This window comes from Carassius carassius, chromosome 20, assembly GCF_963082965.1.
Source record: "Carassius carassius chromosome 20, fCarCar2.1, whole genome shotgun sequence".
Classification (NCBI taxonomy): Eukaryota; Metazoa; Chordata; class Actinopteri; order Cypriniformes; family Cyprinidae; genus Carassius; species Carassius carassius.
The window spans coordinates 26,303,238-26,447,416 of record NC_081774.1 but is presented as its reverse complement, the minus strand read 5'-3'; the positions used below and the strand labels follow the sequence as shown (position 1 = coordinate 26,447,416).

The 144,179-nt window shown below is 38.6% G+C and overlaps 3 protein-coding genes across 4 annotated transcripts in view; 1 reads left to right on the top strand and 2 right to left on the bottom strand.

Annotated features, from left to right (window-relative positions):
- Nucleotides 1-49,062, bottom strand: part of LOC132096748 (adenylate kinase isoenzyme 5-like) — a 125,404-nt gene extending 76,342 nt beyond the window's left edge. For both annotated transcript variants that reach the window (XM_059502335.1, XM_059502334.1), the window contains exons 1-6: nt 48,712-49,062; nt 47,306-47,492; nt 46,739-46,906; nt 43,886-44,058; nt 36,367-36,480; nt 15,013-15,204 (exon numbers count right to left, since the gene is read on the bottom strand). In XM_059502335.1, coding sequence (XP_059358318.1) covers nt 15,013-15,204; nt 36,367-36,480; nt 43,886-44,058; nt 46,739-46,906; nt 47,306-47,492; nt 48,712-48,771 — 894 coding nt within the window. In that variant the 5' untranslated portion in view covers nt 48,772-49,062. The remainder of the gene's footprint in view (nt 1-15,012; nt 15,205-36,366; nt 36,481-43,885; nt 44,059-46,738; nt 46,907-47,305; nt 47,493-48,711) is intronic.
- Nucleotides 49,063-50,479: 1,417 nt separating this feature from the next.
- LOC132095862 (GPI-anchor transamidase-like) lies at nt 50,480-83,801 on the top strand. Its single transcript, XM_059500956.1, has 11 exons — nt 50,480-50,618; nt 51,997-52,050; nt 53,413-53,504; nt 53,818-53,953; nt 55,599-55,710; nt 55,798-55,894; nt 58,396-58,513; nt 59,593-59,703; nt 63,438-63,610; nt 71,163-71,238; nt 83,418-83,801. Exons 1-11 carry the CDS (start codon nt 50,535-50,537, stop codon nt 83,532-83,534), a joined length of 1,170 nt encoding a protein of 389 aa, XP_059356939.1. The 5' UTR covers nt 50,480-50,534; the 3' UTR covers nt 83,535-83,801.
- A 3,615-nt stretch (nt 83,802-87,416) lies between these two features.
- st6galnac5a (ST6 (alpha-N-acetyl-neuraminyl-2,3-beta-galactosyl-1,3)-N-acetylgalactosaminide alpha-2,6-sialyltransferase 5a) lies at nt 87,417-136,316 on the bottom strand. Its single transcript, XM_059502333.1, has 5 exons — nt 136,102-136,316; nt 135,310-135,501; nt 114,354-114,766; nt 91,232-91,339; nt 87,417-88,256 (listed from the first exon to the last, which is right to left on the bottom strand). The coding sequence occupies exons 1-5, from the start codon at nt 136,114-136,116 to the stop codon at nt 88,010-88,012; spliced, it is 975 nt and encodes a 324-aa protein (XP_059358316.1). The 5' UTR covers nt 136,117-136,316; the 3' UTR covers nt 87,417-88,009.
- Between the last annotated feature and the right edge of the window lie 7,863 nt (nt 136,317-144,179).

Below are 144,179 nucleotides of genomic sequence, written 5' to 3'. Positions count from 1 at the left end.
GGGGTGTCCACGCGACGATGGTGGGCAAAGATGCCCCTGTTATGCGCACAGAGGTTGCGACCCTGCTGGCAAAGGGTGCAATAGAGCCGGTCCCTCCAGCCGAGATGAAGTCCGGCTTTTACAGTCCTTACTTCATAGTACCCAAGAAGACAGGTGGGTTATAGCCAATCCTGGACTTGCGTGCCTGTAACCGAGCTCTGCACAGACTCCCGTTCAAGATGCTAACGCCCAAGCGCATTTTCAAATGCATTCATCGGATGGATTGGTTTGCAACGATCGACCTGAAGGACGCGTATTTTCATGTCTCCATTCTTCCTCGACACAGACCGTTTCTTTGGTTTGCTTTCGAGGGGCAGGCATATCAGTACAAGGTTCTCCCATTCGGGTTGGCCCTGTCTCCCCGCGTCTTTACGAAGGTCGCGGAGGGAGCCCTGGCTCCTCTCCGGGAACAAGGTGTCCGTTTCCTCAACTACCTCGACGACTGGCTTATCCTAGCTCACTCTCGAGAGCGGTTGTGCGAGCACAGGGATCTGGTGCTCAGACACCTCGCCCGACTGTGTCTTCAGGTCAATAGGGAAAAGAGCAAGCTCTCCCCTGTGCTGAGGATCTCTTGTCTCGGTATGGAAATAGACTCGGTCGCCATGTTCGTGCGGCTTACGAACGAGTGTGCGCAGTCACTGCTGAATTGCCTGAGACAATTCGAGGGCAAGAGAGCGGTTCCACTGAAACGGTTTCAGAGGCTCCTGGGGCATATGGCGTCCGCAGCGGCGGTCATACCACTCGGGTTACTCCATATGAGACCGCTTTAGCACTGGCTTCACGACCGAGTCCCGAGATGGGCATGGCAACAGGGCACGCTCCGAGTAACCATCACTCCGGCCTGCAGCCGAAACTTCACCCCGTGGTTGGACCCCTCATTTCTACGGGCTGGCGTGCCCCTAGAACCGGTGTCCAGACATGTTGTTGTGTCAACAGATGCCTCTGCCACGGGCTGGGTTGCCATGTGCAACGGGCATGTTACGTCGGACAGGACCCCGACTTCAGTGGTATGTTAATTGCCTCAAGTTGTTAGCAGTACGGCTTGTTCAGCACCGCTTCAGGGCCCTGCTCAAGGACAAGCATGTTCTGGTCCATACGGACAACACTGCGACCGTAGCGTACATCAACCGTCAGGGTGGTCTACGCTCCCGCCGCATGTCGCAACTCGCTCGCCATCTCCTCTTGTGGAGTAACAAGCATCTGAGGTCGCTTCGTGCCATTCACATTCCGGGCAGGCTCAATCGTGCAGCCGACAAGCTCTCACGGCAGCAGTCTCCCCGGGGAATGGAGACTCCACCCCCAGTCGGTTCAGCTGATTTGGGAACGCTTCGGAGACGCTCAGGTAGACCTGTTTGCCTCTCCAGAAAATTCCCACTGCCAGTTGTTTTACTCCCTGAGCGAGGGCACTCTCGGCATTGAAGGTCTGGCACACAGCTGGCCGCTGGGCTTGCGCAAGTATGCGTTTTCCCCAGTTAGCCTTCTTGCACAGACGTTGTGCAAGATCAGGGAGGACGAGGAGCTCTCACGGCAGCAGTCTCGCCCCGGGGAATGGAGACTCCACCCCCAGTTGGTTCAGCTGATTTGGGAACGCTTCGGAGACGCTCAGGTAGACCTGTTTGCCTCTCCAGAAAAATCCCACTGCCAGTTGTTTTACTCCCTGAGCGAGGGCACTCTCGGCATGGATGCCCTGGGACACAGCTGGCCGCTGGGCTTGCGCAAGTATGCGTTTTCCCCAGTTAGCCTTCTTGTACGTCGTGCAAGATCAGGGAGGACGAGGAGCAGGTCCTCATGGTTGCGCCTTTCTAGCCCGGCCGGACCTGGTTCCCCGAACTTGTACTTTTAGCGACAGCCCCTCCCTGGCCAATTCCTCTGAGGAAGGACCTTCTTTCTCAGAGACAGGGCACCCTCTGGCACCTACATCCCGATCTGTGGAAACTACATGTGTGGGTTCTGGACGGGTCACGGAAGGATTAGGTACCTTGCCACCACAGGTGGTAGCTACCATCACTTCAGCTGGAGCCGTGTCCACCAGACACGCCTATGCTTTGAAGTGGAACCTCTTCGTCACTTGGTGTTCTTCACGGCGTGAGGACCCCTGGAAATGTCTGATTGGGTCAGTGCTTTCCTTTCTTCAGGAGGGGTTGGAACAAAGGCTGTCTCCTTCCACCCTCAAGGTCTATGTGGCTGCCATTTCGGCTCACCATGACCCTGTTGAAGGTAAGTCTCTTGGGAGGCACGATCTGATCATCAGGTTCCTGAGAGGAGCAAGGAGGCTCAATCCGCCTCGCCCTCAGCAAGTCCCCTCTTGTGACCTCGCAGTGGTTCTATCGGCACTGCAGAGGGCTCCCTTCGAACCCTTGCTCTCAGTAGAGCTAAAGGTTTTATCTTTGAAAACTGCGCTCCTGACGGCTTTGGCATCGGTGAAGAGGGTCGGGGACCTGCAGGTGTCTTTCCCTTGGCAAGCCCATTGCCAGCTCTGTCGTTGAAACTTCCACCCTGCGGGCTGGGTACCTCAGAGTTCTTATGTATCACCACCTTGGTGGATACCTGCATTCTGTAAGTCCTCCCACGGGCAGGCAGCCTGCTAGCATACGTCCAGCTGGAATATGCTACCCAGTGTATTCTGTGTGAGCTATAGGCCCTCACTCGTGCTGGCCTTACGACAGGGTGCTATCACTCACACGGGTCGCTGGAAGACAGCCATGTGGCGTTTTGTACGGGACCCTTATTCGTAACGTCGCCATGAGCGACTGAAAGGGAACGTCTTGGTTGCATATGTAATCCTCGTTCCCTGAAGGAGGGAACGGAGATGTTACGTCCCCTTGCCACATTGCTGTTCCGCTGAATGGCCGGGTCACTGGCTCGGCTCCTCAGCGAAGACTTGAATGCGAGTTGCTCGTGTTGCTCCTTATATACCCGCTCTGCGGGGCGGAGCTCACGATGCAAATCCCGCAGACCAAGGTACTTTGTGTACCATTGGCTCGTTTTGTACCACTCGAAGGTGATTGGGCTCTCGGGTGAGTTCCCCACTGTAACGTCTCCGTTCCCTCCTTCAGGGAACGAGGGTTACATACGTAACCAAGACGTTACCATACGTAAACGAGATGTTACTTCGCTTAGACTAAATTGCATTCTTTTAACTGGTCTAAATTTTATCATGTATCATGTTTTAAGGCTTAATTTGTAACCTATAGATATTTAAGACTCCTGTCATGAGGATTCATTTTTTTATGATAATCTGAAATAAGCAAAATCTGGCATGAATATTTTGAACCCCTCAATGAAATAAGACCAGTAAATAAAACTAATCAGCAAAAATGGCTCGATATGACATTACAAAAAATTATTAGGTAACACTTTAGTATAGGGACCGATTCTCACTATTAACTAGTTGCTTAATAGCATGCTAATTATTAACATATTGGCTGTTTATTTGTACTTATAAAGCACATATTCTGCATGACCATATTCTACTTCCTCAATCTTACCCAGTACCTGAATTTAACACCTAACTTACCTAACTACTGTATAACTAAGCAGGAAATAAGGAGTTAATGGTTTGTTAATGGTGAGAATTGGACCTTAAAATAAAGTCTGACCCATTATTAATACCTGGTCACATTAACATTGCAGCAACACCTGTTATAGCAAAAATGTTTCGATAAGAGGTTGTTATTGAAAGATGAGGGATTGCTGAAGGACTCGACAGCAATTCCACAACTTTGTAGTTAAAACTTAGCACTGTTGCTCCAAGAAGGAAGGCATAATATAAGTGCCAAGCAGCAAAAAGTGACCCATTTCATTCTCAGAGTCAGAGAAAGAGTGAGGTGAAAACTGAATGAGGACTGATTTTAGAAAAAAAATATGATATTTTGTCATAGAATGCAAAATTAATGGGGTGGGGAAAAAAATTACAGATTGCTTGTAGTTAACAAATAATATTATTTTTTTTATATGGTACATTTAAAAACAACTTGTATTATATACTTTTTACAATTTCAAATAACTGCTTTCTATTTTCTTATATTTTAAAATGTAATTTATTCATATGATGACAAAGAAATGTTTTACTAATCTGATGGTACACAATACACACGTTTGCATACGCACCCGTGAAGGTAGTGCAGCTGAAAGCCACACTGTCTGAATCTAGCATTATTTACACTCAGCTGAGATGGCCTTGCACACAACATTAGAGCTGTCATTCAACCGTCAGTTAATTAAATCTACTCAACCCATGGCTGTAGACGGGAATTGAATGTGAACAGTGAATGTGGAATTGATGTGAAGAAAAAAATATTTCTCTCATTTCTAGGTCTAATGGGTTTCCCAAGGCCAGTTTGATTTTGAAGAGTAATGTTTGTGTGTCATCTCCAGCGTAAATGCTTCATTTGAAAGCGGATCAATGCAGGCTGCATACTGTGAATGAAAAATGTGCTCTGGTCTGAGTGGGGAGATGTGTGTGAGTGTATATCACACACCTGCATCCCCAAACACCTACTCATACTGGCATATCATCTCATATGAGAGAGAAGAGCTTTCACTTTCTTTTTAAATAAGTATGGATCCTTTGCTGTGGAATGCCAGTCTCTGCTGACACACGAGTGCCTGAAATGTGGGCTAGAAGAGGTTTCTTAGAATGCATTGCCAAAGATATTCAACTTACAGTGTTGTGCCTGAACGCGTTCATTGAACGATAGTTCATGAACTCGTTCATATTTTGGGCGAACGTGAACTGAACGTGCTGTATTACTGCCTGATGAACGTTACTGTGAACTCGTTCATTCTGGTGTCTGTGAACGGCACGCTCTCTCAGGTTAACTTCGTTCAATAGGGTGCCACATTTCTATAGAGCCTTCCAGGCGAAAATCCGGCTAAAACACACCGTAAACGTGTCTTAATATGTAGCGGAAAAACACCCAATCTGGCAACACCAGCCACCAGTGTCGCACCGCCGTCCGCCGCATGCGTGAAGCGTCATCAAAACAAAAAAACAGCAAATGACAGCAGCGTGTAGCAAGAAGGCGTATGATCATTTAAAATAATTTTATGATGTTTATGACAAGGTCGGTGAGAATGGGAGACAAAGCATTAAAGCAACAATGGGGAAATGCTGTCCCCTCAATGCTAATGTAAACCCTGGTTGGATAAGAATTCAAAATTGGATATGAAGATGAAATCTGACGCATAGCTTCATTGTTAAAACTGATAAAATAATTGCTGTCTGTGATTCTATATGGGCTGTGGCAATAATTTTTAAAAATAATAGCTCGCAGCAACGTATGGAAAAAAGAACTATGAACTAGTTCATTTTTGGAACTGTGAACTTTAGTTCAAAATTTTGTAGTTTGAACTATGAACTGAACTAGTTCATTTTAAAATTTGTGAATTGAACTTTGAACTAGTTCATGTAGAAAGTGAACTTTCCCAACACTGTCAACTTATCGCAAGCTCATAAGCTTGGATATTCTTAAGCTATAGCTGGGTGTTTTACTCTTAAAGGAAGAGTTCACCCAAAAATGTACTCACCATAGTGTTGTGTCAAACCTCTTTTATTTTTCTTTCTAAAGGTTTACGCAACCTAATTTTAAACTAAAACCAGAAAACTTGGGGTGGGAGATGCCACTATAATGTGCAATGACAAAACAGACATGAATGTGGCTGTGCACATACAAAAGTTCACTAGTTTTTAAAGTCAAGTTTTAAAGATATTTTAAAACGTTTGCTGCATGGTTAAAAAAAATACCTTTTATAATACTGCATTTTTGAGAGACAAAAAAACAACAACAACAAAACAGGTAGTCTAAGCCTCATAAAGGTCAAGTCGAATTTACGAATTTTATTGTTACTTTCATGAATAGCCTAATGTAAAATACAGGTAAGTAAAGCTAAATGTTTACTAACATTATAAATACAGATAAGCTAAAAGCTATTTTAGTTCCTCTTACTCCATAACATCCTTTACATTTACCAGTATTCAGAAAAATAATGAGGCATGGTAGTAAACATCAACTCAAAACTAATTCACTGCTGCTGAAAGTGAAACAGGTGTTGGGCTCTTATTTGGCACAAATTTACTCAAAAAGGTTTCCATATTCATGACGTATTTGAATGCTAAACTATTATTTATTTTGCTTTGAACTTCACTCCAGTGCACATAAATCACCTTTCACATGTGTAATGTTTGGTGGGTGAACACAATGGATTGTACTTTGGACTATATAAATTGAGTAGTGTAACTTTTTGTATGTTTGGTTGGCTTATTTTATTTTGAAAATGAACTGGCTGCAATGTCAAGTATGCTAGAACTGGTATGTATGCGCACTTGAGGCACCTGCACAATTTGTTCTTTATGACAGCAGAAACATTGATAAGTCTGTGAAACCATTATGAAACTATAAAGGGGATACTTTTATTTGTGTACAGTCACATTAATAACAATTTATTAATAATAATAACAACTTTTAAAAATAAAGAAAACAAACAGATGTAGTTCCTCTTCAGGAACTCGAGCTGCGTCGAAGCGCTTTGGGGAACGCGTTCAGCGTACGCGACTCTGAATATCGTGTGTAATCAGTCCAATGGAAGGGCGTGACGTCACCGACGTGGTGACGTAAGCGACCAGGAAGCTATAAAAGCACGTGCCACGCAGCTGGCGTCAGCTTCGCGTCTTTCAGCAAGCGCTCTGTGTGTGAATGTCATTTGTCCGTCTTGTGAGTCTTATTTACTGTTGTCTGTCCAGTTAAAAGAGCTCCTAGACATGCCAAAAAGCAAGGCGAAAGTTAAGCACTCAGATGGCGATTCCAAATCGCGTTATAGGCTGTGTGTTCCTCCCTGCCCGAGATATATAACGGGTGGGGATACACACAACCTGTGCGTGGTTTGCCTGGGTTCGAAGCACGCTGAGTCGGCTCTCGAGGGGGCCGACTGCCCGCACTGTGAGCGAATGTCGGTGCGGCTGCTTCGTTTCCGGAGGGCCCTCTTCGAGGAGGGGGCCTTCGCCAGCGTTCCCCGCGGTGCTGGTCCCGCTTCTGCCGAGGCAGAACGGCGGCTGCACTCGTGGGGTTCGCAAGTCGATCTGGTAGAGGGAATGGAGACGGGCCAGTCCCTATCTCCTTCCACTTCTGCCAGATCCGGCACCCAATCCCTAGAGTCGGAAGCACGCACAGCGGTTCCTTCCACTCAGGGTGAGGGATCGACGCTCCGCCTCTCTTCCTCTGAGGAGGTCGATGTGGAGTCGCTCGATAGGGATTCGCCACCCCACTCGCTACAGTATGAGGAGCTCTTAGAGGTGGTTACTCGCGCGGTGGCCAAATTAAGTATCGATTGGCCCGCCGAAAAGTCTACCGAACCGCAGAGAAGCAAGCTGGATGAACGCTTCCTGCGCGCGAGTCAGCCACCTCCCAGCCGGGGCCTTCCATTCTTTCCCGACCTGCATGATGAGATCGCCAGGTCGTGGAAACGTCCATTCTCGGCCCGCCTCTACATCCCCTCGTCTGATTACTACGGAAATGTAGTGGGGATGGGAGAGCACGGTTATAGAGCGATGCCCCGGGTGGAACAGACGCTTGCGAGCTATCTGTCCCCTGGCGCGGCATCGTCTCTGAAGGCCCCGGCATTGCCCTCAAAGCCACTAAGAACAACTTCGGCTTTGGTGGGCAAAGGGTATGCGGCTGCAGGTCAGGCTGGTGCGTGTCTGCACACCATGGCGGTGTTACAGGCGTACCAGGCTGACCTGCTCAAGGAGCTAGACGAGGGAGAGGAGATCAAGTCCCATGATATTTCTGAATTAAGAAGGACCGCTGATCTCTCCCTCCGCGCCACCAAGGAGACCGCCCGAGCGATTTGGCGGTCCATGGCAGCTATGGTGGCCGCGGAGAGGCACTTATGGTTGACCCTGTCTGATATGAAAGAACGGGACAGGGTCTGCCTCATGGACGCCCCGATCCAGCCGACTGGCCTGTTCGGCGACGCAGTTAATTCTGTCGTCGACAGGTTCCAGGAGGCCCGCAAACAGGCGGCGGCGTTCCATAAGTTCCTCCCTCGTCGCTCCCTCGGGGCATCTGGGAAGGAGATGCCCCAGCCGCACCCTAGCTCCTCACACCGCGAGGCCCAGAAACAGAGCGTCGCCTCTCGTGCTCCTCCGCGTCGGGAACGAGAGTCTCAGCGACGCTCTAGGCCGAGGTCTTCTAAGCCCAAATTAGATTTAAGGGCGGTTATCGAAGCTAGGAAGTCCTCGGCCAAGAAACCCTGACGCCAATGGCCCGGGGTTTCAGAGGGCAGCCTCCGCTGGGGTAGAACGGTACACACCGCAGTCCACGGTGCCCGTTCCACCTCAGTGCCCTCTAGGGGTCGTTCTGCCAACCCTGCCAATGCTCCAGGGCGCAGCGGCCCCGGGCGAGCATCGTTCTCAGTATCCTCCGCCCGTGCGCGTAGCGGGGCTGGGACGCTCGCCGCCCCTGCGGGGGTCTCTTACACCAGAGGTCAGTCTCGAGAGACTGATTCCCTTAGTAGATTATTTAGCAGCGTGGAAACTACTGCCAAATGTATCTCGTTGGGTCCTGCATATAGTAGAAAAAGGCTACCGCATTCAGTTCGGCTCCGTGCCGCCTATATTCAACGGGGTCGTTCACATGATAGTGGGCCCCGGGCAGGGTCTGGTTATGGAACAGGAAGTGAAAACCCTATTAGAGAAGGGGGCCATCGAGGTGGTCCCTCCTCAGGACAGGGAGTCCGGATTTTACAGCCGATATTTCATAGTTCCAAAGAAGGATGGGGGGCTGCGTCCGATTATAGACTTGAGGGTCTTAAATCGCTCAGTTATGAGACTGAAGTTCAGAATGCTCACAATCAAGCATGTTGTAGCTCAGATCAGGTCCGAGGACTGGTTTGTCACGATAGATCTCAAAGACGCATATTTTCATATCTCCATCCTTCCTCAACACAGGAAGTTTCTGAGGTTCGCTTTCGGGGGCGAAGCCTACCAATATCGAGTACTTCCATTTGGCCTCGCACTCTCACCCCGCACGTTCACAAAGTGTGTAGATGCGGCTCTGGCCCCCCTGCGCACGTGATTTTAGCTCAGTCAGAGCAGATTGCGGTTTGACATCGAGATGTCGTTCTCGCACATATGGGGGAGCTGGGTTTGAGACTGAACGCCAAGAAGAGTGTACTTTCTCCGGCTCAGAGAACCACCTATCTAGGCGTAGTATGGGATTCGACCGCAATGCAGGCACGATTGTCCCCTGCTCGTATCGAGTCGATCCTCATCTCAGTCAAGAGAGTCAGAGAAGGCCAGTCACTCACTGTCAAACAATTTCAGAGATTGTTGGGTCTGATGGCAGCTGCGTCCAATGTGATACCTCTTGGCCTGCTGTACATGAGACCCCTACAGTGGTGGCTCAAGACCAAGGGATTTTCCCCGAGGGGCAATCCGCTTCGCACTATCAAGGTCACGCGGCGCTGCCTCCGTGCCTTAGACATGTGGAAGAAACCTTGGTTCTTGAATCAGGGCCCGGTGCTGGGAGCTCCTTGTCGCCGTGTGACACTAGCGACGGACGCGTCCCTCACCGGCTGGGGTGCGGTCATGAGTGGCCACCCTGCCCGTGGTCTGTGGAGCGATCGCCATCTAACGTGGCATATCAATTGTCTAGAAATGCTAGCAGTTTATCGTGCACTGAAGCACTTCCTCCCAGACCTGAGAGGTCACCATGTGTTGGTGTGCACCGACAACACATCAGTGGTCTCTTACATCAACCACCAGGGCGGTCTGCGTTCGCGCCCTTTATACAAGCTGGCGCACCAGATCCTGGTGTGGTCCCAGAACAAACTCCTCTCATTAAGAGCAGTATATATTCCTGGGAAGTTAAATATGGGAGCAGACATACTGTCGAGGCAGGGGCCGAGGCCCGGGGAATGGAGACTTCACCCACGGGTGGTAGATCAGATATGGAGAGTGTTTGGCAGGGCTCAAGTAGACCTTTTTGCGACTCAGGAGACGTCACAATGTCCCCTCTGGTTCTCTCTAGTTCATCCAGCTCCTCTGGGACTGGACGCTATGGTACAGACCTGGCCGAGGCTTTGTCTGTACGCTTTTCCCCCTATCGCTCTGCTTCCGGGAGTTCTGGCGAGAGTACACCGGGACGGGGTCCGTCTGTTATTAGTAGCCCCGTTCTGGCCGGGCCGAGTATGGTTCTCAGATCTAGTCTCGCTCCTCGACGGCTCTCCGTGAGAGATACCGATCAGGACAGACCTACTCTCACAGGCGCAGGGCACGATAATTCACCCTCGCCCGGAGTTGTGGAAGCTGTGGGTGTGGCCCCTGAGGGGGCACAACTGGTAGCAGCTGGTCTCTCAACTGAGGTTGTGGAGACCCTACTCCAATCCAGAGCTCCCTCTACGAGGAAACTGTACGCCCTGAAGTGGAAGCTTTTCACTTCATGGTGCAGAGACCGCCAGCTAGACCCAGCAAACTGCCCAGTTGGTACAGTTCTGGAGTTTCTACAGGCTAGGCTCTCTGCAGGGTTGACCCACTCTACTCTGAAGGTCTACGTGGCGGCCATTGCGGCCTACCACACCCTTCTCGACGGTCAGTCTCTGGGAAGACACCCCCTAGTTACACGTTTCCTCCGCGGTGCACTGAGGCTGAGACCTCCAGTACGGTCCCGTATTCCCCCGTGGGACTTGGTTGTGGTGTTAGAGGCTATGTGCAAACCCCCGTTTGAATCTATTCAAGATATCTCAGACAGACATCTCACACTTAAAACCTCTTTTCTGTTGGCTATTACCTCTCTGCGGAGAGTAGGAGATCTTCAGGCCCTCTCGATGGCCCCTTCTTATCTTGAGTTTGCACCAGGCATGACTAAAGCGTTCATATACCCTCGAGCGGGATATGTTCCCAAGGTTCCCTCTGTTACACCACGACCTGTAGTGCTGCAGGCCTTCTGTCCTCCTCCCTTTCGGGAGCCCGACCAGGCGAAGCTAAACTGTATGTGTCCGGTTCGAGCACTGGACACATACGTCCACAGAGCTGCCCTGTGGAGAAAAACTGACCAATTGCTTGTGTGCTACGGTCCCCCAAAGAGGGGTTCTCCTGCTTCTAAGCAGACTATTAGTCGTTGGATAGTCGAGGCTATCAACGTCACCTATGAGTCCTCTGGTCGTCCCCCGCTGTCGGGAGCCAAGGCTCACTCTACTCGGGGTATGGCGGCCTCTAAGGCCTTCTTAGCAGGTGTATCCATGCTGGACATCTGCAACGCTGCGGGGTGGGCCACGCCCTCTACATTTGTTAGGTTCTATGGCCTAGATATGCCAGTCACTCCAGGCGCTTCTGTCCTCCTGTCCTGAGCTGTGCTCTTCGGATACACACCAGGCAGGGGTTTGGTAGTCTGGCGGCGTTAGGACTCGTTCCCCAAAGCGCTTCGACGCAGCTCGAGTTCCTGAAGAGGAACGTCTCTAGGTTACGTATGTAACCCTAGTTCCTCGAGGGAACGAGACGCTGCGTCTCGGAGCCATACCCCCGGCACCCCTGCCGGCGCTTGCTGGTACTCGAAGCTGACGCCAGCTGCGTGGCACGTGCTTTTATAGCTTCCTGGTCGCTTACGTCACCACGTCGGTGACGTCACGCCCTTCCATTGGACTGATTACACACGATATTCAGAGTTGCGTACGCTGAACGCGTTCCCCAAAGCGCTTCGACGCAGCGTCTCGTTCCCTCGAGGAACTAGGGTTACATACGTAACCTAGAGACGATTTCTGCTGTATTGATTTCCTTTCCGTGAACTTGCACGTTAGAAAAATGGACAGTAACTCGCCATACAGAACTTGCAGTTTTTCTTTTGTTTTATGTACAGGGATATTTATTGTGTGATTATTCAGTTTTTCTCCGTTTATATAATTGCTTACATTTATGTTATTTTATTTCAGCTTTATTTCAATTAACAGAATTTTTTAAATAGTTTTAATTTACTTTAATAACCCTACCTAAATGGCAAAACATCCATAGAAAGGCAGTAGGCCTTTTTAGTTATTTTCTTTCAGCTTTATTTCAATTAACAGAAATTTTTAAATAGTTTTAATTTACTTTAATAACCCTACCTAAATGGCAAAACATCCATAGAAAGGCAGTAGGCCTACACTTTTAATTTTCAAGCTGTTTCAAGCCAAAAATATTTAACACTGATCAAATATCAAAGAATTAATTTAATGCCGGTCTGAGACACAATTATTTTCACCAAGGGACTTCCCTTCCCTTCCCTTCCCTTCCCTTCCCTTCCCTTCCCTTGGGGAAGTCGTGGCCTAATGGTTAGAGAGTTGGACTTGCAATCGAAAGGTTGTGAGTTTGAGTCTTGGGCTGGCAGGAATTGTAGGTGGGGGGAGTGCATGTACAGTTCTCTCTCCACCTTCAATACCACGACTTAGGTGCCCTTGAGCAAGGCACCGAACCCCCAACTGCTCCCTGGGCGCTGCAGCATAAATGGCTGCCCACTGCTCTGGGTGTGTGTTCACAGTGTGTGTGTGTGCACTTTGGATGGGTTAAATGCAGAGCATGAATTCTGAGTATGGGTCACCATACTTGGCTGAATGTCACTTTCACTTTTTTTCATATGCATTCAGAGTATCTATTAATGGTTTAAATAATTATAGTTTGTTAGTAAACTGAGAGGGCACAAATTCTTTCTGGAGGGGAAGGTTAAAATTAACATAGCAAGAACTTTCTCCTGCAGCCATTTTAAGGCAGAAAAGAATATAGTATGAAGTGCCATTCTTGGTATTTCCCAAATGAACCTTTGGATCAGAAACTTTGATTTGACATTTATTGCTTTCTTCTTTCTAAATTCCCTTGCTCTTTGTATTTTTAGAGATGTCTCCTTAATCTAACATGTTTCCTGTCAATTCCAGATTTAACTTCTAATTAAAAAACATTATCAGTTTTTAATAACATATCCTCATTGCCTTTGTTTAGTATCTGAAAAGAGTCCACCAGCTTGTTAAACAAGTGGTTCCACTGGGATCCGGACTCATGCTAGATCTAACTGCTTTTAATATCCGGCCTGTCCCAAATCACCCTATGTGTCTGTTTTAATTACTCAGAGTGATAAAGAGCATATCTTAATGAGACTGAAAGGATGTGCACCTGGTCAGAACACAGTTCAGCACTCGGTATATATGCTTCTAGGATTTCAAGAAATGAATCTTGAAATGAGCGGGGGTGTATTATACAGCCACTTACCTTTTAATCACAGATGTGTGAAAACTATATTAGTTTAATATGCAAGATAAATTAATTTGATCCACACAATGCATGCCATTACATACACATATAAGGTAACCATTTATGAGAGATAACGTATGGCTCTATTTACTGCTACTGCTTTATTCATCCTTTCACTGAAAAAATTAACTAAATGGTATGCCAGAATTTACAAATGTTTAAAACAAGGTTTAGTTGTTCAGATCTGATCTGATCCTAACCTATCTGTCATAATCCGTCATCAATTACTCAACCCTCATGTCATTCAAAAACCATAAAACTTATCGATGTTTATATGACAATTAAATCTTAAATGAAATCTGTTATCATATAAAATGACTGTCTCTCTTCAGAAGACATGGACTGAAATGCTCAATTCATATGGAATTTTTTTTACAACGTTTTATAGGAAGTTTTTGAAGAGTGACAGTTTTGCAGTTTCAATAGAAGGACAAAAATCTCAGGTTTCATTAAAAAAGTATCTTATTTTGTGTTTCGATGATGAGCTATGTCTTATGGGTTTGGAACAATACAGAATAACAAATTTATTCAACAATTCTTCTCTTTATCCTGTCACCTGCAATGCACCGCCATTGTGGACAGAGTATCACAACCATAGTGTGTATAAAAACATGGACATAGTGTCCGTGACATCACTCGTAGGTTTCTGAAGTGTGTTTTTGAACTTCAAAGTTGGCGTAGCCAGCTGTCGCCATCTTGGCAGTGCGTAACCGTGTGTCACTCATAACTGAAAATGAGCAAAGAGGCCGGAGATGGTTGCTGAAACCACACCCACCAGCTTGACTGTAGCGAAATCAGTGGCAATCCATCTGTCACTCAAGTAGCCACCACCTTAATTATACGTAACGTTAAGGTTTAATATAATTTAAATGGATGAGTTATAAAAAAAATTCACCCCCCTCACAGTTGTCACGAAGGGCAAAATTTGCTATATAGACCAAAACCACTTTTGGTACCAGGCTGTAACCAAATTTTCTTTCTGCTGTAAAGTTGGGCATTTTAACATGGGGAGTCTATGGGACTGACTCCATTTTGGAGCCAGCCTCTAATGGCCAGTCGATGAATTGCAATTTTAGTCACTTCCGTGTTGGTTATAAGAGATAGACCGGAAGGTTGCTGCTTGATCAGGACACATGTGCTTGCTTCCGCTTCATGTTAATGAATGGTTCTGTTGCTTACGTTGAACACAACACACTCTCAGATTTAATAAAATCCTGCAGATGAAAGAAGGTCTTACGGTTTGGAACGACATGAGGGTGAGTAATTAACAACAGAATTTTCATTTTTGGGTGAACTATCCCTTTAAGTCTTTCAGTGTTGACATTTTTATTCATGGTGAAATTTTTTTCATTCTCGTTTGAGCTATTACATTTTTTTTATTGACAAATTTATATTTTAAATATATAAAATATATAAAAAATTTATTAGGTTGTCCCCTCCTGTATTTGTATTTTGTTCATTTTAATTCTAAATACTTCATAAAATCCACTAGATTATCTTCCATAAGAGATTGTGTTGCAAATTGCATTAAATATAAACATTAGTTCAGTATTGTACATGGTCACTTAGAAATAAATAATTCTAGCAATTGCTTAATTAAAGAGTCTTCCAATTAAATTCCATAAATCTGATTTTCCATTAGAAATTTCAATTTGAAGTCACACTGACTTATGAGCAATATACTCAAAAATGTTCCTTACTGTGACGATGAGGCCCTTTTCTTGGAAGTATTTGACCAGGGGGATGGTATTCTGTTTGAAATTAGTCAAACGTCGATCGATAGCTTTAGGGTTATCATCTGGGCGACCCTGCTGCTCCGCACGCTTCTCCAGACGCTCCTTCAGACGCTGGTTAGAGCAGGCCAGAAACACCACCAGGTCTGGAGTACAGATCTACAGAGAGAAAAGGAGGCGAGTGTCTCTTAATGTCTTAATTCAAGTTCATATTGATGGGTATAGTCACCTTCTGGCAGTCCAGATCAAAGCGCCTTGTGGCTCAGTGATCTGTGAAGATGTACTGTAGCTATTAAGAACCACTTTAAGGTCATATATCTAAATCAGCTTCAGGTAAGATCACCAATCTAAGATGAGTTCTGGCCCCTCATATTATAATAAAATAAACTGGATGTGAACCGCAGGCAATGCACAAGCATGCATAAGGTGTCTTAGTTGTAAGGTTCACATGTGAAACCACAGGAAATACACAGCATTTTATAATATTGAAAGAAATGTCACAGGTTTATTTCATCTATTATTTTAGTTTGCAGGCTAAATTATGTGCAACAATATTGTGCAGTTGCAAAGAAATGTTACAGATGAGGTAGTGCTAAACGTAAAACAACGGGAGAGAAGAGGATTTGGAACAAATAAGGAGTTTACTGATGAGGAAGGAGATAAGGTTACATTTACAATACATTCAACAATGATCAACAACGATATCAACACATCAATAACGCTAAACCATCACGGACAAGGAGGAACTGAACAGAACGGGTATTTATACACAGAAGGTAATGAGGGAACTGGAAACAGGTGGGGATCAATCACTTAACTAAAACACGAAAAGGTGACCAAATAAGGAAACAAAGTTCAGAAACGTGACAGTTCGCCCCCTCCCGGAACGGTGCGTCCTTGCACCGCAAGAGGAATACCAGCGGAGGGAGGGTGGGGGTTCTGGAGGCGGGCGAGGAGTAGGCCAGGAGCAGGTGACGAGGGAGCATGGAGGTAGGGACCAGGGCGGAGTGGATGGAGGAGCCAGGGAGGAGCCCGGAGCAGGAGGAGCCAGATGGTCCACCAGAAACCAGCCAGGACGGAGATCCACGGTGGAGTCAACGGCGGGAGGAGCCACGGTGGAGAAGCGGCTGACGACACCAGGGGGCCGACAGGAGGAGACTGCACCGGTGGGTGAGGAGCCCAAGATGGAGCAGCACAGCCGCAGAGCCAGGGTGACGTCGAGGATCCGGAGGGCCTAGGTGGAGCAGAAGGCTCTGGCGACCAAGGCGGAGGCGGGGTCCTGGAAGACCGCTGTGGAGCCGGAGTGACGGAGGATGACGGTGGAACCAGAGGGAAGGAGGAGCCTGACAGAGCCGGAGGGATGGAGTGACGAGGTGGAACCAGAGGAGTGGAGTCCCAGGGCGGAGTGGATGGTAATAGAATAGAAATTACCTCCATAGACCAGTCCATGAGATCCACAAGTTGCTCCATATTTCCCCGAGACCGAATACAGCTCACCCTCAGTCGCGGAAGTGTGGGCAGGGCGTTCCTCCACGCCCTCGATCTCCACGAGGACTCCCACGATGCACGGTGTTGCCGGCTCACACACCTGGTCAGTCGCGCTCTCGAGGTCCTGCTTTGGCTCGGGCTCTGCGGCTGCGGTGGGCTCTGGCTCCGTGTGTCTTGATGGTGGCTGGCTGGTCTCTGGGTCGGGAGTGGGGCTGGTGATATCCTCTTCGGCGGTGCTGATGGTCCACGAAGATCCATTTTTCTCCAGCACCCACTCCACAAAAGCGGCGAAATCCTCTCGGGGACCGTTCGCTGGTAGGCGTGCCTTACACCGCTTGCTCAGGCCGGTTAGAAAGTTAGAGAGCAAGCGGTCAGGGAAGTGAGTAAGGCACGCCAGATCTAGAAAGTCCCTGGTGTGGTCCTGTTGCTCCAGGCATAGGAGACGGACTGCTGGGATGGCCATTCCAGGAGAGGAGGAAAAAAAAACCAAAAAATAAATGAAAGAAAAAAACGCCGCTAAATTAACTCAACTGTTAGGTCCGTGATTCTGTTACAGATTATGCTAGTGCTAAACAAAAAACAACGGGAGAAGAGGATTTGGAACAAATAAGGAGTTTACTGATGAGGAAGGAGATAAGGTTACATTTACAATACATTCAACAATGATCAACAACGATATCAACACATCAATAACGCTAAACAATCACGGACGAGGAGGAACTGAACAGAACGGGTATTTATACACACAGAAGGTAATGAGGGAACTGGAAACATGTGGGGATCAATCACTTAACTAAAACACGAAAAGGAAGGTGACCAAATAAGGAAACAAAGTTCAGAAACGTGACAAGAAATCTGCTAGAGGAAATAAATAATAGTGTTTTATATATATAAAGCTTGGTGGAAAGAGTGCAATTTCATTCACAGCCTCCTTATCAAGTCTAACATGTCAAATGTCTTAATTATATCTGTTTGAATTGCATGTCAGCTGTGTTTTTAATTCTTTGCTTATTGTGTAACACTGAATGTGGACTTTATCTTTTTTTCTATTTGCCAGACTGGCAGCAGGCCTACACTGACATATGTGCAATAAGTGTTAACAAAATGATGAACTCAAAGGACAGATATTTGATCCTGAAATTACTGTCATCCTCTTAACCATTTGCCTGCTGGAAAGCCTTTTGGGAATGTGCACTTAATTAGTCACTGGAGAGGAAAAAAATACTACAAGTGTCAGTTCATAAAAGCCTGAAAGCCTGTCACAAAACAGAAAAGCAGGCTGATTATCTCAAGAGAAGGCGAAATGTCAATGAAAGCTAAAACACTGAAATATTTGTATTTATTTTTTGCCATTTAAACTAAACTCTGTTCCTGCTATTCAATCCAAACTTTTTTAAAATCTGTAAAAAGGGATCTGGATTTACCGGAGGTCATGTCATTTGTAAAAGACAATCGATACAATAACTAAGTGTAAATAAGTGTAATAATACACTTAATAATAAATAAGTGTTCCTGTAGCTCAGTTGGTAGAGCATTGCGTTATCAAGCGCAAGGTTGGGGGTTCGATTCCCCGGGAACACATGATAGGTAAAAATTGATAGCTTGAATGCACTGTAAGTCCCTTTGGATAAAAGTGTCTGCTAAATGCATAAATTTAATTTTAATTTAATTTATAACTAAGAGGGAAAACTGTCCAATAGTGATTGAAATCAATAATAACAATGAAAACATGCCACTCAATCTAATATGGTAAATATTAAGCAACTGAGATTTATATACCATCTGAAAGTAGAATAAATAAGCATAAATTCCACTGATGTAGATTATTAGGATAGGACCAAATTTGGCCGAGATACAACTATTTGAAAATCTGAAATCTGAGTGTGCAAAAAAATCAAAAATACTGAAAAAATCCCCTTTGAAGTTTCCCAAATGAATTCTTAGCAAGGCACATTAATAATCAAAAATGTAAATTTGTATATATTTAAGGGAGGAAATTTACAAAATATCTTCATGGAACATGATCTTTACTTGATCCATAACCGGCTACTGTGCTGGCCAACTGTCTTTGTTGAAGGTCTGCGAGCTGCAGGCTAGGATTTTTTTTTCTGGCAAGCCTTCACTCAAAAACCCTCTCAGTGACTGTGCTGGCACCTCCGGAAAAGGCAGAGGAAGAGAGAATAAGGATGCACACAGGGGAATCTGGGTCCCTATCAATGATTTTTGGCTGTTGCAACAAATATATACCCCAATGACTTAATACTGTTTTTGTGGTCCAGGGTCACATATGACTGCTTTGTATTCTGTTTTGTGATTTGGCAAATTTTCCAAAACATTTACAGTATTCCTTAAGTTATTTTCCTGGACACGGAATGTTTTGCTTCTTTTCCCAAATTTTCGCTCACATTTTTTCTCAGTATATTATTAACATTTTTTTTGGAATATCTTCTTTTGTATGATATTGACAGTTCCAATAAATTTTCAGTTGGCAGATGAAAACACTTGTAGACCTACATTGAGGTTGGTAAGGCTGCTGACTTAAGACTTCCTATAGTAGGTAAAAAACAATGGGCCTCATTTACGAAACGAACGTACAACAGAAAATATGGCATATGGTCATTTCAACGCAAAACTTGGAATTTATCAATATGAAATCTCACGTCTGGTCTCAGTACACAAGTTTTTGAGTTACCTGAACTTTGCCCACAGCATAGTAAATCTGGTGGAGAATTTATGGAATTTTGTTTATTTAGGTTATTCATTTAGGTTATTTATCTGACCGTCAACCGAAGCTCATTAGTCGATCAATAACCAGTAAGATTAGAATGTCTTTCGAATGTTTTTTTATTGTATTTTTTTTATAAACAGGGCTTTAGCTTTATATGCATGAATAGCAGCGTAAACAATGAGGATTCAATCACTGCAGAGCTTCTGTTGACAGAGAAAAACTGAAATTAAGTCTATAAAAGGAATAAAATAAATAGGACCACACAAAATATATAATAGGCTTTAAAATAATTTACAATGTGCAACAAGTATAGGCTACGCTCATTTTTGTGACACTATTAATGCATTTAATTTTATTTTCTTTATATCTTTACGTGATTTAATCCATCTGATCGCATAGGCACCTCATGCACACAAAAACAACATTAGTTCTAGTATTGCCTAACATTTCAGCACAGCATGTGAATGATTTTACACTGATATTACAACATGAGTAAAGTAAAGCCTTGTTTAGGCTATATAATGGATAATTGTTAAGCAACCAAATGTTACAAATATTTGGATTCTTGTGGTACGAGACCCGTTTCAGTTTTGCTTGACATTTTGCTTGACGGGGTGTTTTTAGGGTCGTGATACTGAAATGACGATTGTTTTCTGCCACCGCATTTATCCTCGTGCGATCATGCATATGATGAAATTTGGCGGCATACCAATGTTTCATGTATCAAAGGTGAACTTTGTCGTAAGTTGAATTGTGTGCACGGATCTGCACTCGTTTCTATGTTAGATTGATAAATGAGGACCATTATGTGTAAAGAGCAGTATGTTAGAATTCACAGTATTCATAAAACAGAAAAGTACCTGGATGCACTACCTCCGTTGTGATTCTTAAGTGTGCATCCAACAGATACTTTACAATCCCATGAGGCCACAGGAGAGGAGTGACAACTGATGCTGATCATGCAATTTAAGTATATTTAATTATTTTGAAGTTTTTGCTACACAACCATATATAATAATGTTACATTGAGATTTACCTTTTTCAGCTCTATAACACCGATATTTTGAACAGTGCACTCTCAGAAAAAAGGTACCCTTTTTAAAGGGTACTAATATATACCATTTGGTACAAATACATATACTTGAGCTATTTATATGTACATTTAAGATACTAAAATGCACCTTTTATGGGTAAATACAAAACAAAGGTGTACCTTTAGAAAAGACAGATTCTGTACCTTTTTTCTTAGTGTATGATAGAGTAAATCAAATTTCACAATAAATAAGCATGGTATGTTGAACAGTAATTTTTTCAAGAAAAAATAAAAATGAGTACTTTTACTAGAGAAATATGTTATTAGGATATCTGTACTTCAATACTCAAGTACTGTATTTAATCGGGTACTATGTCCTTTTGGGTTGGGGAGACAGTGTCTCTCGGCTTTGCTCACAGTGGAGGTATTTGGTAATACTGTGACGGTCGCTGTTACAGCAGCGGTCTGATCGCCTCTCGTTCTGTGCTCATCTCATAATTGGGTTTTAAATCCCTTCATTGCTGCTGCTCATCTCTATTCTGTGAGAGTCAAAGCTAATTCAGTTACTGAGTTTAGTTGCCTGGTCACCGAACAGTCACACTACACACGGTCTAGGGTCTGTTCAAACCTTTCTCCACACCACAAACACACAGACAATAGAAAAGACTCATTGTTATTCATATCATCTCCTGCATTGGTAAATGTGCTGTCATCTTCTCTGATCTGGCTTCATTGTATTTACTATTTTCATTCAATCTAAGCTGATCTCATACCCTCGATGTTTGTCCAATAAGTATTCCTCAAAGATTTTTAGCATATTTTTAGCATAGATTAGAATCGTTTTTCAGTGGAGAGGTTCATGCAAATTACAAGATTTTACTTGATGTGAAGTTATTTTGTGATGTATGTTTGGCAGGGGTAGACCAACCAACCAACCAACCATATGCAAACATTTAGATCAGGGGTGCCCAACCCTGCTCCTGGCGATCGACTGTCCTGCAAAGTTTAGCTCCAATCCTAATCAAACACACCTGAAGCAACTAATTAAGGACCTCGGGCTCACTTAAAAATTAAAGGCAGGTGTGTTTGATTAGGGTTGAAGCCAAATTTGCAGGAAAGTCGATCGCCAAGAGCAGGGTTGGCCACCCCTGATTCAGATTTTCTCAATTTACTGTATAATATTTTAAGTAAGCTAATCTATGAATTTTAAATGTATCAAATATGCATAAAAAATGTATGAAATATGTATATTACACTATGCTATGTTCTTCCTCTGCTTGTGCCCTTGTTTTCTTTATACCTGGACTAATTTTGTAGTATGTTCAGTTCCTGTTTCTATGGTTCTTGTTTGTTGCAATTTTTTGAGTAAACGTTTGGTTTATTCTCATTTGTGTTTAGTTGATCTCCTCATTTCCTTGTGTATAACTTTTGCTTATTCTTAAGAAACTCCTTGTATTTAGGTCTTCCTTAACTGCACTTTTTGTTTCCAGAAAAAAAGGTATGGTCTAATTGCATTACTTGGAGGTACTTAAGCATGTGTCGCTCATGTGAGGGAAAGCCTTGGAGAGAATTTGGCTTAGAAACAGCACATTATTGTTCTATTACTGTAATTCGTATAATGCAATTATTATTTATTTATTTTCTTAATTAGCCTGGAAGTCAAGGAAAATGACACTGACATTTGGCAAAACTATAGAAAAGTTACATAACTTGATATGCAATCATATTCAATACTGTAATGTTTGAAGTAGACTCTCGCTTTATATAAAAAGTAACTTAGAGATTGTTATGTAAGTACATATTTAGCCTATTTAATAAAACATGAGTGCTGACAAGCATCAGTGAGAAAAACTGAAAGGCTATGCTGAACACCGGCTGCTGTGCTGGCCAACTGTCATTGTTGAAGGTCTGCGAGCTGCAGGCTAGGATTTTTTTTCTGGCAAGCCTACACTCAAAAATCCTCTCAGTGACTGTGCTGGCACCTCCGGAAAAGGCAGAGGTAGAGAGAATAAGGATGCACACAGGGGAATCAGTGCCTGAATCTGGGTCCCTATTAAACTGTGACAGCCAGCAGACAGAAAGTAAACAAATTAATGCAACAATAACACTAGACATCACTGAACATTTACTTTAGTTATATAAAGGAACTTAATCTAAAATGGCCAAGTAGAAAAAAATTATTTTCCATTAAGGAATGACATTTGCCCATTTAAATTGATGTCCAGGAGTGTTTTTATTTTAATATTATTAAATGCATTATTGAGTTTAATCAATAAACGCAATTAGAATATAAATACACTACAGCATGCATATCAGTCAAATGAAATACAAAATCCATCTTCGCACCTCATAAGTGACACAGAAGCTGCATCTGCATCAGTTTTCAGATTTTCAAATAGTTGTATCTCGGCCAAATTTTGTCCCATGACTAAAGCGCTACCTTTAGTCATGACAGAAATACGGCTGACCTTTATTGCATATGCATTTGTATGCATTTGTTTCAGATGCAAAATGTATGGGAGAAGAGCATTTAAATGAATCACGCAACATGATTTACTAAGGTTTGCTGGAGTCAATATTATTTCTGGCAGGTATTTCTGCCATTATTTACCACCCCAAAAAAGCATGTCTTAGCTAATTTTGTACTTGACATGACTGTGATTGTTGCTGTCAGAATGAGGCATTGAACTGCACTCTCAAAGTAATTTGCCTTGTTTAGGATAGCTGGCCCTATATACATTTACTTACTGAAGATAATTTAATAGTAGTCTAATTAAATAAACTGTCACTTTAGAGTATATTAGAGTAATAATGTCAAATTAAACTTTCTACTTTAAAGTGCACTCATTTTGATGTGTTCACTAACATACTAACACATGTAAAGTACTTTACATATAAATGTAAAGTACTTTATATGTAAAGTAGTATATTATATTTATAATAAATATATATATATATCTTTGTGTGTGTGTGTTTGCCTCTGATGTTAATGTTTTAAGTGCAACTAAATTGCAACTTCATTATAAATGTGTAATTACAAATATATTTAAATATGACATACAAGTTTGAAAATAAATTAAAGTATATTAGGAAGTATATTTTACACTTTAACCATATTTCAAAGACAAAGATAAATAATTATGAACTTATATATATATATATATAAATACTTAAGTCCTTCTCAGTTGGCCAAAAAGCACTCTTATCTTAAAACAACTGCATTGAATATTTAGTATTTAATATACATACAATATTATACTATTATATAATCATTATGAAATAACATGCAATTAAGTTTCTGAAAACATTGCATTCTGTTTACATTAAAGTATTTTCTTTTAAATTGTATTATTTCCACAGTAAGTACAATTTTAAAAGTATATGCTAAAGGTTACTTCTTTTTCATGAGGGTAGTTGGTGAATAAAAATCAGTTTAGATGCTATAAAACTGACACTGCACAAAAATACCTGCATACTATTACATGCCATACCTGCAAAAGAAAGCCAAGCAAATAATTTGACATCATGAGTTAATTTCTGAGATAAGCAGACAGTGCTGCAAATCTATTTTCTGGCAGCAACAAGTGCGTTCCTCACAGTTCTCTGCCTACGTTAAAGCACCTCTTAGATAACTGGTGTGAAATGAGGAAGGCTGGAAAAAAGTGTGAGGGATGGAAAGAGACGGAGAGAGAGACGGAAGCATATCTGATTCTTGGTACTCATTAAATTTTACTGCTCATGTAGATAGTCTGAACTTGGTGATCACATCATCTGCAGCCTGGAAACAGCACTATGTGACATTTCCGTTGGTGACTTCTGCCATTTTCAAATCCAGACTAGCAATTTTGTGTTTATGTAAAACTTAAAGGTTAATTTGAGACCGACGATAAGTGCAGGACAACGGACAGCTGAGCTTTGAGTAAGCTGTAATATCTAACATAATACCTCGTAAACCCGCTGTCTTAGAAAATAGAAAAAATGTGGGAACAAACTAATTAGCCATGATGAAATGTAAAAGAAACTGCTGTCATTTAGAAAAGAATGTGCACTGACACCTGCAATCAAGAACTGTCACATGATTTCCTCTTAGCGAGGCTGACATTAGCTCCATTTTGAAAGGTTTACAGACATTAATATACACCTGTCATTGCAGAAGTCCCATCTGAGTCAAGTGGTTCCTGTCAAAAACACAGGGAACAGAGTGTTTTAAGTATAGGTTCTAGATCTGATGTGTGTGTTAACGCAGACAAGTCACTCATGCAGACATGAATCAACAGGGTGTGAATGAAATATCGCTTCACAACCCAGTCCCCCATCTCAGGTTGCCAAAACAGTCTCAGTGTCAGAGTTAGATATGTCTGTGATAATTTCCCAATAAAACAACAATCACTTGTGAAAAAGAAGTGTGCTTCTTGAATTTACATTTGCGGTTTACTTCAAAAACTGAAAGTATATATATATATATATATATGTATATATATATATATATATATATATATATATATATATATATATATATATATATATATACTGTACAGTACAGACCAAAAGTTTGGACACACCTTCTCTTTCAAAGAGTTTTCTTTATTTTCATGACTATGAAATTTGTAGATTCACACTGAAGGCATCAAAACTATGAATTAACACATGTGGAATTATACATGGAATTATATACATAACTGTGAAACAACTGAAAATATGTCATATTCTAGGTTCTTCAAAGTAGCCACCTTTTGCTTTGATTACTGCTTTGCACACTCTTGGCATTCTCTTGATGAGCTTCAAGAGGTAGTCACCTGAAATGGTCTTCCAACAGTCTTGAAGGAGTTCCCCGAGAGATGCTTAGCACTTGTTGGCCCTTTTGCCTTCTGTCTGCAGTCCAGCTCACCCCTAAACCATCTCGATTGGGTTCAGGTCCGGTGACTGTGGAGGCCAGGTCATCTGGCGCAGCACCCCATCACTCACCCCTTGATGCCTTCAGTGTGACTCTACAATTTTCATAGTCATGAAAATAAAGAAAACTCTTTGAATGAGAAGGTGTGTCCAAACTTTTGGTCTGTACTGTATATGTACATATATATATATATATATATATATATATATATATACTTTCAGTTTGCAACTGAACTTGCAGAAAATATAGTTAATATTCATAAAATAAAATATCACTTAAGGGTACTTAAAGAGAGCACACTTTAAAGCCAGTTTGCAACTTAATAATGTAAAATTAAAAAGTTTGACTTTAAAGTACAATATAAATCATAAACATTTTGTGCTTTAAATTAGACATACCGTATACTGAAGTGTTGACTAACTAAATCACAAAACTTGTAACTGTAGTGTTATTTGATATAGCATTTAAAGTTGACATATTCTGTCACGGTTGGTAAACTGTGATCTCTGGGTTTTGCACTTTGTGGGTCAAGTCTGTGTGTTACGCGTCAGCACTGATTACTCATCCCTATATATTGGCTTGTCTAGCGTCTTGTGTTCGTGAGAGCGTTGTTTCATGTTTGTAACCTATGCCTTGCTTTCTTGTGTGTTTCTGCGTTGGATGTCTGTGTCTCCCCGGAACCCCGTCCACTATACGCAACCCAACACGAAGCAACACCACTTACCTTCGGCTCGCTTCCCCGCAGTTCCTGTGTCACCCTCTCCTGCTGCTAACTCACCTCCGCCTTCCGGATTCGTCATTCCTCACCACCATCTTGGACTGTGCATTCCTCCCAGCGTTATTTGTGTCTCAGTTTTGTATTGTCTCATTGTCTTCATTAAATCTCATTAATCTTGCACTTGCTTCCTGCCACTCCTTCACCCAGTCGTTACATATTCTAATTAATATTTTAATTTACCAATCCACTGTCTACTTCAACCATATCTCAAAGACAAAACAAGTAATTATAAAATTGTATATAAAGATAGCAGTTAATAGCAGTCTCTTGGGAGCTTGGTTGCTCTTTTATCAAGCAGCTTTCCAAATACAGGAAACTAATTTCTGTAGCAATTTAGTCTCCTAAATCAAGTACCTGCAGGGAATAGGTGCTTTGTAATTCTGGGCTATTTTAAACAGCATACTGAATCAGTTCGGATAAAAGACGGTTGCATGACGTCTCAGATGAGTTGAGCTTTAAAGTCAGTCATTCCATAATTCACAAGAGTATTTTAGAACCTTCCCAGAATTTCTTTAAGCATCTGTCAGCTTTTTACAAATATATATTTTTTACACCTTTTTTCTAATTTTACAAGGAACACCAAGCATACCAATTTATCCAGCAGTCCAGCAGTTGTTCTTTTTTCATAGTGAGTTTAAACACTAAATAAGACTCCACTTGCACAATTACCCACTTGACCATGAGAATCTAGTACATTAGCTATTTCAGTTCTGACTTGTTATATTGCATCTTCAGTGCTGCTTTGCGTCAGAACACACTGCAGTCTAGAGCGCTTTGACAAGCCCTGAACACCATCAGAGAAAAGCGAACTTGTTCACTTATGCTTCAAAGTTATTCATGCTGTAGGCTTGTCATGACAGAATTGGCAAAAGTTTTGGAAGCTAATAAACCTGGGCAGAATTGCTGACAGTGATGATATTCTCCAGTTCATCTCATCTTCAGGAGATGTAGTCATTTATACATATGTGACCCTGGACCACAAATCCAGTCATAAGTTTTTAATTGAGATTTATAAATCACATGAAAGCTGAATAAATAAGCTATCTATTGATGTATGCTTTGTTAGGATAGGACAATATCTGGCTGAGATACAACTATTTTTGAAAATCAGGAATCTGAGGGTGCAATATATATATATATATATATATATACATATATATATATATATATATATATATATATATATATATATATATATATATATATATTGAGAAAATCGCCTTTAAAGTTGTTATTAGCAATGCATATTACTAGTCAAAAATTAAATTTTGATATATTTACGGTAGGAAATTTACAAAATATCTTCATGGTCTTTGCTTAATATCCTAATGATTTCTGGCATAAAAAAATAGATAATTCTGATCCATGCAATATATTGTTGGCTATTCTGCCTTGCAAAGGCAAAAGACTGTATCTTAGATTTTGGTTGAAAATAAGTTATTTAAATTTCTGGGACATTCTTTATCATGTGCATATGTATCTTGAGTCAATTCCATTGTTATTCCGTGAAAATAATGGGTCGTCTCAACTGTAACTTCAAATAGCCCCAGAGAAACCAAATGAGGAAACTGTATAAAACCAGTTAGTGCTCGTCATTTTGTTTGCAATGCTCAAATTAAGTTACCGCATTCTGTGTTTGTTTAACTGCTGGTCAAGATGAAGTTACAGTGCTTTCTTGGAGTTATACGGTGTTCTGCCTTTTTTTTCCTGTCCTTTAATGTCTGCTGCATTTAAATTACAGCGTAAATAAACAAATTAGATACATCACAATCAACCAACAGCTCTATATAATAAAAGCAATGTAAAGACTAGATACCTTAGAAGCACTACGTAATCCTGAATCGTAACCTTTAAAGATTTTTTTTTCTTTTTTTAATGCAGGTTATTCACCAGGATGTCACATTTCTATTTGGACGTGTGTGGACTCAGATGCCATAGCAATGTAGCTTGATCAATCATAAAATCAGTAGTCTACTAACAGTTTGCAGTTGAATCCATGTCCTACCTTTTCTTGTAACCTGATAAAATCAATCCATGGTGATGAACGTCGTAGGAGATGTTTAATACACAAGCATTCTGAGCATTATTCCGGCTTGCTGGCGTTCTTTTAGGTTAGGCTATTTCATTCAAGTCAATATAAAAACAATTATGCTATGTCTAGCATTCTTTTACGTTACTGAGCATAGCAAATAAATTGGTCGCAAAATGGTATCCACTCACATGTTTAACTTTTAGTCTGCTTGTTAAGGTTACAACATTTCCAACAAATAGTCACATTACTATAAGCTATAACCTATTTGAGATAGCCCATGATCACTAGATTTTATACAAATGTTACTGTAACGATTTTGTTAATGGTGATCAGCAACCAAATATTGATAATGTGCAAGTTACTGCCTTTTCCCTTAGTGTGACCTCACTTTTTGCAGACAATGCAAAGGCAGAGTACAGTAACTTAATAAGTTTGAGCTTTTATGTAGATCATTTTCATTTCTAAAACATCTAAATGCCTAATTTTAAGTGTCTTACATATTATTAATTTGGCTGGACGAATAAAAAAACTTTAAAGTAATTGTTCTGTTCCCTTTTAGTCGGTCACGTTCGACGTTACGAATGGGATCTCGCCCGAGAGCCCAATCACCTTCGAGTGGTACAAAACGAGCCAATGGTACACAAAGTACCTTGGTCTGCGGAATTTGCATCGCGAGCTCCGCCCCGCAGAGCGGGTATATAAGGAGCAACGCGAGCAACTCGCATTCAAGCTTTCGCTTCAGAGCCGAGCACATCGCTTGCTGCTTTCACCGGAGTGCTGCAAGAGTCACTGGTGTTGGTGTGACGGAGCGATACAGCGGTTCGTCTGGGTTTCCTGCGACAGCTCCCGCGTTCCCCTGAGCGCTTCAACACCGCTAAAAGAGCAATTTCTCTCACAAAAGAGATACGGGCCGATTTGCGTCTTTTTAAAGATGTCATTTCGCCCGTGTGTTTCTGGGTGCGGTCGATATATCGCTCCTCGTGACGGTCACGATCGCTGTGTCATGTGTTGGGGCTTCCAGCACGCTGAGACTGCGTTCGTGGATGGCTCATGTTCTCATTGCGGGGACATGACCATCTCGGCGTTGAGATCGAGACTCGATTAACTTAAAAGGTATAGAGCCCCCTCTGCCACGCCCCGTTCTAGCTCTTCTTCTCGTAAGAGGGCTACTTCGGCTGGTGGCCAGGGTGATCTGAGGGTTACTGTGTGGGCTTCCCCGACGAGCGAACCTCCTCGGGCCACACCCCCCTCACATACGCCGCAGCCGGTCTAGTTTCCGGATGAGTTTGCTGGACCCTCTCAGGCTCCTGACATCTCATTCGGGGCTCGCGAAGAGGACCGTATTTCGATCGCCGCATCACAAGGCGGGCTTGAGTCCTCGGGAGATGAGGATTCGGCTGCGTTGCCTCCCTCGGGAGTGCCAGCGTTGTCCGAGTCCGATCCCGAACTGACGGCCGTGCTTTCCCGGGCAGCGGAGAGCATCGGGCTTGAGTGGAACCCTCCACCCTGTCCTGAGCGCTCGAGGCTGGATGATTGGTTACTGGGGGCTGCTCATGTGGATCGCCAGCACCCCCTCTGGTTCCTTTCTTCCCGGAAGTGCACCAGGAGGTAACCAGTTCATGGAAGGCACCTTTAACTGCCCGAAACCGTTCTGGTACTTCCTCCGCCTTCACTGACCTCGATGGCGGGGCGGCCAAGGGGTATGCTGGGGTTCTGTTGCGATGCAACTGTGTCCACAGAGCGCATCTGCTTGGCGTGGTGGTCCCAAGCTGCCCTCCAAGGCCTGTAAGTTCTCATCCACGCTTGTGGCCAAGGCTTACAGAGCTGCGGGCCAGGCCGCTTCTGCCCTGCATGCCATGGCCTCACTTCAGGTCTATCAGGCCAAGCTGCTCCGGCAGCTGCACGAGGGCAGTGCTGACCCAGGGGTTTTGCAGGAGGCGCGCACTGCTACCGACCTCGCTCTCCGGGCGACGAAGGTCACTGCGCGCTCCTTGGGTCAGGTGATGTCCACTTTGGTGGTCCAGGAGCGCCACCTATGGCTGAACCTGGCAGACATGAGGGAGCCTGACCGGGCTCAGCTCCTCAACTCCCCGGGCTCCCAGGATGGCCTCTTCGGCGACGCGGCAGAGAGTTCTCTGCCGCCCAGAAGCAGTCCGAGGTCATCAAGCATATCCTGCCCCGGCGGCCCTCTGCTGCCTCCACCCTGCCACCGGCGCAGCCGCCTCAGCCTGCTCGTCGCCGCCGAAGGTCGCGGAGGGTGCCCTGGCTCCTCTCAGGGAACAAGGTGTCCGTATCCTCAACTACCTCGACGACTGGCTGATCCTAGCTCACTCTCGAGAGCGGTTGTGCGAGCACAGGGATCTGGTGCTCAGACACCTCGTCCAACTGGGTCTTCAGGTCAACTGGGAAAAGAGCAAGCTCTCCCCTGTGCAGAGGATCTCTTTTCTCGGTATGGAAATAGACTCGGTCGCCATGTTCGCACGGCTTACGAACGAGCGCGCGCAGTCACTGCTGAATTGCCTGAGACAATTCGAGGGCAAGAGAGCGGTTCCACTGAAATTGTTTCAGAGGCTCCTGGGGCATATGGCATCCGCAGCGGTTGTCATACCGCTCGTGTTACTCCATATGAGAACCCGCTTCAGCACTGGCTTCACGACCGAGTCCCGAGATGGGCATGGCAACAGGGCACGCTCCGAGTGACCATCACTCCGGCCTGCCGCTGAAACTTCACCCCGTGGTTGGACCGCTCGTTTTCTACGGGCCGGCGTACCCCTAGAACCAGTGTCCAGACATGTTGTTGTATCAACAGATGCCTCTGCCACGGGCTGGGGTGCCATGTGCAACGGGCATGCTGCGTCAGGCTCCTGGACAGGACCCCGACTTCAGTGGCATGTCAATTGCCTCGAGTTGCTAGCAGTACGTCTTGCTCTGCACCGCTTCAGGGCCCTGCTGAAGGACAAGCACGTTCTGGTCCGTACGGACAACACTGCGACCGTAGCGTACATCAACCGTCAGGGTGGTCTACGCTCCCGCCGCATGTCGCAACTCGCTCGCCATCTCCTCCTGTGGAGTCACAAGCATCTGAGGTCGTTTCGTGCCATTCACATTCCGGGCAGGCTCAATCGTGCAGCCGACGAGCTCTCACGGCAGCAGTCTCGCCCCGGGGAATGGAGACTCCACCCCCAGTCGGTTCAGCTGATTTGGGAACACTTCGGAGACGCTCAGGTAGACCTGTTTGCCTCTCCAGAAAATTCCCACTGACAGTTGTTTTACTCCCTGACCGAGGGCACGGACGCCCTGGCACACAGCTGGCCGCTGGGCCTGCGCAAGTATGCACTTCCCCCAGTGAGCCTTCTTGCATAAACGTTGTGCAAGATCAGGGAGGACGAGGAGCAGGTCCTCATGGTTGCGCCTTTTTGGCCCGGCCGGACCTGGTTCCCCGAACTTGTACTCCTCGCGACAGCCCCTCCCTGGCCAATTCCTCTGAGGAAGGACCTTCTTTCTCAGAGATGGGGCACCCTCTGGCACCCATGTCCCGGGCTGTAGAACCTACATGTGTGGGTTCTGGACGGGTCACGGAAGGTTTAGGTACCTTGCCACCACAGGTGGTAGCTACCACCACTTCAGCTAGAGCCATGTCCACCAGACATGCCTATGCTTTGAAGTGGAACCTCTTCGTCACTTGGTGTTCTTCACGGCGTGAGGACCCCTGGAAATGTCCGATTGGGTCAGTGCTTTCCTTTCTTCAGGAGGGGTTGGAACGAAGGCTGTCTCCTTCCACCCTCAAGGTCTATGTGGCCGCCATTTCGGCTCACCATGACCCTGTTGAAGGTAAGTCTCTTGGGAGGCACGATCTGATCATCAGGTTCCTGAAAGGAGCAAGGAGGCTCAATTTGCCTCGCCCTCAGCAAGTCCCCTCTTGGGACCTCGCAGTGGTTCTATCAGCACTGCAGAGAGCTCCCTTCGAACCCTTGCTCTCAGTAGAGCTAAAATTTCTATCTTTGAAAACTGCGCTCCTGACGGCTTTGGCTTCGGTGAAGAGGGTCGGGGACCTGCAGGCATTTTCAGTTGACGAAGCGTGCCTGGAATTCGGCTAACTCTCACGTTATCTTGAGACCCCGGCCTGGGTACGTGCCCAAAGTTCCCACCACTCCTTTTAGGGATCAGGTGGTGAACTTGCAAGCGCTGCCCCTGGAGGAGGCAGACCCAGCCCTGGCGCTGCTCTGCCCAGTACGTGCGCTCCGCACCTACGTGGACAGAACTCGGTGCCTTAGGACCTCAGACCAGCTCTTTGTCTGTTACGGAGGCCAGCAGAAGGGAAAGGCTGTTTCCAAGCAGAGGTTATCCAACTGGATAGTGGATGCTATTGTCCTGGGTTATCAGGCTCAAGACCTGCCATGCCCCGTAGGGGTGAGAGCTCACTCAACTAGGAGCGTAGCTTCCTCCTGGGCGCTGGCGCATGGCGCCTCGCTAGCAGACATCTGTAGAGCTGCGGGCTGGGCGACACCTAACACATTCGCAAGGTTTTATAATCTCCGTGTAGAGCCCGTGTCCTCCTGGGTACTCGCCCCTTCGGGCCAGTAAGGACCTGCTCGGTGTCAATCCGCTTGCTGCGCCATTCCACTCTGCGGACTGGATGCGTGCGCTATTCCCCTCAGGTGAGTTCCTCAGTCAGAATCCTGGGTTCCTCCAGCATTGTTGATGTCCAACACTTGTGTACATGCCCTTTGGTCAGCCATGTGTGGGACTAGGTGCCTCCATGTGTCGTGATTCCCCTTCTCGGTAATCCCACGTGTGTATGTCCACAGTAAGTCTCTCCGCAGCATGTGTCTTTCCCTTGGCAAGCCCCTTGCCAGCTCTGTCGTTGTAACTTCCACCCTGCGGGCTGGGTACCTCAGAGTTCTTATGTATCACCACCTTGGTAGATACCTGCCTTCTGTAAGTCCTCCCACGGGCAGGCAACCTGCTAGCATATGTCCAGCTGGAATATGCTACCCAGTGTAGTCTGTGTGAGCTATAGGCCCTCACTCGTGCTGGCCTCACGACAGGGTACTATCACTCACACGGGTCGCTGGAAGACAGCCATGTGGCGTTTTGTAAGGGACCCTATTCGTAACGTCGAACGTGACCGACTGAAAGGGAACGTCTTGGTTACGTATGTAACCCTCGTTCCCTGAAGGAGGGAACTGAGATGTTACGTCCCCTTGCCACATCGCTGTTCCGCTGAACGGACGGGGCACTGGCTCGGCTCCTCTGGTAGACTTGAATGCGAGTTGCTCGCGTTGCTCCTTATATACCCGCTCTGCGGGGCGGAGCTCGCGATGCAAATTCCGCAGACCAAGGTACTTTGTGTACCATTGGCTCGTTTTGTACCACTCGAAGGTGATTCGGCTCTCGGGCGAGATCCCATTCGTAACGTCTCCGTTCCCTCCTTCAGGGAACGAGGGTTACATACGTAACCAAGACGTTTCACACTCTTGAGAGTTAAGGTTTTTTGCCTTTGTAGGGCAGTTTTGCTACAAATATACCCACAGTACTGACTGATTTTGTGGTCCAGGGTCACATATAGTACAGTATGTGACCAAACTTTGATTTCTAAGATACATTTTTATTTTTTCAGAAGAAACTGTGAGTGTTTGGCCATGCAAACTCTCGTTGCCAAGGCATTGATATGTATTTGCTAGGCCCATTATACAGTAGGTCACTGGTAGCCAAAAAAAGCATATCAAGGAAAACAATATTAATACCCATGGTTCCTGACGATATATTGAGGTCAAATGTGGTACAAACGGTTGGTATGTGCATGAAACTGAATATATTTACAACATTATTAACTATAATCCATAGCCTCAGGCAAATGATCTGGACTGATGTCCGGTTTGCGAAAGAACCGGTTCAAAACAATGATTCTTTTTAGTGAACTGAACAAACAACTTTTGACTCAATCAAAACTCGTCTTTACACATGCCTGATAGTCACTCCGACTTGAAATGAGCCAATATAATGACATACGGTATATGATGCTGTGCCAACACATTCAGCGGTCCAGTTTCTCCAACAGTCACTGAACTAAGGAAAAAGTTTGGACTCAAACCGAAGACCGACAAGCCAGTGATATGAATGTGTGTGAATTGAGCAATGGAATGAAGGGACGTAATTAACATTTTGATTGTTTCTCATTGTTTATGTAAAAAGGTGCAAATTAATTATGCAAATTAATACTAATTTATTCACTTTACATGCTCAAGACATGTAAAACATCCATGTTTCACACCAATATTGGGTGTATGTTACACCATTGCGCGATTATGTACATAAACTGGTGAACTGAACCAGTTCCCTGAAACAAACTGTACCAAAAAAAACAGTTTGTGTAAAAGAATCAGACTTCCCAATTTGGATTACAAGTAAAAATATTCTAAATAATTATCAGTTTCTTGCACAGACTGATTATTTAATTTCTTAAGAACTAAATATATGGTCAGAAGCCACACGTATTAATTTTGTGTTATGTGATTTAAATATTTTCAAGGATAGCCAGCCTTTGCCTTGCATTTTTTCAATCACTAAGGACCATGGTTACAGCTAAACATTTTTACTTTTTTACTGTTCTACTGAAGAAAATGAGTGTATTGACTGATTGTGGACCTGTAGTTTCTAGGATTTTATGGGTGATTGCTAGGGTGTGATGAGTAGGGTTTAGAGTGTTAAGGATGTGGATGCTGTGGTATTGCTGGAATGTTATGGTTGGTTTCTATGATATTGCCATATTGTTTTAGGTGGTTGAAACATACTTAGCCATTGTTGGGGTAATATGAATGGTTGCAAGGGTATTGCTAGTGTGTTTAGGTAGTTTGTAGGGTATTGTTAGGGTGCTATGGGTGGTTACCAGGATGCTATGGCTGGTTTCTATTATATTGCTAGGGTGTTCAAGGTGGCTATAAGATGTTTCTTTACTAAGACAAGTCAAAACAATGATCCTAGTGCCCCCAGTCCAGTGATATTCTGGCACAGCTACATGATCTGAGGTATCAATCATTCCTAGCACACTTAAGGGGTCTGTTCAGATCCCGTACACCAAATATGAGCATTAACAACCATATGTGTCTGCTCGCTCAGAGTAAGAGATAAGCAGTGCTGGGTAGTAAGTGATTACATGTAATCAGATTCCAAAAATTAGGTGGTTGTAATTAGATTATATTACATTTTAAAATACTCATAATAAAACCAAATACAACCTCAGATACCTTTTTATTGATTAATGATTACATAGTTTTCACACAATAGCAATAAATAATTCAGAATTTCTTCCAGTTTTGTGGACATTCACATAGGGACCAGTCACTAGTCAGGTGGCCATAAATGCATATAAAACTGACAGGCCATTATTGCTGTATAGTAACTGATTACATGTAAAATGGATTATGTAATCTGATTAAAGAATTTGTATTTAGAATATATTACATTTTAAAATACTCAGTAATCAGACTACAGTTACTTTTTACTGATCACATGATTGAATATTATTCATACAATATAAATTGATTCTACCTAATTCTTCATTTTCATCTTTTATTTATTTATTTTTTAATCTGTGCTTTTGTCTTTTTAAACACATCAAACTGCAGAAAATTCACATTATTTCTTATTTACATATAATGCAGGGATTCCAATTTTTTTTGTTAGCTGGACCTTATTCATCTAATATATTTACTTGAAATACTTCCTGGGATTTTAAGGTAAGTTAATAATTAAGTAATACATTTGCATGTTCACAGTCCACTCATGTTGGTACAAGATTATCATGGTACAAGATTATCCTATTTAAATCAATGTGATATGCGAATTAGGTAAATAGTAATCAAAAAAGTATTCTTATTATATTACCTAAAATGTGTAATGTAATGGATTATGTTATAATTTACAACAATTTTACTACAATTTTTGTTATGTAATTTGGAATCAGTATCAATCTAACATTTATAATTAATCTACCCAGTACTGGAGATAAGAGGTTGCTTTCAGTTCATTCTCTATTGGAGCTGAGTGACAGATCTCACACAGGAGATTGTGGCAATGACAGTTAAGGAGAGTGGTGACAGAGTCAAAAATGTGATAAATGTTCAACTACATACAAATGAGAGGATAAGAAACTTGTGACAGCCAGTCAATACAGTGAAGGCAGTGAGGGTTGTCATAAGCATTTCATAGGTTTGTCATAAGCAAATCAAATAATTACATTGCATACTTCTATATTCAATTCAGATCTTAAGTTTATAACTGTTTATATGTTTGTTTGTTTGTTTTTTAATTAGGGGATCCACACGGTTACAGTCTCTAGCAAAGACCACTAATAAAGTGTACTCACCTGATCTTCAAAAGAAAGTGCTTGTCCCACATCTCGAGGGAAGCCATCTATAACTATACCGCTGGCATCTGGAATCTTCATGATCTTCTGCTTGATCTCAGTTATGGTTGTTTCCTAATGGGCATGAATAACATATACAGGTCAAAATATAACATAAAATGTAACATAACATCCAAATGTACATAATTAGTAAGAACAAACTAAGATGAAACTATCAAATGTGAGCTGTCACAGAGGATTCTATCAATGTCAATTTACTGTTTGTTTTTTCCACTGTAAATTGTAAGCTGAATTCTTGTTTTTTACTTCCAAAATCATACTTTTAACAGGTTTTTACTATAGCATTTTTACATTTAAATTTTACATTATGATCGCAATTTTTAAATCAGCACATACAAGTCACCCTCTAATTACTGTACTTCAATAGCAGTTGATTGGTTGTTTCAATAGCAGACATGGTTGCTCTTTAAACAAGCAGCTTTCCAAATACAGGAAACTGTTTTTAAAAGCATATGATTGAGATCTAACGTCAGTACCAGATTATTCTAAAAATAACTCTTACATCATTTGTTGCCCAGTATGGACTGCAATTCGTGTGTGACCAAATGCTCTTTTTACAGTTTTTACCACTATCTGAAGCAATCCAGGCACGGTTCAAAGCAGAGGACATTTTTAGAATGCAAACAGACTGCCAACCACAAACCAAACGTCAATGTCCAAAACACTGTCTTGCATCACATCCAGATCCAACAGCCGGTCTCCCTTATATGCAAAGCTGTATGTGGTTTGATCAAGCTCATGATAAAATGAATGTGAGTTCAAAGAATAATGAACAATAATTCATATGTTTTTGAGGAAAATCGATCCAGCAGCAATTGTGAATCAGTTGGATCTGCCACTGTTTTAAAATGCACATAGTTTGCAATTGAAATCTAGTGAAATGCTTTCAAATAGTCATGACATTCAATATTTTTTTTTCAATCCTTCTGGCTTTTAGAATTTAAAAAATAATGTCATTTTTTACACAAACAAAAGAGGTATCCTTGAAAAATGCCTTTGAGTTATGTGTTAATATAATAAAGGTAAGCAGTGTTTACTGCTATTTTGGATCACACTGACTTTCCATGTATGGGCAAAAAGAGTTGAAGCTCCAAAAAGTTTCATTTACATCACAGGAAAGCAGTTGGACTGAAAAAGTCTCCTTTTCAGCCTGTTGTGCACATGAATCAGCAATCAACATTCGAGTGCATGATGTGAGTCTGTTCGCAATCAAAGGTAAACACACATTATATTTGCTGCTTTGATGCACCATGTACTCAAAGGTCTAAAGTCATCCATAACTGCCACTACAAAATGCCATAATGGCATAGAGTCAGGGTTTCCACTCAAAAGATAAAAGAAAATGTGATTCTTTGAAGTAAAATCTCTTTAAATATATTATATTATAAATTTTCACAAAAATTTGTCTGACAATAAAGTAACTTGATTAAAGGATTGTTTTTAACTTTTAATTAACCTTAATGTTAAGGAAACATTCTCCAAACAAAATGGGAACATTCCATTTACATAAAATAGGTTCTTGATTAAACGACAGCAAATGTTAGGATGTCTTTTCTGGGAACCAAAAATGTTAGCTGGGATATCTATAAGTTAAATTAGCTGCAGTACTAAAGTTATTTTAAAGAGGATAATTCAAAATGTTTTCCATTATTTTATGAGAAGATATAAAACATCTGATATATATTGTGTTTCTCTACTTTAAAAATATTCAGTAAAAGATGATGGTAGCACTTTTACAATAAGTTTCCATTTATTCATATTAGTTAACATTAATTACTAGGGCTGCATGATTATGACACAAATCATAATTGTCGATCATTTCTTTAAAATTGTAATTGTGATTATTAATTACGAATAGCACAGTTAACACTGAATGTTGTTTATACCATTGTTTGATGCTTCTGCATGGCGTATTTTTGATATTTTCTATAGTATTAAGCCTTAAATGTTTACTATTCAGCTGACTGGTTTCTTCTTTAAATTACAAACCCGATTGCAAAAACGTTGGGACCTTGTACAAATTGTGAGTAAAAAAGGAATGGAATAATTTACAAATCTCATAAACTTATATTTTATTCACAATAGAATATAGATAACATACTAAATGTTGAAAGTGAGACATTTTGAAATTTCATGCCAAATATTGGCTCATTTTGGATTTCATGAGAGCTAGATATTCCAAAAAAGTAGGTACATGTAGCGATAAGAGGCCGGAAAAGTTCAATGTACATATAAGGAACAGCTGGAGGACCGATTTGCAACTTATTAGGTCAATTGGCAACATGATTGGGTTAAAAAGAGCCCCTCAGAGTGGCAGTGTCTGTCAGAAGTCAAGATGGGCAGAGGATCACCAATTCCCCCAATGCTGCGGCGAAAAATAGTGAAGCAATATCAGAAAGGAGTTTATCAGAGAAAAATTGCAAAGAGTTTGAAGTTATCATCATCTACAGTGCATAATATCATCCAAAGATTCAGAGAATCTGGAACAATCTCTGTGCGTAAGGGTCAAGGTCGGAAAACCATACTGGATGCCCGTGATCTTCGGGCCCTTAAACGTCACTGCATCACAGGAATGCTACTGTAATGGAAATCACAACATGGGCTCAGGATTACGTCCAGAAAACATTGTCGGTGAACACAATCCACCATGCCAATCGACTGTTGCCGGCTAAAACTCTATAGGTCAAAAAAGAAGACATATCTAAACATGATCCAGAAGTGCAGGCGTTTTCTCTGGGCCAAGGCTCATTTAAAATGGACTGTGGCAAAGCGGAAAACTTTTCTGTGGTCAGACGAATCAAAATCTGAAGTACTTTTTGGAAAACTGGGACGCCATGTCATCTGGACTAAAGAGGACAAGGACAACCCAAGTTGTCATCATCGCTCAGTTCAGAAGCCTGCATCTCTGATGGTATGGGGTTGCATCAGTGCGTGTGGCATGGGCAGCTTACACATCTGGAAAGGCACCATCAATGCTGAAAGGTATATCCAAGTTCTAGAACAACATATGCTCCTATCCAGACATCGCCTCTTTCAGGGAAGACCTTGCATCATTTTCCAACATGACAATGCCAGACCAAATACTGCATCAATTACATCATGGCTTGCAAGAAGAAGGATCCAGGTACTGAAATGGCCAGCCTGCAGTCCAAATCTTTCACCCATAGAAAACATTTGGCGCATCATAAAGAGAAAGATGCAACAAAGAAGACCTAAGACAATTGAGCAACTAGAAGCCTTTATTAGACAAGAATGGGACAACATTCCTATTCCTAAACTTGAGCAACTTGTCTCCTCAGTCCCCAGACGTTTGCAGACTGTTATAAAAAGAAGAGGGGATGCCACACAGTGGTAAACATGGCCCTGTCCCAACTTTTTTGAGATGTGTTGATGCCATGAAATTTAAAATCAACTTATTTTTCTCTTAAAATTATACATTTTCTCAGTTTAAACATTTGAAATGTCATCTATGTTGTATTCTGAATGAAATATTGCAAATTGAAACTTCCACATCATTGCATTCTGTTTTTATTCACAATTTGTACAGTGTTCCAACTTTTTTGGAATCGGGTTTGTATATTAAAAAAAAAAAAATGAAGGTTAATGGTATACTAAAACTAAAATTAAAATAATGGGGAAAGCCTTAAGATAATGTAAAGTAGAAAGAAAAATAATGCATTTTAAATAAGAATAACATAAGTGGACTTTGAACGATTAATTGATTACATAATGGTGGCAACCATGATTGTAATCACAATTAGAAATTCAATTAATTGTGCCGCCCTATTAATTACCCTTACTATTAACAATGAAAAATATTTTATAAAGTGGTGGCCAAACTGTTAGAACACCTGACAGATGCAAAAATATTCTTCTGCATCTCAAGCCAACAACTTTCCCTTTAATTCACAATAGATCTATCTAGTTTATTTTCCAGTCCATGCCATCATTTTCAATATACATGCACATTCCTTCCATTGCAGGTAGTTCCAGCTATAGTTCATTTTATGGGTATTTTAATGGCCAATTCAACAAAAACAACTGAAACCTCTTAAACATGCCCATGCCAAGTGTTCTAACAATTTTGACCACTACTGTATATATATATATATATATAAATGTTAGTTAATGCATTAACTAATTTATCAACAAATGCAATCTTACTTGCAAGGTGTTACGGAAACATGAATAGAAATGACGAAATGGGTAAAAATATAAATGTCTTTTTAACACCTTGAGACCAAAATAGAAAGAAAAATTCAAGAACCAGTGACACAGCACTTGTCAAGAACTCAAAGTCTTATATAAATACCACATGCAATATTACATTTCATGTATGATAGCACAATGTCTGATAGCATCTATCATTACTTCCTGCCTTTTGCTATACTGAGAGTAGACAGGCAAAGTCGCAGGACACTGAACAGGCACACTCTTAAAAATAAAGCTGCATCACGGTGCCATAGAAGAACCTGTCAAAATGGTTCCATGAAGAACCTTTAACATCTGAAGAATCGTTCTGTTTCACAATATATTCTTTGTGGTGAAAGAAGGTTCTTCAGATTGTAAAAAGGTAAAAAAGATGGTTCTTTAAAGAACCTTTGTCTGAACGGTTCTATGTGGAACCAAAAATGGTTATTCTATGGCATCGCTATAAAGAAACTTTTAAGCAACTTTGTTTTTAATAGTGAATGTGTTTGGTCAGATGTTTGGTACAGTTTCTAATGTAGCAATCAATATGTATGATTTGTTCAGGTGTATCTTATGACACAGAGACTAGTGTACATTCTCTTTTACAGTCTGGGCAGAGTCTCGTCTAATCCAGGAAGTCATTAGTGGAAGGTGGCTTTATTTCCCTGACAGTGTCAGGAAGCTCAACTCGACCTGTGTCTCAGTACAGTGAACTAAAGATTAAATGACAAGGGTTGGTCATTTTATCCTCTAGTCAATAATCTTTGCAGATAGACTGCCTCTTCTTAAAATGTACAAAGCATTCATGGAATTCTTCAGGGAATCAACACCCAGTAGGGGCTCTTATCTTCTGTTTCTCTTTCAAAAGCCTTCCTCACTAAAATGCAGTGCCCTCATTTCCAGCACCACACTTCTGTGCTCTGTTTTCAAATGCAAAGTTAATATGCAGGAAAGGGATTGTGGGTACATTGTTATAGGAACGGAATTTAGGAAGTGGTCTTATTGTTAGGTCTGGTAATATACAACCCAAAAAAATAGTACTGTAAGTACTTGAGTTACTTTCACCCAACTGAGATTGTCACTTCAATAACAGACACTTTATTCGTAAAGAAAAGAAGAAATTAACTCAGGAAATATCTAATTTGGAGCCATGTCTAAAGATCTGCAAGCCATTTTAACTCTTCATCTAACCACATCTAAACCAACATGAGTGATAACCTTTACCCCTTAATTTTGATTCAGAATGTATTTAATAGTCCCCCTGAAATATGTTTTATCTGTGATAAATTCAGCATGGCTTAACACTATTATTCAAAACAAAAAATCTAAGAAAAAAGTTCATTGAACTTTTATGAACTCATATTAATTGAAAGGCTACACTGAATATTTGTGATTTATAAATTTATTTGCAGCACTACATGTGTCACGTGTATATTAAATTTTGTTCTGTTTCGGTTTTCTGTTCCCGTTTGCCTTCCTGAGTTTCCTGGTTTGTTCTTATAGTTACTAATAGCCACACACCTGTTTCAGTTCCTTTTTGATTACATTCCCTTTATATTTAATGGTGCGTTCAAATCATGTAGGATAGATCATATTTACGTGTTGAGTGCATATGAACGGCACCACAAAATCATTATTACGAGAAGAAAAAAAAGATTTTTCCAAGTTGGGCTGTGTAAGTGAGAAAATGTGTCGGATGCAATGGATGCAGCTAGACTATAGATATACAGCATCTGTATTGATAGTAAATTTGTTGAAGTTAATAAAATTATTTTTTTGTAATGTAAAATATATATACACATGTTACAAATATTATGTATAATTACCATAGAATATATAATGATTCCGTTTACATCACCTTCATTAATTGAACAAAAACTGGGTACAAAAGCAATAACACAATGATGCACATTCTTTATTAATCATTTTGTAGGTGTAGCAAAAAAAAAAAAAAAAAGTAGAATCTTATGCAGAAAAGTTAAATCGCCATCTCGTTCTGACCAAAATGACTACTACTGTACATACCTTATGCAGATATGTATTTGAAACTAAAATGTATATGTTAAACAATTATTAATCATTGACATGTTCATATCAACAACCTTTAATTTGATAATTGTTCATTTAAGTGGAAATTACCAGTCAGCGCTACTTATGATTATTTCGACTTAAAATAGTGATGCCAATTTATATTGGGCATTTAATTATGCAGAATTATAATATTGAGCACTGCATATGTGTCACAGTATTGCTGCTTTGTAGGAGCATGGATAATTTTACTAACTTTAATAATTAAAAAATGAAAACACACATGGCAAAGTTGACATAAACAATTCCAGACAAAGGAGAACAGAACGGGCTAGAACTCAAATAGGGCAGATAACCAGGGGCAGACAGGTGATGAGGATAACTAATAACAAGGAACAGGTGATTACTAATAATAGGAAAAGGTCAAATAAGGACAAACAGGAACTAAATAGGAACATACACGTGGCAATATGGTTATAGGAATGTCACCTATAGTACATACAGCAATGATCCATCAAATACCACAGAAACTGGTACAATCTGTGATATTTGTATATTTGTATTATATATGTGTTGAATGTTGAAGTAAAAATAAATGTTATGAGCATTTGTTCAGTCTTCACATACTGTTCACATAAACTGGCATTTGTGATTCTAAAAATGGGTCAGTCTTTGATGTGAAAAATAGGATAAATAAGAATATTTCAAAAGTAAGAATCAAACTCGATTCTAAATATGACATTCTAGATTTTTTTATATACATTTTTGGGCTTTTTATTCCTTTATATTTCAGACATGACATTGGAAAGATGACAGGAAAGTATTAGGTAGACACCAACCTGTAAAACAAATTTTATTTGTGTTTGTTTGTGTGTGTGTGTGTGTGTGTGTGTGTGTGTGTGTGTGTGTGTGTGTGTGTGTGTTTGTGTGTGTGTGTGTGTGTGTGTGTGTGTGTGTGTGTGTGTGTGTGTGTGTGCATATGTGCGTGCATGTGTTGTCCTATTTATTGACATATTGAATTACTGGAATGTGTTTTGGACCTTTATGTTCTCTTACATCCTGTTTTCATGCACATACCTGTTCCTTTAGCTCAATTGGTAGAGTATTGCGCTATCAAGCGCAAGGTTGGGGGTTCGATTCCCCAGGAACACATGATAAAAATTGATAGCCTGAATGCACTGTAAGTCGCTTTGGATAAAAGTGTCTGCTAAATGCATAAATGTAAATGTAAATGTAATACCTGTGGTGCCAGTTCCCCATTGGTGATGATCCTGGCAATCAGACTCCATTTCCTGTTGCTGGTGGCGTTATGGATCATCTTCTTCCTAAGTAGCTCACCCACTGAGACATATTCAAAGCCATAACGCTCTGCAATCTTCAGACACTGTGTACCTTTACCGCTGCCTGGGCCACCTGTTTGGGAAGATAGCAGCAAGACTTATGAACCCATACTGACTCACTCGCAGACACCCAAATAACGTAGTTTGGGTGGTCCTGCGACTTATAGTCAGGTGCGACATATTTATCAAAATTAATTTGACATGAACCAAGAGAAATGAACTAAGAGAAATTAACCAAGAGAAAACATTACCGTCTACAGCCGCAAGAGGGTGCTCTATGCTGCTCAGTTCTCCTGTAGCCTACACTGAGCAGCATAGAGCGCCCTCTCGCGGCTGTAGACGGTAATGTTTTCTCTCGGTTCTTGGTTCTAAATAAATGCGACTTATAGTCCAGTGCGACTTATATATGTTTTTTTCCTCATCGTGACATATTTTTGGACTGATGCGACTTATACTCGGGTGCAACTTATAGTCCGAAAAATATGGTATATGCACACACTCCAGAAAGCACCTGCCAAGAGTAAATGTAGCCATAAAGATGCTGTCATGTTCAGACCAATATAACAATTTTATATTGCTTTTGTGTAAAATTCCAGTAAAGTTAATGTTGAGTCTTTTTAGACAGCTCATCTAATTGTGCTCTGTAAAAGAAAATAGTAAAAAAAATAGCCAAAGCAGAATTAAAGGGGTCATGTGATGTTGCTAAAAAGAACATTATTTTGTGATTGCAAATCTTCCCACATCGTGATGTATACCCGGGGGGGGGGTGTTAGAATGAGCTGTTTTAGGAAGGCATGGTTGACTCTTAAATTTTATAAAGAATATCTCTTTGGATTTGAGACTTTAGACTTTGCAACTTCACAGATTTTCTTTATGCTCCTAGAGCTTGTAACACTCTTAAGAGAAAGAAATAATTTAAATTGCATCATATGACCCCTTTAACTGTCTCCGGGTGTTACGTTCCAGAATGAATCAGTGGTTTGAACAAATTGGTTGAGTTAAAAATTCAGTGACTCGCTCATTCAGACAATCAATTGTTTGGTTCCTGAAAAAAGTTTTCATTAATCTGTTGAATGAATAATTCAATGACTCTTTCATCGACAGTTACTTATCGCCACCTATAGGTGAAACAATGTAACCTGCTGAAAGAGTCACTGAAAAATCCTCACCAGTAATACACAGACTAATGGTATGTCTGCTCCAACAGAGACAAGTGGAGTAAACGATACAGTACACCACCTGAGTGTTGTTGGACTTTTAATCAGAAAATTATAGGACTAGAACTAATTGCTTTGTAATAATAAATATTAATAAACATCCCAATATTAAAATATTTTACATACACCAAAACGTATTATGGACTGAATTCCCAACAAGCTACAGACAATGGTTATCAGTATCAGTTTCTGCCACTGAAATGCATATTAGTTGACCACCACAAGAAACATAACTAAAACCCTGAAAATTTCCATAAACAAAATAGAAAGCCATGCAGTGATGGTACAGCTATCTCAAAAAGATAATACTGCAAGTGGGTGGTCACTTGACTGATGGGATATGCACATTATTTGCTTGAGGGTCACATTCTGCAGAGATAACTTTTCCCTCCCAAATTACATCAGCCAACTTAAAGAGACATACATGCTGTTCAGGGAAGTCTGATAAGGCAGGAGGGAAATGTACAGCTATCAGATAGCTCTGTCCTAACTATTAGCATCCCTAATACACAGCGTCCCTGTTTACAGCAGATATCCATCTCAAATGCATCACCAGTGAACACATGTAATTGGATTTTGATGAGAGGGTGGACTCTGATTTCGTGATCACATCGTTTATTACATCAGTATGTTACTGCATACTGATCAAGAAAGGCAATGATGCTGCTCTTAAAAATAGCTTTTTAATTGTAAACTACAAACACAATCATTCGAACCAAATACTTTTTAAATACTTGAATTCTGTATGTCCCTGTATGTGCCTACTTAACAAGGCATATTAATGTTTATTAATATTAAAATTATTTCTAATAGAAATAAGGCTTTAATTATTTTAATGTTATGGCCAATATCAACGATCTGTCTCATATAGTTTAAATTAATATACTGTATGTAAAAAAAAATAAAACAAATAATACAAAAAATTAGGCATAATAATAACAATTAAACATTTAAATAAATAAAGTTGGATTTTCATTTTGATAAAAAAGAAAAAAAAAGCTTGTTCTGAATAATAATAACAGACTAGTGACTTTCTGTCATCTATTATTCTATTATACACACTAATAAAAAATTTTGATTCTGTAAGATTTCTGTTTTTTTTTTTTTTTTTAAAGGTTGAATTTCTTGATCAAAAATACTGTAAATAGTAATATTGTAAAATATTATTACAATTTAAAGTAATAGAACTCATCATAATATGCCTATTTGGTATGTCTTATTATTATCATTATCAAAAGTATAAATTTTAATGGAAACTGTGATACATTTTTTTCTCAGGATTATTTGATGAATAGAAACTTCAGAAGAAAAGCATTTATTTAGAATAAAATATTTTGTAAGATTACAAATGTCTTTTCTATCACTTTTGATCAATTTAACGCATTCTTAACGAATAAAAGTCATAATTTCTTAAAGTAAAAAAAAATTGTGTGGTAGTATATTTTCATACAAATTCAAGCATAAAACAGATTCAAGGCTGGTGTTTCTCTCCATTAGTCTGGCAAGTGTGATGATGTACCCAGTTTTTGGCCTTACCTATAATGAGGATGACTTTGGGTCTGGCTCTAGATGGGTCAAACACTTCATATTCCTCTATGAGCTCAGCTGTCTCAGACAAGTCTGAGTCACTCTCTATGGAAAACTGGTTGATGGGTGGGAGGCGTTCATATCTCCGATAGGGGAAATTGGGACTGTCCGGGAGAACTGCATGGAAGAATGCAAATAGTTATTCATGAGAGTTTCTGATCTCCTCAACAATAAATAGCAAAAGGTTTACGGGAAATCCCATTAAGGTACAGTATATCACTGGAAAAATAGGTTTTGTTTAGAGAACAAACCCACTATGTTTTACTGTACAGGTACTTTGCATTCATTTGCCTTTTTGTATTGCCTCGAGGTGGGTAGAACAATGTTGCCCAGCCCAAAGAAAGGACAACCCCTACCAATGGTTGCCATGCTCTAACAACACCCAAATAATGAATAATGAGCCTGCTGTGCGATACACAACAACACAACAGTCTGTGGCCAGTTCTAGTTTGCATGAATTTCAGCATCGCCTACAATTTGGAGTTGAGTTGGCTGATGACAACACCTCCTACTCACCATTGCGGAAAAAAGATCGGCGTGACTGCCCACCATTGAGAGGTGGTAACGACTTCTTCTCCTGTCCGACGAACGTGTCCCACCGAACTTTGTCAGTCCCGCCGAGCTCCCTCACCTTCTTAAGGCAGGTCTCTAGATAGTCTATGGGGTCATCAGGACGGTAGTACATCAGACCAGTCAGCAGACTCTAGGAAACCAGTGAAAGATCAGAGAGGTGTACTGTGTTTATCTGTTCACTGTAGGGTAACATGCATTGTAGGTAATCTTTGTTATTTGTAAATGTTATTATTATATGATCATATACATGAAATATATCCTACACACACACACACACACATATATATATTGCAGTGTGATACCATTTAAAATGATTTTAAGGTATTAACAGCATTTTGTTCATTCTTTTATAATTATAATGCATGGTAATTTTATGACTCTCTTTAGCAACTACATGGAACATTCGAATTTATAAAAATTAATTTGTTACACCGCAGGGCAGTTTAAAACGAACTAGTGAAGGCAAAATATCATTAAAATGGTAAAAAACAAACAATGAAAAACGACAGCTTCTAAAATATACACATTCTTACATATTTCATATAAGGACCCTAATCTAAATCATCACCATCATCTTCATCATATGCCTAGGATATTCCAACCCAAACTCCCCAAACAGTAAAAGATTTTTGCCATGGGTTTCATTAGTGTCCCCCTGGGACAGCACTAACAGTTTAAAGAGAGGTATTGACTCTAGAATTATATTGTTCACAATACAATAGTAAAATAATAATAATAGGTCACTGTAAACAGTTTAAAGAGAGGTATTGACTCTAGAATTATATTGTTCACAATACAATAGTAAAATAATAATAATAGGTCACTGTAAAACTGACGTGAGAACAATCCTTAAATACATGTTATTTCTTATTACACTTGACTCTGATAAGCATGGGCTTCTCACAACACGCCTACCATAATAAACAGCGATGGACAATCAACGACGTTGACTCGTATTTCAGACACGATCGACATTTTCAGCTTTGTGCGTAAAAACGCACACACACACTAGCAACTATAAGCACATAAATAAACCTCGATAATTTCCTTATAATTTAATCCAATGCAACATTAAACAACTCACTTTGCATTTAGGCTACACAGTACCCACAGTACAGTACCCTACATGCACGCACATTTAAACGAATCATCACCTTTTTATTGTGAATAGTCAACTTTAATCTTTTTTTCAAAACCGTATATCGAACCAACATTGCTTTTGTATGCTGATTCACAGTTTTCGGACATACATATGCACAAAACATAGTCTAACATGTTGTCCTTCTTAACAGCTGATGTTGGAAACGTCCTCTTTACAGAAACAAAAGTTCAGACACGTAAATGCTCACCTCAAATAGTTGAGGTATCTCTCTTCTGGAGAGATATTCCTTCGCATCGTTGGTGTTCATATCTGTTTCGGGAAAACTATCGATTCTGTTGCGTTGAGTGTAGGATGTATTCTGTTGCAGGTTCACGAATCCTTGATGTTGCGATCTTAACGCTTTCTCCAAGTGCCTAATAAAATAGGTGGATACAGACAGCTACAATCTCAGTAAACCGTTGCGCCTGTTACATGCTGCTTCCAAGCTCTCCTCCAGTGTTGCTCTTAGTCTTAGTATGTCTCTTCAATGTTTGAAACCGCCAACACAGTGCGAAACACCTGCACGCTGCCCGCGCGCTGATCGAGTGACTCAAGTTGGCCAACTGATGCGCGCGTCTCTGGAGTTCAGAGGAAACTAGCAGTCTCTGAAAATCACTTTAGCATTAAGCCGTTAAGATAAACATGCATATAATTTTAATTCATATTAGATATTGAATATACCTCTGTGCGCACATCTTAACATTTCAAAAAGTTTTTATTTTTATTTTTAATTTTTATTATTTATTTCTGTTTGAATATATAATTTTAATAGGCCTATACGTTTCATTGAATAACCCATTTATATTTTGATAATTAACATTTTACAGCACGTACTGTATAGTAAAATATACAATAATGAATTGCTAATATATTGTATAATATAGCTTAATAAATGCATTTTATAATGATCTAAAATGATACAATATTTGATGTTATGTAGTTACTTTGTTGTGACAGATGTGTTGTGAACTGGCCAGATCATGGTGTCCAAATTTCCCAGAAATGGAACAATAAAGTGTATCTATTCTATTCTATTCAAATCTATTCTATTCTATTCTATTCTATTCTATTATTAGTTTATTATATTCTGTTCTATTCTATTCTTATTATATGTATTAATATATTATAGGCTATATTATATCAAACTGAAATGAAATATAATGAAACAAATTAAATATATTATAAAAACTGTTAAATATGATAAAATCTGTTTATATAACAATCTGAATGAATAACTTAATCTAAATAAATAAATAACATGACACAATATGTATCAATGTAGAGAGAGAGAGAGAGAGAGAGAGAGAGAGAGAGAGAGAATTCAATGAATCTCATTTTGGTGTTTCTAACTCCCACATTAGCCTAATACTAGCCTGTGTAGTAACCTCTGACATAATTTTCGCAGTAAGGCCACACATGCACCAAATGTTCCATGCTGGATTTTTGACATTTTTAGCCTCCATCTGTTCTTTAATCTCACTTAATCCACTGTTGGTGTTCCAGTGCTGGCTGATAAACAGGTCCTAGGAATATCGGTTGTTGTGTAAATCAGACAACGTTTGTAAGGTGGGAATGCCTTTGATTCTCAAACATCCATCATGTGAGGAGAGAAGAGCTGCTGCTGTCTGAAGTGACTGAAAAAAAAGTCTTAGGTACAACTCTCAGATTAATCTTGTGCATAGTTCTTGTTGGAGTATTCGTGAAATTGAGCTGTCTTTTTTTGTGAGTAGGGGAAAATAGTATAAATACAGAACAATTTAGAATTTAAATAAGCATTATAAACGTCATTTCTGCTTGATGATGGTCCCTATTAAAATTTTGTAATTCTGTTTACAGTTTATGGAACCACGGTTAATGCTTAAATTTATGGGATCTGAGACAAAAACAAACAAACAAAAAAAAAAAACATTTGAGCAAAGCAGAGGTATGACTTTTATTTCGAAAATTTGGGACTTTTAATCATACCGGAAGTAAAACGCTTTCTGGTTGTAGTTGCAAATCTAGACTGTCACCAGCTGGTGATGAACCAAAATGGATTATTACAATTTACTGACAAAATGTGCATTTATTCATTCGCTAGTTTCCATGCAATATGCATACAGTCATTATGTTGAGGTAAGTTGCTTTATTCATAGCGTTTGCAAAGCGTTTCTGTGATTCATTGAATGGACAGCGAAGCTTTCAGCAGTAATACACTCAGCTCAGTATAAAGGTTTCATTTTAAATTCATATTTGTTATATATAAGCACCACACACACACACACACACACACACACACACACACACACACACACATTTTTTCACATGTTTTCTGTTCCGATGATAACAAAGCACAAACATGTAATCTTACTGGTACATTTGTGTAACCTTTTAAATAAATGAGCAAGTGTATAGTATGTTATTATTGTTATTATTATGCACTCTGTTCAAGACAAAATGCCCTTTCATCATCTTCTGTCATCTTTCACTACTCTCTTACATCATATTTCATATGTTTCAACATCCACATCCACACAAGTACATCAGTTTCACAATATAGGCATAAATGTTAGCAAAATGGCAATATATTTAAAATGTAAATGTCAAACAATATAAAATAAGTAAAATATTGAGTTTTTCAGAGAATGGCATCATTTCAAATCTAACACCTATTTTATTAAATGTGCTTTCCGTGTAAAAAAAAAAAAAAAAATAGATGAGTATAACAAAATACAAGAAGCTTAACTGTATGTGCATTTGTAGTGTATTCAAATTATAAAAGTATATATTTTAAAACTATTTGCAGATTATATAATTATAAAGGTAAAAGTACATGTTAGGTAGGGCCTACGTGATAATAATTATAAATTTTGTGTGTTATTATTTGATGCTACATTATGAATATATTTTAAATGTTCTTAGTTGCAACTATATATGTGAGAGAGACTCATGTAATCTGGATTACACATTCAGATTCCAAAAATGAAGTACTTGTAATTAGATTAATTTACATTTTAAAATACTCATAATCAGACTACAGTTACTTTTTATGGCTAACATGATTACATATTTACACAATAGTAATAATTTATTCAAAATGTATTGGTTCACGCTAAATCCTATTTGTCAGCTTTTACATTTTCCTTTCTGAAATAGCCTACCGCTTATATATACTCAGAAAGATTTTATTATATTTGGTATTTGTATGTTTTATTTTATGAATATCTGGATTCTTTGTCTAACTAACTTCACCAGTTCAAAACCTGTGCATGATGTTTAAAGTTACATTACGTTTCAAAGAAATCATTTCATGCCTCTTGTGATTTTTCTCTATAAAGTGCATAGAGCCAGCATTCATTCAACGCATGTGGAGGCAACTTTTGCTTTTATACAGTGGCTAAAATGGGCAAAGGTTATGTATAGCCTCTGTTTACATTTCTTTTACCCTTGGATTTGCCTGAAAATGAGAATTTTCTCATCAAATGTATAATGCATTATTTATTTATTTTTTTAGAACAAAGCTGGACAGTTTTTTAGCAGTGGTCATACCAACAACTGGGCAGTCTTGGTAAGTTTTAATAAATTAGGTTTGTGGACAAATAGTCTAATATTCGATCTGGAATCATTATTCGAAAAATAAAAACTAGGTTTCATTGATAAATATCGGCCGATAATTGATGCGCATCTCGTCAGTCAAGCCGGTTCTCTAATCAGTGGTAAATTCCATCAGGTGCACGATTTCACATAGAGCAGCTGTTACTACATAGAGACTTTGTTAACTGACAAGCTGCGCAAATCCACTTTCATTATCACCATTGATTTTACGCAGCTTGTCAGTTAACAACAGCTCTGTGTCTGTGAACCGGCTTTACTGACGAGATGCGCATTAATTATCAGCCGATATTTATTGTGCAACCCTAATAAAAACGTTTGAATTTTACTGTGTGTTTCTCAATATGGTAAACTTGATTTATCCTGTGACAAATCCATTAATATTCAAGTACCTCATCCAAATTTTTTGTGATTTAAGATAAGTAACAATCATTTTAATGATTTTTTTTTATCATTTACAATTTCTGCTTGCTAAAATATTTTAGATCTTGGCATAACTAGTAAAAAGTATATTCATAAAATGTATCAAATTTCCCATGGAGTTACGTGAATTTATTAATTTACATGATGACTATTCTGGGTTTAGAAATCATATATATATATATATATATATATATATATATATATATATATATATATATATATATATATTTTTTTTTTTAAACAGTGGTACAGTCTTCAAAGGAAAAAAGGGTTGGATCAAAATGAGAAATAGCTTGTTTTTTAAACCGTTTTAATGCCGTACCTTGTTTTATTTAAAATTATCATATTTTTCTAATTTAAAATAAATTGAAGTCCTCCTTAGAGGTTTTCTGAGGCCCCCTAGTGGGCCCTGACCCTCTTTATAACTCTTATTATAGTAGTGTTATTGTTAACTAAAACTAAATAAAGAATAGTTTTTGATAATTAAAATCAGGCTGAATAAAATGTACATATTAGATGAAAAACAAAACTTAAAATGTTCAAGTAGTAAAATTACTAAGACTGAAAGTAAAATAAAAATACATTGAATCTAAATGGGAGAAACAACAAGACACCACAGACTGTTGGTTAATGCGGTTTATCCATTGTTTTAGGCTGCTGTTGTAGTTTCTGTAAACATATTGGTTAAAGCTGACAGGTATTTAATGTAATTGAGGGTACATAAAGATATATTAAAATAGCAATATAATATAATGGCAATAATAGAAGAGAAAAAAGCAAATTTAGAGGTATAAGATGAATTTATAATGTATTTAGAATAACAAATTGCCAACATTCTTTCTTAATTGCTGCTTTTTCATGATTTTGGGAGTCTTATTATCATGTTTATGTCTAGGTCTGCACGTCTAGATTCTGGTTTAATTATCGGCATGTGGCAAACACACTGTCAGTATACAGAAGCGTAAAGAGGCTGGGCATTCCAGACAGGTAAACTTTCTCATTTACTTCAATTATGCTCTATGGCATTTTCTCTAGACACAAACAGTGGCTTGTTGAACCACAGTATAATTGGACCAATCTATTGTATATCAATTATTTTCCCTCCTGGCATCCTCATTACATAGTGACACATTATTTAAATAGTCTTTACCCACTGTTTTTCCATTACTTTATTTGTGTTCTCCAGAGATAGCTGCGTGTGTGCTCTCTTGTCACAACGAGGCACTGATATTTGAGTCTCTAGCCGAAGTAAAAGTCTTCCTGTCTGCTCTGATTAGATGTGTTTGCTCTGCTTTCCCAGTCACATTGTGCTGGTGCTAGCCGATGATATGGCCTGTAACTATAGAAACCCCAAACCAGCCACTGTGTTCAGTCATAAGAACATGGAGCTTAACGTGTATGGAGATGATGTGGAGGTGGATTATCGTGGATATGAGGTGAAGCTGCTCTTGGTTTTAAACAAATATGTTGGATGTCCAGTAAGGCTTGTCATCAGTTCTGCTAGTTGTTTCATAACAATATTGTTTTAAACTCAATTATAATATTTCTAACCAAAGTCATAGAAGATTCGACTGTTGCTTGTCTCTGAGTAGCATACAGCAGTGATGTTTCCTGAATGAACTGGTTAAGTGAACGATTCAATTACTTTACTGACTTTTAAGGACAGTCCGAGCGCCAACCTCCCGCTCTCTCTCGTGAGGCCAATAAGGAAGTGACTAAAACTGCAATTCATCGACTGGCCGCTTGAGGCTGGCTGCAAAAGATAGTCAGTCCCCATGTTAAAATGCCCAACTTTACAGCAGGAAAAAACATGTTTACAGCCTGGTTCAAAAAATGATTTTGGTCTAAATAGCTAATTTTGCCCTTCATGACAACTGTGAGGGGGGTGAATTTTTTTATACTCATCCGTTTAAATTATATTAAGACTTAAAGTTCTGCATAATTAAGGGCGTAGCCACTTGAGTGACAGGTGGATTGCCGCTGCTGACACTGCCGTCGCGCTAGGTGGGTGTGGCTTCAGCAACTAGCTCCCGCCTTTTTGCCCATTTTTGATTGTCCGGCAGAGTCGCGCTGTGACGCGCTGCCAAGATGGCGACGGCCCGCTCTACACACTTTAGGCTTCAAAAACACACTTCAGGAGACTACGGGTGACGTCACGGACACTACGTCCATGTTTTTATACAGTCTATGGGACAGTCACTATGGGCCTTATCATACAACAGGCGCAATGCGATGCGAGTGTTTTTTGCTAGTTTCAGCCCAATGTAGTTATCATTTACAAGTTCAGTGCCACATTGTTTAAAAAGCAAATGTGTGATCATGGATGTGCTGGTCTTGAAAAGAGGTGTGTTCAGGCGCATTTTTGGTGCATTGATATTTTGAAGCAACTGAAATAGACTGCGCCATTGACCAACTAAAACCTGGTCTAAAGTCAATGGCACATTTTTTATTTTTTGTTATTTTAAGAGCATGTTAGTAATATCTGCCCATACGCAGGTCAACAACGGTCATACACTCTGCTTATTACACACACAGGGACGTGCTGCAGCACACAAACATGCTAAATATGAAAAATTAAAGGATTACAATGTAAAATAATTTTATTGTGTAGACTACATAAATATAAAAATGCCTAAATATCATAATGGATAGTCACTGGATGAATCAGAATTATTTGCTTGCGCACGAGTAGCTCCGTTTCTTCTCTGGAGACACGTTCAGTCTTTGCACTTGCAAATTCCGCCATGTAAATAGCGAATCCGCCATTAAAGGGAATGGGAGATGAGGCTCTGGTTGGTTTATTGCATGTTATGCCCAAAACACAGCCATTACTCATTAAGAGAATAGGCACAACCCTTTTAGACCATGCGCCGGGTGCTTTGTCTGTTTTTTCCATTGTTAAACTAGCAAAAGTGGATTTGGACACGACCTAAGTGCAACTGCGCTTTAGACCATGTACTTAGATCGTTAAAATAGGGCCCTTTGAGTTTTAAGTACCCAAACCTAGACTCTGTCTTTGCACTTTTCACTTGCTTTTTGTGTCAGGTTTTCTTTTAAAAGCATGTCTTTTTAGTTTTGCAGGTCACAGTGGAGAATTTCCTGCGAGTCCTGACAGAGCGTCTCCCCCCCAGCACTCCTCGATCCAAACGGCTGCTTTCCGATGACCGCAGCAACATTCTCATCTACCTGACAGGTCAGACCAGTCACAGCCTCATTACTGGCTTTTTCATTCAAAGTTTTTTTTTCTTTTTTCTGAACCTGTGGGTGTCCACTTTCACAGGTCACGGTGGAAATGGCTTCCTGAAGTTCCAGGACTCTGAGGAGATCAGCAACATGGAGCTGGCTGATGCCTTTGAGCAGATGTGGCAAAAGAGGAGGTAATTATAGAAAGAGCTGCAGTGAACACGTAATAACTCGTAACATTTTTGACATTATTTAATCAATAATATATATACTCAATTATATTAGTTAATAATATTTTACACACACAATCTGTCTTGTTGGGAAAGATGTGTTCTGTTAAATGAATGGTTAAATGTCTGAATCCCACTCTGTATCCATGGATATCACTTTTATGTGCTTGACCGAGCCACTTAACCTTGGGTTGTTCCAGGGAGACTTCCGACATAACGAGTATTCTGTTAGATGATTTGCATAAAAAAGTGAATAAAATCTAGCCCCATTTGTCATACTAGTAGGACAGTTGAACAAATTTAAAACCGACAAGCAAGCACTACTCACATTTTATTTTTTCTTTATACAATTGTTAGTTCTGGTACTCAAATTAATGTGCCAAGCAGTATTCTAAGAGTGCTGATACAACAGTCCAAGAGCACTGAGACTTTTCATTATCACTTCACTTGTTTGCGCTTGTGCAGACCAACATAGTGACATGCTCTCAGTCGTACGATATCATTACGAAGGACTTACTTATTTGGGGGCCCTAAGCAAATTTAAGGTACGGGGCCCTAACATAATAAAAATGTGCTCTTGCACACCTAACCCTTATTTTGCTCTCTTTCTCTCTCTCTCTCTCTCTCTCTCTCTCTCTCTCATAGTTTATTGTTTATTTACCCCTTCGCAACTTAAGTAAAAAATTATAAGGCTACCTTGTTTTTTTCAGATCACAAATAAAGACATATATATATATATATATATATATATATATATATATATATATATATATATATATATATATATATATATATATATAAGAAATGCTTGCACTTGTCCATTTAATGAATTAAAGCTTCTTCAATCTTTTTACTAAAAGCAATCAAATGTCATAAAATTATCCCATGCAACTCGTCCAGTATTCCAAGTGTTCTTAAGGCATATGGTAGGGTTTGCTGAGAAACAGTTTGAAAATGTAATCTATTATTAAGTGAAAAAGCACCCAAGTGAATCATTTTGAACCAACAAGACAAATAAAATCTTGACATGAAATACAATACTTTCTTCTCTAAGGTTAATATATCTGTTCTGAGAATGTCAGACAGGATTATGCAGCCTAGAAAGTGCGCAAAGAGCACTCCCTCTGTAATAACTAAAAGCTGTCCTTCACTTCATTTCATCTCGATCTCACTACGTTCTGTTAATCAGTGTAGCTGTCTGCACTGGACAATGAATCTTATGTTTACATTGTATTAACTGTACACGTTGTTATAATGAGAGGATTCCTGAACTGGCAGAGCTCAGCACTTGACAAAAATCTGAGTGAACATTTGAAACTCTTGAGAACACAAATACACGTTTGCCAAATATGTTTTGCCAATATCAGATGGGGCCCTAAGTGTCCACAGCTTATAGGTTAGGTTAGGCCCGCCCCAGACAATAGTAACAAATTTATGAGACTTTATTAGTCAGTGAATCATTGATTTAACTGATTTGCCCACAAACGTGGGACATTAACTTGTCTTTTTCTATAAAACTATGCATGTTCAATCCAATCTTTATGAGTAAGTCATTGAAACATTCACTCAACTCATTAGTAGCGGCTTGGTTTCATTTGAAACTATTTTCATTGGTGGAGGAAAAATAAAGAAAGTACTCAACAACATTGCATCTAAAAATGTAATCAAAACTTGAAAAAAGTTTCTTAATGAAGATATTCATGGAATTCTTATTCAACCGCTGAATAAAACTAACGCCACACTTCCAAATGTATTCATACAGCTTTAAAATTCGGCTTTTGAGAGCGAATCGCAGAAATTGACCAAAACAAATTCCAAAACACACATAAAATATAACAAATTTAACATAAAACATGCAGTCTAGCCTTTATTGTGTGGCTCTTGGCCATAGCATTGATGTACATAGCTGAAGCCATGCTACAGCTGCCTAACATATTAATTGTGTGTTATAAATGCTCTAATAGGCTGTTTAGGTTTCAGTGCAGTGTAAATATTGTGGGAGGCTAGTTTGGGAGAGCTTCCTCTCTTCCTCTAGAGCACTAAAGCACTGGATGTTTTGCGCCTGTCAATGTGGTAATTGCAGGCTTGATCCAATAAATTACTTTTGTGCTTCATTGCTCCCCTATTACATGTCATGTTCATGCGATTCCAAGCCTTCTCATTCTCTTTTTCTCGCTCGTTAGAGATGGCTAGAAGTGGTTTCTAATTTTTATTATATATTTTATTTTGTGAATGGCGCATTAATGGATGCCAGGTTCTTGGTTACCGTGGCAACGGCTTGCAGAGAGTGCTGTGTTGGTTGTATTGTGAGCATTGCTCAGACGGCATTGAGCCCTGTACTGCAGGTCAGATCTAGCTCTTATTACTTCATGACCAGCTTCAGTTAGATTGCAACATTATCCAAGCAAAGTGATTTGAATCAGACAAGAATCAACCGGCTCTATAACGGCTTCCTTTCTTTGCAGGTACAACGAGTTGTTGTTCATCATAGACACCTGCCAGGGGGCCTCCATGTATGAGAGGTTTTACTCGCCCAACCTCATGGCCTTGGCCAGCAGCCAAGTGGGAGAGGACTCGCTCTCAGTGAGTCAAACCTTCTGATCTTGATCTTCTGCATATCTGACAGTTAACATTAGTTGTAGCTGTTTGGATATTATTGCAATTCTGCAGAACCTTTGAAAGATGATTGGAGCTTAAATGAAAAAACTATTCAAAGCAGTTTAGTATATGGCTTACGGATCATTACCTAAGATATTTCAGATTTTTTAAAGAAATTAATACTTTTGTGAAGCAAAGATGGATTTAATTAATAAAAGGTGACAGTGAAGACATTTATTATTGTACCAAAATATTCTTATTAGAAATAAATGCTGTTCTTCAGAACTTTTTGTTCATCAAAGGTTTCTGAAAAAATATCTGTTCCCACAGAGATATTAAGCAGCCCAACCGTTTTCAACATTGACAATAATAATGTTTCTTGATCACCAAATCAGCATATTAGAATGATTTCTGATAGATCATGTGACACTGAAGACTGGAAGATATTACATTTTAAAGTAAAGTTGAATGGTTATTTCAAATTGTAGTAATAGCTCCTCATATCACAGTTCCCACTGTATTTTTAATCAGATTAATGCAGTTTTTCAAAAACATAAAATAAAGTTAACTGACGGAATAGTATCTAAAATGTTTCATCAGATCAGCTATGTGAGCATTGTTAATCTTGTTAATGACATTATTGATGGAAAATGATTCTGAAGGGTTTGTTACTGATTTTGTTTACTATAATAAAGATAAGGCAGAAAAATATGTACAGTATCATGGCAATACTTTTAATTAAAACATTTTTTTTTCAAGGATATATTTATGTAGACATTTTTTAAATGCTTAAAATTTGGTAAAAAGTAAAAAAAAAAATTACAAGATAAAATTTATAAATATATATATTTTTTTAATAGTGTTATTGCAAAAAATTGATTGCAAATTATATATTGTTTAATTTAGTCACATTGGACTTGGTGTGAACAGGCTATAATACACTAAACTAGACGAGAAGGTCTGTAAACCATGATTCCCTAGAAAGCCCTGAACATTTATTGTTATTACAGATTTTAAATGATGAATATTTGAATTGGTTTACCTGTATTATTTTGTCCCTACAGCATCAGCCAGACTTGGCAATAGGGGTCCATTTGATGGACAAGTACACCTTCTACTTACTGGAGTTCCTGGAGGAAGTCCACCCCGCTAGCCAGGCCAACATGAACGATTTGGTAAGTGTGTGTATGTTTGTTTGGTGGTTGTTTATAATTCTAGCCAAATGATATGGAGAATGCAAGGTCCTGCAGGCGCATTTTCCTTATCCACCAGTACCAACTGAACTTAAAAAGGGTCTGTCACAAAGACATCCTGTCGCCTCAGATGAAAAGAACGGCCTTAGTGGACCACAGGTCTCTTAGCACGTCACTTTAAACAGAGTGGCTAATACAGCTGTAGGTCAGACAGCTTTGAAACAGTCAGGAGGGAGACCTTTTCTCTGAAGGCCTGGGTGAGCCTGAGTTTCTCTTTCATTCATCTGAGTGGTTGGAGTCCCACCAACTCCCACAATCCATTTTGATGCCCTCCACATCCTCTCTGCTTGGCACAGTGCTTCCTAGATCAAACAGGTCCAACAACAGCCTCTTTTCTGGCACTTTTTTGTTCCCCTTGCTCTTCTCTTACTCTCTCTCCATTCTACAGGATTAGCAACGATGTTATTGATTTCCCGTGGGAGAAAGAGAGACGTTTGAATGTTGATAGAGACGGGCCACTTGAACTCTCATGAATGATCTCTCGCATGAATGATCTCTCTTTCACTGTCATCAGAAAGATTGTGGAATGTCTTTCTGGCTTTCACTGTGCACTGGGAGTTGTGCTAAAAAATAATGTCCTTTTCGTTTATTTCTGAATTGCATCATGTACGCTCTTAAAACTTGCATCTGAACAGGATGTTCAGTAAATGTTGTTTAGAAGTCATCTCAAGGTTGGTTTGTCATCATTTCAGCCATAAATATATTACTGTTCAAAAGTTTGGGGTTAGTAAGACTTTTTTTTTTGGCTTTTTGATTTAATTCAATAAAAAAAAGTGACAGTAAAGACTTTTATATTGTTGTAAAAGTGTCTCTTTCAAATAGATATTCTTTTGAATTCCCTCTATCCTGAAAAAATGTCAGCAAAACTGTTTTCAACATAATAATAATAATGTTTTTAATGTACAAACCCAATTCCAAAAAAGTTGGGACAAGGAATGGAATAATTAACAAATCTCCTAAACGTATATTTAATTCACAATAGAATATAGATAACATATCAAATGTTGAAAGTAAGACATTTTGAAATTTCATGCCAAATATTGGCTCATTTTGGATTTCATGAGAGCTACACATTTCCAAAAAGTTGGGACGGGTAGCAATAAGAGGCCGGAAAGGTTCAATGTACATATAAGGAAGAGCTGGAGGACTGATTTGCAACTTATTAGGTCAATTGGCAACATGATTGGGTTAAAAAGAGCCCCTCAGAGTGGCAGTGTCTGTCAGAAGTCAAGATGGGCTGAGGATCACCAATTCCCCCAATGCTGCGGCGAAAAATAGTGAAGCAATATCAGAAAGGAGTTTCTCAGAGAAAAATTGCAAAGAGTTTGAAATTATCATCATCTACAGTGCATAATATCATCCAAAGATTCAGAGAATCTGGAACAATCTCTGTGCGTAAGGGTCAAGGCTGGAAAACCATACTGGATGCCCGTGATCTTCGTTCCCTTAGACGGCACTGCATCACATACAGGAATGTTACTGTAATGGAAATCACAACATGGGCTCAGGAATACTTCCAGAAAACATTGTCGGTGAACACAATCCACCGTGCCATTCACCGTTGCCGGCTAAAACTCTATAGGTCAAAAAAGAAGTCATATCTAAACATGATCCAGAAGCGCCGGCGTTTTCTCTGGGCCAAGGCTCATTTAAAATGGTGGAAAACTTTTCTGCATGTTTAATCCAGGTCAGACGAATCAAAATTTGAAGTTCTTTTTGGAAAACTGGGACACCATGTCATCCGGACTAAAGAGGACAAGGACAACCCAAGTTGTTATCAGCGCTCAGTTCAGAAGCCTGCATCTCTGATGGTATGGGGTTGCATCAGTGCATGTGGCATGGGCAGCTTACACATCTGGAAAGGCACCATCAATGCTGAAAGAGACATCCAAGTTCTAGAACAGTTTATGCTCCCATCCAGACGTCGTCTCTTTCAGGGAAGAACTTGCATTTTCCAACATGACAATGCCAGACCACATACTGCATCAATTACATCATGGCTGTGTAGAAGAAGGATCCGGGTACTGAAATGGCCAGCCTGCAGTCCAGATCTTTCACCCATAGAAAACATTTGGCGCATCTTAAAGAGGAAGATGCGAAAGAAGACCTAAGACAGTAGAGCAACTAGAAGCCTGTTTTAGACAAGAATGGGACAACATTCCTATTCCTAAACTTGAGCAACTTGTCTCCTCCGTCCCCAGACGTTTGCAGACTGTTATAAAAAGAAGAGGGGATGCCACACAGTGGTGAACATGGCCTTGTCCCAACTTTTTTTTTAGATGTGTTGATGCCATGAAATTTTAAATCAACTTATTTTTTCCCTTAAAATGATACATTTTCTCAGTTTAAACATTTGATATGTCATCTATGTTGTATTCTGAATACATAATGCAAATGATGGACTGTGATGTTTTTATTTATAGCTGCTTTTTCTTTTCATTAACATCCAAATAGTCAAGAATTTATAAAATTACTTGGTCTTTTTTTTTGTCTTTTGATTTAGCAGTTGCAGCTTATGAATTTAATAAGCTTATTTATTGCATTAGTTCTCAAATGATTTAACATGCATTTAACAAACATTTTCAAAGGACCTCTTGATGTTCTCGGTGAATTGTATTAAATTCTTCTGATTAGGTAGGCTTGAATCGTTTTAAAATAGTTTTATATTGGCATGTTTACAGAGATGCGGACTAAACAATGCAGTCGTTATTGTAAGATGATATGCCTCTAAACATGTTCCTGTTAAATCAACCATCTTAGTCCACATTACTGGTCTTACCGTGCATTATTCATATGCGGAAGCTATTCCAGTGAGGAAAAAAAAAGAGTCTCTGTACCCAGCAGGTCAAAATTTCCATTCTTTCCACAATCAACTGTAAACTCGCATTCAAGTCTGGCTCCATTCTGATACAGAAAGTCCACCTTTCACAATCCAATCATTTCCCAGTGAATAAAATCAGACATGATTGAATTTCTTTGAATATTCAGTTTCAGAATGTTCAGTGAAATATGCCATATTACGGAAAAGAAAAAATTAATTGTCAATGGTGAATGCAATTTAATGTTGACACACACTGCATTCCAGCTGGACAGGATTTGGTCTTAAAATATTTCATCCTGAGGTCATAGTGAAAAGGATGATTTAGAGCTTAGGGTGGATTAAGAGTAAAAAGTGTTTAGATAATGGCTTAAACCTTACAGAATGTGGACACATTGAGAAACAAATGTTTAATCCTTCAGAATGGAATGTATACAGGGTAACATTTTAATTACATTTGTTCCATATATTTAAAATGAAAATGATTTTGAAACCCTCCATGAGGTTTTAACAGCTTTTACCGGTTGCTTTTTTCATGTCCATGTTTCATCTGCAAGCTGATTTTCATTAATCTTTATAATCTGTTTTTGTAAGAATTCACAAGATCACATATTAGTGACATTTTCCTGTAAACCATGGCTGAATGTATAGGAACAGAGGTTATTTAAATGGTAACTTTTGTTATTTATAATTTTTTTTATTCATTTCTGACAGCTGACAGTTCAATTAAACTGCAAATCCATTTGGGAGTGAATGCGCTCTTAGAACTTGGCAACCCATAATTAATCTCTTTCGGAGTCTCAGTCCTATTTGACTGACAGTTGCGTATTTGTTTCAGTTTAAGGTGTGCCCACAGAGTCAGTGTGTGTCCACTCCGGGTCACCGTACTGACCTGTTCCAGAGGAATCCCGGGAGCGTCCTCATCACTGACTTTTTTGGAAGTGTCCACAAAGTGGAGAACACCAAGGACACTATCAATCTGACATCTTCTGTAAAGCCGACGATACAGAGGTGAGAACACAGTCATTATACTCTAAATGATATTGAGCATTACAGTTTCCTGGAAAAATGCAGTGTCTTCTGTAGTGAATTGAGTTAATTAGCCCATTCAGTGTTGACTTTGTTGGATAAAAAGCAGGATTGTATATAATTGAATGCAGTTGGCTTATACTGCCTGTATAATCATTGAAAGCTTAAATACTAATAGACATTAATTTGTGGTATAATGTGCGGGGCCGAGAATCGTGATAAATTCTGTTCATTGGGACCATGCATTTAAGTGACAAGATTTTACAACTATTTTTCTTTTTTTTCAGTTTTTTTTATGTTAACTGTGGTGGAAAATGATTTGACTCCTAAAGCCATAGTCCACCCCAAAAAAAAAATAGTATTGTTTACTCACCCTCACGATGACTTTTTTTTCTTCTGTGGAGCATTTGTCCATACAGTGAAAACCAATGGAAACAAAACTGTGTAGTTAAATTTTGGGGTGGAATGTCCCTTTAATATGGAAGCTTGTTTCTGGATGGTTGAATGGATAGATAGATAGATAGATAGATAGATAGATAGATAGATAGATAGATAGATAGATAGATAGATAGATAGATAGATAGATAGATAGATAGATAGATAGATAGCAATTATATAACCATATAATAATAATAAGAATAAAATTCTGCCAGATAATTGTCGATTTTCTTCAGTCTGGCATAATTAATGTTTTTTAAATGAACGTTTAGCGGTTATAGCAGCAGCCTTAATTAACCCAGTTTGAATGTTCCAGAGCAAACAGTCTAATTTAATCAAGCATTAGAAGCATTGTGGCTGTTCACTATTAAAAGCCTTATTAGTGATATTGACTCCTCTAATGACCCGTTAATGATTTTGCATACTGCTTCACCATGGTTACTGTGATCCTTGCCAAATCGGGTCACATGAGTTTCCAGTAAGATAAATATGTCTACTGTTGTTGATAAATACCATTTTACTTTTAATGATAATAAGACTATAAATGGTGAAGTCCTGCTGCAATCCATTTTACTAGCTAAAGATGTTTCTTCTAGAAGAGCAATTTCTTTTAAAAAGAGATAAGTTTCAAATCTGTCAGACTGTTTTTTTCAAAACAATCGCATTGTTCTCCCAGTCTAAACATGTTTAGTATACAGTTCTCTCTATGTGAACTCTATGTGAAGTAGAATTATTATTATAAAACACCCTTCAGAATTTCACTGTAAATAATGTAGCTATGAAAGGGTCCATCTGATTCAGGTCCAAACAAAGTGCTCAAATAAAACGAGGAAAATGTACAAGAGGGGGGCGGAAAAAAAGAAGGAAAGTTTTGTCCCAGATGAGGTCTGTGCTACTGCAGTTGACCTTTTCTGTGGTGGGCTGAAAGGAATATGAAATCCCAATAGAAGCTGGAGTTTGTGAGCTCATACAGGGGCTTCTGACCACAGCTACAGTACAGTAACAATTACCTGTGATGTAAATCTGATTCTCTTTACAATACTGAATATGCCGATTCACAATACACATGTGATTGTTCCTTTCTTTATCCAAAAGATATTTCTGAATATTAAGTTGATTGTTTGTTGTTGTTTTGTTTTTGAATTGTTTATAGTTTTCATCTTACATTAGGATTCTTTTTATTTTCAAATTTTTTGTATACATTTGATGGATTTCATTCACATCCAAACCTATACGGATTGTCTTTTCCCAGTTTTTTTTTTTTTTTATATATAAATAAGCACATATATATATATATATAAAGCACAGCATTAGTACTGTTTTACTTTAATATTTACTCTGGAAAATGATACATGGATTCTCAGTTAAATTGAGGTAAATATATATTTTAAATAAAGTGTTGGTGCATAATTTTGTCTTAAAGATATGAGGTTGTAGTTTTGATCATAGTTTCAGGATGTTATTTATTTATTTTATTTTTTTAAATAACACTCTTAAATTAAATAACAATTCCCAGGACCCATTTCCCATTGCTTAGGTCACTGTTTTACACAGCTCTACTAATGAACCTTCAGCTTAGCTCAGGTTTAATTTCACATTCAAAATGCAATAATACTACCAAAACCCTTCATACATATCTCAAATCAACTCATTGTTCTATAACAATAGCAAAGGTTATCAACCAAGGTTGTTTCTTTTGTTTCTGCTGTTACAGTTCACTACTGTATATGTTACATGGTCTATATACAACATTTTTCCTAGTTTACCCTTTGGTATGAATGGCAATGAAATTGAAAAGGCTAACACCATGCAGGAGTTCATGCAATTGTTTTGGTAGTGTTTCATTCTTTATTTTGGAAAGAGATTTCAGTTTCAGTTTTGTATTCCCTTATGTTTTGAACATAAGTTTAACAGTGTTATAAAGTGTATGTCAACATGCAAATTTTGATGGTGGTTGTCCAGGAAATAATTCAGTTTGATGGAGTCATTGAATGCATTTTGTGCCAAAGCGATGATAGCTGATCCACAGTTTAGCCTTTGAAGAAAGCTGTTGTGCTCACTGTGAGAAGAGTTTTGAAAAAGTGACCCAAGTACTGATAAATGTGTGCTAGAGATTGTAAAAAAACAAAAAAGCATAGCATTTGCATGCATTGTTGTGAAACAAGTCGGCCACGAGATGGCAGTAGTATTTCTTGGTTTGCTAATCTGAAAAGGAAAAAATATATTTCAGGTTTTCTGTGCTGTCAAACTAATCTGTAATGCAGTCAGTGTGTGGATAAGACTAGATAAACATGTATTAGATTCCTCAGCATCATAGTGAAGTGAATAAACTTTATCTACTGTAGCTGTATTGGAATAGCAGCAGCACATGATTCAAATCAAATTACATTTAGACCTAAATCTGAATCCTAATTCAAGTTTTTCCAAATTATTGCATTATTATTTAATTACTTACAATTGTCAGGGTTACAAGTCAGATTATGTAAACAGCATTATGCCTTTTTTCTAATCTTCATAGCATTTAATTCAATTCATTTGATTGTTACAAAGCAATTTCACAGTATAACAAACAGCAAATTATGAAAGAGCAGCTCTATAGGAGACAATAGTGTCAGCTCATTTTTAATTTTTCTAATTTTGATTTAATAACAGGGTCAGTGTTGCCGAGTTCATTTCAACTATAGTTCAGAAGACTATAGTGTCATTATTCAGCTCAAGTCAGGTCTGTTAAACCCCAGCATTAACTTATAGTAAAAAGTAGCAAGTGTAGTCTTCCAAAAATGTTTGTTCCTTTAAAGAAAGGTCACACTGGATTGTAAATGATGACAGAATATGCCTTTTTGGGTGAATAACCCCTTCAGGCTTCAGCATAGCAGAACATTGTTTTTCAGTGTGCTTAAAAGCTACACAACTTTTATTTTCCCTCTCCATGAGACATCTCTCGGAGCATGAGAGTAAAGGCATTACGACACTAAATCTTTCTGCAGCTATCCTGTTTTCCACCTCCTTTTCTCTGCAGTCTCTGCTGCTGTATCAGAGGGCTTCCATTAGGTAAATTAAGTTTTACAGAGGAGGATGGTTTAATAGACTCCCCACTTGTCTTTATGATACGTACCCACTCTTTACGAGATTGTATTGAAATTCAGGTTCGGCCAAGGTGATGATGTTGACTGCCTAGTGCAGGTCTCAAGTCTCACAGTAATTAAATGTCAGGTGATGTTACCAAATGAAAAATAAATCAGGAGATGCGGCATGGGCATAAAGGAAAGGAAAGTGTACTCTCAGTACACACTCACCCTCTGTAGACACGTTCTAATGGTTTTTCTTATAAATGGACCAAAGGAACTTTGATTAAAAGTTCATCCTGTTAAAATAGTTGCAAAATGCAGTGATGGATGTTGAATAATTTTGAGTCACTTTAAATGACTCATTAGCTTGAATTGGCAGATGTTTCCCGAAATGCTTTGGCGCTTATTAGTGGTGTTTGCTAAGGCAAGTATCATTACTAATGCGCATGCTTACAGTTTTCAACAAGAATCTGAAGGTGCGTTCACACCAACAGCAATTTACAGTGGTAAATCGACAGGAAGGCATTAGTTTTCATTGAGAGTTTCCAATTACCAGCGGCAATTTTCCAATTATGCAAGAACGACTGTTGGTGATGCAACAAAGCAGAGCTTCACTTTAAAGTCCTTATGAAGTTGCTACCCACTTTACTTCAATATTGTGATGTATTTCAGAGTAAAACTGAATATTGAATGAATAAATCAGAGTGCAGAGCTTGATTTTAAGCACACCTAAAGTAGACTGATGGTTGGAGGGGTGAGGTTTAGGTTGTCCAACCCAAGCTTAACAGAGAAATGCCATTCCAGAGGGGAAGTACATTTTCATATTAAGATTATGAAGACAGACATTTGTGGATTAACTTGCGCTGATTAATTGTTTACTGCATGAATAGTAATGTGCAGAAAAGTAAAATTGTTCAGTTTTGATTTCATGAGATCGTTTATGGTTTACGTGACACATCAGTCTGATTATTGTCCATCGGCCAGTGTGTCGTCATTAATGGCCTCGTTGCACTTAGTCGAACTTCTGTCTGTGTTTTTTTTTAAAATTCTAATTATAAGAAATGTTGAATTGGAGCTATAGTCCGTAAGTGAAAAATCACTCTGATTTGCTGTTCAGCTTAGTGAAAAGAGAAGAAGCAGACAGAAGTAATGGAAGCATTTAAAAAACAAATTCATATGGGCTTCTCATAATATATCATCAGCCCTAGTGGTGCATGCACAATCACATACTGTCTGAGTAGGTACTAGCTTTGAATTTGAACTATGGTTGGGAGATATGGCCAAAAAAATGATCAGGATAAAAGTTTTCATATCAGTTGATATTGATAACTATCATTATAAATTTCAAATCTTTATTACCTCATTCCTATATGGTGAAATGTAATTACTCTGACTGTTTTAAGTTTTAATAATATTAACCACTGGTCTTGCATAGTAGCATACATATCATGATAGCCACAGTTAAAACCACACATTGGTATGGTAAATATTTATATATGGTTTCTAGGTATTTGTATGAAAACCAGTAGTCTAAAGATATTTAGTATAAATGCATTAACTCTATAGCTTAATCACATAGAAATACTGAAATACTTTAATACATTTAATTAATGTGTACATAAATAATATCAAAACATTTCTTATGATTAACCCACATTTCTGCCACAGTACCATGGTGCACTTAGTGTTACTACAGTAAATCCATGTTAAATGCGTCATTGTGCATAGTGTTTCTCCTGTTTGTCAGTGCCATTTCAACTGGCTTTAAACTAGTTCACCGAGTAATTTGTGTTTTTTGCTGAATTTGAGGGCCTCAAACTAGATCTCACAGTGCTTTGCGTGACCGAGACTCATCAGTGAGAAAACACATTTGCTCAAGTAAGCTTGCGCTGCGCAGCATTTAGACTTTGGGCCAAGCGGATAAATGGTCAATGAGGCATTGTTCGCATGAGTAGCACTGTTTTATTCCTCTTTTGGTGCATAAACATTATATGGAACATTTATCAAACTCTTGTTATTGTTTTATCAGGAAAAATGACATCACAATCATTTTCTTTAATGTTTTGTCGCCCAGCCCTAATTCGAACTTACTTAGTAACCGATAAAAAAAAGGAAGTTCTATATAGTATTGAATACGGGTAGTATGAAAATAATTCGGACATTTTATAGCCATCATGTTGTTACTATTGTGTGACTTTTCATTGTCAGTTGCCTTACTTCACAGCCATTCATAAATCCTCTCCCGAGGCCTCATGGGACAGTAATGTGTCCATCGAATGCACACTTCAGAATGCGGGCAGAAGTAGTAGGTGTACTTTTCGCCTACTTTTCGCCTCACCTTTTTCGAATACTATGAATTCGTACTATTAGAGTAGTAACACACTACTCTTTTGGTGTACTGTTTTTCGCATACTGTGTAGTACTGTATACAATTTCAGATACAGAGTAAGTCTTTTGGTTTCTCTTCTTGAATGATGAATACAGACTACTGCCACCTGCTGGTATGGAGAGTTATTTTCTGCTCACACAGGCACAGAACATACATGCTAATGCTAATTGGCCAATGGATGTAGTTTCTGCGGTTTGATGAAACAGCAATCTGGCTAAAAGGCAGGCAATGTGAGGTGGTGTTCATTTTTGTCGCTTTGATTTGTCTAGACCTTTATTTAAATGCAGTGTGATGTAGCAACAACAATAATGGAGTTGAGTAGAAACCCTGCAGATACTCTGCAACCTCTGTGACAGTAATTGTTGTTTGTAATTAGGCCTAAGTATTACATTTTGTTGTGCAACTTGTCAAATTACATCTTGAACTGTACAGTTTGTTAAAGAGATTCTCAATAAGGATTTGAAGGATGAATCTGACATACTAGCATGCATCTAGATCTTTGGATCAGAATTTTATAAAGAAGGTAGGCTCTTTTTGACTTGGCCAAGTACGAAACAACCAAACAACCTCCCAAAATGCCTAAAATCTGATGCATAGCAGCACACACACAATTTATATTATTACTTGAAACAGTGAAAAACGATTTGTTACATTGCTACTGCAATGTTTTTATTACTGTTCCATTGTTTGAGTGTGGATGTTGTAGCCGACAGGCTCACAGTAAATAATGTAGCTGTGCTCTTGTTGCTTTTCCTTTTGCAGTAATTCAAGTCTAGCCATTTGAACTGAGACCAAAAGTGGTTCAATGTGCCTATACCATACACATGGCTAGAATGACAGGCCATTTTGTCAACTAACAGAAAAAAGACTCATCCCGGTAGACCGTGAATTGGTTGGCCAGGTCGCTCATTGAAATACAGGAATGATTTGTCGTCTGAAATGCTGTGCCCAACTATAGATTACCAATTGCCTCTGCTCTCCAACACATCGTTTTGTTAAACTCCGGTCCTCATTCTTCATGCAAACACTTTTCAGTTTGTTCAGTGAATAGCAAAGACACCTCTAAAATTACCTGTCAATCATCAACCTCATGTAACCCAACGAATATTTAAATTGCTTGATTCATTTTATTTGTCAGCTAACTGTATAGTGTTGCTTCAGCTAACTCTGAATGCATTATTTTCTTACAGAGAAATTACAGATTCCACAAAAATGTAGTCCAGTGGAATTTCATGGGGGCTTTCTACCACATTCTCTTTTCTTCCCTCCATTCATTATCAGAGACTATTTGTTTTCGTTTTGGTACCTTCCACTCCAGATCACTCTCGGCCTCAGTCAGTTGTTGTGTGGAATTGAGGGCTGCATACTGAATTTAATTCAAAGAGGTTATAGACAGCCAGGCTAAAGCAGACTATTTCGTCTGGTCCTGAGGATGGCTAACAGTGGTGAGGCTTTGGCTTCTTCAGCCCACTGCATCGTAATGTAGCTAGATTAGGGGGTGCTTCAATTTTACGGAACACAAAACAAGTAATTTGCTTAGTTTTTACCACAGGCCAAGTCTGAAAACATTACATTTAAAAAGGACTTGTTTTGTCTGTCATTAATACTGTTATCTATTATTTTCTTTTCTTTTCCTCAGGTCTGGAAGTGGCGATATGCAAATCGAATCTTTGTCGTATGTGGACCAACTTCCAGTGGCTGAAATTATTCATCAGGTAAGACTATAGTTGTTGTTGGAAAGTGTAGCTGAGGAAATGGTTGGAAAACAGCAGGATGAGTGTTTAACGGGATGCTTACTGAAACCTGTTATCAACTGAAATATGTATTTGATCAAAGGAGGTGAATCCAAATCACTCACCTAAGCCACAGCTTTTCCATTTACATATTTTTCTCTTTTCATTTAATTGCTTTTTTATTAAAATAATAGCGATAATGGGATTTACTGAAGTTAAAGCAATAACCTGTTCAGGTTATTTTAAGATAAAATTGTAGTAAAATGTACTCGAAGTAAATGTGTATGCTTCTGAAATATAGACCTGCAACAGCGCTTAATAGATAGATAGATAGTTAGATACTGTAGATAATTCATCAAAATGAATAAAAACACAAGGAAATGCAAACAGAGATTTTTATGCAAACCTGCAGTACTTCAAAAATTTGCGAAATAGCCCAATCATACTTTATGGATTTAATCTCAGTTTATTAAGTGATTACATATGCTAATGTATTTAATTATTGAAATGAGAATGTTCAACTTGATTCTCTTTAAATAATGTAATCACATGCGTGATTTTACTTTTCCTAATAGAACTCATATTCATTTCACTCTTGGTCTGAAAGAAACATTCATATGTTTTGTTTCTCTTTTTTGCATCTCCTTTGGTGTGAAATGACCTTTATTTATCCTTCATTAACATTAAAAATGTTCAATTGCTCCTTCATTTGAAACATTCCTTTTTTAACTTGTGTAAATCTAGCTTTTTTTATGTATGAATGTACATTTATATTCTGAGTTATTTTACCCTGCCATTAAATGACAGGAAAATAGTTAACAAAGCTGCAATGCAGTTTCTAATAGTGCTGCATAGGGCGTGACTGTAATTTTGACATCTGCTGCCATAATCCATCCCTCTATATAATTGTCCCCTTATCTGGAAAGGAGTGGAAAGCAAGAGTATTGTTTTATTTTTCAGTTGTAGCAAATATGAATGCAAAAATTACATTTGCTATATATCCCGGTTTTATAGTAGTTTTATTTCCAAGTGTTATTTGCACTAAATTTACATCTGATTATTTAATAAATCACTGTATTCTCATCCTGGCATCCATGTACTTTCATAAAATATGTTTCTGGCCTTAGAGAGGTCTGAATTAATTTCCAGCATTCACATATCAGCCAAAATCCTTGCAAACCACCTTGGAATGAACCAAATGTTAGAGGCGGACACAGACTATTGATGTACTTCTCCTAAATACCTGCTTAAATCTAGGACATATTTCAGTATTGCTTTTTCTTTGATACATCTGAATATTTTCCAGAATGCGATACAGGGATTGTCATATTCAATCGTGACTGAAGGAACACCTGTCAATTTTTTGATACTGTGGTTTTTCCGGCCAAACCCCAGGAGGGCTACAGGATATTGCTAAGGATTCAGGGCTGTCATGATTGATGATATCTAACTGTCATAACGGAGCTTTGCAGATGACATTTATAAATATGTGAATGTTCTATTCAGTGGGGTAATGCAGGAGATATGTAGTGGGATAAGTCGTCCTTCTAGCATTCATTCAGTCTGGAGTCTGATGATTGGACGCTCCCTCCCACTGCGTGTGGACTCTATTACTGGCCTCATGCAGGCTACATCAGAACCTTTGATCTCTCTGTATCCATTTCTTTTTTTTTTCTCTTCATTAATTTTTATTAGTGAGAATGTTGAGCTGAGAGTCTCTTTACTGATTCCTTTATTAAAATATTACTTCTGGACAAAATGTCCAAGCATTTGAAATGATTCCGTCTGAAGACCAAACGCTGTGATCTCATATGAACTTAACTGGTTAAATAATTTTAAATCCGTTTTTTTTTTGTTGCTATTCTCTGTATGTCCAAACATGTCCAATTTATCATCTTACTTTTGTACATAAATCCACAGTCGTCTTATGATGCGAACAAAAAGCTGTTCAGGTATAATTTTGGCAGATTTGCTTCAGGTGGAAGTTGATTGTGTGCCACAGTTTTCTATGGGATTAAATTAGACTCAAAATGATTAATAGATGCACGCAAAAATATCAATGTACTACATAAATTTTATACATGTATCTTACGAACCACAAACAAATGCCTTTCGATTTGATTCGGGATTAAATGATTGTGCAGCGATTTGTACATACTGTATACAGACATGTTTGCGAATATAAATGTTCTGTTCTGCATTAACATATCATAAATTGTTCATGGAAAAAGGAATCCATGCATATGTGGATCGGGTGACACGCGTGCATTAATTTTCGTCTAGTTCGAGTCGATCTTGTTCAGTTCATTTGGATTTTGAGACTTCATTTTCAAAGTTTTCAGCATTTCACGTCCCACACACACACACAACTACTAACGAACAAGGCCCAGTGCAATTCATTAACGTGTACACAATTTGTAAAATTTGCGAATGTGCATCACTACACTGAAACAAATGCTTTTCAACCGGTGTCTGCAGAGTTAAGAATTACATTAATGTGCAGCATTTTGTTCAAATATAGACATATACAAATGTTATAGTTTGTATTAAATTATCATAATTTGCTATTCTGAGTCTATTTTATTTGATTCATTTGAATTTTGAGACTTTCGTTCCGCCCTTTAAGCCTTACCCAATCCACACACACACAGCTCGCGATCCACGCCCAGCTAAGCCAAAGAAAAACAGCGACCACTAGATGGCACTACAGCCCCACTCACGTGCGCATTCCATTGTGTACAGTTTTATGAATGTTACATTGTGTTTTCTTTGTTTCTTTTTGGTTTGGCTATTCTCCTCTGCCCATAGAAATACAATAATAGTGTTTTATTGAACTTGTTCTAACTTAACTTGTCTTAAGACACAGAAGAGCTTATATTAATTTGGCCAAACAAGAACTTAGTGACAATAGCCTGCACAATCATTTAATCCTGAATCAAATTGAAAGCCATTTGTTTGTGGTTCCTAAATTGATGTAGTACATTGATATTTTTGCATGGATCTATTAATAATTTTGAGTCTTATTTCATCCCATAGTTTTCTGCAACAGATTCTTGGATTGAGGAAGAAAATTAGTGTTTTGTAGGATGCTGTGTAATGAATTGCCAGATATATTAAAATACAAACCAGCTCTGGGCCAGTCCTGCTCTTTTACATCTTATTAATGATACTGGCTATGGTAAACCTCACTGTTTTAATGCATATACCCCTAACACATTGTCCTAGCAGGGGTGATGAAATCTAAGCTACTTTTTGTACCATATGTCCAGCTGCAACCATGAGAAACAGCAAGTAACAGGACATTTTGTTACTAGCTTAGTTTTTGTGGCATTATGCTGGGTGGTCCTGTACAGAAAAACTACATGAATTTTATTGATTTCTAAAATGACACATGTGCAGAATCATTTTGCATATGTGACATTTACATGTTAAAATCACATGTGAACAATGTGGAAAACATAATGTTGTTGTTTTTTTCTATAAAGGGACTCACTCACAGTGAAAACTTATTCAAAATCGTGATGTAAGCCTAACTCTGTAATTAACTTTGGTGTGTAACTTTCTGCACTTTTTCTAAGCAATTTTTAAAGGGGAACTAAACCCCTGGTCACAGCCTGACTCCACCCACTGACAATATTTGAAAAATGCTTAAAAGTGGGCAGATCACAGCGGAGATAGAGGGGACGAACCTAGGGCGGGGCTGAGCGAGTGCGGCGTGATCCTGAGACCCGCAGTGACGGATTGATTGACAGCTGCTGTCAGAGACGCTAAAATGGAGAGTGACTGTAATGACGCAAGTAGCTTTGCAACAGAGCGATCATTTGAAGTAGAGGACTTTTCTCCCCCACTTTCACCTGAAGTGGAGGATGTCGAGGTGTCTGTTCATATCAACTCGAGCCGCTGGCTCAAACTGCGGTCTTAACTCCCGCACCGCGTCGCTTTTCAGCGCGAGCTGTGTGAAGAAGCCCATTTCCACCTCCATTGCGTTGGAGAAGCAATCCCGTGTAAAACGCAGTTTGCACACTCGAGCTCTAGGCGGGAACTCACGGTCTTCCAGGCCAAATGCATGCAACCTCTGGCGGTTAATTTTAAAGTCTGCTGGAAAACTATGCAGTCCAGCAGTGCTGTCGCAACCAGCAACACACCTCCGTACCATCCTGACCACTGTACTAAATACAGATAAATCTACGCTAACTTGAAGATCTAAATAACTATATAATTGCTATGCTAAATAGATGCTATATTAGTCTATCCTGGTCATTACCAATATTCACAATTCCAGCTCCTGACTCATTACAGTGATTTTGATGGTTTTATACTGACAAGGGCGTGGTAGCTCGTACCAAGGGGCGTGGTGAGCTGGAAACTGCTTACGTCACCTGCCACCGCTTACGTCACTTGACACCGCAACATCCAATAGGAAAAATCAACTGCAGTAGCCACCGTTCAACCTGAAGAGGGCAGCACTCAGACGTTTTTACACCATATATTGTAGAATTAATACACTTTATACTCAAATGTCAAAAAAGTTACTCGAATCAATGAACAGCACTAATAAAGCCCCATTCTTATAGATCATTAACTAAAAAAGTTGGTTTAGGGTTTAGTTACTCTTTAAGAACTATGAAGGCAAAAATCTCAAGACATTACTAGGGATCAGAGTATCATAGAGACTATATGACAGCAGAATTTAATGCAGATGTGCAGTGCTGTGATGCAGGAAATGTTTTGTAAAATTTGGAAAAACGAAATAAATGTAATGCTCAAAAAATAAGGGTGTGGTTTTCAGGTCAGATTCTCCTGTGGCCCTCGTCACAGATAATGAAGCTGTTTTTCTTGCTCTGTTTCAAAATAGGTGTTTAACATTCTTGTTCTTGTGTTCTTAAAATATTCATTTTAATAATTCTACACATCTCTCACTATGACTACATAGGAATGTTTTTAAACATTTAAAACAATTTCTTTATTTGAAAAAAGGTAACTTTTGTTATTATAATGTAAATTTAGAAATACTTATATAATACATAATTGATATATTATTTTTTATCATGCTTTCTGCTGGCCTAAGGGATATGCTTTTGTACTTCCCCTGGTCAAGATATTCTTAAACCATACACTGAAAATGGAAGTCATTTTTTTCCAATCTCTGTTCAGAATTGATTTACATGTTTAATATGCAGTGTAGCCATAGGCCAGTTCAAGTTTGATGATGACTGATACTTTAAAGTAATTCTTTGCAAGCCAACATCAGTTTAAAGTTTTCAGATATTCAGTAGTTTAAGATGTCTCGTCTTGGATTAATGATCAAAGTTCAGTTAAATAACTCTTAAAATGGACAGATTAAAAGAGCATTTGAGAAGAGCATAGAATTATTTAAGATAGCCAAACCAATATACACCAAGGATGAATAATTATATTTTCAGTTTCTTTGAGACTTCAGGGTGAATTCACGAATAGTTTTAACACCTTTGCACGTAGCAACATCTGCAACATGTTAACTAATCACCTTCAATCCAGTTGGACCAAGCACTATTTGTGCACCAGACATATAGTAATTCAATTCATTTTCATTGTTCTACCATAAATATCCCTTCTTTCTTAGTACATTGTCTTTACTGTAAGCAGGTGGTTTTTTAGGAATTGTGTTAATGTAAATTTTAAGAAATAAGTCAAATTAATTAATAAAATAAGTAAATAATATTAAGTAATTCATCAAATGATGATACATTGAAGGAGAAGAGCATTATAACTCCATGTATATGGATGCGCAGTGAAGTTGAGCTTATTTTCTGCCTTTTAAAGACTCATTCTTATCCCTAGAGCACAGCGGTGGAGTAATGCTGTACAGTCTCAGTAAAGTATGACAGATATTATAATCAGCTGCATCCTCTACAACTGCGCACTCATAAGTGGCCTGCAGAATTGTGGTAAATATTTAAAATTTTATACTGATTTATGGGCTTTGTAACTGATTTAGACTGATTTACTCATTCATGTGAAGAGTTTGGAATAAATTATTATTATTGTTTTTCTTTTTTGAAAGAAGTCTCTTATGCTCATCAAAGGTGTCTTTATTTGATGAAAAATAAAGTAATATTCTAAATTGTTATTTCAATTTAGAAGAACTGCTTTCTATTTTAATATGATTTAAAATATAATTTATCCATGTGATGGCAAATCTGAATTAATCTCAATAGAACTTACTCTAGTTTTCACATGATCCACATAATCACATTATCATAGTAGCATGCATATTTGGTACATAGTTGTTCATTGTCATTGGTGCTTAATTATTGATAATTGTTATTATTGTTATCAATGTTGAAAACATTTGATGTAAACAGTTTTGTTTTTGTTTTTTTTGGAAACCGTGATACATTTTTTAGGGTGCTTTGATTTAGGGTGATTTGATCTGTGGCCCCAGTTCATTCTTAGTGAAATCCCACAATAAATTTATTTAACAGAAGTTACAGTCCATGTTTGAGGTCATAACAGTGGGAACACTGGACCATAACCTCATCTTTTCTTTCTAAGAGCACTTGTTAGTCGTGCTGCCTTTTGTGTCAACCCGTCTATCTCTGGCTAAGGATGAGGTTATCCCCTATGTGCAGCGATCATTCTTGCTTCTAAATCAGGCTTTAAATGTCAGAGACTAATCACAGTGTACTCAGCTGAAGGTGCTTTTCTCCCAACTCAATTACTCTGCTTGTTGCAATGATTTTGCTCTGAGAATGCTTGTCTTCAGCTTTGAATAGTTATTTGTTGGCTTGACAGTTTGATGCTTCAGCGCTATGGCTTTAGGGAATCAAAGCTGAAGGAGGAGGATGCATGGCTGTACTCCTTTTGTCCTTTTTGCCTGGGTTGTGAACCAGTCAAACGAAAATAATTTCCTCACTGAATAGCATGAGGTTTTTATGGCAGAATGCAGTACAATTTCAATGCACAAAGTATGATTTATCAGAGAACTTTTTTTTCAGTGTTCACCAGTTTGTCCATGACCCAAAACTTTCAAGCTTCTAGGTGTGTTCTACCAAAGTCCCTTTCAGGGAAAGTCTGTTCAACCAGTGGTCATATTTCCAATGCCTCTGGGCAGCTATTTTGGGCATCCAAAAACAAGTCCTTTTAAATGAATAGGGAAATCCTGAAATCTCAAAAACTGCTTGCTGAGATCACAGTTAAATTACACATTTCAAATCACCAACAAAATCTAAAATGAAATGCCCTTTAAACTGTGTTCCTTATGCTCAAATAGCATTTTAAAAACGCTTATTTTTTAGTCTAGACCAGCCAATGCTCATGTGCAGTCATAAACGTGTCTCTGAGATGTAGGACCCTATTTTAACAATCTCAGTGCATGGTCTGAAGCGCATGGTGCAGATGCATTTAGGGCATGTTTGTGTGATGCTTTGTTTAATAAACACAGTGTAGAGTACTTGTGTTGTGCATCCGATGTGCCAATAGGCACATATTTCCTAACATGCCTTTTGAATAAAAAAAATATATAAAAAATACTGTGCCATTGACTTTAGACCAGGTTTTAGTTGGGCAATGGAGCAGTTGTTTTGAGACCAGCAGGCCCATTGGCGAACAAATGGGTGCAAGTGCATTTGCTATTTAAACAACGTGGTGGTGGACTTGAAAATGATACCACAAAACCAGTCTTAAGTCGCTGGGGTATATTTTTAGCAATAGCCAAACAAACATTGTATGGGTCAAAATTATAGATTTGTCTTTTATGCCAAAAATCATTAGGATATTAAGTCAAGACCATGTTCTATGAAATTTTTTTGAATATATCAAAACGTAATTTTTGATTAGTATGCTTTGCTAAGTATTCATTTTGGCAACTTCAAAAGCGATTTCCTAAGTATCTAGATTTTTTTTGCACTTTCAGATTCCAGATTTTTTTTTTTTTTTTTTTTCAGATTCCAAATAGTTGTATCTCAGGCCAAATATTGTCAGATCCTAATAAACCATACATCAATGGAAATCATATTTATTCAGCTTTCAGATAATGTATAAATCAAAAATATATATATATATATATATTACACTTTAGACTGGTTTTGTGGTCCAGGGTTACAATTATGAACTGTCTGTGATTTGACTCATGTTCATCCTTTTAGCAATAGTTATTCTAAAACCCCATTTTTTAAGTGTCTGAAAGGTATAGTTCACCCAAAAATCAATTTATGTGAGCATGATTGTTTGGCTTGTTAGTCACGTTAGGGTAAAAACAAATAAAGAAACAATACTATTATTATTATTATTATTATTATTATTATTATTATTATTGCTTTTAAAACACCTGAGGAAAGTCATGAATGATGACATATACTATGTACTTTGTTACAAAGGAAAAGGTATTCGGTTTTAACAGAACTCAAGTTAAGTACAGATTTCCCAGATATGGAGCAGCTTTACAGAGGTCTTAATCTCCATGGAAACTAATCTTGATACATTTGAAGCAGTGAAGTGAAGTGAAAGAGACATTCAGCCAAGTATGGTGACCATTACTCAGAATTTGTGCTCTGCATTTAACCCATCCAAAGTGCACACACACAGAGCAGTGAACACACACACACACACACACTGTGAATACACACCCGGAGCAGTGGGCAGCCATTTATGCTGTGGCGCCCGGGGAGCAGTTGGGGGTTCGATGCCTTGCTCAAGGGCACCTAAGTCGTGGTATTGCCGGGCCTGAGATTCGAACCCACAACCCTAGGGTTAGGAGTCAAACTCTCTAATCACTAGGCCACGACTCCCCCAATAGCAGCAGTAGCACACACAGTGGTGAAAATAGTTTTCCTCACCCTCAAAACAAGCACATCATAGTGATTTGCATAATTAGTAATAATTTGTTATTGATATAAGTGGAATTTTTTTAATTAATAACAAATACTGCTACAGAAACATACAACTGTATTTCTTTTCTTCTTTTTTTACCTTAATGAAATAAGATTATTTCACCATTCTTATGCAGTATGGTAACATTGTTTGCTTTAAGCCAATATTGGTGCAAAAATGCCTTTGTATGAGTTTTTGCCTCATATTTATATCATACAATAAGTGATACCACAAGAGCAGGGTGAGAAGTATTACACAAGTGCGGATTTTGTCCTGAATATCACAAGTTTAAATGTTCAGTAAATAAGTTCAGAAAATAAATTGATATTGTATTATATTTGAAACACAATATTATGTTTTTGCTCAATTTTGCAGAGAACTTATTACCTTTAAACCATAGCAGAGTTGCTGTGCGTCTCTGAGAAACACAGCAGTTTCTAATACAACAGTGTGAATTTAATGTAAACTGAGAGACTATTTTGACTAAAGAGCAGTTTTATTTTTTAAGATCCAACTAGTCAAATATAAAACACAATCTACATTTACTAAAAAAGGAGAGATAAAATATTTTATCTATTGCATGGCATATGACCATTAACCAAAGTCAGAGATTCGTGAACATGCAAATGTGTTAATTATTGAAATATTAACTTAAAATCTAATGGGATACTTCAAACAAATGTTTTGCTAAGGGGTTCGACTGACAAAAAGGTTTGGAAGCCCCTTATATAGAGTCAGCTGGTGCTTGTCAAATCCCCTCAGGATGATGATCATGCTTTCCAGGTTTATGTTGCAATAATGACTAGCCCATCTGGCCAATGCTGTCCACTTCAGATGATTTTGGCACGTTGTTAGGTGGCTGGAGTGTTCTGGGTAGTTTCTAGTTGGTCTTCCTGGTACGAATCAAGAGTCCATCCCAAAGACTCTTTGATATTCTGGTCTCTCGTGTTCCTCTTGCAGTGTCTGAAAATTTTCACCTATTTCATCATTCGCCAGGTGAAAATGTCTGATCCCATTACTGACTATCAAAGGACTGTGTCACTTACTTGTGAGTGCCTTCGAAAATCTCAACATCATGATCTAAACAATGATATACCTGACTTTTCAAGTGGTAATAATCGCACTCCATCCTCCTCTTCCTCATTAGCGTGGTTGTAGTTAACTCCAGCTCAGCTCCTCGACTGCTCCTGGAGGTGGACTGAGCCGTCTGTCAGAGTCAATCCATCAGTCCGTGTTCAGCCATGTGAGAAGCCCCCTAATGTAGATTCTTCACCCTCCCATGCCCCTATCTTCTGTGGAGGTTAACTACCTTAGCACTCAGGACATCCACTCTGCTGTCCTCCACCCTTAACTGCAATGTATTATGCAGATGAACTCATTATTGCTCTCTTACTGATATATATTCAGTGCATTAAAGAAAAAAATATATATGTATGTATATATATATATATATATATATATATATATATATATATATATATATATGTGTGTGTATGTGTGTGTGTGTGTGCATGTGTGTTTGCACGTGTGTTAGTATCAAAAGATTAATTGCAATTAATCATGTGTTTCACCTATTTAATCACCTGATTAACATGTGTTTTTGGAGTAAGATCAATTTCTCTTTGATGAGATTAATTCCTGTTTGGCTGGGTTTCGTTTCTCTGCACTTGTTTCTACATTAGATTGATAAATGAGGCCCAGTGAAACTAATAAAAGTGTTATTGCGGTCAGCGTATCTTTTGGTCATTTGATTTTCTGCTTAAAAAGAAATAAAGAGAAAAAAAAGAAAGTTTTTTTTTCTCAAAAGAACTGGCGAGTCAAGCTTAATCCTGCAGATTTTTTGTTGTGTAGGCTGCCATCAGCGCTTCATAACCAGTTAAACAGCTTTTAACTGTTACTGTATGTGATTTACAACAACATGGAATAAAGTGTGATAAAGATTTTTATCTTCAAATTATTGTTCTAAGAATTTTTTACTATTTTTACTACATCGTTTAGAATTTTTGAATAATTTGTCTTACTAACCCCACAATCGGCAGCTTATTAGAATGGATACAAACAGAAGAGGATAATATTTTCTAATATATTTACAGTTTATATATTACACAAAACTGATGTATGACTTGTAATATACATATCTGAAATTTTGGAGCTTTTCCCCATTCATTTTTATTGTATGGAAATTCGTAATTTTAATTTTTTTTTTTTGGGGGGGGGAACATGAGGGTGAGAAAAATGATTACAGAATTTTCCTTTGAGGCTGAATTGTTCTTTCATATGCGTATATTGTATATTCACCAAAGCGAAGATGGGAAGGACCTTGAATGTGAGTCTCAGTTTATGCTCCAAGGCATAAACAACATGCACCAATGTTCCGTATTATCTTTCCCTAAAGCAAGATTTCTCATACAATGCTCTTTCCCGGTGTTCCAGTGGCATTCTTGAGTCAGGTTATGTGCACTCTGGTGGTCAGCGTGGATACGTACATGCGCCTGGTTTCTAGGTCAGCGTCGTGTCGGGCCTCAGGCTGTAGCTTTATTTAGGCTGATAATGAAGGGATGCAGTTAAACACACACTCATGTTCACCTACAGTGCAGCAAAGGCCCTCACAAACCCCTCTATTAGAATTAGAAAAGTTATGAGCACTTTCTTTTTAGAGGTTACATCTAAAAATTTTCTCAGTAAAATATTCAGTCTGCATTAGCATATAAATGCACATCTGGTGATGCATGTTTAATGATGGGTGATTCAAATGTATAATATTCATACACAAAGTGATGATGTAGCTATAAATGTGCAAACACTGAAGCTGATGAGTTCTGATGTTAAAGTGCATGTTTATATACGTGAGTCTGCATATTTCTGTCTTTTCGTTTTGTACATTTTTTAGTTGTTTATTTTTGCTCACCATTTGTTGAGCATTCTACCATTTGTTCAATCTTTCTTTTCATCTTGTGTGTTTTCTTTTGTTCTTTCTTATATGTTTTACATGCTCTTTTTCTTTCTTTCATTTAATCATTAATTCTTTCATTTTTATGTTGTTGACTGCTGGATCTTCCTCTAATTCATTCTTTAAATTGTTTTCTTTTAGTTGTTCTTTTGTTTTTGTTTTAAATAAACTTTCTTTTACTTGTTTATTTTTCTCCTTATTTCATTTCTTCTTGCTTTCTTTTGTTCTGTTTTGTGAAAACAGTTTTGGACTGGAGAGGACATTGTTTGACACTTGCCGTATGTTTGCATGGTACATCAAGAGCAAATGAAATTCAGTCCTTCTTGATATAAAACAGCTTGTCGCTGACGTGTCTTCACAGAAACCCAAGCAGAAAGACTGGCACCCTCCTGATGGCTTCATTCTGGGGCTCTGGACTCTGATCTTGCTGGTGTTTTTCCAGACCTATGGCATCAAACATCTCACACACATCTTCTGATTCATCCCTTCCAGCACCACAGAGGTCAAAGGACCCACCGCATTCATAAGAGTCCACCCTTGCTTTGTTCATGATTGATTTGGTCAGGAATAGGTTATTTATTTATTATTTGATGCAAGTTTGTTTTCTTTGGGTTTTGCTATGTATAATTTTTTGAAAGTGACATGCACTGACTTCTTGCGTTCAAACATTCTCGGTAAATCCATTTGAATTTCACACAGGGACTTTCTTTTGAACTAAACACACACAGACAGCTTGCAGGGAGAAGCGTACTTGTTTGTTGGTTTGTGTGCTTGTTCTTTATTTGCATTTATTGTTTAATCTCTTCAACAATTATTTTCTAACATAATGGCACATGTGGAATTGTAACTTGTAATTCCTCCCAGATTTCTTCATCTGTTCTTAGTGGGATGAGATGTAGTTTTTGTTTTTTAAATAGATAATCTGAATATGTAAATGCAATTGCTGATCTGTTGTTTCAATTGCGTAATTTCCATTCTTCATTTAAAGTGGTAAATGATAATGCTTTTCAGGGTAATTTATTGGTCATATTTTACCACAAAATTGAGACAATGAGTAAAAATTTTGCATAAAAAAAGCTAATTTTAGGATATTGTCCCTAATGAAAAGAAACATCTCACTGCAATACAGTGATGCTTTTTTTTTATTAGCATACATCAGATTAAGTACAACAAGCTATAACAGGATGTGTAATCACTACTGTTCTTAATTAAATTCATATAACATTTATTTTCCAATTAGCAATGAGAATAAAATAGCTTTCCCACACATCATTACGCTGCTGGCAACTGACTGACAAGAAGTGGGGAGAAAATGTTATGAACCAGGCTTTGTTTTAAAGCAAAATTGTATTTTTTTTTTTTTTTTTTTATGACCTAGACATTATCATGAGATCATCCAGCAATAAATATGAGGAATTAATGGACAAAAAAACTAAATTTCCATGTACAGCAACCATACAGCTCCATTTGCCTGTGGCAGTGTCCTGTATCTGTCCATTAGCATCTCTTCTGCACTTGAACTGTTACGAATGTGCTCTAAAAGGGGTCGCCCGAATTCACCCCCAGCTACACAGCAAGTGTGAATGAGAGACTGACAAATTGGACTGTCTGATTCAGTTTTTTCCTTCCTTTTTTTCTGTCTGTCTAATGGATCATTAACTGTTGGTTACTGAGGATTGTTTAGGAGAGCATAGCTCACATTAAAATATTCACTGGCACTCACGTTTTGTGAGGACACGCATTACGAGAATTTCTACAGTGCAATTTTGTCTTCCCGTTTACGTTCTCTAACATTGTGCGTTTTTTTTTATGTATTATAAAACTGGCTAAAGGTGAGGTTTTGAATAAAGTCTACAGTGAAAATTCTCTGAAAGCTTTTTTCATGTTCTGTTCCCTTTAAATTCGAAGGAGGGTAATAAAGCAGAAAAGCAGAGGGAAAATAGTGGAAAAAGGAGCTGGAGCTCTTTGTTTTCTGTGTGAAATGAAAGAGAAAAAAGAACTCACATTTTACAATGGAGAAGCATTATGAAATGATTTTTAGTAACAGTTATTAGCGAGCTGTGAATGGTTAAACACCTGCTGCAGTTACTGATTGTGTTGTATACAAATACCTACCTAATACATATTAAGACATATTTATTAGGCCATGAAATACAGCCTTCTTAAAATGTAAATTATAGGATGCCAGATCTCTATGCTAATTTCATGTTTCAATCATGCAGCAGTTTAAGCTATTTCTTTAGTACCCATTTAAAAGGCATTATTTATTTTATATTTATTTTTTAAATAAATAATATCAGCTTCATGCGACAAGACCTTTTGGATTTTTGTGCAATTATAAGCTGGCACAGATGGAAAAAACACTTCTTTTTGATTCTGCAGTGCAATTCATGTTTTTTGATGTAAAATCATCTAGCATGTAATTCCAGGGTTGGTTTAACTTCACATATATTTGGGGTTTAATTATAGCTCAACACCCTGTAATTTCATCTTTGTTTTCTCAGAGCCGGAGACGTTTGTCTCTCAGTCAGCGACTCACTGTTTGGAAAATAGCTGGGCCACCATAGATCAATACACTACCAAGAGAAAGACTCCTGGTGTAGTAATCTGGGTCTAGCTGCAGTGGCCTATATTGCTTTATTTCTCACCAATTCTCTCTTTACCACAGTGCCACACTTGAGCTTCTGTTCAATGTGTTTTCTCTCTGCTTTCAAAGATTGTCTACAAAACGGAGATGAGAAAGTGGTCTTGTGTTACACTAACAAGAACACATACATACAGTACCAGTTTTTGTGGATTTAATGTAAATTAAGCTAAACTGAATCATGATTTTAGTGTCGGTACTAATGATGATGATCATCATCATTTTTCTAAGCTTTTATGTGTAAAATATATCCATTTTACATTTTTATATTTTCTGTTTTCATTTTAAAGTTCTATCAAATTTGTTGTACTTTTCTTTAGTGTGTATTATTTATTTTATTTAAGTTAAATTAAATCAAACCGAAATAAAATGTTTATATATATATATATATATATATATATATATATATATATATATATATATATATATATATATATAATTTCAGCTAATAATTATTTTATTTATTTTTTTTTTTTTAAGTTTTTAAATATTATATATTTTTATTATAAAAATCGTCTAAACCCCAGTGACGGTTAGGTTTAGGGGCGGGGTTAGGTGTAGGTCATTCGTACAATTCATATGAATTGTGCAACTCGTAAAATACATACGATTTGGCAAAAATTTCAGCATTTATACAACCAACAGTAGCTTTTGCAATAATTCAAGCTATAATAGGCAGACTCATCACTCGTACCTGGGCAGCGTATCTGCAAACATTTGTGCATTCAACAGCAATGCCAACTTGTCAGTCATCTGGGGCGCATTAATGCGATGGCTGCTTTAACAGTCCCGACGCGTGTGTACATTTGCATGATGGACAGATGCAGCGCGGTTATGGTCAACGATGCATGGCCTCCTGCTGTGACGGCTGTAATTACACCTGTGTGCATCCTGTACACCTCTGACATGGTCCTCTCCAGACTGACCACAAAAATAATGGATGTTGGGTTTCGATTTCATTTTTATATGCTCTGTGTTGCCCTCATGCCGCTGAATTTCTTGTGGATCCTTTCGTATTCCAGCAGGATTCATCTTTGATTTTTTTAGCTTTGATAAATGTGAGAAATCTTGATCACACTGCATATAATTTTTTAAACAAAAGAACTGTTTATTGTTCATGTTAAATCATTTTAAATCAGTCTCACAATCACACTTTCAGCTGTACAATGAGTTTGGAAAATTGAAATTATCTTGAGAAAGAATAATGAGAGCATAAGCTTAAAACAAACACCGAAATAAATAAATAAATAAATACAAATCCAGTGTCAGTTGGGATAATAAAATAGGAAAATAAAGTAAAAAAAAAACTGTACTTTGAAATTCACCTGTTATACATTTCAGTATAATATTTAAAAAAATGTTGAAATATTATGCACTCCTAAAAATTTCAAAAGGGAGTCTTCACAGCAATGCTAAAAATTTTTGGTTTCAAAAAATACACTAAAAAAACACCACCCATTTCAAATTAAAACTTAAGAAAGTCATGAACTGAACTAAGTCTACTCAACTTGAATTAAATTAAAGTTACCAAGTTACATTTCATATAACTTTTTTTTTCAACTTAATGTAAAAACATAAATTGCCATGACTGACTGACCATATAATTTTTTACTGTGAACCTTTCGGTGAACAGAAAGATCTTAAAAGAACCATTATTTTCTTTATATTTGAATAATCTAAAGATTGTTTTCCACTGTAAAAGAGCCTTGTTAAAGTAACCTTTAATTTTAAGAGTGTAAACGTCATTAATACACTGGACAGTGTTGGGTTAAGTCAACACGAATCAAAAAATTGGCATTGTTTTACTTTCTTAGTGCACATTTCAGGCCTCACTTCACAAGCTTTCATAAAAATTCATCCAAAAAATACATTTTCTTGTTCTGCTGATGTCTTCTAATCACCTGACACAGTAAATTGAGACTGTTTTTCACAAAGTTGGATCAAATCAAGTGCCATCATTCTGTTCTGTCATTGACTATCATGTTTCATTAAATAATATTTCATATCAAAGTAAAATGACTTGCAAATGCTGTTTTACATTGTCTCTAGTACACGTTTTGTTGCAGGCAGATCGTATACACTCCGGAGCTCTTTGATCCGGACATGGATGTGTACAGACTACTGGAATGCATTTTGTACCTAAAGAAACAATGAATGTGCAAAAGAAAAGAAAGGTTTAAGCATCAGTTCTCCTTTCATCAGTCTCTCTCTCAGTCAATCCAACACTTAAAGCTCCATCCACACGGCAACAGGAATTAGCCAGTGATCCATCTGAGGCAGCTGGAGATCTTTGAAGGCTCTGGTGAGAGTCACGTCTTCTGCGATCGGGGAAAGGCTGTGGTTGCCGTGTTATTTCTCGGTAACGGTGGCGGACTCCAGTCCGGCTGGTAGAAATGAATGTTAAACATCCGAGCCCAGCTGGCAAAGACCCGCTTCTCTGTGATGAAGCGATGGTGACTGCCTCGCCGGCCTCGCTCGTGGGAGATGTACATGGCACATTCATCCGGGCCCGTTGGTTCGTAGTAGTGATATGGGACAGAGGGGTGCTGAGACTCCCTGTACACAATGAGAGCAGAGATTAAAATGGGGACAGTGTTAAGGTACCATTACATTCCCTGATTCCCAAATTAATCCTGAGCTAGATATTCATTTTCAAGGCAATTAACCTGATTTGGTTCAGAGAATAACTGGCTTCAAGGGAAATAAGTAGATTTTATGTAATACATTATGGTTGCAAAATGGCTGGGGGGAGAGGTCATGCCTCAGCGGGGAATCACAATGAATCGTTTAATTTTTGGCCCTCGGTTATTTTTCTCCTAGCATTGGTACACAGCAGGTTCTGCCTGAACAAACACACAGAAAGATCAGATCTTTGACCACACTGGAAACATGCAATTTACACATAGGAGTAATTTCTGATGGGATGGGTGGAACATGTCCCCACCGCTTTTTGCCAGGGTCAATATTGTCCCTTCCACTTTTTAAAAGTAATATAGAAAAATATATTGCGGAAGATATGTATTAAAGGGAAAACAAGATCAAAAATCATTCTTCATATATAATTCATAATCTAAAAAAACATTTGACTTCTTACGCATGCATAACTTGTGCAGTGCAATAACGTCATTTACAGCTGTCGTACTTTTTGTAATGTCATTATACCATTTTATTTAAAAAATCGAGCACTTCCTTGTGTTAAGTAGGCCTGCCCTACTTAAGATTTTCTTAGTCAACTAGTCGCACGTTATATTAAATTGATTAATATAATAATATATTAACCATACTTTAATACATATGCATGGCGAGCTCAAGCTCACGCATAAAGCAATTATCTCAAGCACCAGCAGAGTGATTCTGCACGTGTCTGGGGAAAATAAGACATTTTAATTATTTATTAATAAATGGTGCTTTATGACTCGTCATCTCCACATGGACGTGCCTTTAATAGAAATGCACCTTTTCATACAGACTACAAATTTATTTTAAAATGGAGTGGGCAAGTTTTCTTAATATTTATTTTAATAATCATATCAAAAGTAATAAGTAATACTAACCTGCACTGGCACGACCACCGCATTGTTCAACATATAAAAGCTGCCATTTCTGTTGCATATGAGAAACATTAAAGGAGAACTCGTTTTGTGTGTAGAGCGTGGTTTATACTCGCCATGTTAGCAGGAGCGAAAAGGTGCGCTTGGCAAAACTGACGCAAATATTGATGGTTTTCACGCTAAAGTAAAGTAAAAGACTTGTTAAAAGAACATGTTGGTGTTCTTGTAGGGGGGGGAAGAACATTCAAACACTTTACTTCCGGCAGCAAGTTTAGTTTTACTTTTCTTTTTACTTTGTATTCATTTTGAAAAGCTTATCTTTGCTGTTTACCTCGCGTTATGCTATGGAGGCTCTCTTTTATTTTTTAATTTTTTTTTATTAGATTCTTCAGTGTTTGCTAAACGTTCTGTAATTTTTTTTTGTCATTAGGCTATATAGCCTAATACAGCATGTAATGAAGGCCTATGCCATGCCTCATCTTATTTGTTTTTGTTAATAAATTTTTTTAAGCTAGTTTGCCATTCAATCTGTTTTATTGTTGTTGTGCATTTTAATTAAAAATAACAATGAATCCATATATAAAAATAAAAAAAATGTCTTTAAAGGTTAAAAGTGTATAAATGTAAGCAAAACTGACAATTATCTTTTATTGTAAAACATGACAAGATCGCGAAATTGAAAGAGAGGCTGGGCTTATAATATGCTGTAGCAAAAGAGGAATTTCCATTCACAAAATTCAAACCACAAATAATACTACTGATGAAAAAGAACGGGTTGAATGTTAACCACTTTCCATATAACTACAAACTATGATAAAAGTTCATCAAAATGTATTGATTAATAGCATATTGTAACAAAAAAAGAAAAAAAAGTGACACCAACTGAGAAAGTCGCAAAGGAGTGACCAGTGGGATAAATGAGTCTGGCCCCTGAATTGCCCAGCTCCCCTTGTCAATGATCTATCACCCCCTTAGCACCCTTGTTCAAAAATGTCTAACACAGCCCCTGGTATGGTACATCGATGTATGTTTGAAAAGCAAAAATGACGTTTTCCACGTCTAAACACAGTCCCCAAGTAAATTATGTTATTAAATAAAAAACTAGCAAACCGAGTTGTGTTGTGTCACCACCACTTTTCAAGGCAGTTACGCCACTGGATTTACAATACAATTTTAACATGGAAATTAAGAGAAAGGTTTAAGATTTTGAAACATTCTAAACAATATCTCTATTTCTAATAGACATACACATTACATTGGTATCATTTGAGGTATATATATAGCCGAATCTGTAGGGGGCGAGAACAAGTCTTTAAACCTGTGTGTATGCCTACTGTGAAATTACCACATCAAACGTGATGTGCTAACATGGATGCAGCTAAGATGCCACCGGATTTGCTTCAGGGAATTATTTTTTTTTTTTTAAAGAAGCTTCCCAATGGAAACCTTGACAAGACGCACGCGTGTTTCACACATAATCCATCTGCAGTGCGTATGCAGTCCATGTGTGTTACGTATGTGGTGCAGAAGCAGCACGGACTCATACTCATTGTGCTTTCACACAGGACACGTTTGCAGTCCGCTACTCGGTACGTAAATGATCGCTGCACTGCTGCAGACGCAACGCTCCTGGAACGCACTGACGGACCACAACCGCGTGAGCGCTGGAATCTGTTAACAACTTATATATATATAGAGTTATTGTTTTTACATCTTCTATTCATCAAAGAATTCTGAAAAAATATAGTTTCCACAAAAATATTAAGCAGCAGAATCATTTTTAACTGTTATAATAGGGAACGTTTCCTGAGCACCATTTTAAATGACTAGTTTTAAATTGTTATAAAATTCCACAGTATTATGTTTTACTGTATTTTACTGTAAATGCAACATAAAAGACTTCCTACTTTACTAATGGTCTCAGGTTTGGACCTCACTGTATGCTGAAACCCAAAAGCAAAGCAGTGAAATCTGACTTACCTACAGAAATCCGGAGGCACCATGCCATACACATTGATTCTGTCACAGAGCTCTAAGGCAATAGTCATTGTGAACCAGCCTGTGCTTAACCACGAGTTAGAGATTCTCCTGAAAGAGAAAAAGAGAGAGAGTGTGTGTGTGTGTGTGTGTGTGACTGTCTGCTGAAAACAATACATTGAAGACCAAACTGTGAGGCATGCTGTAGTTAACATTCCAGAAGATATATCTGTTAGAAATTCCACACACACAAGCCCAAGATTCTGTTGCGTTTAGAGTGCTGTCCAGCTGTCAGGATCATTTCTACAACCGAACGTTATCCTCAACTGCTCATCAGTTCTGCCAACCTGCCATCTGACATGAAAGCCCTGGTGAATCTTTGACAAATAACACATTAATAAAGGAAAACAAACAGCATTAGTGAACAACAACCCGGACGTGATTGATTAGAAGCCTTTGATTACTGTTAAATTACCTCAGACAACAGAGCATCCACTGTCTGGCAGATGCAATGTAAATAATCTCTTGTGCATGCTCTAGAATATCCAATGGAATTAATCAACATCTAAACTATAACCTCTGCACAGTTAGGGGCCGTTCATGCAGAACATGTTTTTGAATACCACTACACTGTTTTCCCATTGTTTTTTATTTATTTATTTATTTTCTTCAAAAGCAGTACCTAAGGCATGACATGGCATTCAAAAAATGCTGCTCCCTATGAGGTTTTTTTTTTTTTTTTTAATCAGTAAATGTTCATCTAAAAGTGTAACAATGCAAACAGGTTTTCTAGGTTCAAGGGCTAGGTTGCTCTCATCTGAAAAGAGGACTTTGGACCACTGGTAAGATGCCTTTGACGTTGTCTGTGGTTCAGGAGTGGCTTAACAAGAAGAATACGCCAAATTCCTTGACACGTCTGTATGCCTTGACCCCAGCCTCATTCCTTGTGAAGTTCACTCAGATTCTTGAATCGATTTTGCTTGACAATGCTCATAAGGCTGTGGTTTTCTCGGTTGGTTGTGCATCTTTTTCTTTCACACTTTTTCCTTTCACTCACCTTTTGTTAACATGCTTGGATACAGCACTCTGTGAACAGCCAGCTTCTTTGGCAATGAATGTTTGTGGCTTACCCTCCTTGTGAAGGGTGTCAATGATTGTCTTCTGGACAACTGTCAGATCAGCAGTCTTTCCCATGATTGTGTAGCCTAGTGAACCAAACTGAGAGACCATTATGAAGGCTCAGGAAACCTTTGCAGGCATTTAGAGTTGATTAGCTGATTGGCATGTCACCATATTCTAATTTGTTGAGATAGTGAATTGGAAATAACCAAAGACTTAAACTACTTCAGTCTGTGTGCACTGAATCTAATACATAAGTTTCACAATTTTAAGTTGAATTATTGAAATAAATGTACTTTTTGAATGAGATGCACCTGTATATATTGGGGAAGTCAATATATTGAGATTCGGACTTGTAATCCAAAGGTTATGAGTTTGAGTCTCAGACCGGCAGGAATGATAAATTTGAACCAAGGATTGAATTTGGAAAAACTTGAATAAATTATGAAAATTTTGGGGTGAACTGTCCCTTTAACAGTAGAAAAGGGAGCAACTCATAAAAATTATAGTTGTTCATATATATTTCATATATATATATAATTTATAATTTTTGAAAAAGAAGAAGAATAAGACAACAAGACAAATATGAAAGAGATACAAATTAGGCTAATTTTTCAAATACAGTAGGTTAACTTTTACTTTTTTAAATATTTATTTAACTTGTTTTGTTGGTTAACATTATAATGACATGGATAGGTAGGAATGCTGTCCCTTTAAGATGGAAGGCATGCATGTAATACTGACAAACATTCAGTTTTCACCCACCTGTTCACGTTCACTTAATCCATAACCGTATTCAATACATAGCTGTATTTACATGAAATATTCTACACAATAGACTTTGGACTGCTGTGTGTTTATTTGAACGCCGAGAACTGATCGTGCACTGTATATGAGAACTGAAGAAGTGGAGCATGCATGAGAGAGCACTTCTATCATCTCGATTTCACTAACTTTAAGTAAATTGACAAAAAATTGTGACTACCAGTAAAAATGGGACATCTGGTCACCTCATCCCTACCCTTTCGGGTGCTAAGGCCATTGTTTCAGATCATTAGTTCGCATTTTGGTAGTCTATCTATCCACTGCAGCTGCCATGCTGAGACTAGATATGCAAATTCCCCTTAATTTGATTGCAATCCAATGACAGGGACGCACATTTTTAAGGACAAGACAGTAGTCTATAGTCTGTATTTTAAATGTCAGGTAGTCCTCAAATAACATTATACTCTTGTCTCGTCTTGTTAATGAAGATGCAGCATATATTTCATCATAGTTTTTATCATCAGATATTAGTTTTAGCTCATCAACGTCTCGTCTTCATCACAGAAATAAATTTCGTTAATGAATATTTTTCATCTTCGTTAACGAAATTAACACTGCAGAGCAGGTTCATTCATGTTTTCGCAGAGGAGGTGGTACCGCAACTGTGGCGACAGGACGTGATATCTCAGTTCCCTCCTTTAGGGTCGCACATGTAACAGAGACGTTCCCTTTCAGTCAATCATTCTCGATGTCATGTCGGGGACCAACAAATTGAGAATCCCTACCATACCAAGGCGCCACAGGTGCTGCCCAATCCAGTGCTTTGTGTAGGCCTCCTGAACCTTCCTATAAGGCAGACGATAGGACCGGGCTCTACAGAGAAAAAGTCGACTACTGCTGTTCCTCGATAACCCAAACAGTAGGACTTTGATAACACTGGGAAAGCGTACCCTTCTTTCTTAGAAGAGGCCCGCTACGGAGTCACCTACTCCCAGAGGGGGTTGAGTGACATTTACTCATGTGGAGTAGCCCAAAAGGGTCCTATTGCATATGGAAGCCTCTGAGATGGTTCAGGCTATATCATCTAGAGACGGCAGAGCATAGCCTGCCAGGGGAACATGGCCCTAATAACTGTACCATGGAAATATAAGAAATATAATCTTGAGTCACTGGGGTATATTTTTAGCAATAACCAAAAAAACATTGGTTAAGGTTTGTCGATTTTTCTTTTATTCCAAAAATCATTAGTAAAGATTAGTAAAGTATATTAAGTCAAGTCAAGTCACCTTTATTTATATAGCGCTTTAAACAAAATACATTGCGTCAAAGCAACTGAACAACATTCAACATTAAGTAAAGATCATGTTCCATTAAGATATTTTGTACATTTCTGATACTAATAAACCATACATCAATGGAAAACTTATTTATTCAGCTTTCCGATTATGTATAAATCAAAATTTTGAAAGATTTCCACTTGATCCAGGGTCAAATATGGGATCCAAACAGGGCCACTCACATGGGCACTAGCCTCACAGCAGATTTTAGGAATTCACTGGATGAAAACCTTGCTGCTGGACGCTCCACCATGTCCGGGCGCCAGAGTGCTGGAGAACTCAACAGGGTTTGCCTGGTTAGGAAACTCTCTGGAGAATTAGCCGTTATGGACTCGCAAGCCAACTCTGAACCGGGCCTCTCAATGCCACTACCTGTTTTTGAGGTGAGAACACAGGAAAAAAAACAGTTTGACACGTATGCTATAGAACCCAGCAAATGTGTTAGAAATCGCTTAGCCCGTAGCTCTACAAATATCTGCTAGCGAGGCACCATGAGCTAGTGCCCAGGATGATGCGACACCCCTAGTGGAGTGAGAATGCAGAGTAAGAAGGCAGGGCACACCTTGTGCCTCATAGGCCAAGTTGATGGCATCCACTATCCAGTGGGCCATCCTCTGCTGGGAGACAGCTTTCCCCTTCTGATGTCCTCTGTAACAGACAAAGAGCTGCTCTGAGGTCCTTAAGCTAGGAGTTGCATTGCGCGTACAGGACAGAGCAAAACCAGGGCTAGGTCTGCCTCCTACAAGGGTAGTGCTTGCAGGCTCACCACCTGGTCCCTGAAGGGCATGAAGCCTTGGGCATGTAGCCGGGCTGTGGTCTCAGTGTTGCACTGGAGTCAGTCATCTCAAACTCAAGGCATGATTTGTCGACCGAAAATGCCTGCAGGTCCCCCACCCTCTTTAGTGAGGCCAATGCAGTCAGGAGTAGAGTTTTCATGGAGAGAAACTTCAACTACACTGACTCCAAAGGCTCGAGGACAGCAGTTTGTAGGGCTCTTAGCACCAATGCTAAATCCCAAGAGGTCAAAGGAGGGATGCCTTGAAGAATTTAACCTTCTGGCCCCCCTAAGGAACCTGACTACCAGGTCGTGCTTCCCCAACGACCTTCCATATATGGTGTTGTGGTGTGCGGAGATAGCAGCAACATAAACATTAAGGGTGGAGGGGGACAGCCTACTCTCCAGCCCTTGCTGCAAGAAGGAAAGCATTGCTCTGACCATACATCTCTGGGGTCCTTTCGGTGAGAGAAAAGCTGGGTGCCAGTGCATCTGTGCCAAACATTCCGTCCACACCCCTGATGCCAGAGGGTGTTAGAGGGTGACACGGGAGTGGATTTTCAAATCTCCCACCCCCCAATTTTTTTATGTTAATTAACTGATAGCCATCTTAAACAATGCAATGTGCATTGCGTACACATAAAATTCCATGTACAGTAAATTATCCATGCCAACCCACACAGTTTCTTTTTTTTTTTTTTTTGCATTTTTTCATTTGAATGTAGACATTTCACTCTCTATAAATGCATTTTTCATACACAAAGTTTCTTGCTCAAGTTCACAAGACCCAGATGGCATGAAACCATATCTTGTTTGCTTTATTTTACAGAAGCACAGCGTTTATTTGTTATTCTGAGTACACACAAATAAACGTATACGGATTCGAAAGATTGATTACTTTTATCTGTATGACCAAAAATGACCAAAAAGTATTTTAACAACAATTTCCCTCTGCACTCCGAGCATTTTATAATCACTCCACTCCACGCTCACTGATACCAGAAACACCGCTCCGAATTCACTCCGTGGATAAAGTATTTCAGTATGTTTGTATTTCAATGTTGTTCATAACGTAGCCTATATTAAAATAAAAAAAAAATAATAAATCAATTAACAGGAGAGTTTCAAAGTGGCTTAGGCTATTGTGTGCAAATGTTTTTTTCCTACCACACGCCAAACTAATAACATTGCCAGCATTAAAAGGTATAATTCCTGCTTTCTGCTGAGTAAATTTTGTTTGCGATGACAATAACAGTACATTTTCATCAGTTACTTTATCTCCATTTCTTAAAGATTTCTGCTCATTTAAAATCAGATACAGATGTTGTAGCACTGTAAGATTACTTTATGCATTATTGCGAAAGTGACTGCGTATGAATGTGCTGAATCTATTTAAATCATGCTTTAACCCGAAAATATTCAGTAAAAGGAACAAACAAACTCCTTGAGAATTAGCCTTTAACTTCTTGCTTGGTTATTGCCATCATTATAACCTTCTGATTGGAAAGATCCAATTGTAATCATGATGGAGCAGTGGTGAAGTGGAGTGAGACCCACGACGCTCCGACTTTAAAAAAATCTGCTCCTCGCTCCAGTCAGAATCACACCGCTCCACTCACATACTCTGGTCGGGTGTTTGCGACGCTCAGAAAAAGCACAGGTCAGAGCAGCGCGTGAATGAAACATTTAAAAGCACATGTAAATGAGAGAGTAACTCTAGCGCTGAGTAAACACTGCTGTGAATGCACTGCATGTGGCGTTGTACAGTGTATGATGGAGGCACCAGAACTGCAGCTGATAGAATATGCACTGCAGCACGATACTACGATATTTCTTCCAAAAGCACATTGTGGAGATATTTTTATCGTCCACGATCAAAAATCGTCATATCACACACCCTCGCACAGTTTATAGTTTATTTATATAAAAGGTGGGCTATATTTGTGTATAAAGTTGGGGGTCAAAGTGTATTCCCGGTCCCGCCCACTCCTGCGGACATTTTTTCCTGTCCTGTCCCAATCCCGTGATTACTAGTAATTTTGTTCCCAATCACAAAAATCCCAAAAAAATGTCAGCCTCTATGCCACATGCCCATTGTATGTGGCTCCCCATCCAGTTGCCAAGGCATCTGTGAAAACCACCGCTTGATAGTGCCGCATAGCCACGCCCACCTCGGGACTTGGCCATGGAGCCAGTGCAGACACAACAGACTGAGGTGTCTTAGTACTACATCCCTGTGTGCTCACAACTGATCGCGAGACTGTGTAAGTATGAGCCAGTCATCAAGATAGTTAAGGATTCTCAAGGGAACAAAAGCCACCTCCACGACTTTGGTGAATATACGGGATGACAGGGGCAGCCTGAAGGGCAGTTCCTTGTACTGATATGCCCGACCTTCAATGGCGAAATGCTGGAATGGCCTATGTTGCAGGAGGATCGAGACATGAATGTATGTGTCCTTCAGGTTGATTGGTGCAAAACAGTCTTGGGAATGGATGCACTCAAAAATGTGTTTCTGCATCAACATTTTGAACGGCAGCTTGTGAAGCGTGCAATTCAAAAAATCACAGGTCCAAGATTGATGGTCACCTACCGCTCTTCTTGGGCACAATGAAGTATGGGCTGTAAAATCTCATCGTCATATCGGTTGGAGGGACTGGCTCTATTGCATCCTTCGCCAGCAGGACTGCGATTTCTGCAAGACAGGGGCATTGTCAGCTTTTACTGATGTGAACTAGATGCCCCTGAACATTGGGGGACGCTGGGCAAATTGAATGGTCTAATGGTCAGCAGACGCCACCGAGACGGACTGGGGAGTGCTAACCAGGCTCCAAGAGACAGTGCCAGTCTCGTGGCCTCTTGCACTTGCCGCCAGGTTTGGTGGGGACTAGGGATGGGAACCGAAAACCGGTTCTTATTCAGAACCGGTTTTGTTCTTTGAAAAGAAAACGGTTCTGGTGCAACACGTGACCAAGCGCTGTGAGCAGCCTTGCGCCGGTGTTCTGAATATTCAGCGTTTCCCGTAAAGCAGCGGTTCTCAATTGCAGTCCTCGCGCCCCACTGCTCTGCACATTTTGAACGTTTCTGTTAGCGCTTCAGACATTTGTTCTATTCGAACATAAGTGCCCTGCGAAGTGGACATCACAGGATATTCAGCCATGATTCCAGTTCGAAGCGAACGTTCCTATATATTCCTATATATGTAGCTATATGTTCCAATCTAAGTGCATTGAAGTGTGCAAGACGTGAATTTAAATTGTATTGATTTACAGAGGTATATGATGTCACAGTTGTCCATGTTTAAAGACGCTGCACAGCACAAATCAGTGAATGAATGTTTCGATGTGAGGTAAACTTCAACCGATTTCCCCTGCTCAGGGAATAGGGAGCAATGAACAATTGGAACAAAGTTCATGCACGGAGTTCATTTCTAACGGGCTGATTATCTGTATCAGGTGTGTTAACAAAGAGAAACGTGCAAAATATGCAGAGCAGTGGGGCCGAATAACAGACACTCCTCCCTGCCTCTTTAATTACTGAGCACATTGATTCCAATGACGCGCATCCACAAACTCGTTGCGCTGTCCCGTCTTTAATTGCCGAACACATTGTTTCCCACGACTGTATGTGCACTCGCGCCTTTGATAACTGTGCACATTGTTTTGTCTGACTGTACATCTAACGGCAGCGCGCTGCACCTGCCGCCACAAAATGGCATTATATTTGTCCCATATTTTCATTAATATACATACTGGCTTCAAATTGGACCACTAAATAAATAGACTGCTATTGTTATGCAAGTATGAGGGTTAGATTATTTAGTTTACAGGTCATTTCAAGAGTGATAAACAAAGTGATATAAAATATTTTAATGCATTTGAAATGTTTAAAAATGTGGAAACCACTCATTGCATCACACCATCTCCTGACTGCATTATTATAATAAAATAGATTAATTAAATAATTAAAATAGGGACTTTATGGAGAGTGTGTATATATGTTTAAGTTTAACCGTTTATATTTCATTAATTAAGGGAAATTAACAAGTGTCTCAGCCCTCAAGGGACTATTTGGCCAATAAGCTTATTCCTGCTTGAAAGCAAAACGTTATTGATAGTGTAAAAAACATCAACTTTGAAACACATGCTGATTGATGGACTAGCATTAATCAACATTACTTACTACCTTCCAGCAATGCTACATTCAGTGAAGGTAAAATAGTAAAAAAACATAGGTAATTTTAATGAAACCAGAAGCCGAACCAGAAAACTTCTAAAAAATACCCCACCCTACTTATGAAGATCTGTACACTGTAATTAATATATGTTGCATTTTGACATTGCAAACCTTTAAATTAAGTTGACAATAAGTAATAAACAGTATTGAGCATTGAGTAGTTGAGTATTGTGCATTTTTTCTTACCACTATTTCTTAGTAATTGTTTAATGATTTCAATGGAAACGGAATCAGAACCGGAACCGTTAGGTGGAACCGGAACTGGAAAATTTCTAACGATTCCCAACCCTAGTGGGGACCTAGACTGGCTGGGTGTCCTGCCTATGCCAGGCACCTTGACGCTGCCAGGTGGAAGACTGCTGCTGCTGCGTGGGAGCGGGGGTGGACACAGAGGGGTACCTTTGGCAACGAGCAGTTTGAGGGGCTGTGATCGGGGTGGAAGCAAGACATCTCCTCTTGGACCACCAAGGTTGCACGACCAGAGACTGTGTGTGATTACCTTCATTGCTCTGAGCCAAGGTCAGCAGGGTCATGACCACCTTCGTGCATGTCCCTCAGGGCTTTGGCCTTATGAAACTGCAATAACACCATGGTGTGAATCGCAGAGGTTGCCTCCCCACAAGTTCTATAAGCACTGCCAGTTAGCCTTGACAAATACTAACAGGCCCGCGAGGAGAGTCACGGGTCACCTTGCAGAGTGGTAGCAGCCGTGGGACACAGTTGCATGGCCAAAGCCCGCTCCTTCCAGGATCCCGTGAGCTCCTAATGCACTTCCGGGAAGAAAGGCACCGGAGGGAGGCGCTGAGAACTCCATCCCCACCGTTGAACCAATCAGGTATCGCCACTCTCCCCAAACAAAGAACATGCACCATCCACAAACACTTCCTGAGTAGTAGTTATGCACCACCGCTCTGCTTCGAAGCGAAAAGATGAATAAATGCAGTGCATCTGCTGCCTCTTATACCCGCGCTGTGGGGTGTGGCAGCAAGATGCAAATTCCACATGCCAATGTCCATTGGCTCGTTAGTTACAATCGAAGTGGATTGGTCTCTCTGGTGAGATTCCCAATTCGTCGGTCACTGACATGATGGCAGGTTTTGGTTGACTGATATATATTGCCAAGGCTAATATATCAGCTGATATTTGTCATTTTTCAAATATCAGCTTAGGCCAATAGGTTTTTGGTAGGTTTTGGCTGATGCGTTCATGTCGTGACTTTTATTTTGACGGCGCTGAGAATGGCAGCATTTGAGCACACAGTGCTCACATTCTCCCTCGTTCGCTTGTCTAATAAACAGATAGAACTGTTAAACAAAGGAATTAAAATTTATACAAAAAAGAATTATAATGAGCATTATGCTTTTATATTGTTAGTAAAAGAAAGGCAAACATTATAATACTTTCTCATTTGCCGTCAGCATTCAGCAAATACGCATTTATATAAATTTAAACAAATCTTTGAATTACTAATGAATATCTAATTTCAAAAACCTAGTCGAATCCAGCAGTGAGATCTTAAGGGTGCATTTGTATCCTGCATGATCGCATTTGGTCTGCATGACAGTTGGTCCATGCAAACTGAATACAGACAGGAGGAGAGTTCAGCTTCATTGAGACATGGATCGACAAACTTTAAACTTATTTCAAATGATGCTGCTCTTCATGCTTTTGCCCAATGTCATTTTCATGTCGTTTTCACTGTGTGCTCGATTGTAAAACGAGTGCTACCTTGGCTTTATTTGAAAATGTGATTCACAATGCACACAAATTTTCTAGAATTCTGAGTGCCCTGTTGGTTAGTGTTTGCTTCCTTTTTAATTATATTTGTATTAAATATTTGTGAAAAATACGTTGTCATTTACAGTATAAGCATGTTTATATTACAAAAATTTTTTTAACCCTTTTTTAAATGGTTTCAAATTTCTTAAATATTAAAAAAAATAAATACAATTATATTAGCCAAGATATCGGCAGTCAAAAAAACAATATCGGTCGAACGACCACTAAGGTCAAGAGTGACCTAATGAAAAGGAACTTTTCTGCATTTAGAACATTTAGATACAATATCAACAGTTATTTTTTTCCTATAAAAAAATAAAAAATAAATAAAAAACAGAAAAAAGATAGAAAAAAGCCATGGCATAATCAAACTTTGCATCTCTGACCGACACACATTAAATTAATAAATGAAGTCGAGCAAATTATTCATTAACTCACTTGTTTTAGTCTTGAATAAATCCAGAACATTGCTGGTGTAATGATGGTGCACATTAAAGAACACAGACATGCTTTATATGTTTTATGTGTTTTAATTTCTCATCATACTGCCTATTTTAATAGAGGAGATATAAACTGAAAAGCAAAAATATACAGTACAAGGCTTACTCGCGTATTATCGAGATGGAAGAACTAATACAATTTTCTGAAATTTCAGCTGTATTTGAAGTGCAAATATTTGATGTTTGACTCAACATAAAACTATTTATGACTGCCAGATGAAGGTCAATTTATCTTATAGTCTCAGAAACCATTAAAGGATAAAGAAGACCATAAAGACATAAACTTGCTGTGTCATTTGTGGGTTAAATAAAATCACAAATACAGTGAACTATTTTGTTCTAGTATCTTTCAATGCATCTTCAGAAGAAATAAACAATTTCTGTGATGTACATGGTGATGTCTTTTATTAGAGGATAATGATATTTAGTGCATGAATTGTTCTTACAGAAGTATGTGTGGTACAGTATAACATGAGACTGCTCATAAGGGCAAAATGAGGATGACCACCGCCTCTGCATCTCAAAAAGAATTAAAGTCTAATCGCCACAACATTGAACATATGTGCTTGACAAAACATATCAGTTATTGTTCAATATCCAGCAAATACTATCTAGATATCATGGAAACATATTGCTTAGATCAACGCTCAGAATCCCTATGAACACATTCTAACAGACCGTATTCTCCAAAGCAGGATTGTTTAGAAGCTGCAGGAGAAAACAACAGAAGATGAGAAAACTGAACTGCTTAGTCGTGGAAAAACAAAATGGCAGAACATTGGGCTATGTTTGTCTTTGTACTGCAGGGCTGTCTGTCTCTGCCAGGCCGGAGAGCAAAGACACTGCCTCCCCATTGCCAAGTTCTTCTGCATGACTATTTACATGACCTGTAATGCACAAATTATAACACCAACAGCCTGAACTACTTTAGAAGTAGTCTTGGGGTTTAACTGTAAGTACAGTACAGTACAGTTTCAGAAGGTCATTGAGGGCTACGGTTCTCATGGTCCAATGACTCTTCAAGGAAGCAATAAGCAATGAGACAACATGCATTACAGTGATTTTATCACAGGTAATGGGTGTCCACAACATGACTACACTGGTTTATTGCTTTTATAAAAAGGCATCAACGTGACAAGACACCACTGTTGAATAAACAGTTTCATATGTTCATTCAGTTTCATACATTCATTTTAATGATTGATAATTTACACAGGCAAAAATCAACAAAATATTATATTGCATATAAATTTATGTTTTATATATACACATTAATATATATAAATGTATATTTTATTTAATTACATGTTTATTTAGTAATATTTCAGATTTCAACAAAAGAACTAACAAATCATTAATAATTTGTATTGAACAACTATTGAAAAAAAAAAACAATACAGTCCCCTTAAAAGATCCGTAAAGTTCTGGAAGTGGAAATGTTATTTCCACATGTATTCTTCTGACAATACAAATGGAACATGGTACTAAAATACTCAGGCAGTATTTCCTGCAATACAACCCCATAACTGAATCTACACTGTAAAATTGACAGCCCTACTAGTGTAGTCTGATTACAGAAAGAATGATGAGCCATTTTTTTGGTAAATCAAAAACATACAGCTAAACGTAGTCTGATTTCCAAACAAATTACTCTAATGATCTTTTTTACCTTTTAGTAAATTAAGATCATACAGCGCAACCACAATAGTTTGATACCCGAATGAATAAATCTCATAAACTGGTTCTTTGTAGTGAATTACACACATACAGGTTTTTACATTGTCTCATGAGACTTAAATCAGTGTATTTTGGTTGTTCATATTACAGTATGCAGCCTTGCCAAATTTTGATGTTTAGTATTGTATATGGGTAGGGCAAATTATAGGATTGCATTTATGATGCCTCTACAAAGACAGAAATGCTCTTAAAATGTCTTTGTGAACACCTTTTGCAAGAACTGTTTTAAATGTATCATCAAAATGATTATCTACAGCAAATCCTACTCTAGTAAAAGTATGACTCACTGAATATTAATGAGATTACATGGCTGGTGCTTTATTGTCTATTTTTAAATCTTGAGAATTCCTGGTTATTATAAGCCAAGGGTTCCCAACTCTGACCCTTAAGGTCCAGTTTCCTGCAGATTTTAGCTCCAACCCTAATCAAACACACCCGAACAAGTGAATCAAGGCCTACAGGATTACTAGAAAGTTACAGGCAAGTGAGTTGGTCAAGATTGGAGTTAAACTTTGTAGGAAAGTGGACCTTTAGATCCAGAGTTGAGAAATCCTGTTACATGCTGTCATTACAGTTATTCTAAATTTCTATATTTACATTTACAATAACAGCCATCGCGACTTGCCAAGAAAGAAAGATGTTTTTTATTTATCAGTTTTTAGAGTCGGGGTCTACCACGAGGTCGAGGGGCCGGTCTTTCAGGGTGTAAGCGATGAAATTCATAGATGAGATTGGGGTCTAAAATATCCTCAGAATTTATCCAAGAGCGTTCCTCTGGACCGTACCCCTCCCAGTCGACCAGGTACTGCAGGACTTTTCCCCGACGTCTGGAATCGAGTAATTCCTGGACTAGGTAAGCCACCTCGCCCTCAATGGTGATGGGTTGAGGGGCCTGTTCACGGGGCCTCCCCTCTCCCTCGTCTCTGGGACCAGCAGCGGGCTTGAGCAAGGATACATGAAAAGTAGGAGAAATATGGTATGTGTTAGGAAGTGCTAACCGGTAGGAAACTGGGGTTATTTGTCTGATGATCTGGAATGGACCCATGTACCTTGGACTCAGTTTGCGGCATGGAAGCCGGAGACGAAGATCCCGTATTGATAGCCACACCCATTGACCCGGCTGGTAGTTGGGACCTGGGAGCCTTCTGCGGTCCGCTTGCTCCTTTTGCCTTCGAACAGTGTGTTGAAGGTGAACATGAGCCCGATTCCAAACCTCCTCACTGCGCGTCATCCAATCGTTTACGGCCGGCACGTCCATTGGCTCCCCTGACCATGGGAACATTGGCGGTTGGAACCCCAGTACACCAGTCAGACCAGTTGAGGGTTTGAGAAGGGAGTTCTGTGCATATTCTGCCCATAGTAAGTATCGCGCCTAATCGTCCTGATTCTGATTGCAGTAGGTTCTAAGGAAGCGATTCAATTCCTGGTTGAGCCTCTCCACTTGTCCATTGGCCTGGGGATGATAACCAGAGGTGAGACTGACATTGACATTCAGGGCTTTGAAGAAGGCTGACCATAGTTGAGAGGTGAATTGAGGTCCTCGGTCTGACACGATGTCTTCGGGTAAGCCGTATAACCGAAAGACCCAATTGCAAAGATGTTCTGCAGTCTGCAGAGCTGTGGGTAGTTTGGGTAGTGGAATGAGTCTGCAGGCCTTGGAGAATCGATCAATGATGGTAAGTATGGTAGTGTGGCCTTGTGAATTGGGAAGATCCGTAATGAAGTCTATTGCAAGTGAGACCATGGTCGTTGTGGAATGGGGAGTGGTTGAAGGAGGCCGGCGGGAGATTGTTTGGATGATTTGTTGATGGTACAGTTGTTGCACTGCTGTATGTAGTTGGTTGTGTCCTTGTGTAGTGATTCCCACCAGAAGCGATTCTCCAGCTGATTAATGGTGGCTGTGATACCTGGATGACCGGATGATAGATGGCATTGAAGTTGACTGATGACCTGATCACGAAGATGTTCAGGGACGAAGATTCTGTCGACTGGGCCGGCCACAGGGGTTTCGTTCTGCTCCCTGTATTGTTGCAGCAGAGTCATGATGTCCCATTGAATGGGGGCAACTACTACATGAAAAGGCAGAATGGGTTCTGGATCTATTTGAATGTCCTCCTCCTCGAATTGCCGTGAGAGAGCATCTGCTTTGGTGTTCTTGGAGCCGGGTCGATAAGTTACAGAGAAGTCGAATCGGGTGAAGAACAGGGACCATCTAGCTTGGCGAGGGTTAAGGCGTTTGGTGGTGCGTAAGTATTCCAGGTTCTTATGATCTGTCAGTACTGTAAACGGGTGCGTGGATCCGTCTAGCCAGTGCCTCCACTCCTCGAAGGCTGCCTTCATGGCAAGAAGTTCCGGTCCCCGACACTATAATTGCGTTCCGCTGAGTTGAGTTTCCTTGAGTAGAAGGCACAGGGATGGAGCTTAGCAGAGGGGTCTGGACGTTGGGACAGGATAGCTCCGATACCGGTGTTTGATGCGTCCACCTCGACAACAAAAGGTAATGAAGGGTCAGGGTGGCAGAGGATGGGCGCGTTGCTGAATCGTTGCTTCAGGGTTTGAAATGCCTTGTGAGTGGGTTCGGACCATTGTAGTCGGTGAGTTCCTTTTTTGACCATTGAAGTAAGTGGGGTGACAACCGTACTGAAGTTTCTGATGAACCTTCTGTAGAAGTTCGCGAATCCTAGAAATCGCTGTAATTCCTTGAGGGTTGCGGGTTTAGGCCAGTTAAGAACGGCGTTGACCTTCCTCTCGTCCATGGCCACCCCTCCGGGACTGATTATGTACCCCAAGAATGTGGTGGAAGTCGTGTGGAATTTGCATTTCTCAGCCTTGGCATATAACTGGTACTTGATGAGGCACTGAAGAACTGATCGGACGTGTTGTACATGTTCAGGGAGTGTGTTGGAATAGATTAGGATGTCGTCAATATACACGATCACAGATTTGTTCAGCATGTCCCTGAAGACATCGTTGATGAATGACTGAAACACATATGGACTATTGACCAGTCCGAATTGCATCACAAGATATTCGTAGTGTCCAGTGGTTGTGGAGAAGGCAGTCTTCCATTCATCTCCCTCTCTAATGTGAATGAGATTGTAAGCACACCTCAGATCCAGCTTGGTGTAGTATTGGGCAGTGCGAAGCTGTTCAAGGACTGAAGGAACCAACGGAAGTGGGTATCTGAATTTAACAGTCATTTCGTTTAGTCCACGATAATCAATGCAAGGACGGAGACCACCATCCTTCTTCTTCACGAAGAAGAAACCGGATGAAGCAGGGGATGTGGACGGTCTAATGAAACCTTTCTGGAGTTCTTCATTGATGTAATCCTTCATGGCTTCGGACTCCGGTTGAGACAAGGGGAAGATGCGACCCTTTGGAGGAGAATGCCCTGGCAGAAGATCGATTGCACAGTCATATTTGCGGTGAGGAGGTAAGGTGTTTGCTTGCTCCTTAATGAAAGCCTCCATAAGATCAGCATATTCCTCTGGAAGGTCGAGAATGGACTCTCGTGCTGGAGATAGTGACACTGAACAGACAGGAATGGGTTTGACCAGAGAAAGACAGTTCTGTTGACAATGACTGCTCCATTTTACGATTTGGCCCTCTCTCCAGGAAATCTATGGATTATGCAGACGTAACCAGGGTAATCCAAGAATCACGGGAGTGTGATATGTGAGGAGAACGTAGAATTGAATCCTCTCCTTGTGAAGTAAACCAGCTGCCATCAAGATTTTGCGAGTGAGGTGGGTGATGGATCCAGAACCCAATGGCCGACCATCTATTGTCTCCACTGAGTGAGAGGTAGAGCATGAAATCAGTCGAATGTCGTATCTCTTAGCAAACTCCTCAAAAGTGAAATTGCCAGCAGCCCCAGAATCGAGTAAAGCAGAGGTAATAATTTGTTTGTTGTTTATCCATAATTCTACTGGAGTGCTCACACACTGGGTATCACACATGGAGATGAGAGGAGTACTCACCGAGCGTTGTGAGGAGGTAGATGCACGAGTAGGGCAGTTGTTACGTTGATGGCCAGGCAAGCCACAGTACATGCATAGTCTATTAGAGATGCATCGATCTCTCTCCTCAACAGACAGATGGTAAGTGTTAATCTGCATGGGTTCAGTAGATTCATAAGACGGCGTGAAAACTGGGCGGTCAGTGCGACGAGAACTGGATCGTCGGGCACGTTGCAGATTGCCAATGGAAATGGTAAGATCAATGAAGCTATTAAGATCTCTGCCCTCGTCTCTGCATGCTTGCTCAGCTTGAAGATCATAATTCAGACCCTTGCGGAAGAGTACCTTTAACGTGTCGTTCACCCAGTTGGTTTGTGCCGCCAGTGTGCGAAATCGTAGAGCATAATCAGCCGCCGTCATTCTGCCTTGCGATACTTCCAATAAGCGATCTCCAGCTCCCTTTCCCTCCTTAGGATGATTGAAAACTGCCCTGAACTGATGTAGGAAGTCATGAAAGGAAGAGAATGCAGATCCATCGGAGCCCCATACAGCAGTAATCCATTCCAGTGCTTTCTCAGTCAGCAGTGAACAAACAAAGGCGATCTTCCCAGTATCAGTAGTATACAGCGTGGGTTGCTGTTCAACAAACAATGAGCATTGTAACAGAAATCCCTTACACTTGCTGGCGTCACCGTTGAATTTCTCCGGGAAAGCGAGACGGGGATTAACCTGGGACGGCATCCCTGCAGCGTGGGCAATGGCGGACGCCTCCGGCGTTGGTGTGGCCGCGGGAGCTGTATGGAGACTCTGAACGGCTTTGACGAGTTCCTCAGTGATAGACGTCAGTCGATTCAGCTGAAACTGGTTAGCAGCGATCTGAATGGCTTGGGCCGCCATGGTGGTAAGCCGCTGGATCTGGTGTTGGCGAAGTCTTCTGTAATGACCCAGAACTCGACATGGGATCCATATGCAGGCTTTATTGCAGAAACTCGTCGTACAGGCAATGGTCAGTACCAGCAATATCAGCAGCATAGGGAGAACAGAGAATCAAAATCCAGTAACAAGCAAGGGTCGGTAGGTAGGCAGCAAAGGTACGTAAAGGATATCAAACAGGATCGGCAACAGGAAAACAAACAAGGGTAGTAATGCTCAGAAATGACAGACAGAGGGAATCACGGGGTTTGTCTCCGTGACATAACCTTTTTAAATGCAACATTAAAAAAATTATATCTAACTTATAAAAATGGAGTGTTTGATAATGTCTAAATGTACATTAAAAAACAAAACCTAAAAAATAAGCAGTTATGACTAGCAATACTGTTTTGAGCAACTAGAGTAGAGCTAAATATATGTATTTCTTAAACATCCATAAGATGGCATTACATATGAATATTATCTTTCTGGCCACCAAATGCCTCTAATTTGCCTCTTTGCACTGGAATTAAAAATTTTTATTCTCTATTTTAACCCTAAATACTACACTTATTGTAATATAAATAATAAGCATATTAGAGAATGTTATATTTTAATTATTGCGCATATTATGTAGTACCAAAATCTCTTCAAATAACTAAACAGAACTGAGCTAAAATGTAGAACAGTTATTTTATTGGTTAAAACTTACAATTATGGTGTTTGGTCACATTTGACTGCTAAGGAGTATGAGAACATATTAATGCTGTTTCATTCCACAGAATAAAATGCTACTGTAAAGCATAGTCAGCGTAGTTATCCATGCACAATCAATGCATATTATGTGTTAATAATTACTAGAAATCATTGCAAATATAGTGAAACTGCTGTCTGTTCTGATTAATCCCATTCAAACATGTTGACAGCGCGGAGTTGTTTGGATCTATTGATAGCTCCATGAACCAAGTGACCATGTGGTGGTGAGATCAAAGCATGTCACAACTATTTCTCAGTGCCTCTGGTACAGCGATATTACTCTGCAATATGCAATAGGATATACATATGAAAGATGTTATTATTTGTCTACCAGATTACCACCATTATTTGTCTACCAGATAATACCTGAATGATAAGATGAATGCAGTAGCTTAAAATCCTGTAAAAGATAACGATATTCAGTGAAAATATTTTGCAGTGTTTTACAAATAACAGATACATATGCATAAAATACAAATTTCTTTCTTGGCAAGTCACGATGGCTGGCTTTGTTTATTGGTCAGGCATCGTCCAATAAAGTAGTAACAAAAGTCAAAGCGCTACGATTTGAACTTGTACTGCCAGATCTGAGAGGTTGTAAGTGCCAACTTAACGTTTTGCAGCGAAACTGAAGTAAAGTGCAAAAGTAAATATGTTGTAAACATTTGTGTATGTCATTTTCTTCATGTGAATGTCATTCAACACATTTGTAACTATTAATCTGCAACTTCCAATTCAAAACACGGGTGTTTTGTATGGAAGCATATGGGTAGCGATATTCAATTTGGAATGTAATATGCAAAATGACAATACAATATGTAAAATGGCAATGCATTTCTGTATTTACATTTACATTCCGCCAGGAATGGTGAATGAGAATGTTTTGGAAAGTGGTTTTGAGCCTGTCTGTGATGGTAACATGAGGCATCGCTCACTAGGGGATCTCAGACTTTTGGAGTGGATGTAGATTCGAAATAGTGAGTGGAAGTAGGCGGGTGCTGAGCCTGTGGCTGTTCTATATGCAAGCATTAATGTCTTGAACTTGATGCATGCCGCAACAGGAAGCCAGTGCAAGAAGATAAAGAGAGGTGTAACATGGGCTATTTTGGGCTTGATAAAAACGTATCGTGCCACTGCATTCTGAATCATTTGTATAGGTTTGATTTTGCTTTATGGAAGTCCAGCCAGAAAAGCATTGCAGTAGTCCAGACTAGAAATGACAAGGGCCTGGACAAGAAGTTGTGCCAAATGCTCTGTTAGAAAGGGCTGACCGAAAAGATTTCTGACCAAAGTTTATTGGGTAATTGTAGAAGAACCTAGCTGGATGGTGAAATCATGCTGTAGAGTTGGAGTGGCAGGAAAGACAAGAAGCTCAGTCTTTGCCAGGTTGAGCTGTAGGCGATGTTCTTTCATCCATGCGGAGATGTCCACCAGGCAGCCTGAGATCCGTGCAGCTACCCTTGGATCATCTGGTTGAAATGAGAGATAGAGCTGTGTGTCATCAGCATAGCAATGGTAGAAGAAGCCATATGCCTGTATGATGGGATTCAGTGATGTAGTGTATACTGGGGCAGCTGTGGCCCACAGGTTCGAGTCTCATTGCTGTCAGGAGCTGTAGGTGGGGGGGGGGGGGGGGGGGGTGGAATGAACAGCGCTCTTTTACACCCTCAAATCCCATGGCTGAAGTGATCTTGAGCAAGGCACTGCACACCCAATTGTTTCCCAGGAGCTGAAACAAATAACTGCCCACTGCTCTGGGTGTGTGTATTCCCTACTCACTGCTGTATGTGTGCACTTGGATTGGTTAAATGCTGAGCATCAGTTCCGAGTATGGGTTACCATACTTGGCAAATGTCACAACTTAACTTATATGGAGAAGAGCAGGGGTCCAAGAACTTATCCCTGAGGAACCCCAGTGACCAGTTGATGTGCTTTGGATACCTCCACTCCCCAGGCTACCCTGAAAGACCTACCAGTAAGACAGGATTCAAACCAGCAAAGTGGAATCATTGTGATGCCCAATGATGAGAGGATGGACAGGAGGATTTGATGATTTACAGTGTCAAAGGCAGCAGATAGATCCAGCAGAATAAGAACAGATTATATGGAATGAGCTTTTGCAATTTGCACCGCTTACATGACCGACAATAGCGCTGTCCCAGTTGAATGGCCATTCCTGAAACCGGACTGGTTAGTGTCCAGTTTGTTGTTCTGTGAAAGAAACAATGTTACCTGGTTGAAAACAACTCGTTCGAGGGTGTTCGCTATGAATGAAAGGAGAGAGATAGGTCTGTAGCTATCTGTAAAGTGAAGTGTTTATAATAGGTTTTTTGAGCAGTGTGGTTAGAACCTGCTTGAATGCATTGGAGAAAGTGCCTGTGAGGAGATATGTGTTGATGATGTGTGAGTGATGTAAGAGTGTAGTAGAGATTGCTTGGAGATAGTATGAGGGGATTGGGTCTAGAGGGCATGTTGAAGGATGGCTGGAGAGGAGATGATTTGACACTTCTGCCTCAGTAAGGGGACAGAAGAAGAAGATGTGAGTTCTAGCAGTGAGTATGGTTGGTTTGAAGTCATGTGTGTGGGGGCTGAGAATTGACTACTGATTGTTCTATTTTTTTCTGTGAAGAATGTGGCGAAATCATCAGCTGTTTATAGAAGTGGTGAGAGGTGGTGGAGGGGGTCAGACGAGAGAATTAAATGTTTTGAAGAGATTACGTGTGTCTGGAGCACTGTTGATCTTGTTGTGGAAATAGTGTATGAAGATTTGGCAGTATGGAGTTTAACAGAAAAGCTGAAAGCAAAGACTGATACATACTCTGTTCTGATGGATATTTTGATTGGTCCGATGCTCACAAAGAACATTGGATAACCAGGGGTTAGAAGGGGCAACCTGTGCTGGCCTTGAGGAGAGAGGACAAATATCGTCTAGACAAGGGGTTAAAGTAGAGCATAAAGTGTCAGTTGCTGCATTTACATCCAGAGATGAGAAATGGCTAGGTTAGGGAAGAGAGGAAGATACTACAGAGCAAAAAGAAAGGGAGCGTAGGTTTTGTCTATAGGTAACCGTTATAGTGGTTGGTGGAATACAGGTAACAAAATGTAGTTAAAATGTAATGAAGAAATGGTCAGAGATATGCAGGGGTTCTAGTTGGTTGCCTGATGTGTGCATGCTTGTAGTAGTAAGGCATTTGAGATCAAATGAAGCAAGGAGTGAATGGAGGTCTGTAGAAGAAGGCTTGTCCAGGTGAATGTTGAAGTTGCCATAGACTAAAAGTGGACTGCCATCCTCTGGGAATGAGGACAACAGCCAATCCAGCTCCTCTAGGAAGTTGGTTAGAATCCGTCTAGGAGGGCAGTAAATTACAATAACCTGGAGTTTTATAGGAACTGTTACAGTTATTGATATTCAAATGCACAGGGGAGAGTGGGTTGAGTATTTCCTTTCCTTTTCCTTTCAACATATATATAAAGTAGACATAACAGAAGACAGTAGAAAAACAAAACAAAAATATACCAACACCAAAGACAAACATATGGACAAACATGCAAGGTGTTATGCAGCAATAATCCCAAGCCTTTGAATGCATGTGAGAAGAAAAAGTTTGTATAATCAAATAATAATAATAATAGTAGTAGTACTACACATAATAATAATATATGCAGATCCAGTATGTACTGTACACACTATATAAAATATATATAAAAATATATGTAAAGAAGAAAAAAATCCAATTTGAATTTATGTAAAATTCAAAGTATAGTAATTGAACAAAAGGGGAACAAGTTTGTTTGGAAGGATCAATGTTGTGTGCAAATGCCGTTAATTGCTCTAAGTTTAAATGTACTAGTAATAATTTGAAAGATCTGTTTCTCTCTTTCCAGTTAAGTAAGATGGTTTTATTTGCTACAGTCAGTGCAATCAATTAACATGGTTTAAACTGATTAGAACTATGTAGTCTAGAAGTGTCTCCCAGTAAAGCTATTTCGGGACAAACCGGGATGCTGAATTTGACGATATCTGAGAGCATGCTCATGACCATCGACCAAAATGAATTAACCAAGGGGACACCGCCAGAATGCATGGAAATATGGTTTAGTATTTACAACTGTTTGAAATGAGCAGACCATTGCCCCCACCCCGGCCAACCTGGGGTGCGTTTCCCAAAACCATAGTTGCTAACCTGTTAACAACTTAGTTGGTTGGCAATGGGAAATTGCATTGCAACCAACAAAGTTGCTAACTTAGTTAGCAACTATGGTTCTGGGAAACGCACCCCTGACCGGGGTTTGGGGGCTGTGAAATAAAGATAAATTGTTAGATAGAGCAGCTGGGGTTGCTGAGTCTTCTGGATGAATTCAGGTCTAAGTCAAGCCCAAGACGAGTGTGGATTGTAAAGAAAAAGCAGAAATGATGTCTGCTTTGTTGACAGTTGACTGACAATTCCAGAGACCCACAGAGTAAGAAAGAGGTGCAGTAGTGTAAAGAGTGTGTAAAGGGAAGATAAAAATTATACTTAAGTGCATTACCAGTTTCATTGCTCAGTGAAGTTGCACAGGTAAAGTCGCAGGTTTTAACGCTGAACGCTTCCACGTCAGTGCACAGACATCAAATAAATACACAGTCTAAGAGACTAAAGTGATAAAAGCTGTTGCCGCATATAACGCATAAAATAATATATGTTTTAATAAAGAATCTTTATTTTTAAAAGTGAATGACAAATTCATGTTGCGCAGACAAAAATGAATATATTAAAACCCCCATTCGCTGCGCACACACTACGCTGCGCACACACACTTGTTTTGATTAAGTGGAGATCTTGGCTTAATGTTCAAATCTAGAATCCCACACAAACTGATTTCCCATGTGATCCTAGAGTTGAAAGGAAAAAGGGGCTGGGCTTCTCAGAGAGCAATAAATGTGGAATAAGAATGGCCTCTGCAGACTCTATTCTAACACCTTTTTAAAATAAAAATAGGTCACAAAAAAGGTCACGTTGATGAAAACGTCTGCTATCTCAGTCATGTAAATGCATGCCTTCAGATAACTGAGTTCTGCAGACCCATTTTAGTTAAGAAATGGGTTTGAAAATATTTTGCCTTTATACAATGAAACATCAAAGTAGTGTATCATCACATATTTAAGCTTATTTCCTGAACCGTATCATTACAGATACTAAATTGGCCTCTTATCAAATAATAACATTTTTAAATTGGCTCTATAAAACATAATAAAGTGCCCGTTACCTGTCTTTGCCAGTCTCTCTCTTGAATAGTTCATCAAACTGGAGCATTTTCTGCCAGGAGATGATATAGACCTTGAGTTTGGGCAGCACTTGGTTCATAAGCCGCAGATTGTTATAAACCAGCCCCTTCCCATCACGTCGCATGTAACTGCTGGGTCCCCAGAAGATGAAGACTGTGTCCTGACTGGAGTTCAGGAGTTCATGCCGGCTGCGCAGCACTCTCTGCATGCTGGAATGAGCGATGACCCTCAGGCTTGTGCGGTGACCCACGTCAACCCCGTAGCCACGGGCCGTGGGCGCGTCATTCATTCGGATGACACACTCCGCCTGATCGATCTCTTTTCCACGACCCCCACTGGTAAGATGACCCGAGCTGGTGACCAGCGCGCAGCTCCTGCAGTGCATCTTCAGAGGCTGTGGGGAAGAGAGTGGAAAGATTAGCTCCATGAAAGCATAACACCAGTCAAAAAATAGTCAATATTTCATACAGAGTCTATATACAGTATTAATTTAAATAATGTGCACATGGCTAAGCAAATCTAAACACTGGTGTACCAGTTCAAGGCAAACAAGTTAAACCTCAATGCTGTAACTACACTTTTATGGCCCAGGGTGTGGAGATTTCATTTTTTTTTCTTTTTGTTATATAAAGTTCAAATTAAAACTGTTTGAGAAAACTTTACACCAGGCCAATTTTAGTTAACAGCAACAACACTTTATAGTTGTGGCATCATTTCCTGCATTACAAACGAAATACTATGAAATTTAGATCTACAAAATTTAGAGCAAATATTTTGACCAGAATATAATATAAGCAAAATATTTGTATTTTGTGTAATTTCTAATCATCCTGTAATTCTGTTAAATCATGTAGGATACATAAAATGCTAGCTATGAAATTAGCCTTGCATTTTCATCAAACGATGATATTAAAGAGATAATTCACCCAAAAGTGAAAGTCATAAGGATGAGTATGATGATGACTTACACTGTACCCTATAATTTATTTTCTACATTTTGATTAATTCCTTAATTTTCATGGAAAATGAATGCCTTCCCATTTAGATATGAGATTTGGAAATGTAGAACATTTTTTTAACAAAAGCTCACACCTTACTATTTACGCCAGTAGATCTGATGTTTTACATGTCTTTTGTAGTGTTGACTACCCCAATCACACGTTGGTGGACAGAGATAATATAAATAGCATCTGCCAATATCGATTTAATGTACAACATATCTAGTGGAAATGACATGTTGGTTAAAAAAAATCAACTATTTGATTAAAGAAGGGGAGTGTAAATACTGTGTTTTAATTGAACTTATTTAAAAAAAAGTAGCTTATTAGTTTATTTTCCACAAGGACCAAGTGTCCACTGGTGAAGAAACATCCGTTAATGACTCAACAACTGTTTAATTTTGTCTTTTGTTACTCTGGGTTATACAGTAGATCTGGCAGAATGCACCAATAATAAATGGAGGCTCTTCAAATTAAAAGATCTATTAAAAGGAAAATGTCCTAGTTTCAAATATACTGTTGACACAGTGCAATTTGTTGTTGGTCTGATATAAATGAAGAGGTTAGTAATTCAGGCCTCCTGACCTTGAATAGTTTTAAAATCCGTCCTTCTTCTCCTACACATCTCCACATTCAAACCACATATTATTCCACTGAGTGGCTTTCCATTCTCTACAGCTTTCCATGAATTATTCCAAGCCGACATAAAAGCACCATTGGTATTCTTACAGTGATAAGGACACAGTCCGTTCAGTCCCATCCTAGGGGGATAAAGTGTTTCAGGAATAAAGGCCCATCTTTGCTTCTCAAGGAAGTGTTGCATTTACGGTGAAATTTCTCTTCCCCATCCTCTGTCACGCTCTTTAAATCAATAATATGCAAAGAGTGCTGCCAGCATTGCGTAATTTGTCCTGGATGAAGGCATCTGCTGTGAGGGAAATAATAACAAATGGCGCCATGCATTCTGCAGGCAGTGCTGCGACATTTGCATGCGTCTCCTCTTGGCGTCCGATGCTCTCTAGGTAATGAAACTCAGCCGCAGGTCAAAGAAGACACAGGTGCTGCTCCACTGGCATAATGTTAATGAGGCTGGGATCAGCTGAAATCCTTGTGGGCCACATGAGCTTCCTGTGTTGCCCAAAATCCTTTGTTTAACTGCTGATAAACGTCCCGATGTAGTCGATAGCTGCAAGGGAGACTCTTGAGCAATAGTGAGGGTTAAATGAACACAATAGCAATTCCTTAGTCGTTGTCCAACAACTCTTAACATGTGAGCATTTAAATCTGCCCTGGGACACAAAAATCTGATCATTTTTGGCATATTCAACTCAAATCTATGCAATATTGAAATCTAAACAGCACAAAATTTGTTGACATTAATACATGGTTTGTGTCCAGAGGCACTCATTGCAAGGGTATGGATTACAAACTGCAGATCTCCAGAGTCCTCTGTTATTGGCCATTCTTTCCAACTGGTTCCAGGTGTAACCCATCTTTATGATGTCAGCCTCAAGGTCATGTTGCCAGGTGTTTCTAGGGTGGCCACTTAAATGCCTACCCCCTTATGTTGGTTGGCAGTTTACAAAGGGTGTCCACTCTCCAGCCCCTTCTTCTGTAGCTGATTTCTTATTCACCCCCCCCTTTGGTCATTGATGCTGGCCAGGTAGATGAAGTCCTGGATTAATTTATCTGGAGGATCCTGGTCTACAAAAAGTAAAGGTGTAACGCACCTAAATGTTTACAGATATAGCTGATTTGTCACTAAAAATTATCATGGTTCAACACTATCTTTTTTTTGCATAACTTTAGCACATACATTCTTTGTTGATACTTAAAATATAGCAAAAACTAGTTTGGAAACAACTGGATGAAAACTGGCCAGAGGCTTTTTTATTTTTGTCGTTTTCACTTTGTCAATAACAGAACAGCGCAAAAAGTGCATGTAAGCTTGTGTCACAATCACTATGTAGTGTATAGTAAAAGAATGAAGGAGTCAGCAGTTTTGCACAGAGTATACGCATGAATGTGTGATACATCTCTGTCATCCGTTGTGTCATTCGGGTCATGATTTTCCATCCTCTCTTTCCAAAATGACATCTACTCAGAGTTTTATGATAAAGGCTCTTGGCATGGTGCTGACGCACTTATCATTACTGAAGTAACTAATGTAAAAATGCCGGATATTGATTACAATGACTGAACAAACAGATCAGTTTTTATCATTTGCCAAATGAGAAAGTGCAGACAGTCAATCCTAAAGATTGATTTGAAAACCAAATCAGATTTGTGTGCAGTGTGAACAAAAGGCCTCAGTGTCCTGAGTGTTTTCTACAGTGCTTGAGCTTTTACTTCACACTGTAAATTACATATTGCAGAGAGAGCCAGACTCTGTCCATCAAGCTTGAGGAAATGTCACTGGGAAACGGCACAATTAGATTGACGGCCATCTGAGAAGCAGATGACAAGAGCAATCTTACAAAATGACACATGAGCGCTACCCTGGCATGCTGACTTGAGAATTAAAGCATTTTGTGTAATTCTATAAAAGGTCAGCTAAGATTATTTTACTGAGTGCTAAATTTGAAGGTTCAAAATAAAATATTAAATCAACTGAAAATTATGCAAATTTAGAATTAGTTATTTGCTTGAAAACATTCATGCACCTTGAAGTGTCAAATACAGCTGATGTTTTATTTTTTTTCAGAAGTGCTGGGGGCAAAATATGCTTTAACAAAAACATTCATTGCTGTCTGGTATCATGAGAAAATTGTTTATTATATATTTCACTATTATTAGAGCATTTTAATAGGACAGTCAGACATGTGTTTTGTAAATTATGAATTATGTAATTATTAAATTATGCAAGAGTTCTGCACATGGGGTCCGATGGAGTACTCTTCTAAAAACCATATGGTTTATGGTACCAAATGTTAAAACAGTCTGAAGCAGAAGTCAGAGTGAATTAATGTTTTAATATTAACATTTTGGCAAGTTTACAATAATTTACAAAAAATTGCCAATATTAACATTTCTACACTATTTAAAAAAGAAATTAATAAAATATTAAAAACGAAAATCAACAAATATCGGTCAGCTTTGCGATTTGCTAAAGGTCGCAAGTTGTTAAGTGTTAATTTCTTATTGGAAACATTTCTGTCTGTGGCAAAATTTCTGCAACATTATATTCTGCTTAAACACTTTAAAAGTAAGTGAGTGAGTGGCGCTGAAGGCATTTTCGGTCTTCTCCAAAACAAATGAAAGTGAATCTCACAATGTCTTATGTTGGTGGTTTACATGTTGGGGCAGTTCAGAAATGAAATGTCTTTTGAGTGGTGGTAAAAGATTAATTCAACCTACTCTAAACCGAGTGTTAATAAAAGCACAAATGAGATAAAAACACAGCCATTTTAGCTTGCTTCCATAAACACTTGCTTTTTTTTTTTTTAATCATGGCTCATGTTTTACACTTAGTATTACAAGTGCAACACTTTCCCAGGTGAGCTACAGAGCAAGTTTACTACATCAAAAAAGCTATACATATAGAGCTGATTATTTGATGTAAACATCAATATGTATTAGTTTACAAATCAACCACTATGGTAAAAGTGAGGTCATAATATAATTTTGTGCAAGGAAATGCTCAATTTTTCCAGAAAGCCCATGTTGAATTTATTTGCACTTTTAAAGATCAACTGTACATGAGTTCAGTGACTGCAAAGTAAGCCAGCCGATATGGAATTTAAATACTGTGAATCCTTAAATGTAATCACTTCACAATTCAGTTTCAAAATGTTTTGGCTTTATTTGATAGGACAGTGCACTGGTAGGCAAGAAACTCTGAGAAAGGAAAGAGTCTAACAGGGTCAGGAAAGAATCTTGAGTCAAAACTCGAACTCAACAATGGAGGCCTGATTATCCATCGGGAATGAATGTACCAGAATGTGATAGAGTTTGATGAATTGTGTATCGTTAGACCAGAAAAATACTAATTATGTAAGTAGGGTCAATTTTGATTTCATGTTTATTTTAACACCACAATAATAGAATATCTAATATGGTCTGCCCCAGGCTTTTTTTCGGCAAGTTTCCTTTTTGTTTATATGCCATTTTGAATTGAGAATCCATGATGTTTAGTCTCCCCTCCAAGGAACTCATGGAACAGAATTAAAAAATGAAGTCAATAACAAAAACAAAAAAACACACAGCGAGGGAGTAATTAGTCTCATTGTACAAGCTGCAGGCAAATCTCAAAAAAAAAAAACAGATATCTCTTTCAAATCAGTGGAGAGAGAGGAAATAAAAGTGCATTTGCATTGTGGGAGGAAGTAGCTCTGGGGTATCGTTGATTAAAGGCCCTGCAGAGATTACTGACTCTCGGTAAATCGCTCTGCTGACCTGAACGGCCTGCGGTGCGCATGATATATGAAGCTAACAAAGGAGATGTGATGGGGCGCACCAGCCATAACGAAGCAGACGGCAATTAGCCAAATCCCATAGGCGTCCCATCATCACCCTGCTGATGGTCCAAGCTGCATGTTCTTAATTAGACACAAGCTTTTATTTTTTGCCACATATTCTACTAAAAAAATAATTTTCTATTTATTTTTAGGAGCTTTCAATAACAGCAAAAGGCCAAATGAGGGAAAAGTACGTTTTTATTATGTTTCAAACAGAACCAAATAGCTGTAGATGAAGGAACATGTCTCCTTCTTGAAAATGAAATGTACAGAGCCATCTAGTGATTTTCTTGTCTGTGATGTTTTGAAGGAAGTTCGAAGGAAACGACTGATAGGACTCATAATGGAACAGCACAGAACATTAATCTCTAAATGACTGTTCTGGCTGCGAGACTTTCTGATGAAGTTGTTATTGTTTCTGAAGAACTGGATATTATTATTGTCTATTGAATGCTGCTATTGCCAGAGGGCATTATGCCTTAATCTGCACTGTGTTTTTGCCAACCCAGGCTCATTGGAAAAACTTGCCTGTGGTGACATTTCTTCAAAATGATAATACATTACTTGTTGTACTTCCGAAGTGAAATGTCCAGAGAGTGGAGCTAAAAGCTTGTTTAATCTGAAAGAGATGAACATTAATCAAAAAGTTTTATTATGTTGGTTGATGTATTGATTGTGGAAATTTGGAAATGAAATGTCCAGTGGGTGAAGCGCTATTGCATTTAGAACCGACACTAAACACTTATCCTAACCGATAGTGTTAAAAACAAATGTATGATAAAAGTAAATTTGCTACAGCTCATTTATCATGACTCATGCTTCATAGGATTCATACATGAGCCCTTTATATTGCAAGAGCAATGCTTTACCGGGTGGGCTACCAAGCAAGTTAGTACATATGGATATGATTATGAAAATGTATTCGTTTACAAATTATGTAGTATGGTAAATGTGTTTTAAGGTCATAACATAGTATTGTGCAAGGAACAGCACAAAAACAAGTCCTTAATATCAATAATATACCCTGGTAAACATAATTATTTAAAAAGGAATAAAATGATAAGCACTCAGGCACAATATTGTGCAGCTACTGCAGCTACTGCTATCCCCTACTCCTTACATTTCATTTATTAAATATCTAGCTTAATATTATCACCAATATAAGACTAGTACTCTCAGCTCTGTTTGAGATTTTTTTAACCCTTTAACAGTCACCCCGTCCCGTATACGGGACGCCTACCTTTACTTCACTATATTACAATGAAATCTAATCTAATCTTGACAAACTATATATCATTGGAAAGGTCTCCCAAATATATATTTTACCAATGTTTTTTGTTAAAATTGATTTAGGAAAAGTAATAGATTAATTTATGACAAGAGTGCACCCTCAAAAATCTAAATTATAACAGGAGTTTTGACCTTTGTTGAGCCTTGAGCCTTCTTTGTTGCCTTTTTCTCTATCACATTTTAGAAATCATCAGAAATTATTTATCAACTGAAAACTTAAAATCTCAAAATTCATCCTTTAAAACCCATTTTAAAATTAGACATTGCATTACCATGTAAATGGTACATCAATCTTTTAAGCACCTTTATTTTTAAGAGTGTAGTCTAATTATTTTCAAATTTATCACTATAGTTTCAGTCATGTCTGTTTTTTTTGTCAAATGCGTCAAAATGCATTTGGAGTATCACTCCACAACCTACAACAGGTTAGTCGCTGACAACACATCATTGAATTATTAATGCTGGCATAGTGTAAAAGTACACACAAATATTGCAAATGAAACATATTTGTTAGGGCTGTTTGGATGTAACCCGTCCTACATCATCTCTGTATTTGTGAAAGGTAAATCCTACAGATACATCTTCATCCTCCAACTTAATCTGTGAGCCACAGAGGCAACTCTGACTTCATACTGAGGGCTCATCGTGTCCTCAGCGGGAGAAAGACACTCGGAGAATGTGTCTCTAATACTTCTGTGCATCATAGGTGATATGACTGAATAGAGAAAGGAAAGACAGAGGGTGCAAGAGAAAGAGCAGTAAAACGAGTCCAAAAAAAAAAAGAACCCGGAGACACGGTCAGAATTGAGATGAGACGAAGGCGCTCCCTGTTGGGATGATTGCTTTGCCCTGAATACAAAAGGTGCTTCCCTGCAAACATTTTGTGTTGTTTGCAAGCACAGATTAAGTCCAGCCACAGACATCCACGATTCTTTAAAACAAGCCCCCAGGGAGGAATTAGCATCCATCCCCTGGCTTATAAACCAGAGATGGGCCGCAATGATAAAGAGCTCCTCTCAAGGAGAGCGATGGTGGGGGTGTAGAGAGGAGAGACGTACTCTAGAAGGGGCAATCATAGTAAAAGTGTGAGGATGGGTAGGATTGCAAGAACAAGTGCACTGGGGCGGGTGGGGGTGATTTGTTGTTCTGGAGGGAAAAAAGGAAAAGATTCAAGCATGAATTATGAGACTACTTGAGCACTTTTCTTAGGTAGACGATGACATTTTATAATAACATTCAGGTCTGAATGACCTAGAAACACCCAAAGTAGTATATTTTAATGTCAAAAACCTGTGGTAAATATACATAGTGTAATAATATAACACATATAAAAGTTGATTTCTATACTAAAGTGCACACATTTTTCAATGTTAAAATTCTAAGTTTGTAAAGGATGGTATATTTTTGAAGGCTAAAACGTGAAAGAAATGAGTTAGCAATTCTAATTTGATCGTCCCAAAGTCCATTTTAATCAAGTTTTTGGTTAAAGGCCTGAAATATGATAAATGGGACTACAGAACATTAAATGTCATCGTGGCTTAATGATGGTGACGCTGAAGATGCGTAGTTTGTTTATAGCCTACTTTATTTTTTATTTCTGCTGATTGCCAAAGGTCATATAAATTTAGTTCATTTGTGAAGATCATCATGATGAATAAAATATGTGACAATTATAAACTTTTGTTAATCACAGAGTTTATTTCTGCAATTGAGCTGATTGAAAAATCAAGGGTAGTCAGGTCACGGGAACCAGGGTAATGTTTTGGTATATTTGTTGTAATCAGTGGGGTCCACACCAACATACATTTTTAAAAATGTATTATTTTGTGTTCTGCAGAATAAGGAATGTCAGACCAGTACATACACAACAGAGAAATGCCACAAATAGTTTACTTCTGCCAAACATCCCCTTTTAAAATGGGATTTCTCCATAATTTGCTGATAATAGTCTGGCTATGGGATTACAGTGATTGTGCAACACAGAACAGAATATGGCATGTAGGCTCTAAATTATGTAAATGCATTAACTGTGCAGCTATTAAATGCATAAAGAAACTGAGCAGCATTAAAACCTATTTAGAAGAGACTTGTTTTCCTTGAGGAGATCAGGTAAATTTGTGTTTTTTATCGATTTTTTTTTCTCCCTCACACAAACTCAGTAAAAATTATGGAGAAAATTACCCACCTAGCTGTTCATCTTACTCCAGGGTCCTCTGAGAAATTTTATGCCGTCTAGATAGTTTGAGGAATGTCAGAAATTGCAGCATTTAATTTTCTTTTTATATGCTTCTCTGTATGCATTTTGACCTTAATAACTAATGCTAACTTTATCACTCTGCAGCCTGGTGCACCTTCATTATGGAATAAAAGTTTTCTGCCAACTTTCTGAGTAAAATAACAGTTGGTCCTTCTTCTGCTGGCATCCAATTTGATTTAAAAAGGGAATAAAATCAATAAGGAGCGTAAGACCATGTACTGCACAGAAAAACCAGTGCCAGGTCTAATGTTCTTCTTAATTAATTACTCTACTAAATTATATATACATATTACACTATAGTTATACCAAGTCAAGTCTTTTTCAGCAGCTTCAACACATGAATACAAGAAAAACTTCTGTTAATAATTCTAATTCAAAAGGTGCATTTATATAATTGTATATACTAACACTTTAACTTTGGCAGCCCAAAATTTTAAGAAGTTATTTTCAGAGTTTTTCTCTAAAATCTTGCAAACAGCAGTAAGTTCCACAAAAGTGTGATCAAACAGATCAAAAACTTTGCAGAGTGTAAGGAAGATTGGAAAAGTTCACCAACATAAAACATGAAAGTAAACAACTCCAGATGAGATGCTTCACAGGATAAGAACCCAAATACTGCTGGGGCTGTTTTAGGGTTTGTGTTTGCCATTCCATAAACATGCTGTGTGTTTGTGTTTTTTCTGGGTGAAATCAGTAAAATTGTGTAACAATAGTAACACCCAGCTCTGAAGGCACATGGCGATATCCATAATGGCAGACAGTATTCATTAGAGATATCATATAATCTCCATATAAAACACACGAATACACACACGCTCTGCCAGTCATTAACGTCTCTGCTCTTTATCAGATAATGATGATGATCCTGGGCTTCTGTTGAGCTACTGAGACCCTAACCTTGTGTTGATAATGCCCTGAATTATGCCTCATTTCTCCATGGGCTGTTGAGTGGATAGCATTTGTTTCACTGGTTGCACACTTGTGTCACACAAGTCGAACCCCAAATGCATTTATCACACTCCACGTGCAAACATAACCACAGACAATACAGCCGTTTATCGATGATCACAACTTATGTGCATCTCCGCTATCACTACCTAGACACCAGAACTGTATAATAAATTATTCAAAACTTATTTTATTTTTATTTTACCAGAATCTAATTTTAAATGCTGCAGTGAAGTTTAACTAGCTAACTGCATGCATCATTAGAATAATTTATTTTATAAATATTTTTTTCATTTTTTGTTTTGTTTTTCAAAAAGTGCTGCATAGTGTCCTTTTAAATAATCATATATCAGTACATTATATCAGTGCATGGTAATAATTTTTTACTTAAATCAATTTTATAGTATTCTACAGAAAAAAATTATTTACCAAGACAACACACATTAACTGAAATTATCCACACTCAGGATCTCAAATACTGTATTCCATTCCTAATATTTCATGTGTAGGATGTGTATGAATATAACAAAGCAGGATTATTATAATTAACTACAACTAAAACCATAAAATATGTGAACATTTATTTGCTTGAGATAAATGTTATCTGAAATAAAATAAAATATGAACCTTAATGTACTAAAATAACTAAAACTGAAAAAAAAATATATATATAGCAAAACAACTAAAGTCTATAAAAACATCTTTTTTTAAATTAAAGCAGAAAATATAACAATAAAATCTGATTAAAAATTTCTAAAAGAAAAAACTATAATTATATACATCAATGATACTAAAATAACTTCTCACATTTAATTATACTATATTTAAATAGTAAATTTTTATTAGCAGTTATGCACATTATGGTCTTTTGTTACATTTTATGTTTCTAATAGTTGTTTCCTTGCATTTTTAATGTCATGTGTGTTTATTACTGTGCGTGTTCATTAGCCATTATTTATAAAAGGCCAGTTTGAAAGAACTTTAAGATGTCCTGTAAAAAAAATCCACCTGTATTAGTTATCAATGTTATCAGCCACAGCTGCCAGTTTCAAGTTCACCAGGAGAATAAGGCACATTTAGTGCAATTAACCCTGAATACTCAATTTAAAAGTGATTAATGTAATATGATTAGAATTGGTAACAAAGCCCATTGTCTCTCTATAGGGTTCATTATTGTATGCAATTCACCACTCAGACCTATCTTTAAATCCCTGACCTCCATAATAACTCTAAAGAAATGGCATTCATATCTATAATAGCTGCCTGGCAGATATCAGAAGTCATTAAAGCGCCCAGATCAAGGAGATGCTGTCACAAACGTTCTCCATTCATCTCCCACAATCTTGCTTATCCCTCAGCAACAAGACTGATCCTAAATTACTATGGACTCCCAATGGGGATCTGCATATGCATAAAAATGAATGATAATACTCTATCTGTACTATAGAGCTTAGGAAGTCTCACACAATGGGCTGTCAAGTGTGTTTGGGACCAAACTATTGTGCAGTATTTCAGTCTGTCATGTCAGGAGCTGATGAGAGCTGTCAACAGCATCCATCATACTTGTGAAGCCGTGCCATTAGTCAGTGTTGAAATGAGGGTAAAACTGTCAAATTCTTCCGGGAATACCACTTTAGTATAAGCTGCAGTAGAGTGTCGGCTGGTTCTGGAATGGTTGTGAATTGAGTCCAGCGGGGAAACTAAAGGATATATTAGTGATTTGATTAAACCTGCACTGCTTTGTGTCCTCACGTTTATATATTAATATGACTAGTTTTTTTATGTTATTTCCTTTGCATTTACTTCATTAACTTCATTAACATCCACTGAACCTTTAAATTGTGCAAAAGGTTCTTTATAGTGGAAAATTGTTCTTTAGATTATTTTGCACATAGAAAAAAAATGGTTCTTTTTAGAACTGTTGGTCATCTCTCAGTGTTATCTAGGGTTCTTATATGGCATCACTGCAAAACCCCTTTTTCTTAAAGCTTTTTTTTTTTTTGAGAGTTAGGAACATATTTTTCAAGTCAAATGAGGGTGTTTTAAAACTATTCCTCATTTGCTTTTTTCTTTCAACTAAGAAAAGCTCATTTGGAGCGACTTCATAAGAATGATTTGACTTGGTGGAGCAATAATAAATTACTCCATGCGGTTCCCGCAATATGTTGTGACTCTCCAGGGAAATGTTATCGGCATACAAATTTATCAAAGCCAGATTATATCGAAAACACAAATAACAGCTTGATCGTTTTTTTCTGAGGCTGAACGACAAACTCATCAATCACTGCTAAATAGCTGCATAATGCCCTGGGCTTCTACAGCATTTTGGGGCAAAAAAAAATCATTAATATCCAATTAATCTGCTGCTTTCCCTTCTACATTTTTCACCAGGAGAATAGCCAGAGGAAGAGCAATCCATCTGTTATGTATGTACACTTTACTGCATAGTGTAGCAGTTTATGGTTTGCAAAATGCCTTTTGAGACTCAACTGGCAAACATCATCCCCTCGAGCTGACGGATCAGAGAAAATAAGAAGTTAAACATGAAAACCATAAAATTATCATCCTGTACTGTCAAGTGTTTCCAACATCCCCGTTTCCTGTTATGTACTGAAACATCCAGAAGCAATTTCCTGACCTAGAATACTCAAATGGCCCATCAATGATATTACATTCATGATGAAATTCTAGTCTAAACATATATTGTTTGTAGTGGTGCCCACCAGGTGTTACCAAGAGCACTTCTGTCCGACATAAAAGGACCTGCAGTGTCTCTATGGAGGAAATGACTGTTCAGCGGAGACCAATCCAGCATAATCATGAAGGACTACTTGGTATGGCCTCAGCTGAAATGACTAAATAATTCAGAAGATACTCTCAGGAGTGGTGCTTGCCTGTCCAAAACTCAATGTTAGAATCAGAATATCACAAAAATTGTTTGCAGATAAATCTGCGGTTCAGTCCCATGAGATCAATAGAATAAAATCCAAGAAACATTGGTCCACAATAAACATGGTTTAGAGTGCATAGACAAAATGATCTGAAAAACTTCCTGTAAGGTAGCAGTTGAAAGATGCCATATTTCTAGAAGAGACACTTTGTCTTGCAGTCCTGTGAGGTAATTGTAGCCAATGGAATTTCAACATTGAGATGCTATGCAATGAAATTACTCATTTGTTCAAGCAAAGCCACAGGAACTTTTTGGAAAAAATTTATATCGCTCTTTATACATTTTCTTTTCTGAATAAAAAAAAAGATATATGACGCATATAATCTATATGTTAAAATACTGCCTATATCAGCTAACATCTAATAAACAGTATTTCAAATATTAACCGACACTGATGAAAAGAAATGCAACTTTAATGTGGCAAGAAACAAAAAATATTGTAAATATCAGCCACTTTCAAATGATAAGTAATAATATAATAATAAAAAATAAACTCTAAGCCCAACAGAAACGGATATGATACCAATACATTGTGTATCCCTAAAATGTATCCTTTTCAATGATAATGCATTTGCCATTTTTATGAAATATCCCAAAATTCTCTTGAAAATATGTTCTCAGCTCAGCTTTATTTCATTTTAAATGACACAAAAAATAAATAAAAAACTAACTGCCTACTGTTTAATTGTTCAGGTCAGAGAGAGGGTTGAAACTTTGCAAACATTGTAAGTGTAGTGGGAGAAACATATATATATATATATTTAAATAATAATGTAGCCCATTTTACTCTTAGGGTTAAAGGGTTATCCATACATATGTAACAGCAATAAGAATTGCTAAAAAACTTAACAAGTGTTGATACTGTATGCAAATACGTTTAACATTAATTTGTTTACTAAGCAGCAACTAGGCCATAATAAAACTCAAATCTGCTCTGAAAAACAAGTTTTTGGGAAAAACTAAATTTTAGCACCTAATGGAAATTAGGTATCAGGCAAATACTAACATCTGAACTGGCAGATAGTGATGTAGGGGAATGACTTTCATAACCCTGCCTTCTCAGTACCCTCTAAAATTGTGGTCCTAAGGTGTACCTATCAGTGCACATTCAGAGCTCCCCTACTGGTTATATGTTCACAGGTTGTGTGTTTTCAGAGTGAGCAGAGAGGATGTTTTCAGCACAGAGCTGAGAGCGTGCAAATCCGCCATCACTGGAGACATCAGCCCAGCTTGCTGAGCTGAGGGAAGACCACTGGGATCTCTCTCTCTCTCGCTTTCTCTCACTCAGCTTCTTTTCCCTCTCCACAGTCGAGAGAAGAACTGACACTCATCTCGTCCCACACTGGGAGGATTCAAAGGAGCAGTCATCCAGCAAATGAAATGCAGAGAGAGCTCAGCGGAGAGCAGGGGGACCATTCCTATCACCATCCACCTTTCGGAAACTGTTAATTGCAGAGGCAGGGATAAAAACGTATTCAAACTGTGACAACAAAATTAAATGATCCTTATACATCTAATTTTTGACTGTACTATGTCAACATTACTTGACTACAGCTAGGGAAAACGCGTGTGCTGAGTTAAACAAGAATTAATTGTGATCATCGGAGTTGTTGTAACACACAATTCAGTAAAGAAGCGCAAAGGCACGAATTTGGCCTGTCACAATATCAGGTTTTAACACCAAATTTACTGTGACCAAAACACAATGCAATTGCGAAAGCCATGAGTAATTTAAATTGATTAATTGATTAATTAACTGTGCTATCAGTCAAATTCCTCTTTGATTTTGCATTTTCACAATAAAATAATCACACTCAAAAGACAGTGGAGGTGGAGAGACAATTTGTCTCCAACATTGATGGGCTTTTTCAAATCAACTTTTAATTTCAGTTTTAATTTTGGCTTCCAATGAAAAACAACAATAGAGATAAAAACGATTATAATTAATCTGCATTAATCAAACAACAAATCACTTACTGATCTTAACTGAATGAGTTTTGTAATACAGACTAGACCCCGACCGATATGGTTTTTTTGGGGGGCCGATACCGATATTAAGAAGCAAAAAAGGCAGATACCGATATATCTACCGATATTCTTGGTGCATATTATAGTACACATATTATAGTACAGTACCAGTCAAAACTTGGACACTTTCCCATTCGTGTGTCCAAACATTTGACTGGTACTATACTATAGTATATACATAAACAGAATATATATATATATATATATATATATATATATATATATATATATATATATATATATATACACATTAATATATTTTTTGCAATGATCGCTCAAATTTGGTGATCAAAGGCTTTTAATGACGTGACAGAGATATGTAATGGAGGCAGGGCGTTTAACAATTTCACAGTAAACTTTACTATGCAAAATGGGTCTGATATCAGTCCGTTTCATCCAGGTCGCCAGTAGCAAACAATGGAGCACACTCTGCTGGACAAACACCATTTCAAGCATTTTATCTGCATTATATGTTGTGTAAAAAAAAAAAGTTAATATCGATAATAAGAATATTGGCGGCATATTCACTGATACAATATATCGGCGGCAGGTTCACATCGCCGATAATATCGGTTTAATTCATACACTGAAGACTATTCTGTATTTTATTTTACATTTGATTGTGTTCCTGGTGAAGAAAACTGTAAAGTGCTATATATACTGGCATAGATAGCATGTGGTTAAACTGGATTGCAGATGGGGCCACATACAGTGTGCAAAAGTGGTACAAGTGAATAGTAAATTTTCCTCACATACATCACATACATAGTCATACACAATCACATACTGAGGATAAAAAGTGGAAATCCTTGGAATCCCACATAAATGCTACTGTTCTGAAGTATATCTAAGTCACCTGCCTCAAATCATATGATCTAGTCAGTCCTCTCAATTACCCAATCCTCAAAGTGCATATAGATCCAAACCTGTGTGCAACTAATGTGCTGTGTAATGAGAAATTGTAAGAGCTATGGACTATGAAATAGATTTCTTACATTCTTAAAGGAATAGTTCAATGAAAAATGAACATTCTGTCATTATTAACTCACCCTCCTGTCATTCTAGTACAAAATGAAATATTTTACACTATATGACAGTTCTTACACCGTGTTCCAAATTATTATGTAAGTGACATATAAATAGGACTTCGGTACAATAAATATTCAGATTTTTGTTTGTGTTTTTTTTTTCACACCATTTCAGGTAACTGGCATCAATCTCAGACTGGTTTGGTCAATAGTTTGCCAGGTCTTCTTAGGTAAATGGAAACCCTACTTAAAGAGGTTGTTCCACATTATTAAACAAGTCACAGTTCTCATGAAATATAGTGAGGAAGAAAGATCTTTCTGAAGATGAAAAGTATGAAACAATGCAATGTCTTGCAAAAGGCATCAAAACAAACAATATTTTGCTAAAAGTAAAGAGAGATTATCGAACCATAAAAAGATTTGTGAGTGACTTAGACGCACATAAGATCTTGGTCAGATGAAGCTTTAAGTAAAGTTTCTGTCAAACAAATGAACTGTATTGTAACCAGCTGTAAAAAAGCCACTGCTGAGCAGCAGTCAGGTGTTGGAAGCTACTGGAGTCTCCAGATCCTCTCCATGCAGACTGGCAGTTGTGTGTAAAGCTGCGTTTCAGTCACTGCTAACCAAACCTCACAAAGAGAAACCTGCACAGTGGCCGTGGAAACACATTGAGTCTTGTTTTTAAATAGTTTTATTCACTTACGAATGCTTCAGTACAATGGATGGTCCAGATAAATGTATTTCTGATATGCCCATGCTATTTCAATGAGATTGCAATATCAGCAAGGAGGCGGTGGGTGATGATTTGGGTTGGACTATTGGGAAGTGAGATGTAAGGTCATTTTAATGTGTAAAAATTACTTCTTCAAGATATGTGGAGTTCATAACTGACCATTTTCTGCTGTGGTATAAAATGAAGAATAGTGTTCTCGGAAATAAAAGGATTTTCATACAGGATAACACACTATCCCATGTTGCATAAATAAATAAACAATAATAAATAATAATAATAAATAATAATAAAGCTGCTAAACAGTTTGAAAATGTGTTTCTACGGCCACTGTGCAGGTTTCTCTTTGTGAGGTTTGGTTAGCAGTGACTGAAACGCAGCTTTATACACAACTGCCAGTCTGCATGGAGAGGATCTTGAGACTCCAGTAGCTTCAAACACCCGTCTGTGCTGCTCAGCAGTTGCTTTTTTACAGCTAGCATTACAATTCAGTTTATTTGTTTGACAGAAATTTTCCTTAATAAATATTTATCTTACCAAGATCTTATGTGCATCTAAGTCACTCACAAATCTTTTGACAGTTCAATAATCTCTTTTAGCAAAATTTGCCTATTGCAAGACAATGCATTGTTTCATACTTTTCATCTTCAGAAAGATCTTTCTTCCTCACCATATTTCATGAGAATCACTGTGACTTGCTTAATAATGTGGAACAACCTCTTTAAGTAGGGTTTCCATTTACCTACAAAGACCTGGCAAACCAGTCTGAGATTGATACAGTTACCTGAAATGATGTGAAAAACAACACAAACAAAAATCTGACTCTTTATTGTACCAAAATCCTATGTCACTTGCCTAATAGAAATGACAAAACATTTCAGAAAAGTATGTTTAGTTCAATTGGTTTATTATATTTCAAGGTTTAACATGTTTTACTGTACTTCATGTTTTGAAGCTCAATTCCACAAAAAGATGAATGAGGCAAAGATAAGATAATATGAAGTATTTGTATTTATTATTTTAATTCAGAATAAATGCTTGTTATTTGAGAAGACTCCAAATATAGCGCCCTACATGAATAGACAACTTTATTGTCTTTTCTGGGTTTCACAGACCCGTTCATCATTTAATTTCATTGTATGAAACAGAGCAGATGAACATTTGTTTTGGTCTTCCACTGAAGAAAGTCATATGAGACTGAAATTAAATGAATGTGAGAGGATGACAGCAGAGTCCTTATCTCTTTAAGGCCTGTGAAACACTATAATGCCCTGGCATACATCTCTTAGCATTTCAAAGAATCCAGCTGTGTTTAAAAGCATTTTAAATAGTATTTCATAATTCTATTTGCGTCTGTGTGCGGTTCTTCCAAACTGAGCCCTTCCAGTATCTTCAAACCACATTAGCAGGCTGTACGTTTTCTAGCATGCTCTTGAGAATTGTTTCCTTTGAACTGGCAAGTCTGAATTTGGGGCAGTATAATACGCATTCTTTCTATACTGTCAGCCAGACATCACGGATGTAATAATGGACTTTATAATCCACCCACATAATCCGATGGCAAACAAAACAATAAGCAGCACTTGGTATCTACTTTAAAGATTAAACTCCTGCCCATTTTAAAGCCTTAAAGCAGCATTAATGCACGTGACTCCGCCATCAGTTATACCACCAACTGCTATTAAGATTCACGTGCTTTGCTCTCATCTTTGACCTTACTGTCCTGAAAAAAAAATTGCAAATGTTGAAATTATACATTGCTTTCACACTGCCATCCAATGATCTGATGCAGAAACCCAAATTCAGAGCTGAAAGAAACATACATCCCAGATATCTTTACGAGACTCAGACAGTTTAATATTACTGGAAAAGGCATGCACTGAATTCTGATCCTCTTCACTTGAGTCATACAGTCAGAAACAAAAGCTGCAACAACATTCATTAAACCAGAAATATTAGAATCTAGTCTAATGTATTAATCAAAAAATTTATAAATAAATAAAAAAGAGCGAGGGAGAGACATACTGTATTTCTCAAAGGCGTTAAGACTCTCAAAAATCATTAAAGATTACAAAACATCTGATGTCTGTGTTGGGTCTTGTTATTGCGAATTATTCCATAAAGACAGAAACAATTCTCATCCCAACAACCCATATAGGCAAGAACCTAAATATGGAGTGAGCATTTCTGAATGATTTTATTTTATTTAGTCATTAGCAAAGATTCGAAACTTTGACCTTGATAATGCATTAAGCATGTTGCTATGGGTTGTTGGGATGAGAATTGTTTCTGTCTTTATGGAATAATTCGCAATCTGTTTACATATGAAACAATAAATATTAAATTAAAAAATTATAATTAATATTTTAAAACAACTGCATTATGAAATGAAATCATTCGAGAAATGTCAACTCCAGCCATCAGTTATCTCCCAAAAAACCCTGAACGTCAGAAGACCAACCCATAGAGAGCCATCAAAGCAACTGGGCTATCGATCACAGAGTCATTTGGCTTTGTCAACAGCTCTTCTGTGACTTAAAGTGCACAGAGCCTACCATAACAGTACATTTTCTATCAGCCCTCATGTGAACAACAATGGCAGTCACTAGCAGTGGCATCAGACAAGTAGTGTCAGATCTCATTGTAGAAAAATTGCTTTGGGTTTATCAATAACAGATAGCAGAGGGTAGAGAGGGATCTTACTCCAGTTGAAGCTGATATTGCTAAAGGCAGGTGAGTATCGAACGGTCCGTCTGCCTGAGCCAGGGGTAAATCGTGATTAATGGGCAATGGAGGAAGGTTTCACAAGGAACTGTGTGAGTGCATGCAATCTGACTCTTTTCTTTAACCCTGCTCTGCTCAAGCTCATGCAACTCTGTCGATTTCAACAAGAGAAGTGAATTCTAAAGTAAAATGGAAATTTCTTTTTTGGACTAAAATTGCTCCAGCTAACCAAAGATGAGATTAGAGAACCCCAGCAATGATTTTATCATTTTCCAAACTAATGTGGTTTATTGATTAGCCATGTCAGCAGCTGAACAAGCTTTAAATCTGTCAGAATGGCTTAGGCAGTATTGACTGAACTGGATCCAAGTTTGAAAATGAGCTAGGAGAAATGTGTCTTCCTGTAGTCAGTGGTTACACATTTTAAATGCCACAGTTAAATTTTTAACCACAAGACCTCCATTGTTCAAAAATACATTGAAGTACTTTCTACTGTATTGTACTATTGGCCAAGACAAAACTAGTTTCCTCGAAAACTAAAGCAAGTCTGAAAGGCACACTGCTATACAAAATTCAACCTTAAATAATAATGTTGAATTATGAACATTTAAAAATTAAAAAGGTGCAGGGGTGGAGAATTTCTCTAAAATCTATTGAACATCTATACATCACCTTTATAGCAGATGGAAACATTCTGTGACAACATTTCCAAATATTTATAGGATATTTCTCAATACTATTATTATTAAAATCTAATACTAAGATTTTACAATTTCGTGGCAACTGTGAACGAGATCAGAAAATGACTGTGACGTTGCAAAGTGATTAGCTGTCTTCACCGCAGTAATCTCTTGAACATAAACAGATTAATATTATATAATTTTTTTTAATCTGAAATTATGTCACCAATCTTGACTTTTGTATGCTGAGAGCTAATATCTGTTCAAACCATTTCCCCTATTATATTAAGACAGTTAGGCACAAAATTGCTACAGTACATAAAGTGCAGATCGCAAGTTATGATCAAGCTTAAAGGTCAATCATAATGCTTTTTCTCTATGTAATAATGGAACTGACTAAAACTATTATGGGCTAGGAGAAAATTAAATTAAATTAAAATTAAATATTGATATATATATTAGGTCCATTTATTTTTGCACACTGACACAATTTGTACAATTTTGGATCTGTATGCCACCAGAACAGAATTAAAAAATAAAACTATCAAGAAATCAAAATAATTTTCAGACTTTGCAATATTTATATTTTTTTATTTTTATTATTAAAAATAACACTGTTACAGCTGTTAAAGTTTTAGCTCATACAGCTTAAACCAGCTAATAACCACCTTGGGGTAGTGAGAAACTTGCTTTTTTGTTTCAAGACACAATTGGCTTTTCCAGAAGGACGTAGAAACGTGCATTGCTCTATTGGTTATATTAACTTCACTTAATACAATTAACAATTAACTATTAACAATTAACGGACAATTAACTTCACTTGAATACAAAAAGTAAGCGCGTTTACCTTGTGCTCAATGATGCTGCTGTATCCCTGCAGTACTGGAGGCGCGCGGGGCGCACTGGTGGGCTCCACTTTCTCACCTGACGCGCCCTTAGACGGGCTGGATGCTGTAGTATTATTATTGTAGCTGACGCTGTACACGAACAACAGACTGGTGCACATGGTGATCGCGAGAAACACGGCTACTCCATGACGCTGGAAAACACGAGGGCAAAAGTTCAAATCCACACAAAGCGCAAGGTCATAAATCATCAACTCATGCCCGCAGCGCAGTCAGTTATAGGATACAAATCACATTTCCATTCTCAAATATTAATTAGTTTGGGACTGCGATGATAAGAACTTGCAGGTTGTTACTAAATTCTGATGCCTAAAACTAATGCATCAGATAATGCAAAAATGTTTTTGCATCAGCAACATTAAACTACGATAATTAGGCTATATGGTGGTCTTAACAACAAAAAAAGCGCAAAAAGCTACCTTATTTAAAACGATGATGTGTATTTACTAGTTCCATACTAATATAAGTAAACTGATATGCAATAATACACCATATTCGTATTAATTTTAAAAAGAAAATCACAAAAGCCATGTTCTTTTCTCAAAATTCCCTGTCCCCCAAAATTAATTTCCGACAAGTCATACTCTGGAAAAGCAGATTAGTTTTTTTTTTTAATTATTATTATTGTCTTTAATCTTTCATTCAGCATGAGAAAGCAACAGAGAGCCGCAGTAATTCAACAACAATGCTACACAGGAGAGATGAGACATTCAAACAGTTTTTACTACACTTACCATCGGTGTCTTCATCCTGAAGCCAGCTGGAATATTCCAGGGAATGTGCGCATGAAGATCCACTTTTCCTCTCGATTTGTTGCTACTTCATCAGATTATGTCGTCATTAAATTGCCGCGCTCCGCTCGAGCTGGGAGATGGCAGTGTGTGTGCCGTGCGCGCGGACTGAACCCATTCTTGAGAACGGCGAGCAGAGAGCGAATGTGATAACGCCCGGTCCTAAAGAGCATTGGGTTTGACTGAGTGTGAACTCTAATTCAGCGTTCAGAACAAATTGCACACTTTCTATATAGTCATTGCGGCGACATGGATATACAATAGGCATCTGAAGTAAGAGGCTAATATATATCTGAGTAGGGCTTTTTTTGCGTACAAATACAATGGGCGTGTAAAGTGTAAAGGAATATTACAGGTTCATTACAAGTTAAAGCTCAATCTACAGCTTATGCATATTGCACACATACACAAATGCTAAGCGTTGAAACAGACATTAAATTCTCCAGTATAATTATGATGTTTTAATATCTAAATTCTCTTGTTAATTAAAATACTTTTTAATGACATACCTGCAATTTTGAATGTAATACTTGTCTTTTTCATATGCTGTACAATTATATATATCTATATATATATATATATATATATATATATATATGTGTGTGTGTGTGTGTGTGTGTGTGTGTGTGTGTGTGTGTAATTTACCTTGTGTAAGGTTTTCTTAAATATTTACCTTCATATTTAATTATATATTTGTTTTAACTTAACAGAAATATTACATATTTAAGCCTATCTTGATTTAACTTCTCAGAGCAGTTGATAAGTTTGACCATTAAAAGAGCAGACTTATAACTCTTATGCGGTTAATAGTTTATTTCTGCTTCCGTATCCCCCTTTTTCATTTATTGTAGAGATGTCAAGCAAATATTATTATAATTTTTTATTATAATTAATCACATGATGTACTAAATAATTAATTGGCAAATTAATCACACATCAGTTTTGTCTGAGAAATTACCCCCAAAAGATTAAAGTGCTTACTATGTTAGATGAGAAACACACACACAAAAAAAAAAAAAAACCTTTAGAAAGAAACCTTTTGATTCAACAAAATAATAATAATAAATGGGTATTAATAGTTTTTTTAGGTTGCAGAAAGTCACTGTTGTCATAAATCCCAGCAGAGGAACGTGGAACGAGGAGTCGCTGGAGTAACACAAACAATAGTCTTTAATAATTCACAGGAAAAAGAGAACAAGGAAGACATTCAACAAATATAACTGACAAACACAAACTAAAAGGACTGGGGCTTATGAACACAGTATAATTGGGAAGACACATGGGGTGGAAAAACACAATAAAATGAGTCCAAGGGCGTGAAATTACTCCCCCCTTCCGGTGGGTGTGACCTCGCACCGTATAACAACATGGGGGGGACTGGGTGGGAACCAAGGAGGAGGTTCTGGTGGAGGACGGACACTCGGGGAAAGGCCGGCAGACAGAGCCTACAGAGGAGACAATAGAGGGAGGAGCCAGGGAGGAGACAGGAGGGGCTTGGAGCAGAAGGAGTCCAGCTGGACCCAGGCCACAGCTATGATGTCGACCCACAGTGGAGCCGAAGGAGGGAGGAGCCATGGAGGAGGAATGGCCGCCGACTCCAGGGGGCCGACCAACGGTGGCGGAGCAGGTGGTGGAGGAGCCTGAGGTGGAGCCAGGGCGATAAGGAGGATCTGGAGGCCCTAGGCAGAGCCAATGGTGACGGTGACTGATGTAGAGATGTGGTTCCGGGAGGACGCAGTGGAGCCGGAGTGACAGAGGACTGAGGTGGATCCAAGGGGATGAAGGAGCCTGACAAAGCTGGAAGGACGGAGGGATGATGCAAAGCCAGAAGAGTGGAGTCCTGAGGCACAGGTTGGTCGACGCCAGACCAAGGTGGAGCCGGAGGGACGGGGTAGCCAGGCGGAGCTTGTGGAGGAAGCAGGATCGGAAAGTGGAGGGCACTGGAGGACACATTCTAGGAGCTGGCACTTGAGGACAAGGCACTGGAGAATCGGAAGACCCCTCAGTGCTGGCTGAGGGAACCATGTATGAAGGAGGGCTGGACGGGACCAGCAGAGATAATGGAGAGAGGAGAGGGGGCAGTTCGATCTCCAGATCAGATTCCCAGTCAATGAGTTCCTCCTCCTTGTTTTGGCCCTTTTGCCGCACCATACTCAGTTCACCCTCATTCGCGGTGCAAGGGTGGAGCTCCTCTATGCATTCAAACCATCCATAGCTTTCTCCCTCATGGCAGGCAGTGTTGCCAGCTCACACACCTGGACTGACGTCACGGCCTCTGGCTCCACTGCGATTCTCAGCTCTGTCGCTCTCTCTAGTGATGGCTTGTTGGTCGTGGAGGGCTCTAGCTCTCCATCAGCAAGGATTTATAACTTTTCTATAAGTAAAAAATGCGTTGTAGTGATTCTTCTCTTCAACGGGCAACTTGGATTGTATGTATATTTTTCATTCTTTTTCTTCCAGTCAGTGTAAAAGTGTTACAGATTATAATACTTGTGTTTGTCACGATTCATGGGTTCACTGAATCTCCTCTGGCTCCTGTCATTCTGGGCCATCCCTGGCTAGTGCATCACAATCCTAGGGTGGACTGGAGACAGAATTCCATCTTGGCATGTAGGGGCCTATGTATAGAACTATGCTCACGTGGTCCAGTGCAGCTGAAACTGCATTTGCCAACCTCAAGAGTTGCTTTGTTTCAGCTCCTATTCTCATAGCCCCTGATCGTACACATCAGTTTGTGGTGAGTCAAAGGTAGGGGTAGGCGCGGTTCTCTCCCACCGCTCTACCTTGGACGACAAGATGCACCCTTCCACATTTTTTTCTCATTGTTTGTCGTCCGCTGAATGTAATTATGACATTGGTAACAGAGAGTTGCTGGCAGTCAAGTTAGCTTTGGAGAAATGGCATCATTGGTTAGAGAGGTCGGGGGAAAAAAAGAAGCTTTGTGTGTGTGTGTGTGCTCTTGTTTTTGTGGCATATCAGGACTCAACTCTGTATAATGACATGGGTATGACACAGGTATTACAAGGAGAGGGGGATTTATGAGGACATAACCCATGTCCCCATTTTTCAAAACGCTTATAAATCATACAGTTTTTTTTATTTTTATAAATCATACAGAGTTTTTTGAGAAAGCAAAAAGTTTCCTGTGAGGGTTAGGGTTAGGTGTAGGGTTGGTCTAGGGTCATAGAATATACAGTTTGTACAGTATAAAAAGGAAAACCATTAATCCTACGGGATGTCCCCACTACTTTTCACAAAAACAAAAGTGTGTGTGTGTGTGTGTGTAATACTTTTATTTACCATATAAAACCATCAGATGTATTTATTATTACCATGTTATTCTATCATGTTATTGTTGTAGTTGGTATTTTATAGATCTTAACTAATTTATTATTATTAGTTTATATTATTAAATATTTCAATATATATATATATTTAATATTAATAGTTTTTTCTTTATTATTTTTAGTTTTAAAATGTTTATTTTTATACTATTATACCTATTTATATTATTCTTATTTTAGCTGATTTGTTGCTATGATTATACATTCTATTCTATTTTAGTTATTTTTGCTATCCTAAATTATATTATTAATAACAATAATATCAGTATAATTTGTTACGCTATATTATGTTATTATTGAATTAAACAAATATTATTAAATATTATTAATCTAATTTATTAGGATTATTTAAAATTATTTAATATTTTATTATATATAATTTTATTTTAATAAATTACTATTCTTTATATTTTAAGTAGTATATTATTATCATTATTACATGTTGCTGCTCTATATTACATTATTATATCTATTATATTATATTAGTTTATATTACTTTATTTCCAGTTTCTAACTAATCGCAGCACCGGACAGAGGTCAGTCTCTTTTCAGCTCCAAAAACTTGGCTGGGAAGCCCCTAATGCTGACCCTCTATGAGGCTGACCCCTAAGCGGGCCAGCACCAGACACTATCTAGACTAACTGGTTCACACTGGCTCTCAGCAGTCCCACGAGAAGCTGAACTGAACCCAATTCTTCAGCCACCGAGCAAAGCCTTCTCTATTGATCTTCACTGTGAGTGAGAGAAATAAAGCAGTGTCTCGCTATGGTAAAAGTGTTCCAAGTGGGACGAAGAGTGAATGAGAGTGTCACAACAACTGACACAGTGGGTCATTCCCATATAGTATATGGTGCAGAGAAACACCACCCAAGAACATGTAAGATAGCGATCCCATGAGAAGCTGAAGACAGATACCCATCCATCACCTGCTGAGGTACTTCATCGAGCTCTGTGATGAGTCAAGCTGCATTGAGATAATTAAAAACTTTGGAAACCCCTTAATCTCTGAGTTGTTGGTTTCTATAGGTGTTTCTGGTCAGCCAAAGTATCCAACTGTATCAGGGGGCTGTGTTAAGAATTATGCCAATACATTAGAATGATATAATTAATGCCAGTTTGCATCAGCAAGCAGCATAACAAGCTGTTTTCAGCTAAAAATAACTGAAAAAAGAATGACGCTGGAAGCCTCACACATTGACCGCACTTACAAATGTTACAAATGTTAAAGGTAGAGTTCTCACCCTCATTTCTACTGTTGTTGTATCCCGTTTTCCACTCATCACACCACTGGAGGAATTGGCCTCCTTCCAATAATCCCAGGAGAAGCTGAATACAGAGGCACATCGGTCATCAAACTACTGTTGACAGCAATTAAATTGCCACAGAAGTTTGAATCTGGGAGTTGTTACCGGTTTCTAGTAGTCGTACTTGAGTCGGGGGTCTTTTTTCTTAATAATTGTCGTAGATTATAGGAGATACTCCTAGTAAGAGTGCACAGATTCAGTTGAAGTTTGGTGCGTGAAGACATAATACAGAGGAATTTAGAACGCTTCCTCATTTAATATTCAAAAATGGTCTGCCTCACTGGCCGTGTTGATTGGTTGATTAGAGTCGCCCCTTTTAAAAAGCTCATACGAGCAGCATAGAGAGATCTTGGCTACTTGCTGTAGGTCGAGTGAAGAACACTATAACAAAATTCATTGTGTTCATCTTGCGAGTAATTTAAAACGTTGAATGTGATACTGTTGTGTTTTTCCCTTGAGTTTATGTTGAGGCTGTTGTCACAGAAACTGCCTGAAATGGTAAACACTGAAATGGTAAACACAAATGGAAATGGTTTAAATTATGATTTTCACTACAAGAAAATATATATATACTGTATATATATAAGTCTTTTTCGCAAAAAAGGAACTTACGTCAGCACAGGGTAAAAATAATTCTGTAACAGGTCTGCAGCTATTATATTATTATGCCCTTATCTCAAATAATGCTTCTTACCTTTTCTATTTTGTCTGTTTTCCTTGTTGTTGTTATATAATGTACAAAGAAATAGCATTTTACTTGTATGTAACTTATATGGCCATTCAGACTGCTGACTCGTCGAGATAATACTCTCAGTATAGCGCCAGGTGGTTTCTGTTTTTAATCTCCTACATTTGAGTGTATATAATTTTTCTCAAAACACCACATGATGATAAATTACTTAAAAATGACAACGTTTATATCCAGATGCACTATTTTACTATGCAGCAATGTAATCCTAATAAAAAAGGAATAAAGCCATGAACCTGAGACATCTCTTTTGTTTAATAGGCTATGTATGTGCCAGGGCACATTATACAACCAAAATCCCTTCTATAGTCTTTGATACAATGTAAATTGTATTTCCTTTGCTAGTTATAGCACAAAATAAACATGAATGAACCAAGCAGCAACCTTCCAGTCTCTCTCTGTAACCAACACGGAAGTGACTAAAACTGCAATTCATGGACTGTCCGCTAGAGACTGGCTCCAAAAGAGAGTCAGTTCCACAGACTCCCCATGTTAAAATGCCCAACTTTACAGCAGAAAAAAATATATGTTCACAGCCTGTTACAAAAAGTGGTTTTGGTCTATATAGCAAATTTTGCAAATTTTTTTTTATAATTCATCATTTAAATTATATTTTGCCTTAAAGGGGTGGTTCAGTGTTTTTTTTTTTTCTAGGCTTGATTGTGTTATGGGGTGCAGTTATCATTTATCAATTTCAGCCCGACTGAGAAGCAGAGGATATTATTGAAGGGGATCGTGCAGAACCTGTGCAAGCTTTAATACAGTACGAAAATAAGTGTATAATTGTAAAAGTTCATTGCTGGAGCTGAGCTGAGAGAGAGAGAGAGAGAGAGAGAGAGAGATGTAGAGTGTGTGCAGAGCAGGGGGACATGTGGAACAGTATTAAGAACCACATCACCATTTTTTAAGTGCACCTCTAATTTTCTCTTCCTCTTCTCTAAAGCAGCGCAGCATGACCTCGCCCCTGTTGCCCAGTTTTCCAGAGGGCAGGGTTTATCTGGGTTGGTGATGTCACAAACCTGGAAATTAACTCATTGTTGTCCCTACCAGCTGTTTTTGTAGGCATTAAACTGCCAGAATTTTAAAAGCAGATGTCTCTTTTTGCATTGAACTTTCAGCTTCGTAGCTTTGAAGATATTGTTTATGCTCAAACAGCAACATTACACACTAACGTTTAAAAAGTGAAATTGCAATGAACCACCCCTTTAAAGTTCTGCGTAATTAAGGGCGTGGGCCGCTGCTGTCACCACCATCGAGCTAGGTGGGCGTGGTTTCAGCATCCGTCTCCCGCATCTTTGCCCATTTTTAATTATCCTGTAGTGATGCATGGTGATGGGCTGCCAAGATGGCGATGAACGGCTCTGCCCACTTTAGGCTACATAAATGCTCTTCAGGAACCTACGGGTGATGTCACGGACTCTACGACCATGTATTTTTATACAGTCTATGGAATGAACAACAGAATGTATCTTCAAAGTAATGCAAAAACAAAAGTGCTGCATGGGGTATAAAGTCTCGGTGCTCTTTGGTTGTGGGATAGTAAATCTCTGAAGACAAGAACTCCAAGGCACTCGAATATCTCAGTGAAAAAAAGGCTTTTTAATTTTTTCACTGAGATATTCGAGTGCCTTGGAGTTCTTGTCTTAACAGAATGTATCTTGTTTCAACTGAGGAAAGACGTCAATATAAACTATTTGTCAAGTTCAAATCCATTGACATAAATCTACTCTCCTCTGTTTTTTTTTTTTTTGTACAACCAAGTGGCAGATTCAGCATTATTACTGGTCTGTCAATCAAGAGATAGATTGAGAGAGTTCAGTTGTGAAAAAGTCTATACTGTTTAACTCCAAAATGACAATATAGAACATATGCAAGTGAAATGTGGTTTGCCACGGGCTACAACAGTCATTTCTAGCTGATTTTTCTTTAAAATTGTCAACCCAATCTAATGAGAAAACAAGTATTTTACAAAGTGACAATTACAATGAAATCATACAATCTTATTTGTACAGAAAAACAATTTTAATAATAATAATAAAAAAATACTTTGAGCGAAGATCCACCCCAACCCCAATTTATACATAAATCAAACAAACGGGTCTTATAATTAATACTGATCACCACAGATCAGCCTGATTGATTCAAGATGTGAGACTGGTAATCATAAATACAATGAGTTGAATACGGTCAATCTAGTCATCCAAAAACTATAATCAATGCAGACGGCAACAGTTTTTCTCATGGTAATTTGTTATACGTTATTATTAAAAACCACACACTAAGCTTGTAGTGAAATATCCATTACAAAATTGGTTATTCAGGTTATATATTTGTTTTAATCATTGTAGATAACACTACTCACTTTCATTATAGCTATTATTATAAATCACACTCTAAACTTGCAGTGACTAAGATAATGATTATATTGATTTATAATTTACATTTATCCTTAACATCAGTTTTGCTTGTATTAAATTGGTATGAACGCAAAGAAAGAAAGAAATGAAGAAATTATACATTTTAGGTCTTATTATTTTTGAGTTCAACAACCCAAAGTTTTATGACAGTCAGTAACTCTTGGTGAAAACTATAGACATGAGTGGGTAGTTCCATAAATAAATCCTA

What these genes read in the sequence shown, in the direction of transcription:
- LOC132095862 (XM_059500956.1), top strand. Translation starts at nt 50,535, where the DNA reads ATGGATTATTACAATTTACTGACAAAATGTGCATTTATTCATTCGCTA. An exon ending in CCAACAACTGGGCAGTCTTG is followed by an intron (nt 52,051 to 53,412) that starts GTAAGTTTTAAT and finishes GTTTATGTCTAG; the next exon opens with GTCTGCACGTCTAGATTCTG. An exon ending in GTAAAGCCGACGATACAGAG is followed by an intron (nt 63,611 to 71,162) that starts GTGAGAACACAG and finishes TCTTTTCCTCAG; the next exon opens with GTCTGGAAGTGGCGATATGC.
- st6galnac5a (XM_059502333.1), bottom strand. An exon ending in GCAGCATCATTGAGCACAAG is followed by an intron (nt 114,767 to 135,309) that starts GTAAACGCGCTT and finishes TCTTCCCCACAG; the next exon opens with CCTCTGAAGATGCACTGCAG. An exon ending in AGAGAGACTGGCAAAGACAG is followed by an intron (nt 91,340 to 114,353) that starts GTAACGGGCACT and finishes TTTCTCTTTCAG; the next exon opens with GAGAATCTCTAACTCGTGGT.